Source organism: Nelumbo nucifera, chromosome 4, assembly GCF_055504915.1.
Source record: "Nelumbo nucifera cultivar China Antique chromosome 4, China Antique-T2T, whole genome shotgun sequence".
NCBI classification, from domain to species: domain Eukaryota; kingdom Viridiplantae; phylum Streptophyta; class Magnoliopsida; order Proteales; family Nelumbonaceae; genus Nelumbo; species Nelumbo nucifera.
This window is the reverse complement of record NC_142652.1, coordinates 72,986,936-73,131,114: the sequence shown is the minus strand read 5'-3', so window position 1 is coordinate 73,131,114 and position 144,179 is coordinate 72,986,936. Positions and strand designations below refer to the sequence as shown.

The window sequence follows — 144,179 nt, the reverse complement described above, 5'->3', positions numbered from 1 at the left end:
GAAGCTCTACAAAAGGTCCTTTGCTTTACCCTACCTCTGATTCCTTTGTCAAGAGGAGGGTGAGTATGTGCTCCTAGAGATCCATGAAGGTATTTGCGGCAACCACCTCGGAAGCAGAGCCGTGGCCCATAAATCACTAAGGCAAGGGTATTTTTGGTCGACCATACAGAATGATGTAGCCGAGCTATTGCAGAAGTTTGATCGATGCCAGAGACACTCCAACCTCTTTCATCAGCTAGCCACAACCCTCTCGACCCTCAGTAGTCCATGGCCTTTCGCTAAATAGGGAATGGATCTCCTCGGCCCCTTCCCTCAAGCCACTGGGAACAGAAAATACCCCATTATTGCGATTGACTACTTCACCAAGTGGGTCGAAGCCAAGCCCTTGGCTACCATCACAGCCAAAATAGTCTAGAACTTCTTTTGGAAGAACATCATTTGTCTTTTCAGCATCCCCCACATGCTCTTCACTGACAACGGCAAGCAATTCGACGATGCTAGGGTCAAAGAATGGTGTGCCAGCCTTGGCATCAAGCAGTAGTACACCTTGGTAGGCTACCCCTAAACCAACGACCAAGCCAACGTCACCAACAAAACTATCTTGGATGAGCTGAAGACAAGACTAGACAGAGCCAAAGGCCTCTGGGCAGATGAGCTATACAGTGTCCTATGGGATTATCGAATGACACCTCAAACCGCCACGGGTGAGACCCCGATCAACTTGACCTATGGGACCGAGGGTGTCATTCTAGATGAGACTAGCTAGTCGACACTTTGTACCAAGGTGTACAATGAGGTCGAGAATGATGAAGAACTCAAGAACAACTTGGATCTATTGGAAGGCGTCCAAGAGTCGTCTTAACTCAGAGTTGTGGGCTATCAACAAAGTGTAGCCCACTACTACAACTCTCAAGTGAAGGAGAGACACTTCAAAGAAGGTGACCTCATCCTAAGGAAAGTCATGGTGCCTAATCCTGGTGTTGGAAAGCCCAACCCCAACTAGAAAGGCCCGTATAGAATCAAGTAGGTCGTCGGCCTCGGCACCTTTCGGCTAGAACACTTGTGTGGAAGATAGGTTCCTCATACTTGGAATTCCGAGAACCTCTAGATTTATTTTCAATAATATATTCCTTGTACAAATAGCTTATCAATGAAACTACAAAGTTCCTCCCCCTCGACTTCAACTTTAGTGTAAACGTTCTGACTGTGCCCAACTACCAGGACCCCTCAGCTGTGTGACTAGCCGAAGCACACAACCTTCACCAAGGTTATATGCTCGGACTGGACAAGACCAAGGCACACAACTCTTGGCGAGTCATACGCCTATTTGCCTTTCTTGCTAAGGCAAAACACCTCGGCAACCTTGGCTACAGTATTGGCCAAAGAGTTTAGCCTACCACTTAATCAACACACACACTAAAATGGACAAGTTACCTCGCTAAGATAGGAAGCATTCTGTGACCTCATCCAGGCACATCCTTATAGCCTCGACTGCATGCAGGCTCACACCACAAGTCCCCAAGGAAGCTAAGTTAGGCTACCCAAGGAATATGCCTACCTTTCCTTCTCGCTAAGGAAAGGGGCCCCGAGCCCTCGACAGCGCAACACGGCCTTGGCCTAGCTACCTTTATGGGGATGGAGAACAAGCTAGGAGAGCTAAGGCATACACCTCCCTTTCCCTTATCGCTAAGGAAAAGGGCCTTGAACCCTCGGTGGCGAAACTCGGCCTCAACTTGACTCCCTTAACTTAGTTTCCTAAGCGATTGTCTAAATAACTAGCCACTACTTTTTGCTACTTGTGTTCTCTCGAAAGGGGGGCATCAACCCCTAGCACACCAAAAAAGAAAATTACAACAAAAAGACACAAAAGAAGTATACTTCATTGAGATGATCTTTTAAATTTTACAGAATTTGGCCTCGAATGGGGGAGGTCGAGCCCCTTACAAAATGTGAGAAGGAAAAAAGAAAAGGGAGAAAGGATGGACAAAAGGAAACCCAACGGATAGCGACCCTTCAAGCTTCAACATTCATGTTTTCCTCAACCGCTCCAATCTTTACAGGCTGACCATCACCTACTTGGCCCTCGAAAGGCTGGACCTCGGCTGTTAGGCAGAAGCCTCAGCTGACTAACGTAGAAGTAGGGAACTTGGTGTCTTTGATTCCCTTCAGGTATGAAGCAGCACCAAAGGCAGCCAAATCCTTCCGGTAGTCCGTCGTGGTCTTCCACTCCTCCACAGCCTCCTCCACCCTCCTCTCCAATGACAGCCTCTCCTCGGTAGACCAAAACTCCACCTCGACCGCTCGCAACTTCCACTCTAGATCCTTTTACTTCACCTCAACCTCATGAAGGGAAGCCCGAGCAATCCTCCACTGATCCCTCTCTATAGCAACCTCAACCTCTAAGTCCTTCATCAGGTTGCACTCCTCCTACATTGCTTGAACGATTGACTATCAACCGCTCTCCGCCTTGGTTACATGGAGCTCCAACTGCTCCCTCTTCTCTTCTGAGGTACTCAACTGCTACAAGAGGACCTCGACCTTATCACATAGGCCAATTGCAATAGAAGACACCTGCAAAAGGAAAAAGCAATTGTTAGATAAAGGAAAGAAAGAAAGGGATAAAAAAATCTAAGTGCTAGTGGAAGAAGAACTTACTTCAGCTAGCCGACCTAAGGGGGTGTCCCGAGCACTCTTCACGCTCATCTGAGTCTAGGCGTGCCTATCTGCAGATGGGACCATCCCAATCAAAAGGGCTCGGCCGATACTGGGAGTGCTCATGGAGTCGCCCTGTCAGACACCCTAGTAAGGATGATAAATTCACTGCATCATCATCGACATGTCGTCGTGGAGCTCGGTCGACGTACGGGGCCCTGAATTGCTAGAACACCTAGATGCACCTTCGGCCAGACGCCCCTACGGCGTGCATGGGCCTCCTTCACCACCCTCATTGGGTGATCCTTTGACACCAGCCTCTTACCCCTCAGAGGCTGGAGGGGTTCAGCGGGCCTCTTTGTGGCGGGCTCCCTTTGTCGGCAGCCTCAAGAAGATGGGTGGGGCTAAGGCCAGCCCACACTAGAGCTTCCTCCGACACCAAGGGCTCAGCTCAGGTGGTCCCAGTCAACCGAATGCAAGTCATCAACTTGGTCTCCCCATCCTTGTGCCAAGGCATAATCCTGTCAGCCACAAGGTCCGGCTCCCCCAATCTGATCTAAACAACCAACCCTCTAGACACAACATGAAAAAATACTTCCTCTTCTAGTTGTAAACGGACAATGGGTTGACTCTGCCCTGTCGGCCTTGAAAGTAATATAAACCTGCCCCAGCAGGGTGCTTCCTCAGGATGAACATGCATTGGAACACCTTCGCGGTCAAATTGACACCTTGAAGTTTAGCCATCATCATCATGGCGATAATGGTCTTGATGATATTGGGGGAAAGCTAACTCAAGGAGATGTTGTAGCAGTTCAACAACTTGGAGACAAGGGGGTAGAGGGAACCTAAGGCCGAAGTGAAGGTGGTGCTCGTGGACACACACCTCCCCCTCCTCTAGCCTCCAAGGCCGACCGCCAGCATCATTGTGCATCTAGAGTGAACACCTTCATGTTTCTTTATATAGAAAGACACATAATCTTTACTTTAAAAGTTCAGAGCAATGAACTACACACCCCACCCCAATATGGGTCCATAACCAACCACAATCCTCACTATCTTTTATCATCTATATCATTAGATAAGGATTAAAACTCTTACTGCTTTAATAATTAGCATGAGTTAGTACTGCCTCACAAACCAACCAACCTTAGTCTAGAGTCTCGACTCATCATGCTTTGCTGTTGAGTTTTCAAGGTTGTGATATAAATCAAACACTAGTGCTACTACAACTACCAAGTTGCTTATATAATATAGTTCAACAACTGGTATTGGTATTGGGTGAGTAAGCCATATCTAACCATTGTGAAGTGTAATATCCATGTGTTATCCTAGTTCCATGAATCTTTGTGCCTAGGGGTGCAAGTTGAGTTGCCCAAGTTTAAGAATTTCAACCTATGATACCTGGATAGATGTACAAGGATCTTGTATGTTGTATCATGATTCATGTCAAATACTTCAATTTTTAGTGTATTTCATATCCAATCCGGATGTGTCCTCACCATATACAGGTAAAATAGATTTCAACTACATCAAGCTAAGGCCCATTCAAAATTTGACAAATTCTTAACCAACCCATCCCAAGTTGAATCCCTATTTGGGCAAAGGTCCTAATGATCTTTCTAATTTAAGGTGCAATATCTAATACAAATTTGTATTTCTTTCTTTAACACTCTAACACCCCTTCCATTTCTAACAAATAAACCCAAAGTGTTCATACTATCCTTTGCCTATTTTTCACCATTTCTATCTCTTCTATACTTGTGCTTTTTTTTTACCAATTACTAGTGCTTAAATATTTCTTTATTAACACTAGCTCATAATTATCTAAATTTTCTCCATGTTTCTTTATTTCACATCTCTATGAAAGAATCTCCATAGAACAGTCTACTACTTTGGTCCAAGTGCGGTACTTCCCTTCTCCAATATCTAAGAATGCAAATCCTGCTTAAAAATTAGATTCCATTGAGAAAAAGTGAAATGTGCTTGGAATTTAATAAGTTATAGAACAAACAAAGATAAAATGTCCATGGCAACAAGCTAGAGATAATTAAAGAACAAGGAAGAATAGGTGCATGCATGAAGTTCAGAAACCTAGACTTCAGATATGCATCTGATGAGACCAAAAATGGTCCCACCAATAGATGAAGCACATAATCTGTTCACTCCCTCTGATCTGATGAGGTGGCTCGGATCAGGTTCAGCTTGTGGTGTGAGTAGAGCTACAGTGTCGAGCTATGATGCCGAGCTGGGGGTTCAAGCTGAGAGCTGAAAAGGAAGAGAGGTTAGAGTACCCGAGTATATTTTTACCTAGGGGGACACTTCAATGCTTAAGTTAGTGAATGATCCTTTGTGTGAGAGAATATGAGAGAGTGAGAGTTTATGTGCACATACCTTTTGGAGTGGCCCTGAGGTCATTTTATATCTACCTGAGGTTCAGATGCTATCTTGTAATATCTCTAAGCCTTGTACGGAGCTGTTTCCTAAATCCTGGGGTGTACTGGTCAGTTATTTGCTAGATCCATGCAGTGGTTACAGGTCGCTTGTTGGTCTGGGGGCGGTCGACCCGGTGGACTGTTCTTCTATGTTGCAGTTATAGTGCTTGCACAGGCATTGTTTGCGGGGATGTTTTGGGCGAGTTGGTGGCTGACGGAGGGTTGAGCTCACCCTAGCTCGGTCGCGTATCTAATGCTGACTACCACGTGTTACTCCAATGAGTTGTTCTGTTGTGTCGGATATTGTGGGCGGAGCTCGCTCTAGCTAGACTCCGTACCTGATATTGACTACTGTATGTTGACCCAACGAACTATCATGTTGAGTGGGACGTTGTGTCACTAACAGTGTCCACATGTCCATCATCAAGTGGGTTGACCAAAATGCCCCTCATCAATAGCCCCCCACTCTCGAGTTTGCTATTTAGCAGACGAAGAGAGTAGGGTTTGTTGTGTTTTTTTTGGCAGTTCAGGTTTACCTCTTTTCTGTCTACAGGTTCGAACATTCCGGTTCAGCTTTATTTGATTTGGTGCTTATAGTGAGTCTTGCTTTGGCGGGCATTTGAATTTTGGACAGTGTGTGCCTCCTTCGATTTTCGCGATTGGCACAAAAATGCGTGCCTTTTTCAGATTTTGCGCTTGGCACGCCATCGGATTCGATGTGTGTGTCAGCTGTCAGCAACCTGTTAGTTGCAGGCACCGCTGAAATGTGGGAGACGTGCTCCCGTCTCTTTCAAATCTGGGTAGTTAATTCTTCTAGGTAAGATTTTAAATAAAGGGGGCCCTCGAGGTCCCCACTGTCTTTGGACTTTTCCGAGTGAGGTAAGAGTTTGGAGTTTCCTGCTAAGGCGAGCTCTATTTCTCGTGAGCGAGCTGTGTTTTCCTTCTGTTGGTCTGGCATCAGTTGTTTTTAAGTCCTTTCTAGTGTCTCCTCCGATGAGTATTTCACTTCCAACATGTCACATAGTTTTGTAGAGGATAGGGTTCACTATAGCTGGTCAGGGGAGGAATCTAGCTCCTCCGATGAAAATTCCTTCAAGGTTTTCTATGATGGGTCGAGAACGGATCGTAAACACCAATTTAAACATTTATAGAATTTTACTGATTCTCAAACAACTACTAACGTAGTAAATGGGTGAGAAAGGATCGTATCCACAGGGAAGTAGGAGAAAAATAATTACGTACTTAGATCCGGGAGAAAAGAACGCAAGTGGGAGTTATGGAAATAAAAAAAATTATTAATTAAAAAAATGGAATTCATTAAAACCAAATTCGAACAGTACTGAGAATAACAAGTGCATAAAAATAAATAAATAACATAAACAACTAAATAAAAGAAACAAAATAAAAATGTTTGAGAATCCGATCAGAGGTAGCAGTTTCCGGATCTCTCATTCCACCCTCGAACTTCTCGAGCTAGGCCTTCCGTCTTACCTGGCCGAATTTTAGATCTGCAGAAAAGAAATAAAACACAAACTAAATCTAATAAAAATAAATTTGCAGGAAGGAAAAATTAAACGGGAAATTAAAGAATAGAAAGTAATTCAAAAACTAAAGAAAATATGGTTGGGATTCAAATCCAAAGGTGGCAGTAGTGGTGGTGACGAGCTACAAGTAGGAACCCCTCCTCTTGCTTGGGTGTCCTCCTCTTCCTCTACCCTTGAACTTCTCAAGATCAGCCTTCCTTCTTACTTGGGTGAATTGACCGACCCCTTCTATAGGGCCCCTGGGACCTTTTTATAAAGAATGGTAGACACAACTGGAGGACGCCCAATATTATGTAGGGTTGAGATTTGGGCGTCTAGAAATGAAGGATGTAGATTAAAACATGTAGGGTTGAAGGGTTAAGATTAAAAGAATAGGTGGTGCCCTAGATTGAATGGTTGGGATATAAGATGGAGGGAGTGGCTGAAATTTGAAGGCGAGGGGCTGAATGGTGAGGATTAGCAGAATAGGTGGTGCCCTAGGGTTTAAAATCTATAAAGGAGAGACCTAAAATGAGTGGTTGAGATTAAAAGAAGTGGAGGGTGGAATGAGTTAAAAGGCGCCCTAGGGTTTGCTAAAGTATGGGAAGCATGCTAATACAGTAGGAGGGGCACCAAACTGGGTTTAGCAGCTAGGAGGCGCCCTCCTGCTTTCAATTTTCACAAAACACCCCATTTCTCAGCTGGTCTTCACACCAGCTTCCCAAAAACTACACTTCAGCCTAGAAAACTTCCAAATTTTCTACATAATTTGCATAAAAATCCTCAGAGGTCACATAATTGATTTTAATTGGGAAAAGGGTACGCTTTGACTAATCTAAGAACGAAAATACCCCTGAATTGATGCCCTTCAGGCATCAAAATGCAGGGTTATCAATACCCAGTTTCTATCTTGGCTCTACCATCACGCCATATCCTTTAGATTACATGTTGGTAATTTTGAGCTCTTTTGTGCAAACCATTGGCTTATCTTTCAAAAGATCCCTTTAGGTGTTTATCTCACACTTCGTTGTTTTGTTTCTTGAGTCCATAATTTGATTAAAGATTTTTCAGCTAAAGTATCTAAATCCCAATTTCATTGATGATATTCACTTTGTCTTCCGTTGGTCATGTCAGTCTCTTAGCTTTGGCCCGCGTATGTCTTCCGTTGGTCATGTCAGTCTCCATGCTTTGATCCACATCTGAATTGAGTAAAGGTAAATTATACAAATAATAATAACAAATTTAAAAAAAGAGAAAAAAGAAAATAAAAAAAAGAATAAAATAGACAGTAGAAAAGAAAAGAAAAAAATATAAGAAGGAAAGAATGATAAGTTGTGATATCTATAGCTTAGCAATGAATTCTTCATATTGTGCTATATCATTTTCAGGATCTCTGTTAAATGTTTGAAATGTTTCACTAAACTCTTTGAAAATGGCACGAAAACTTTTGATGATTGAGCATTGCATCATGACATATGAATTTTTGCTCGTTTCCCGGCATACAGTAGATTTCCGATTGCACTACGGCATATTGCGCTTTTTTTAGTAGTTTAAAATTTGCATCATGGCATATCATAACTTTTTGCTTATTTCCCGGCATATAGCGGATTTCCGATTGCACCACAGCATATCACGCTTTTTTTACTAGTTTAAAAATTGCATCATGGCATATTACAACTTTTTGCTTGTTTCCCATCCTATAGCAGATTTCCAATTGGACCATGGCATATCGCGCTTTTTTAGCAGTTTAAAAATTGCATCATGGCATATCATGAATTTTTGCTTATTTCTCAACATACAGTAGATTTCCGATTGCATCGTGGCATATCATGAAGTTTTGCTTGTTTCTCGACATACAATGGATTTCCGATTGCATCATGGCATATCACGCTCTTTACCAATTTAAAAGCTGCATCATGGCATATCACGCTCTTTACCAATTTAAAAGCTGCATCATGGCATATCATGCAATTTTGCTTGTTTCCCAACATATAGTGGATTTCCGATTGCATCGCGGCATATCGCGCTCTTTACCAATTTAAAAAAAAAAACCGTATCATGGCATATCATGAAATTTTGCTTGTTTTTTGGCATATAGTGGATTTCCGATTGCATCGCGCATATCGCACTCTTTACCCACTTAAAAACTACATCATGGCATATCGTGAAATTTTGCTTATTTCCCACCATACAGTGGATTTTTGGTTGCGTCGCGGCATATCACATTTTTTACCATTTCAGAATTTTGCGTGATGCCATATCATGAATTTTTTGCTTATTTCTTGGCATACAGTGGATTTTTGATTGCATCACGGCATATCGCGCCCTTTACCAATTTAAAAATTGCATCATGGCATATTTTGAAGTTTTGCTTGTTTTCCAGCATACAGTGGATTTCTGATTGCATCGCGGCATATCACGCTCTTTACCAATTTAAAAATTTCAGATCTGAATTTTGTTGTTGCAGACCTACAACATTTCAGATCTGAGTTCCCCTGAACACAGATCTAAACTGATGCAAATTTGAGGTGAATTTAGTGCCATCATCACCCCAATTCACCCTAGGACACTTCTGCTATTCCCCAAAAGCAATTTGGTAGCAATAACTGAAGGTAAGGCAATTGAGAATTCAGGTCCGACTTGAGTTCAAACCTGAATTCTGTTGTTGCAGAACTACTCAGTTCAGATCTGAGTTCATCTGAACTCAGACATGAACTTATACAAGTTTGAGGTGAATTGGGTGCCATCATCACCCCAATTCACCCTAGGATACATCTACCAAACCCCAAAAATAGTTGGATAGCAAAGGCTTGAGGAAACTCAGATATGAACTGATATAAATCCGAAATGCAGTTGAGGACTGAACCAATGCTTTGAATTTTTTATGAACTATTTTCTCTGCTCTATTCACTTGTAACCGAGCTAATGTAGCTGAGGGGATGTATGTTTGGATTGAAAATTTGTGTTACCTCAGATATCTAATGAAAAACAACACTTTCTAAGTGTTTCTATTAGAATTCAGAGTTATAGTAGGGCTGCTATAGCATACCTGGTTTGAGGACAGGTTTGTGCTTTCAAACACCCGCACATTCTTGGATGTTCCTTGCAAATTTTCAAAAAAAAAAAAATTCTTCTATGATGGCTAGCTTTGATTTCTATTGTGAATGAACAGAAGGTTTGATCAAAACTTAGATTCAATTCTGCTCTGCAACTTGCTATATTTCAGCAGTAGCAATAATGCAGACCTGAATTCAAAAGTTGTGTGGAATGAATGGCTTGTTTTACATAAACTTGAAAGCTATGGGTTGATATGGATGATGTTGGTTGATGTGCATTTGTATGGACTTGTAAGAATTCTGAACCAAGATATTGACTGAGTTGAGTGTGAACTGAACTGCTGTCATTAATCCGAATAGCAGCAGCATATATAGGTTACATGCACATCAGACCTGATTTCAGGTCATAGAAGTTCTTCAAGATTATGAGCCATACACTTGCATAGCTTACAAACCTGAACCCAAACCTGGCTCAGGTCTGGTTATAGCTCAATTTATGTCCTCTGAAGGCACCTTGAGAAGTCAGCTTTGATAAGCAGCCCTCAGTCTAGCAGATGTGAATGGATGTGTGCAAAAGTGTACAATGCATTTCAATTCAGATTTCAATTATTATTGCTTGTTGAAATTCTCTGAACCAACACTCCCCAAGAATTGTAGGTCTGAAATCAGATGCTGCAATTAAGGGATATAAATAAGATTGTTGGTTCAGATCCCTCTTAATAATCAAAATTATTTATGATTAGTAAATCATTGTACATATCTCAGTTATGATAAGTTTAGATTTGTATTCTGTTGTATTGGCCTTTTTATTGCCTTGACTTTCACAGTTTATGACAAGAAGAGTTGAGCTGGAGGAGATCCTCTACGACCCAGAGATTGAAAGAACTCTTCGTGTTCGTCTAAGAGCAGCTAGACAAGTCCAACAAGAAGCTCAAGAAATGGCTGAACAGAGAACCATGATGGATTATGCCAAGCCCTCACTCACTAGAGATGCTTCCAGCATTATCAGGCCTACTATTGCTGCTAACAACTTTGAGATTAAACCTGCCATCATACAAATGATTCAAAACACTGTGCAATTCTGTGGAATGGCCCACGAAGATCCCAATGCACATATTGCTAACTTTTTAGAAATATGTGACACCTTCAAACACAATGGGGTAAGTGATGATACCATTAGGCTGAGGTTATTCCCATTCTCTTTGAAGGATAAAGCCAAAGCATGGTTGAAATCATTACCAACGGGATCAATAGCTACGTGGGATGAAATGGCCAACCGTTTCCTCTCTAAGTATTTTCCCCCTTCTAAAACTACTAAAATGAGGAATGATATCACTAAATTTTTCCAACAAGAGGGGGAATCTTTATATGAGTCATGGAAACGATACAAGGAATTGCTGAGGAGAGTTCCTCACCATGGCCTTCCCATATGGCTGCAAGTGCAGACCTTCTATAATGGTCTTACCGACTCAAATAAGACCATACTAGATGCTGCAACCGGAGGGTCCATAAACAATAAGACTCTTGAGGTTGCCCATGCCCTCATTGAAGAAATGACAGCCAACAACTATCAATGGCATTCTGAAAGAACCCAAACTAAGAAGCAGCATGGCCTGCATAATGTTGATACTTATACGACACTATCTGCACAAATAGGAGCACTCAGTAAGAAAATTGATGAAATGCAGATAGCTGCCATGCATGTGCAGCCTCTTACTTGTGAATTGTGTGGAGGAGGCCACATCAGTACTGACTGCCAAGTTGGCAATCAGTTCAGGCCATCTACTGAACAAGTCGACTATGTCAGCAACTTGTCAAGACAGCAGGGCTACCAAAGTCACCATACCTTTCACCCAGGATGAAGGGCACATCCAAACCAGTCCTGGCCAAGTCAGCATACTTCCAAGCCTTTCCACCAGACTTATCATCAGCCCGAACCAAAGTCCAATTTGGAGGAGCTGATGACAAAATCTATAGCAAGTGCGGAAACCAGGTTCCAGAATCAGGAAGCCTCAATCAAGAACCTGGAAAACCAAGTGGGGCAATTGGCACAATTAATCTCTTCCAGACTACCGGGAACTCTTCCAAGCAACATTAAAGTGAATCCACGAGAGCAAGTACAAGCTATTACCTTAAGGAGTGGAAAAGAGTTGCCCGAGGTAGAAAAGAAGAATAGGGTTGAACCCAAGGCAGAAACAAGCCTTGGGACCGGACAACAGAAGAAGGAACAACTTGAAGCACAACAAGGGATGCACCAACAACCACAAGTTCTATTCCCTAACAGGCTAAAGCAACAGAAAATGGAGAAGGAATTTGGTAAGTTTCTTGAAATATTTAAAAGTTTGCATATATTCCTTTTGCTGATGGTTTAGCCCAGATGCCACACTATGCAAGGTTTTTGAAGGAATTATTAGCAAACAAAAAGAAACTGGGAGATGTGGCTACAGTTGCTTTGAATGAGGAATGTTCTGCTATCATTCTGAACAAGCTGCCTTAGAAACTCAAAGATCCAGGGAGTTTCACTATTTCTTGTACCATAGGCAGTTTAAAAATTGAAAAAGCTTTATGTGACCTGGGAGCTAGCATCAATTTAATGCCATTTTCTATCTTCAAGAAATTGGGATTGGGGGAACCCCAACCTACTAGAGTGGCATTACAATTGGCTGATAGATCCATTAGACATCCTAGGGGGATCATAGAAGATGTGTTAGTTAAAGTTGACAAATTCATTTTTCCAGTTGATTTCAATGTGTTAGACATGCAAGAAGATGTGGAGGTCTCACTTATCTTAGGGAGACCCTTCCTGGCTACCGGGAAAGCGATGATTGATGTCCAACAAGGACAACTTAGCCTTAGGATACAAGATGATGACATAATTTTTAAAATGTCTGATGCTATGAAACATGCACCCTCTAGTGATGATTCGTGTTATATGATTGATGCCATTAATATGACAATTGATGAATGTTTCCAGGTAAGTAGGATGGCTGATCCTCTTGAACTCTCCCTCCAGCAGGGAGAACTTGAAAAAGGAGAAAATGAAGAAATAAACCTCATGATAGCATATCTGAATGATAAGCCTCAATTCAAGGGAAAGGGGTTTATCAAATTAGAGAACTTAGGCAAATTGCCTAGACCATCAGGTAAGCCATCATCCCAAGAACCCCCAACCCTTGAACTGAAGCAATTACCTTCCCATTTAGAGTATGGTAACCATCAGCTCTCCTCGTAATAATTTTCTTATCACTGAATCCATTACAAAAAAAAATTATTAAGAGTGCTGCGGGAACACAAAAATGCTATAGCCTGGAAGGTAGAGGATATCAAAGGCATTAATCCATCAATCTGCACTCATAGAATTTTGATGGAAGAAGACAGCAAGCCTTCCATTCAACACCAAAGATGCCTGAACGCCAACATGAAAGAAGTGGTAAAGGCTGAAATAATTAAGCTATTAGATGTCGTGATCATTTATCCTATTTCTGACAGTTCTTGGGTAAGCCCTGTGCAAGTTGTGCCCAAGAAAAGGGGTATGACTGTTGTTCCAAATGAGAAAAATGAACTCATCCCGACTAGAACTGTCACCGGATGGCGTGTATGTATTGACTATAGAAAGTTAAATGAAGCCACCCAGAAGGACTAGTCGGATGGCGTGATGCCATAACATTTGGACCAAATGTTAGAGAGGCTAGCCGGGCATGAGTATTATTGTTTCTTGGATGGATATTCGGGTATAACCCGATCCCAATTGCACTAGAAGACCAAGAAAAGACCACTTTTACTTGCCCATATGGTACATTTGCATACCGAAGGATGCCCTTTGGATTATGCAATGCCCTAGCAACCTTTCAGCGATGCATGATGTCTATATTTTCTGATATGGTTGAAAAATTTATTGAGATCTTTATGGATGATTTTTCAGTTTTCGGCTCTTTGTTTGATGCATGCTTGAACAATCTGGAGCAGGTGCTTACTAGATGCGAAGAAACACATCTTGTGTTGAATAGGGAGAAATGTCATTTTATGGTGCAAGAAGGCATAGTGCTTGGACACAAGATCTCTTACAGAGGTATAGAAGTCAACAAGGCCAAGGTGGAGGCAATTGAAAAATTTCCACCCCCATCATCTGTCCGTTTTGTGAGAAGTTTCTTAGGGCATGTCGGCTTCTATAGGAGGTTTATTAAGGATTTCTCAAAAATTGCCAAGCCACTATCTACCTTGCTTCAGAAAAAAGTGCCTTTTGAATTTTCAATTGAATGCCTTCATGCTTTCAACACCTTGAAAAACAAATTGATCCATGCACCTATCATGGTAGCACCAGATTGGACCCTCCCATTTGAATTAATGTGTGATGCGAGTGATTCTGCTATTAGAGATGGTTTGGGACAAAGAGTGAACAAACATTTTCAGCCAATTTACTATGCTAGCAGAACCTTGAATGGACCCCAACTTAATTACACCACCATAGAAAAGGAGTTGCTAGCAGTAATCTTTGCACTTAACAAATTTCATTCATATCTGATATTGTCCAAAGTTGTTGTATACACAGATCACTCGGCATTACGGCACTTGCTTACCAAGAAAAATTCAAAACCAAGACTGATCAGGTGGATCTTTCTACTGCAAGAATTTGATATTGAGATTAGAGACATGAAGGGTGTTGCAAACCTGGCTGTTGATCATCTCTCCCGGTTAGATAAGGTAAGCTCAGAAGAGGAGATAACCAGCAACATCCGAGAAGAATTTCTAGATGAACAGTTGTACTCAATTCAAGAATATGCATCTCCTTGGTATGCTGATTTTGCAAATTATCTAGCTGCACAAGTCATTCCTCCTAACCTATCATATCAACAAAAGAAGAAATTCCTTTATGATGTAAAATACTATATGTGGGAGGAACCCTTTTTGTATAAATTGTGTGCAGATCAGATCATAAGGAGATGTGTCCCTAAGGAGGAGATGGAGTCGGTACTCCAATTTTGCCATGATAAAGAAGCAGGAGGTCATTTTGGAGCTAGCTGCACCGCAACCAAGATTTTGCAATCAGGTTTTTATTGGCCTGCATTATTCAAGGATGCCCACAGGTATGTGTCCACATGTGACAAATGTCAAAGGTCAGGAAACATTTCCAAACAGAATGAAATGCCCCTTTCCAATATTTTAATCTACGAAATCTTTGATGTTTGAGGTATAGACTTCATGGGACCCTTCCCGAATTCTTTTGGGAATAAGTACATCCTCGTTGCTGTTGATTATGTATCTAAATGGGTGGAAGCCATGGCTTTGCCCACAAATGACTCAAGGAGGGTGGTACACTTCCTGAAGAAGCTATTCTTCCGATTTGGCACTCCACGAGCTATAATTAGTGATAGGGGAACTCACTTCTGCAATAGCCAATTTGAGCGGTCAATGCAAAAATATGGGATTACACATAAATTGGCTACCCCTTATCACCCTCAAACTAGTGGCCAAGTGGAGTTGGCTAACAGGGAACTCAAAAGAATTCTAGAAAATATTGTAGCATTTGCTATAAAAGATTGGTCCATTAAGTTAGATGATGCATTGTAGGCATACAGAATTGCATATTAGACACCCATTGGCATGTCCCCATACAGGTTGGTCTTTGGTAAAGCATGCCATTTACTAGTAGAATTAGAGCACAAGGCCTATTGGGCTCTTAAATTCTTGAATTTTGACATTGAGGCCACAGGGGCTAAAAGGAGGCTGCAATTGAATGAGATGGATGAATTCAGACTTTTCGCCTATGAAAATACCAAAGTCTATAAAGAAAGAATTAAAAGATGGCATGATAAGAACTTGTTGAGGCGAGACTTTTATGTTGGCCAGCAAGTATTGTTATATAATTCCCGTCTCCGCCTATTCCCATGCAAGCTGAGATCCATGTGGTCTGGACCCTTTACCATCACTCAGGTTTTTCCCCATGGGGCTATAGAAATCACCCACCCAGTTCAGGGCACATTTAAAGTAAATGGCCAGCGCCTAAAACCATATTTAGTGGGCGGTACTGTACCCCCTCCATCCACTGTTTATCTTGACAACCAATGATCTTCTTGTTCATGAACAGGTTAAGGCATCTTTTCTTCATTTTTTTTAGGATATTAGTTAGTAAAATAAAGATCTCTTTTTCAAAATTTCAATTCATTTTTAGCAGAAGAGGCTTCCCACCAAAGTGCTCATTTTATTATCCAGGGAGTCCTCTATTCACCCTTCTCTTTACTTGCTCTTGCTTTTGTTGATTTCATTGTCATTCCTTAATACTAGGAACATTGTGGACAATGTTCATCTTAAGTGTGGGGGAGTGAGCCCGAGGCTAGGGTGTGGGAGCTGAAACCATGCACCTCATTCACCTCAACACACATATGCAGGCAATGACATATCCAAGTAGACTGGAACCCCTCAAATTCATTGATATTTATTAGGTGATTTTTTTTTAAGAATGAATACAATGAGTTGAGGGAGACCAATGTAATTGTTAAGTTTTTATTCTTGCGAATGACCCAATTAGTATATGCATGAGAAAAAGGGGGAGCTGAATATGTCTTTCAGCATAACTAGCCTTAACTACCTTCATGCGTATGAAAGTACTTGATTTCATTGTTAATGGTCAAGAAAGCTAGTGCACATTTGAATTGCTGATACATGAGGTTCAATAATTGAGCCCAAATTGACTCCGCTATTTTGAGCTGAATAGTAAAACTAGCAGCTCAGAACATGAGTCTTGTAATCTACCTCAAGCATGTGACTAGTGTGAGATGGAGCATAAAATGCACTCACACCAATAAAAAAAAAAAGAAAGAGAAAAAGAAGAGTGAGATGGAGCATAAAATGCACTCACAATAAAAGAAGAAGAAAATGGTGAGACGGAGCATAAAATGCACTCACTCCTAGAAATAAGTAAATATGGTGACAGTTGAGGTTTATAGGGGCACATTAAAGTTGAACTCTCATTAAGATATAATTACAGATGTGAAACTTAGTGAAATTTGATTATTAACTTTGACAATTAAGAAGCTGATTTATATATTGATTGGGAGCGAAGGCTGGACTTTGAAGAAATTCTTATTCTCCTTTCCTTGGATCTTATACATGTGTTAAATGGTAATTTACAAGAATAAGAGCTGAATACTTACAAAAGTTCCCCGACTACTCAATGCATTAATATCCTAAAAATTCACCCAGTAAATTGTGAGAATAGAAGGGGGGAATGTTTAGTTTATGGCTGATGTCTTTGCTTGAGGACAAGCAAAAGCTTAAGTGTGGGGGTATTTGATGAACATATAATTTATCTTTAATTTATGAGGATTTTGCATGGATTTATATGTCGGTTTTATTTAATTTTGCCCTAATTTAGCTTAATGCTAAAAAACGATTTCAGGGGTAATTAATCCAAGAAAAAGAAGGCAAAAGGTTAGAAAAGAATGTCCAAAAAGACCAAATTCAGCCCAGCCCGGTTATGGAAGCAGGAGAGCACACTTCGGCCCAAGAAGAACAAGTTGATTCCTTGAAAAAACCCAAGAAAAGAAAGCCTAGCAAATAGTAAAATTCGGCCCAGTAGAGAAGGCCCATTTTCAGCCCAAAAGAGCAGCCTAGAGTGTAGCTATCATGTGCTAAGAGGGAGCCTAAGTGCAGCCCAAATAGTTAGGGGCAACAACTCTTAGAAGGCTTTTAAGAGAACTCTAGAAAGTTCAAGAATGGGGTGCCCATTCTAGAGGCTTCAAGAAGGGGCAAGAGCCCTCTTGAAAATCTATATAAGGAGGCCTCTAGAAGGGGGGAAGGTGTTCAATTGCTTGAGAGAAAGGCTCTCCCACTCGTAGAGGTTCAAACACCTTGAAGAGAATAGAAGAGAAGAAGGGCTAGGCGCAGGGAGGAGAAGAAGAAGGGTTGAAGGAGTTCAACTCAAGCTAGCAAGAAGAGAATGTGAGTTCAAAATTGGGGGTTTTTGATTCAGAGATATATTGTAACAATTCCGTTCTAGTTTCATTTTCCTTTGATTCGAATTCAGCTTCCTTGTTGTAATTTTTTTTTCTTTCTCCCTCTTCCATTCTTTCTCGATGTAATTAAGTTTGTAAAATTTCAGTTCAGTAATTAATTTCCTTTTGATTCATTCGAATGGGTGTGAAGTTTTCTTGAAGTTTCTTGAATAGGGTTAATTGTAGATCAATTCAGCCAATTAAACTTTCAAAACTCATATCTGAATTCTCAGATCTGAGATTGCAAGATCTGAATTGCTTGAAAGAGAATTCAGATCTGTAAATTTTCAGATTGACCAAATTGATCTAAGCTTGGAATTCTTAGAGTGCTTGAGAAAGACTCTAGGAATTCAGATCTACTATTTGAGAATTGAATTGGATGCAAGGTTAGAGATAACTTGCAAAGTTCAGTTGGTGATCAATTCAGATTTGAATTGATGCCTTAGAAGTGTTTGAAGAAATGCATGCATGGGATTAGATCCTTGATAGAGATATGGGGATCATCACTAATGCATAGGATGAACATGCACTCAAAAGAGGCTATTCATGACCTTGGGGTTTCACCAAACCAAGGCTTAATCACAATCTATTCAAATGATTCAATTTGATTGATTGCTGAATTCTGAGATTAACATTAACTGCTTACTCTTCTAACCTGAATTGAAGGCAATTGGGTCAATAATTTAGATTGATTTTAGTTTAGGATTTTTAGTTTTTGAATAAAGTTTTGATTTATTGTTGATCAGATAAGAAGTGCCCAATTTAGTATTGGTAATTGTTTCCTAAATCCTCGTGAGAACAGATACTTTATTCACTACTTTACTACTTGAACGGCTAGTGCACTTGCTAATGTCACAATGAGCCACACCACATACCAAATAAGTCTCTACATTTTGTTCTGACAACTAACCATATGTAAATCTTCATCAATGTGATCTTGTATGTAAAAAAAAAACTGCTTTACATGGGTAGTCAACACAGATGGTTCATTTGTAGACAACCATTGACTTAGGTTCACACTTATGAACCCAAAGTCATCAACCCTTAATCCTCTACCTTCGATAATATTAGCTCAATCACATTTAAACAACAACACCTTCAGTTGTTTATAAAAATCCATTTTAATGACAACTACACCACTATTTTAAGTCTTATATTCATCGTGATACTTGGTGTGAAACCTGAAGCCATTTATATTAACTCCTTTGTATCTCTTTATCGTTCAGCAAGGATCACCATCCAACCAAATTAAACTATTTGGTAGTTGCTCAGTTGTTTTCCTACATAACTCTAAAACGTGTACTATATTAGAAGAGTATTATATATGGAATAGTTTTAAACCAATATCTCTAAATGTTTGCACAATGAGAAGTTAATAAAATTTATTACTCACATGGATCTTAAACTATGAAGGAAATTCCCTATTATGGATCATTTGCAGATTATGTGATCAAGCCCTACGATGTTGTTGTTGATTCATTTCCATGTGTTTTCTACATGTGGTTGAACTTATAAGCCAAAGAGTCTAGGACAAAAAATAAGCTTTGAGTAACAAAGCCCAAACTTTATCTTTACTATTCTATACAAATAACTTTTTTATCAATAATTCTATAGAAATAACTTACTGGATATAAGAAGCAACTACATCACAGTTGGTTAAGACATATAGGTGAGCCTTCATCATTGTGTCTCTATCAAGATGAAATTTACTTGTACTACCAACAGCATGGCCTATTTTGGAAAGGATTGCAAATCCTTCTTCTACTTCATACATTTCATTGTTTTTATTCTTTATTGGTCGGTTCAATTTAGATTCAACCACTTGAAGATACCTCAAGCAGAATGTTAAATATTCTTCTTCTAGGTATCCCTTAGCTATGCTTTCTTCCAGTCGACTTTTATTTCGAACATAAGATTTTAATGTTCGAAGGTACTTGCTTAAATAAAATTATCATTATATTGTAAATATATCCAACATGAACATGACTAAAAGAATGAAAAAAATTAACCCACAAAATTGACCAAACTAAGTTTATCTTTCTATAGGATACATCCAATGATATTGAACTGGTCCAGCCATCCTACCCTCTTGAGCTAAATGGATAGGTAAATGCACCATTATGTAAAAAATGAAGGTGGAAAGATCCTCTCCATGTTACAAAGTGCTATTGCAATATGAGATTCCAATCTAAAAAAATCACTTCTTCTTGCAATGTTTAAGCACAACCTTTTAAAAAAGTTACACAATTGTATTACAATTGAGCTTACATTTTTAAGTAAGATTCTTCTTATGGCTATTGATAGCATTTGCTACATTAAGACATGACAATCATAACTCTTTAATCCAATGAGTTTATGCTTTTTTGTTTGTATCGTTTGTGAAATATTAGATGCATAATCATATGGGACTTTCACATTCTCCAAAACCTTGCAAGAATAACTTTCTCATTCTTATTCATTGTATAGCATGCTAAAGGCAAGGAGGTTTAACTAGGGCAAGAACTAGGCATTGAATGAAATGTCTTCCTTATACTCTGGAATTGTAAATCAAGATGAGATTTTAAATTATCCTTCATCTTTCCCTTAATATTCAGAAGTATTCACATTAAACTATTACACAAATTCTTCCCTATGTGCACTGCATCTAGATTGTGACACAACAACAAGGTTTACCAATATGGCAAGTCAAAGAATATAATTTTCTTCTTCCAATTTAATTTCTCCTTTGAATTATCATTCTTCTTTTCATTCCTCCCACCGACAACTTCAACATTCTGCCCAAGAGTGCTTCTCTTTTTACTCTTCCTCCCACTAACAACTTCACCATTCTATCTAGGGGTACTTTTCTTTTTCTTCCTTCTATCAACTTCATCTTTCTTCCCAACGATAAAAATAAAGCCTTGTAATTGAACTAACATTTGTTTACCAATTAAAAGAATAGGTGCAATCCTCTACTCTTCATTCCCATCAAATGATTTTTTAGTGAACATGTATGCTTTAATTTGTGGCTATGATTTAATTTTAGTGAATAGGTATCCTTATTACGTGAAGGGCATGCCAATTTTCCTTTGGTGCTCCATCTTGACAAGTTAGCATAGGCAAGAAAGTAACTAATAGTCCAAAGAACAGTTGCATATAGTGGGAACATTTTATTCCTTGATGCTTCATACGCTTATATGCCACATTTCCATAGTTGAAACAATTCATCTATCAAGAGTTTTATGAGTTTTAAGTAAACATCTAGTTCATTTCCTGGTGCATGTGGTCTCGGAATAAGCAATAACATCATCATAAAAAGTTGTTTCATGCACATCCATGAGGGCATATTGTATATCATTACAATAATAGGCCATGTGCTATGAGTAGAAGTTATTGTCCCAAATGGACTAAATCCATCAATTTCCAACCCAAGCCTAACATTATGTGTATTTACAATAAATGATGGATGAATGTTGTCAAAGATTTTCCATATTGGAGAGTCTACAAGATGTCTTAATACCTTATACTTGATCCGCCCCTCATCATGCCATCTCATGAAAGATGCAATTTTTTATGACATGAATAATCTTTGTAGCCTTGGTATTAGGGGAAATTGGAAGAAAACCTTCACTAGAGTTTTGGTTTTACATCTAGATAAATGATTCTCATTACAATCTTTCGAAGTAGAAGCAACTTTATCCCATCTAGACCTGCCACATACTTTACATGTTTTTCTACTTTCATCATCCTTCCAATATAGCATATAATCATTGGGACAAGCATGAATCTTATTGTAATTAAACCCTAAGTCCATAATGATCTTCTTAATTTCATAGTATGAAATCAGCAATACTTCACCCTCAAGGAGGGCCTCTTTTAGCAATTCAAATAGCATAGTGAATGACTTGTCAGACCATCTACAAAGGTATTTTATTTGGAATAGACTCACAATAAAAGATAGCTTTGTGAATTTTTTATAACTTGGGTAAAGTTCTTCTTGTTCAACATATCTTAACAAATTCAATTATTCGTTAGCAGTTGTACTAAGCCCTTCTTCTACATATGTACCTAACCCCTTTGCCATCAAGATTTGGTAAACCAAATGATTATCTTAGCATCTTATGAATGCCAACATCCATAGTCAGTTCATCTTTACAGGTAGTCCTATAAATAGATGTACTGTGCAACATCTTTTCCCCAGGAAAAATCCAATCGGTGTAGCTGAGGAGGAACCCCTTCCACAACAAATGCGCTTCGACCCCTTCTCTATCCAACAATTTAGATTTGTCACAATCAAGAAATTTTTTGATGCCTTCAAAGTATGATGATCATTCCTAATTCATAAAATAATACATAGGCAAGGTTCAAAGTACCGATATGTATCGAGCAATACGTATCATATGGGGAGCTTCCTGATACACCCCTATAGAGGGTGTATCAAGGTTTTGACCAGTTCAGGGGGTGGACGGACCTTAAATCAGCCCCTCTGAACCAAATTGGAAAAAAACTAAAAAAAATAAAAAAAAAAGCTATCGGTACTGCCCAATACACTTCTTATCCATAAGTGTAGACCTAATTAATCCAAGGAATTATTAGTCAAAAAATGAATGTAAGAAATTGTCAAACACTATATCCATCTAAATGTGAAATGAAGTGAAGGAAAATTAGGTTTCATTCAATGCATGGAGTTGAGTAAAAATTTGGTGAGGTTTCAATTGGAGAGGGCTAGAAGAGGTTCAAAGAGATTTAAGAGGAAATGATGGATTTAATGGGAGAGGGACATTAACATACATTGACTATTGGACATAGTAGGCAGGAGATAGATGTAAAATTGCTTTTTATTTGAGTTGCTAAAGTTTTGATTTTATTGCTACAAACTTTTAGATTTCTTGGTTTTTGTTTGAACGTTGTTAGTGTAGGGGTATTTCTATCTTTATACTTAGATTAATGTTGCTGATCTATAATGTGGTGTTGGAACCTGTGCTCCTAACTTAAGTAAGGGCACATAGGTCTTTTCAATTAATTTTAATAATATAAATACTGCTTGGCCGACTGGGAGATGTGATGTTGAGTCTTCCAGTTCGAACCAGAATTCTCCCTTCTCTCTCTCTCTTTCTTCCACCTTTCTCCTTCTACATAACTGATCTCAAATAGACAGAACTCTAAGGCAGAACCGAATTATAACATGGTATCAGAGCAACTTGAATCTGCCTAGATTTCTGCTTGCCTAGGTTTCTATTCTCTGCACACCCTATCTAGGGTTTTTCCTCTTTTTTCTGCATTTGATTGGAGATAAGGGAAAGGGCTGAAAAGGAGTGGTCGCCCTTTTCCCTTGGAGGTTTCTATGCCTCCAATCAGGTTGTATGTGGTCGGTTGCTGTGATTTCTAAGATTGCCCTCTCCTAGTAGAGGAAGAATAGAGGGCCGAACTGTGTGTGCAGTGGCTGTCTTGTGTGGACTGATTTCCTGCTCATATGGTTGTTACTTCAGTGATAAGGTAAGAGATCTCAGTGCATGATATCTGTTATGGATTAAATAGGAAGTGTGTTTCAGACCATATGCTAGGGTTTCATACAGTAATGTGCTAGGGTTTATGCTGGTTTCTTTGTGCATTTCGAAGGAAGAGATCTGATCATATAGTGGTGAGATTTCAGGTAGTTGTAGGAGTAGGGTTTGTGGTGTAAAGAACTCACTTTTTAGCAACAACAAGTGCTGAAATCAGTGTGACAGGTGTGATCTAGGGTTTGTGGTGTAAAGAGCACACATTCCAGCAACAATAAGTGTTGTAATCAGTGTGACAGGTGTGACCTAGTGGTGTGTAGTGTGCAGATCTCAGTGATAATAGAATTCAACAAGTGTGCAGAATCGGTGATAACATAATGGGAGATAATAGTGATTATAAACCTAGTGTGATGGTGCCTACAGACTACCTGAATGTTCAGATGACCTCCATTAAATTAAATGGAGAGAATTATGTGCCTTGGGCTAAATTCGTCGAAGTCTTTCTGAGGGCAAAGAAGAAGGTAAAACACATCAGAGAGGAGAAACCCTCATTTGACTCTCACGAGTATGAAGACTGGGAGCAAGATTAGTGTGATAGTATGGAATAGTATGGAACCCAGGATTAGATCATCACATGGTTGTGGAATAGTATGGAACCCAGGATTAGTGTGAACTTCATGTTTCTTGATACTACCAAAGATGTGTGGAACCATGCGAAGAAATTGTATTCGGGGCAGGACAATACAACCAGAGTTTATCAGTTGTATCAAGAGTACTTTAACTTGCAATAGGGCAATCAGAGTCTTGAGGAGTACTATGCCAACATGAGAAACATACGTAATGAGTTGAATGTCTATTATCCTCTTACTTCTGTTGTCAAGATTCAGCAACAACAGAGAGAACAACTTGATGTGACTAGATTTTTGGTGGGACTAAAGTCTGAATATGAACCAGTACGGGCTCAGATATTAGGAGGATCAACTCTTCCCTACTTAGAAGAGGTATTTGCTCAACTCCGGAAGATTTCTATCGGAACTATTGAGAACTCTAATATCTCAGATAGATCTGCCTTTGCTGTATCGAGAGGCCGTGGTGTTAGAGGTGGAGCTAGGGGAGCTCAGTCTGGCCGTGGTGGTGGTAGTGGTTCTGCGTATGGCCGAAGTGGCAATGGTGGGTCTACTCATAATCGTGGTGGTGGTTGTATTGGGGGCTGAGATTCAGGGGGAGCCCGTGGTAGAGGACGTGGCTCAGGCCTGAGGAAGTGCACTCATTGTGGTATGGATGGACATACAATCAACTATTGTTATGATCTACATGGTCCTCTCTCAACCTGGGCCAATCATGCCGCAACCGGTGACAGAAGTTTTAGCTTTAGACAAGAGAATCATTCATCTGATCAGATGCCTCCTACATCCACAGATGGTCCCGTGAAGGAGATGGTGAGTGTTCCCCGTGATGAATATGAGAGGTTTATCCAATCACAGCAGAACACGATGACTTTCGCTCACTCAGGTATGGCTTGGCTAGCATCCACATCCAATCCCTAGATCATTGACTCTGGAGCCTCTGATCACATGACTGGAACTCCGGGTGTGTTTTCCTCCTTATCTCATTGTAGTGTTCCCCGTGATGAATATGAGAGGTTTATCCAATCACAGCAGAACACGACGACTTCCGCTCACTCAGGTATGGTTTGTCTAGCATTCACACCCAATCCCTGGATCATTGACTCTGGAGCCTCCGATCACATGACTGGAACTCCAGGTGTGTTTTCCTCCTTATCTCATTGCTCAACATCCCAATCTGTCACCCTTGCTAATGGTTCAACATCCTCAATTTGTGGTGTTGGTAATGTTGACCTAGATCCTTTATCCCTCTCCTCAATTCTGTATGTTCCTAAATTGCCTTTTAATCTTATGTCTGTTAGTAAGCTGACCAAATCACTTAACTGCTTCATTACCTTTTATCCTTCTATGTGTGTTTTTCAGGATCTCAAGACGGGGATGAAGATTGGTGGAGGACATGAAGTAAGTGAACTGTATTATCTTGACGGTGGTGGCGGTAGAACTTCAACAGCTCTCCAGTCATCTCTTTCTCCTCTCCAGTGGCACTACCGATTTGGTCATCCGTCGCTAAAAGTCTTAAAGTCCTTGGTTCCGTCCTTGAGTCAGCTTTTTGTTTTGGATTGTGAGTCGTATCAGTTTGGGAAACACCATCGTGTTCCCTTTAGTTCTAGGGTTGATAACCGTGTGTTGAGTCATTTTTCTTTAGTTCATTCAGATGTTTGGGGTCCCTATAAAGTGATGTCATATAATGGATACAGATATTTTGTCATTTTTGTGGATGATTTTTCAAGGATGACGTGGCTCTATTTAATGAAAGAAAGAAGTGAATTGTTTACCATTTTTCAAAAATTTTATGCTAAGATTCGTAACCAATTTGGTACCCACATCAAAGTTTTCCGTTTTGATAATGGCCGCGAATATTTATCCTCATCATTTTAGGAATACCTGGACCAACACGGCATTATACATCAGACCTCGTGTACCTACGCCCCACAACAAAACGGGGTGGCTGAGAGAAAGAATTGCCATCTCCTTGAAACAACAAGATCCCTTATGCTTCACATGCATGTTCCCAAACCTTTTTGGAGTGATGCCGTGCTTACGTCTTGCTTTCTGATTAATCGGATGCCCACGTTCATCCTTGATGGTCATTCTCCGTTTTGGGTCTTGTTTCCCACTTTGTCTCTGTTTCCTCTTAAGCCGAGAGTTTTTTGGTGTGTCTGCTTCGTTCATAATCTGGGTCCCGGGAATGACAAGTTCGATGTCCGTTCTCTCAAGTGCATCTTCCTTGGCTGCTCTCGGACCCATAAAGGGTATAGGTGTTACCATCCTGGTTCTCGATGGTCCTTTGTGTGTGCTGATGTCAGCTTCTTTGAGTTTACTCCGTTCTTTTTGGGGTCCGGTGATTCTTCTTCCTCCTCATCACCTCCTCCTCTTCCACTTTCCGTTGTCGACCCTCCTTCCTTTGTTCCAGTCGTGACCAAACCCTTGCCTCTGGTGCCACCACCTGTTGAACGGCCACCTATCCGTCATGTGTATACACATCACCCACGCACACCAGCTACTACTCCTCCGGCTACATCTCCATCGACGGATCCGGCACCAGACTCGCACTTAGCATCTGAGCTTGATCTACCCATTGCTTTGCGGAAAGGTAAACGTATTTGCACCCTTCATCCCATTTCTAATTATGTTTCTCTTACTCACCTTTCCGCTTCCCATCGCCAGTTTGTCACCCTGTTATCATCAGTTGTTGTCCCTAAAGATGTCCAGGAAGCCCTTGCCTCTCCAGGGTGGTGCCAAGCCATGGAAGAACTCTCAGCCCTTCATCATAATCATACTTGGGACCTCACTGCTCTTCCTCCTGGGAAGCAAGTTGTTGGTTGTAAATGGGTTTATACGGTTAAGTATCTGCCCGATGGTAGTGTTGAACGCCTGAAAGCGTGGTTGGTTGCTAAACGATACTCCCAAACCTATGGTATTGACTACACAGAGACATTCTCACCAGTTACTAAGATAGGCTCAGTTTGTGTTGTGATCTCACTTGCAGCCATGTATGAGTGGCCACTATATCAGCTTGATATCAAGAATGCTTTTCTACATGGTAACTTACTCGAGGAGGTCTACATGGAGCAACCTCCAGGGTTTGTTGCTCAGGGGGAGGATGGTAAAGTGTGCAGACTAAGGAAGGCTATATATGGGCTTAAACAGTCTCCTCGAGCGTGGTTTGGTAGGTTCAGTGAGGTGACTGGGCCAGTTCTATGTCTGATAGGCGGTCTACTACAGGCTATTGCACGTTTCTGGGAGGTAACCTGGTGACATGGAAAAGTAAAAAGCAGACGGTTGTGGCAAGAAGCAGTGCAGAAGCAGAATATAGGGCTATGGCGCACACCGCTTGTGAATTAGTGTGGCTAAGGAACCTTTTACAGGAAGTAGGGTACAACATTAACACTCCAATGAAGCTCTATTGTGATAATCAGGCTGCAGTTCATATCTCCTCTAATCCAGTGTTTCATGAAAGAACCAAGCACATTGAGGTTGACTGTCACTTTGTGAGGGAGAAGGTGTTGAATGGAGAGCTAGACACTACACATGTTAATACAGAAAATCTGTGGGCTGACCTATTTACAAAAGGCTTGAGTCGGGGAAGAGTGGACTACATATGTAACAAGCTGGTGAGTAGTTGATATTTAATTTGATGAAAGCTACATTTTCAATCTAGTCCAGTCAAATGGATTGAAGTGTGGTTTATGGAACGAAAACTCAAAAAACAGTTAATCTTAACTGAATCCTATATTATCATGTTTAAGTATCCTTTGTCAAGTTTGGTCTCTTGGGAGAAATAGCTAGTTTTTACTCTTTTGGTTTAATAGGAAAAATAGAATATTGAACACATGAGTTTGTTTTTTGTTTGGTTCTTTTTGAAAATTTGAAAGGACAAAAGAGTAACAAGTTTTGTTTAAGTCCTTTTGAAAAACCGAGGGTATATTTAAGTCAATTTATTACAAGTATTTAAGTTTATTTTTAAGGAAAATTTCTGATCAGTGCCTGTATTTTGACTTGTGTGACAATTTGGTCCCCAAAATTTAAAATGCAATAATCCGAAACCTGAACTTTCAAAATGTGACAATTCAGTACCTACCGTTAACCAGTTCGTTAATTAGCCGTTAAGTGACATTTGAAAAGTTAAAAATGCCCTTCAAAGGCCATATAATTCTCTTTATCAACCATTCAAATATTGACAAATAAAATCAGTAGTCCCAAATTCTAGATCCTTCTATTAAAAAAAATTGGTGATTGTTTAGAAGAATCTAAAATTTGAGACTGTTCATTTTATTGTCAATGTTTGGATGGTTGATAAAGAGAATTAAATGGTATTCTTAAGGTATTTTTGACTTTTCAAATGTTACTTAACAGCTGATTAATGGACTGGCTAACAATACTGGGTTGTCACATTTTGAAAATTCGAATACTAAATTATCGCATTTTAAAGTTTAGAGACCGAGGGTATTGATCCGAAATTTTCATCATATTATTACTCTTTTTAATTTTCAAATTTTATCATAATTATAATATATCTAAAATTCAAATACAATATAAAAAATAATTATCACGTACAATAAACGTGCTTAATTACTATTTAACGAAAAAAGTCCTAATTTGAATCCGACTATTCGAGATTGATGAATTCGGCTGCACTTCCTACCGCTCCGTTAATTTAGTACGTCAAATGATCACGTGCCTATCGTTCAGGTGACATGTGCTTTGCAAGAAATTTACGCGTGTCATGCTCTGTCTGTATTTGCCTTGAAAGATCTCCTCGTTGTCGTTGCCTCTTTTCCCAATCCAACTCAGCTCCCCTCCTGCCCTCTCTCTCTCTCTCTCCGGAACATTCTCGACTCTCCCCCCCGCCAAAACGGGGAGAGTTCCATCGTTCTATCTATGACCTAACCATAAACAAATAGAAACTCTACAGAGTTCCTGGAACTAGAGAAACATTTCCGGACACTGACCGGTGAGAACGCGGCCAACTGGTGGAAAGTCGACGATGGCTATGGAGGCCGAGGCTGCACCTGCCGAATTGGCTCTCTCTGAAACCGACATCAATTGGGACAGGTTGGTTTTCTCTCTTTTTTCCCTTCTACCTTTCTTCTCACTGAGATTTCATTTATTTTCTTTTCTCTCTGTTTCCAATTATAAGGTTGGAGTAACCTGGCACTGGCTTATGATTGTCTTATGATTCGTATTTTAGTTACAGCTATCGATACGTAAACTAAATGTTGACATTATAAACTCTGCACTGCGCATCATATCATATGTTATTAGCAAACATTAACGACTTCATAGACTATAATTTTCGTTCCAAAACCACGTAAACCTTAATAATCACTATTCACAAACACATGAGCGAACTGAGAAAGTATTATATGGCTGTAGTCTCAAGTGTGGTGTTTTCAGCGGAATGCATTTTGCAGACTTCACATTAGCTGATACCCCTTGGCATAATAGGGCCATACGCTTTTAAGGTTCTGCTGTTTATGATGTCTTCTTCTGTTACTGTGTTGAAGTGATAACAACTTTATACTAAATATATGGTGCATTGAGAAGGTAAGTGGGTACTCGAGTGAAGGTTTTAAAGCGGTATCCTTTATGGCGCTTATACCTATTTAATCGAACTAATAAGCATTTGGAGTATTCATTTATGCTTCTGAATGAAACATAGGGTGGAGTCATAGGGTAGATAGATAGTATCACAGTAGCCCTTTGATAGCTAGTCCTCTACCTAAATCAGATCAGAGAAATCTTGGCACCTGGGTCTACGTAGGTTAGATGGTCTTGCTAAATCAGGGACGCAGAGGTCTCTTGATCGAGCTGTTTACTTTTATTGTTCAAGTAGTTTTCTTTTCTTTTGTTTGGGAAATCTGCTTCTCCATATTTTTCTGCATCATTTTTCATCCTCTGATGTGTACTCTTCTTTCTCGTGTATATCTCAATGCTTGTTTGCTCGTGGGGAAATACATGTGAATGTACAGTGTTTTCCCCTATTTCTTAATTCTTATTCTACCTGAAGACAAAAGAGAAAAATGTATGGTTTTGAGCCATAGTAATATCATTGCAATATAGAAAGTAGGAGAATAAATTTGAAATCCCATAAACTCTGCTCTCTGGTGCTCTTCTTCCTGTCTAAAGAGTGAGCACGACTTTGTAAGATATTTAAATTATGTTTTTGAATACTGTATTCAATAAATCGTTTCAGTACAAGTAATTACATTGTAAGTAGGGTAGCTCAAAGCATCAGGGTCGATTTTGTAGCCCCATGTAGGCTAACTTCGTGGATGTAACACTTGCAAGTTGCAACTCTTCATATAATGTGCTCCATCTAAGCTCTATATCATTCCATAAGTTATCTTGACTGAGATTAAGTGATGTAGGCAGCATATAGAAGGTTTTTAGCATTTGATTTGGAGGTTAGGATAATTAAGCAATGGCACAAAATGAGTGCTGTAATATGTGTTGCTAAGATGCTATTAATGTTGCCAAAATAGAAACAAATTAGAAAACACTAGAAGGTGGTACTTAAATTGGATCAGGATTCAAATTGTAATGTTCAATATAAAACTATGAAAGAATTGTTAATAGTTATGAAAAAATCATAAAAAATTAAATAATCAATTATAGAACAAGTTATGTGGACAACCGTTAAGTAAGAACAGAGTTATGAGCATTTCTGCTCTATTTGTCGATATTCCATACTGACTCAAGAAAATGAATTTAATTGCCAACTTAAGTCATTTTAATTCTTTTCATATATCAAAATGTAAATTATAGAGACAAAGATCATAGCTAATAACTCCTTTAAAAGACTAGTTATGATTTTTCTATATTGCCCAATCCAAAAACTCAGCCTAAGCTTTACAAAGAATAACTCATGAGCCAAAAAAAGAACAACTAGTGTTGAGTTCTGTAGATTTCTCAATGTCTAAAACCAACCTAAACTTCTATAAAACAACTCATGATCCAAAAAAGACTAATCATGAGTTTGTTATACTACTCAATGCCCAATGCCCATTCTTAAATATAAGTGCATACATGCAAATCAAAATGTAAAATTGTATCAAAACTCAACCAATTCTTCCTATTCACTAAAAATCATCCTCATTATTATCTTGAAGAGGTAAGTCTTCTTCTTCTTGGTCATTGTTCTTTCTTTTCCTTTTTCTTGCCCTCTTGTATATGGCATATTCTTATGGCCTATAATAAGCTTTTTGAACTTTTAGAAACTACACAATTAAAGTAGTAAAGAAAAAAGTTATTTTTTTAACAATTTATTTACATGTTATGCAACTTCACATGCCTAGTCGTTTCTTAAGATTTCTTCTCATGACTGCACCAGTCTCTTGGAAAAGCACTCATTTACACCAAGCCATTATGAATCTGTTGGAAAGGCTAAATTTTCCTTCTCTTTGAACCATCAGACTTTCATGGGCCGGGCCAGTCCCTGGGTCTCTGGCCACGCTTATCACCTAATAGAAGGGGCTTACCGTATGCCTAGGCCCGGCTGGTCTTGCACCTGAGCTTGATATAGGCTCAGGCCCAATGCTATATGGGCCTGCACTGGGCACCCAGGCTTTTGCCTACAAACTTATACATATAGAGAGAGATGAGTACATTGCGAATAGAGGAAAACAATTAGACCAAAACTTGCAGTGAAAAAAACATGGACTAGAACTTTAAAATGGTTGTTGTATTGATGTGAGGCCAAGGCCCAGAAATTTGCATGACCAGACAGGCTGGACCTTCCAGACCAGGTAGGAATGATAACTCCTACTCCATATAACTTGAACACATCAGATCAGATGTCTTATCCATTCTTTTCTCATGTCATGGTTTGATTTGTAAGTTGTATTTTGCATAGATGAGTATTTAACTTCTTTTGCTTCAACCTATTTTACTTCTTCTTTTAGTGTATGTAATGTCAAGTAGAAATATCTACCAATTATTATGTCCTCATTTAAGCAGTTGGAATTTTTCTAATAAAAATTAAACTAAACGCTTGCTTAAATGTACCCCAGCTTCGAGCTACACATCACATCCAAAAGAGCTACATGTGAGGTTCAGTATCTTTATTGCATATTTCTTCAAGTCTGGAGCAAATTCCTATAGTCATCCCGTGGAAGGTCTGTAATGCATTGTAAATGTTTATTAATAAAATAAATCAACTTAATATGATAGATTATATTAAAGAGATAAATTATGACTTAAAAATTAATAATGTACTTTTCCTATGTTATCATATTTGTATCCCTTTCAAATACGCCTTCTCAATTGAACAAGTCCATCTGCTCATCAAATTTCCCCTTCTTCCTTTATGATGACACTGCCCTCTTAAAAATACTCCAACAGCCTTTTTTTTACCTTAGATCCTCAATGTCATCCTTGAAATTGGGATCATATTTAAAGTGTGGGTTTGATAAATAACTCTCTACTTGCGTCCACTTATTATCTTTTGAACCGGCACAGATCTCTTTGCATTGCTCAGTTTCTTTTTGTAATGCTTTTTTTGCTTGATCCCCTATTCCATCTCTCATAGGGAAAATTTCCTGAGTATCCATACATGATACCTTTCATCTTCTTGGGTTTCTTACATCTTCATTTCATCCAAGGGTGCTCACAACTTCTACAAATCTTCGGGGACCAAAAAACATTGTGCCACATTCTTATTAGTTCTTTCAAGGTGATGTTTCATCTTGTTATGGTTGCGCCTTGAATTCTTTGTTGTGACCCGCTTCATGAACCCACTTCGAATTAAGTTGAGAAAAATCCCGAAGGTAAAAAGGTGGTATTGATCCGATCCATATTCAGCTTATGGGTCTGACCTAAATACAGAGAATTATGTATTTTGGGGGGTTTCTCTCTTGTATAACAAAGTCTTTGTCTTATGAGAGAAGTTGAGAGACTTCGGGTGTATTTAGGGGTTTAGGGTCATATTCAGCTTATGGATCTGACCTAAATATGGAGAATTATGTATTATGCGGGTTTCTCTCTTGTATAACTAAGTCTTTGTCTTATGAGAGAAGTTGAAAGACCTTGGGTTTATTTAGGGGTTTAGGGTTTTCTGTGAGTGAGGTTGTGAGTGCACGGTTCTGTATTTTTCTCCATTGCTGATTTCATAGTGGATTTCTGCACCTCTTTCACCCATCCGTGGATGTAGGCTATAAGCTGAACCACGTAAATTTGTGTGTTTTCTCTGTTTACTTCTTTTTATCCCTGTTTTTCTTTTTGATTTTGGGTGTCATTTGAATTTTTAGATGTTAAATAATAATATTATAAGCACCATGTAAAAATATGAAGCTAAAAAAAAATAAAAAAGAAGTTTTTGACTCACCCAATACGCACAAACATGTTTGTTAGGAGTATAAATACATTGAACCTTGGATCTACCCACATATGGAAGAAACATTAGAAGAAGATGAACAAAATGGGGAAAAAAGTAAATTTTAGACTAAAAACTTACAAAAATGGAGAACCTCAAGCTTCAAATTTCCTACATCTCGCATCTATGTAGTCCCTCTTCAAAGTAAAACTAGCAGGCACTTGAAACCATTAAGAATTGAAGGAGATATAAGGATTTTCCTAGAGGGTTTTTGGATTTCTTGTAATTGATCTCACCTTGTTGGGGAAATAGAATATTGGGGGCACTAGAGTATCCCTTAAATAGTGTTTAGAAACAGAAGAAAAAAAAAATTAAATTTGTAATTCATGGTTCCATGTCAATTCCAACTTGGCATATAAGTCACGTGACTTGGTGCAACTTAGTGGGGCTTTTTGTAAAATGCTACTCAGTTGTGTCTACCGAATCGCAAAGGTTAAGATTTGATCTGAATGGTAATTTGTTGTGGTTTAAGTGTTTAACAACATTAATGCTGTTCTGAGCTTTGAAATTATTTTCTTTTCAAAAGTTGTATTAGATGGTCTTTATATCCAAAATCTTCCATGAACTGTCTGATGTTAAGTATGCTTTCTGATGTGCTTAAAATAAATTATAACCATCTTTTACATTGATACTTTGATTCTAATGTACTTTTATTTTTGTCATGGGTCTGAACTCAAGGTTGGACAAGACAAGGTTCCATGTCATTGGAGCTATCCTCTTTACTGCACAATCAGCTTTGCTACATCCAACAGCAGTTGTAAAGACTAGAATGCAAGTAGCTAGCCCAGGACTAGCTCAAATGCATGGAATATCTGTATTCAGGCATATATTGAAGAATGATGGTGTCCCTGGTATTTTCAGAGGTTTTGGTACTTCTGCCATTGGGTCGTTGCCAGGGAGGGTCTTGGCTTTGACTTCATTGGAAGTTTCAAAAGATATGATGCTAAAGTATACTGAAGATTTGGATATGCCTGAGGCGACACGTGTTGGTATTGCAAATGGAATGGCAGGCCTAGTGTCAAATCTAGTCTCTTGTATATACTATGTTCCTTTGGATGTGGTAAGTCTACAATTTCTTCCCCATTAGCTCTTCTAAACGTTTCAGGTTCTGAAGTTTTAAGAACATGAAAGGCTTTCCAAGACCAAGAGCACCAGAGAATATCTAATAAGTGGAAATACCAAAATTGTCATCAATGCAGTCATGACTTTTTTTTTCTGCATTTAGAACCATTTTAAGATATTTATTTGCTAGGTCTCTATTCCTCACTCTAATTGTATGGCTAACAATTTCTCAGATTTGCCAAAGGCTAATGGTACAAGGCCTTCCAGGGACTGCAGTTTGTAATGGACCGATAGATGTAGTTCATAAAGTTATCAGGTCAGAGGGGATTCGTGGTATGTATAGAGGCTTTGCTCTAACTGCAGTATACCAATCCCCAGCATCTGCACTGTGGTGGGGTGCATATGGTGCTGCACAGCATGTCATCTGGAGGTACACCTCAATTGTCATTTAAACCAAAGCTTTTATCATGTGGTTCCCTACTTCTTTTGTTAACTGTTAGGGTTTCTTTCTTGTTCATGATTTTAGGAGTTTGGGGTATAGAAACGAAATGGAGAGAAAACCATCTCATTTGGAGATGGTGGTGGTTCAGGCTACAGCGGGGACTCTGGCTGGTGCTTGTTCATCAATTATTACTACTCCTATAGACACTATCAAGACACGGCTTCAGGTGAATTCCATCTGCAGTATAATTGTCTTTTAAAAATTTTTCCACCTGGATGACATTTTCTTCATAACCTTCTCATTTTGTAAATTTTGTGTTGTTTTTATTTTTCTTCATACCTGTATATTCCATTAACAATTTCTTCTGTATATGCTTTTTTGTTCTTTTTCAACTTTAGTAATGCTGCTTTGGTTTTCAAGCTTTCAATAATTCTAATATCTGTTAAAACATAGGTCCTGGATGATTATGGCATTGGAAGACCATCTGTTATCAAGACCACAAAAACGCTTCTTCAGGAAGATGGGTGGAGAGGCTTCTACAGAGGGTTTTGGCCCCGGTTCTTAAACATGTCTCTCTATGGGACTTCCATGATTGTTACATATGAACTGATAAGTATGTCCATATCCTTGCTAATTTCATTTTAAGATGGTTAGATTAGAGTCTGATGATTAGGGATAAGCGAAGGCTACCCTTAAGCTATGTTAAGATACGTGTGGTGCATGGGTGGTTGGGGCCTGCCATTTAATAATCTTGCGTAAGAGAACTGGAAAAAAAATTGCCATTTGGTCCCTTGTCCTTTTGGCTAAGGAAAAGGCACTTGATTTATTCTGTTCCTTGGGATGATCCAGAAAATTCTTTGTGAAGTTTGAAATCAACCTGGAATGAAATGGAATTCAATGTGGTTTTCTGGGGGGTAGGGTGAAACAACTTTCTGGTTATAAGAGAAAATGTTGGGGGTGTTATGTCAACATGAATGGTTTTGTTTTTGAAAACAAAAACTTCCATGTCAGAAAAAACAAGAAATTCATGTTGGCAACTTTCTGGTTATAAGAGAAAATGTGTGAAGTTTGAAATCAACCTGGAATGAAATGGAATTCAATGTGGTTTTCTGGGGGGTAGGGTGAAACAACTTTCTGGTTATAAGAGAAAATGTTGGGGGTGTTATGTCAACATGAATGGTTTTGTCTTTGAAAACAAAAACTTCCATGTCAGAAAAAACAAGATAATTCATGTTGACAACTTTCTGGTTATAAGAGAAAATGTAGGGGGTGTCATGTCAACATGAATGGTTTTGTTTTTCAAAACAAAAACAACTTCCATGTCAGAAAATGGTTTTTTTCTGGATGTTGCAGTTGTTTCCGTTTTGAAAAACAAGATAATTCATGTTGATGGGCATCCTTCAAAGTCATCCCAGAACAGAATTCAAGTTACAGGAGGCAGGGAGTTAGGGACTGTAAGGGATGATCTTAGTATAATGGTGGAAGAGATTCATGTTTTTGACCATGTGAAATTAAGTCTTTTATTGTTGTACCAAAATTCTGACTAATTAGCTTCGTTTTATCAGAGAGATTGTCTGTAAAGCAAGGTTGACATTCATAGGCTCATAGCAGATGGTTAGGTGCAATCTTATTCGAAGGTCAAGCTGCTTGGACTCTCAAGTTTATTCAGTTTTGCTCATTTTTTGTGTTGCAAGTGCAAGCTTGGGAAGAGAAAAGAGAATTTGTTTGCAGCCCGACTTTTGTTTAAGTGTTAAAATGTCATTTTGAATTATAACCAGTGATGATCATGAAACTTTTTTTTTTCTCAAGGTAGAATACACGTCGATATTAGCAACAGAACAGAAGCATCCCTGAAGGGGTTAATATGATGGCTCGGTTTGCTTCCTCTTTTATTTCACCGAGAAGGCAACAGAAGCCTCCCCATGGGGTTATATAACAAATTCAAATGTAGTTCCTCTGATATTCGGTTGAAAACGTACATTGTATCTTTTCCAACTTGAAAGCAAGAGAAGTGAACTTTCAGTTGAGCTCTTTAGACTATGGCAGTATGGCTTGCTTGCTTGGTCTTTTTGATACTGGTTGGATTTCGCCAAATGAAAAAGGTGAGTAGGGTTCCTTAAAAGGGGACAAATGACATGCCCTTGTATCAATGAAGGTAATGCTGTAGGTATAAACACAAATTCCCTGATCCTTATTTGTTATTTGTTTTAGGCTGATTAGAGGCTGAGCTTTGCTTTGGTGCAACCGTTCATTTGTTTATTCAATTGTTACTGCATGAATGGAGAAAATCCCAAGGCTCCAGCTTGGGTCTGGGGACAGCCACACAGGTTGCCATTGTCTGCAGCCACAAAACAATTATATATTTATATGTTTGGAGGATCACAACCGACCAGTTTAATTAACAAATTTTTTTTTTATTTAGTTATCAGACTAGTGTATGTACACATCAGTGTTGAACGCCACCAGAGACCTTGGGCTCGATCTCATGTCATGCACTCATGCCTAAGAAAAGAATGTCTTCGAGAGAGAGATAAACAGCTTTTTTTATATTTCTGAGCAATATCTTTCAAACAAATTTGAGAGAAGGGTGGTGTGCATTCAAAATCGTCTATGGTTCAGTGATGACAGCTTATTTTTGATGGGCAAGTGGTGACACTGTCAAGTCCGAACATGGAATTTTTTTTGGTAAACAACATGAAATTCATATAGGTTGTGTTTGTTTGTTTGGGGTGTAAATACAAAACCGTGGCTAAACCATAAATAAAAGATGCATATAGCTACAGTTTTTAAATTATCCGTAGCTATATATCCAAATCTATAACCACGGATTTTTATAAAACCATAATTATAATTCTTCTATTTATAGTTACCGTTTATTACAAAACCGTAGCTAAATGTACTAACCTACAAATGCAGTTTTTTTTTTGCAAAAACCATAGTTAAATACTCTAACCTATAGCTACGGTTTTTTGACAAACCGTAGCTAAAAGATGCAATCTATGCCCACAATTTCTTGAGAAACCATAGCTAATTGGTTCATTCTATAGAAAAATTGTGGCTATATTCCAAATAAAATAGTAAAATAATGACATTTGGCACTGCCACCTTAAAGCAATACCTATTGAAAATTATATAATAACCCTCTAACAAATGATCATATTATTGTAATAATTCAATACATGCCATGTATAATTTGAAGGCATGCATTGTTCTACAAAAAAGTACATCCAATGTTTAAAATGTATTATAAATGTCAAATTTCCCTCAATACATATTAAAGTCTACATGACTTTCAAGAAAATAGAGAAATTCTAAATATAAAAGAATTGTCCATTATCTTCAACTATGCATAAGAGTCGCTCATTGCATCTTTAACCAAGAAAGAAAAAAAAAAAAAAAAAAAAAGTAATTAGAACATTGATTACTTTGATGATGTAATTAAATAAATGTGAAGAAAGATAGGTAACAATGATTAGTTTGATCTAATTAAAACCCACTTTTGAATTTAAATTTCAAATTTGATATGGATAAGGAAAAAAACTGCAACTCATTCTGGAACCAAGCCCGAATTAAACTACCTATTAAAACTGAGAGTAATGAATTAAAATGCAAGCGCTAAAATCTAGGCAGATGAGCCTAAGTGCATGAATTCTGAAGTTGAAGTAGGGAATAGTATATTCAAAAAATAATAAAATCAATGACTATAGTGAGAGGCCTAACCATGTGAATATGAAAAGGAGACGTGTAATGCAAAGAAAAAGCAAGATCCAGACTCAAAATGAGTCGATATGTGAATCCCAAAACTGAACTGATACAAATCCAAAATAGACATCACCATGCCATTGATAATCCGTCATTGAGGTTGAATAGGGATGCATATCTAAGCAATTCTCTTCAACATAAAACCCTTTACTTTCAATTTACAATTCCAAGCCTATTTACCTTCAACCATCACTTGATTCCATCTAAAGGAAGGAACCTTGTAAAAATAATAAAACAAGCTTTATTTACTTCCATATTTCAATTCAGTAATGTGATGGAACCTGAAATTTTGAATGATGCAAAGAAGCACATCCAAGTCCTTAAGGGACAATTTCAGGATTTGAAACTTTATTTGGAAAAGAAACCTAAATATCCCACTAAGAATTCATATTTGAAAAAGAATTTTAAGAATCAAATCTAAAATCTCATTTAAGGATCGGAATTGGATTTTATATTGAGAATCTAGATTTGATAAAGGATTCTTTCATTAAATTCTTTTAAGTTGTATGTTGCATGCCAAAATCATTCAAAACTAAAATTAAGTTCTGGACAGGCGAAAGATAAAACTGCCCATAAAGGAAAATCAGATTGAAACCAAAATGAAAACACCACTTGTATATCCCAATTTAAAGAAAATGAACTTTGAGGTTATTTTCAAGTCTCATCCAAGTTCAACATTACGGACTAGTCCGGTTCTAATTTAAAAAACATTAACATATAATTCAAAGTCAACTAAAATATCCCATAATACAATGGTTAAACATGAACCATTAAATATTTCAACCTACCCATCCAGATGATAAGTCATGTAAACTAACATTCACTCACCAAGCAATAAAGACAAATTTTAATGATGGATCAGGATACCAACCAAGAAATAAAAATGCAAGCCATAAAATCCTTAGAAAATAGTTCATATTTCATAAGCACTCAATTCAGGCAACAGAAGTGAACTAAAGAAATGGAACTCCTCTTAAGACAACTTAGTTCTTAATGTAAAATACATTGATTGTGGTGCCCATCAAGTAACCTAATCATACATCATTAATCAGTAACCTATGAGGAAGGAATCAAAATTCAGCAAAAGATGTTGTAAGCCTTGTTGAGTTTCAATTTCGCTTGTGAGGCCACGTTTGTTCGAGGTGGAAAATCGAACCGGGGTAAACTTTACACTCCAGTTTGATTGTACACATGTTTGGAAAGAGTATAATTTTATACCATAAATCGGTGTAAAATTCATTTTTGAATTTTCTTTACACCAATAATCGATGTAAAATATACATCGAAATTAAGGATGTAAAACTAAAACTCATCGACTTCTATCATACTCTTCTCACCCTAACGTCTCTTTCTTCCTCTCTGTTTTAACCATCATTTTTCTCTCGCTGGCACCGATGCTTCTCCGTCAAACATCCAACATGAGATTTTGGCATTGGTGAAGCTCTAATTGGCACCGGCGATTTTGGCAATTGGGTGGGAGTCCTCTCCATCATTGACCCTTCAACCTTCCCAATAATAGAAACCCTCTTCGTCCCCAACGACAAAGCCCTCTCTCGCCTCCCTAGCTCTCTCCCTCCCGACTTCTACACACGAATGAAGTTGGCCTGAAACCAAATGCTACAACTTGTTGCAGTGGTGGACCTGAACCTAGGGTGGCAACGGCAAAACCCAATTCGATCTTCCACATCCGGATCTCTCTCTCTCTCTCTTTCTCTCTCTTCTCTTCCTCCTCCTTTTTCTTCTTCTTCTTCTTCCTCTGCTTCCCTCCTCCTTTGTTCTATTTATTAGAATCGTTGAAATCACCCGAAGATACTGTAGATCATCTTCTCTTTCGAGATGAATGCAGAATGACAATCCTTCCTCTTTCTTCACTTTGATCTTTGCCTCCCTGAAACCATCACTTCTGTTCCATCTGCTAAGCAAGTAGAATCGACTGTAGCAGTGACCACATGAAACTTCTCCTAATAGCATGATCCCTTGTCGCAGCACCAAACTCAGGCCTATATTCGAGCAAAACCGGCGACGGCGTGGCGACGCTCTCAACACTCCCTATTCTGTGTCGACGCTCTCGTTGAATGCAATGTAGCTCCCATCTCACCGAATTTATACCTTGACAACCAAACTTAGTCAGTGTAAATTTTCAAAATCTAACGGTCCCAATTTCCATTGACAACTAAACTGGTTCACATTTCCCATCAGTGTAAAACTGAATTTACACCTAAAACAAATGCAGCCCAAGGGTTTTATTAGAGGAGAGTTTTAGTTTCATTTTTGAAGGTTTTATAGAAGAGAGAGAGAGAGACGTTATTACAAGTAGGAGCACTTTTACATTGATTTTTTGATGTAAAAGTCATTCAAGATGGAGTTTTACACCGATTTTTGTTAATCTTTTACACTCCATCCAAATAGCCACAAAAATCATACCAAAGTGTAATATTACACCGGTCTAGCACTTACATCGCAAACAAACGCAGCCATAATGTTATTAAGCTTTTAAGGTTTTCCAAAAAATAAAAAAGGGTAAATTGCTGAAACCTCCCCTAAAGTTCTTGACTATTGTTGAAACCTCCCGTAAAGTTTCTTAATTGCAACCACCTTCCTTAAACTTTATGACAGTTGCAAGTAGATCTCTTCTTTTAAAATCCTCTAACAAGAGGCACAAAAATGTCCAAAATGCCCTACTCATACAGTTATTATTGAGGCTGGTTTCTACATAAAAAACAAAACAAACTTTATAAATAACAAAGAAAAGTGAATTTAAAGTTGTAGCTTTATCTTTGAGGGGCTTCGTTTTTTGGATTTTGAGAGGGGGGAAAGTTGGTCAATGGGATTTTGGTTCCCAACTTCCCATTGACCAAGAATCCCATGTTCATTTTTTAGATTAATGTGGGGACCAGGGAAATTTTATTTTCCTGGGTATCACTTACCCAGGAAAGTGATACCCATCTCCTAGGTGGGTAAATAACTTTCCCACCTAGGAGGAAAGTTGCTAGCACTTGAATGAGACAAAAATGCCCCTTTTAATAATGGATTTTTATGAATAAAATGGTCATTGCCTTATTTACTTGAGAAATAAAAGAACCTGGGTAAATGCATTTACCCAGGTAAGTGTTTCCCGAGAAAAACTTACCTAGGAAATTGTATTTACCCGAGTAAGTAACTTACCGAAAAGTGAACAAGGCTTGAGTGATTGATACGAAGGGCAGATTTGGAAAATAAATCAATTTCAGAAAAGAGATAGGAAGTGTTTGTGCTAGCAATTCATATGGAATAAAAATTTGGAAAATAAACATTTTGGTCAAAAATAGATACATAGATATTTTGGACAGTTTTATGCCTCTTAGAGTATTCTAACAAAAGGAATCTAATTGCAAATTGTAATTATATTAGATAGTTAAGGGAAGTGATCACAATTATCAAACTTGAGGGGAGGTTCAGCAACAATCACAAACTTTAGAAAAGGTTTCTGCAATTTACCCAAAGAAAAAAGATAAGCTTTAAGAATTAGAAAAGCACTAACCAATGGCATTAACAGGCATGAGGCAGCTAAAAAAAACCTGTATGAGAAGGACTTGTGTGTGGTTGAATGGGATGATAAAATGGAGTGGGGGTTCAAGTTTCAACGGCTGGTCCCACCTGGTTGTCTGCAACGACCCACGATCATTGGCGATAAAACAATCATCAATAGGGGTGCAAATGGATCAGATCATATCCGATCCAATGCGATATCTAGAGGTGTAAATTGGGTTGTGCCGCCCATGGCCTGGCACAACCCGACACGACCGTGTGGTCTGTACTGGGTCTAGGATTTTAGGTTCACGGGCTGGGCTGATAAGGCAAAACTGCCCGTGGCCCATGTGCTGGCACGGCCCAACCTGTGGCCCAGCCTGGCATGGCTCAACACGGCCCATATATATTATTTATATATATAATAATATATAAATTATAATTATATAATAATATAGTATATAATATATTAATAAAATAAATAATTATTTTCAATTTTATTATACTAATTTATTTAATTATTGTATATAAGCAATTGTGTACATCAAAATTCATATAAAATTAACATTTTAAGTTTTTCTTTTCAATTTTTTTTAATTAAATAGATTTGGCCTGGTCCAGTAAGTGGCATGGCATAGCTCGGCATGGGCCTGCACGGGCATGGGCTATGGGTTGTGCTAGGTCGACCCCCCCCCCCCCCCCAAGTTATCCTTAGGGAGGGTGGCACGACCCATTTTACACCTCTACCAATATCTGATCCTATTTGGTTGAATTTGAATAACTCATGTTTGGATCATATTCAGATCACCCCTATCCGATAAAAGATATGGTTTGATATTTACTATATATTTATAAATATACATATATATATATATATGTTATTTATTTATTTATAAATATATTTTTATAAATTTGTTATATTATTTATATTTTATAAAAAGCATGTATATATATGATGAAAATAATTAAAAAAAACTTGTATTTTTTGTTTTTATTTTATTTAAATTAGTATATTTTATTTTCTTTTAATAATTTATTAGTTTTTAAAGAAAACAAGTTAGATTATATCAGATCTGAAGATCCAACTTACCGATAAAATTCGAATTCAAATCGAATCCTATCAAAACCGATTGAATATTATTCAATCCGTTTGCTTCCTTAGTCATCAATGAACAACAAGGGTGGGGTTTGATATAAAATAGCTGCTAGATACCATGCACCATTACATGCAGGGTTCATTTGGGTGGGCCCAACCTGAGCCCAAACCAATCCAGCCCGTAATTTTACACGGGATGCATTTAAACTTTTGGTCCTTGGGATGGGCCTCAACCCAAAATTTCAGGCTTTTTAATTTTCTGGTCTAGGCTTGGGTCTAGCCATTAGGTAGCCCGTACCCTGCCTGATTATATACATGTATGTATGTATATATATAGATACGTATTAACATACATGCATGCATATAGGCATATTTTTCTAATAAATCATACATACATGCATATAGATATACATTTATATCCGTTTTTAGTATGAAATGATTGACCAGTCCAAACCCAATCTTGACCCTGGTCCAACCTGAATGCATCAAATTTTAATGCGAGCTAGGATCAGGTTGAATAGTTCGAACTTGACCTCAGGCTCAAGTCGGGCTTGGACTTTAGACCCAAAATTTAAGATTAGGCCTGGATTGAGGTAAAACCTGACCCAGTCCACTCGACTTGCATCGAGCTCATTACTGCATGAGAAGATTGTCCACATTTCCTATGGAATGGAAAGGAATGGAAAAGGTAGTCTTATGGGCCACATTTCCTATGGGCCCATGCCTCATACCTTTTAGCTGGATTGAACCTGGACCAACAATCTTGTTTGGATTGGGCTCACCTTGCTTCAAAGTCCCAAGACAAAGGGCCCACCCACTAAATCACTAATTCACTAAACCATGTGTTGTTCATACTTGTTGCAAAGACAAATCTTCATTCGTGGACCATATCATCTGATCTGAGGCTAGTCGGTGTGGTATATGGGTATATCTTACATTTTTACTGCGTTTTCGTCAGGCTGCATTTGAATGTGATGTAAATCAAGAATCGATATAAATTTTACATTGGTTCGATTCTGTATGCATTTGGAAAGAGGGTGTAATTATTATTAACGTAAAATTATACTCTGGTTCAATTTTGTATGCGTTTAGATGGAGTATAGTTTTACGTTAATAATAAATGTAAAACCTCATCATCTCTAAAGTTTTACATCGATAATCGATGTAAAAACTACATCAATTTATAGATGTAAAATTTTATACTCTTTCACTCATTCCTATTTAAAAAAAAAAAAAAAAACAACAGTCACTTTCTGATTCAGTGTAATCCAAACGCAACCTCAGGAAACACAGTGGAATAGAGTTGAACGTTGAGTCAAACACCGTGCAAATGGTATTTCAATAAATTCATAAAAGCAAGGTCCCTTTTCAGAGATGTTGCCAACTATGGAAATATTTCTTGCCCTTATAAGATTAATTCTTTGACACGTGGCACTTCATACTGTTTTGTTAAATGAAAATTTGGAATTAAATTAATTAAATTAAATGTGCGGTGGGCATTTCTCTTTTCCTTTGGCCGAAAGATGACGTAGATTTTGGTTTTGGTCTATCCACTCTTAACGATAAAATTCAAATTTGCTGGCTTTTGTGTAACCGTGAGACACTAACATACGCGCAGATCTCCTCTTATATAATATTTGTGTGGTCTATGTAACATCTTATTCTAATCTGGTGATAGGAAAGGATTGTCTCACATAAAGATGATCATATGGAATCAGATCCCTTGTGAATTTTAGCATCTTAACTAACTTAACCAGCCATTTCCTACATCCCTATAAATACTCCCTTTATTTCGGTGGAACCTCATCGTGGAGGACAGCTCCTTGAGATCTGCTCGCTCGGATCGCCCTCAACTGCATTCTTCCTCTCTCTCATGTAAGAGCTTGCTTTCGTGATTTCTTTGTTTCTTTTCGCTCTGATCTGGTGCTTTCAGGACTTCTCTCATCTGATCTCTTTTGTTGGTTTCAGTTTAACTTGTTTCATCCGAGACCAATTTGGTTCACTTCCTTCAAGGACTTAGGATTTCGTTTTCTCGATTGATTTGCGAAATTGGGGTTCAATTTGGCTTGATTTGGTTTGTTTCTTATTCTCTGCAATTTTTTTAATTGATATTGTTGCATGATCTAGCCGATTTTTATTTTGATGCACGCATTGGTGCATTGGTTGCTCGAATAATTCATACCATTTCATAATTTTCCGGTTCTTAAAATTGAATTTCATGCCGGATTTTGTCGATTTGTTTCTTTTCATCATGATAAGTGCTAGTTTATTGTTTTTTTTTTTTATCGTGGACCTGAGATTCCATACTGTTGTCTTTTTGTTCTAACTTTGATGGTTGCAATGTTTTTTTCTTCTGTTTTCTTTTCCAGACACTCTGATTCTAATAGGTAATATTTTATTATGCACTTGGTTGTGGATATATTTTGATGTGTTTTTAGATTTTGTTGCTTTGTCGAAACGAAGACTGCTAGTTTATGTCATTATGTGAATATATTTGACTTACGGGTTATTCAGATGTTGGCGTGATTTTTCCCTTTGGATTTGAGTGAGGTTGTTGTATAAATTTGATCGAATGATATGCTTTGCCATTTTAAGGACAATGATTTTTCTTTTTTTTAATGTTATTTTAAAAGATAGAATAGTATGGTAAGCAGGAATATGTTTGAATTTATCTAAACATGTGGGGATGAAAAGCTTAGCCATCTTTTTTGCTTCCTTGTGAAATTCTTCTCTCATTTTAAGTTTGTTTTATACATCAAGACCCTTACTATTTAGTTAACCGGTTACATTTTTTAGTGATTCTTCTTCCTATATAAACCTTTATACATTCTTGAGCTACACTATGCTTTCTTTTCAGGCAATTTACATGGTTTAAATTTTTTGTTGTGGCTTTCTATAAGTTTTGTTTTTAACTTCTAGGTATAATACTTGAGATCCCCCTGTTAAGTTGGGTATTTAACTGTGGGGAACTGTTTCAGGTATTCATGCATGCTTTCCGTGTACTTCTTTTCCTATTATTGTAGTGAACTCCGTGTTATAAATAATAAACTAACTAACCACTTTTCTTTCGAACAAATTACGAACTTCTTATAGTATTTGTTAATATGTCATTCCCTATGGGCTATTTGCATTTTGAATGAATTTTTGTTCTGCAATTTGTAGAGCCATCAGTCACAAAGATGGGGCTGTCTTTCACTAAGCTTTTCAGTCGACTGTTTGCCAAGAAAGAGATGCGTATTCTTATGGTGGGTCTTGATGCTGCGGGTAAGACCACCATTTTGTACAAACTCAAGCTAGGAGAGATTGTCACTACCATTCCAACCATTGGTATGATTTTAACCCTATGATATATGAATACAATTGAAGGTGGATGTGTTTAGGATGTCTTATGGGATAATCCGCTTGGATGCCTATTTAATGTACAAAAGAAGTTATACTGTTCTTGCATATCCTTATTACTTGGGCTAGTTGTTTTCTTACTTTGCCAGTTGTGCTCTTGATGGTCTGTTCAATCTATTGTCTTATTTGATTGGTTAATTTAAGTTTTGCTGTGGGGGCTTTCATTACCCTTCATTATGAGGATTAGTGGCATATAAATATATTTACATTTAAATTTAAATGTGGCAAATGGCACATTAAGATTAGGAGAGATATTGCCATTGCCTCATTTTAATAAGATTTTGTTTTATGTGAAAATAACTACCTTCTAGTTCTTTTGGCAATAAATGATAGATTTAGTTGAAGGAAAAAACCATCAGCAAAAATAGATACCAAAACTAGGCAACAACAATTGAGAAACAACCTACTAAAGACTAATGAAAAGACCAGAGTACTACCTTCTAGTTGAAGAATGCCTTCATTTCTACCCCATGTGGTCTTCTGTTTTTTTTTTTCCATGCATGGTTGATATGGGACATAAGTGTTTGCACAAATCACTGGAACTTATAATTTGTGTCTGGCTTGTATTCTGTTCACTCTTAATTGGAACTAACAAGCTATGTTTATCAGGATTTAACGTGGAGACTGTGGAATATAAGAACATTAGCTTTACTGTTTGGGATGTAGGTGGTCAGGACAAGGTATGTATTGAAATATTGTGTTGGAAGGTCTTAATCTCCTAATTGAGAGCTTATCCTGAAATATTGTATTGAAATACTTGGAGACCATAAATTGGGAAGTTTTAGATTCCTTATGGTTGCAATACACGCATAAGAACCCATGATCATTTAGGATAGAATGCATTGTTGTTATTAATGTTTTTCATCATCATCATCCAAGCCTTATAAAGAAAATGTTTTTACTTTTTTTATTTGCCATTTCGTTTAGAATTTATGGAACTGTTTGTTTCAGGCTTCTTGCAATTCGTTTGACTGTTATGCAAAATCGTAAACATACTAATCACAAAGAATTTGTAGGCCAAAAGCCTTAATCAATGATTAAATCTCAATGTGTTCAATAATATAAATTGATTGCTTTTAGACTTATTTATAATTGCATGGATGCATGTGCTGGAAAATTGTGCTCATTTAAAAGATTTTGCAAGTGGGCCACTGAATGGAAGTTAAAAGAAGTTAACAAATGGGAATGGTATGATGCCCTTGTTCTCCTCCTCCATTTGCTTCCTGAACCTCTCAAATTTTTGTAGTTTTTTTTAATTAAAAAAACAAAAAAAAAATCAGCATGGGACTATTTAGACTCATCTACAACCAATTCAGTTTCCTTTTTATCAAGAAACTGAATATGAACACTCCCCTATATATGGGTATCTTATAACACCAATGTGATGCATGAGTCTCTTTTGTTATGTTTTTAAAATGCATGCTTATGGACGGTCCAGTGCGGATTAGATATTTTAACATCTGCACTTAACATAAACATAAGCTATATCTAATTAAGCCACCTCGTCATTCAGTGTCTCTTTTGCTATAATAGGAAACACTATCCATGTGTGGCTGACATTTTAAGACAACTTGCTTAACTATTATACAAAGTCACAGGTGTTCTAATCATAAAGATTTTATTCACCAAAATTGCAAGCCAAAAGCTTTTGGGGCATTTTATAACAACTGGAGTTGTTGAGCTGAATGACTTATTGCTTTTTCTTTTAGAAGATAAAATAATTAAATAATAAAATATTCAAGGATATAGTAACTTACCCAACTTTAGCTTTAGCCATTAAGGAGCCCCCAACCTCCTTAAAATCTTATTCACTAAAGATAAAGCAATAAACTTTTCAGTTTAGTAACTTCTACTATTATCAATTGGCCCCCTAATCAATGATTACATCTTAGTATGTTCAGTAGTATAGGCTGATGTTGATTGGCTTTAGGATTGTTCATAATCGCATAGGTTCATGTTTATGACAAGTTGTTATGTTTACATTAATAGCTTCCCTAGGATTTTGTAAGTGGAGCAAAGTGTATGAAAGTTAATAGAAGTAAAAAAAAAAAAAAAAAAAAAGCATGGTATGATGCTCTAGATTTATTGACCCACCAATAGATTGGGTGGGTATGGATGGGGTTCCAAGGTGGTGGGTTGGGTGGGTTAAATGGGTTAGGATCAAGATTGCCAGCCCTAGGTCTAGATTTATTCATAATTGCTTGGGTACATGTGCATGGAAAAATTTTCTTGTATTTACATTAATGTCTTTCCTAAGATTTTTTAAGTAGGGCAGTTGGTGAAAGTTAACAGAAATAAGCAAGTAGGCATGGCATGATCTCTGGTTATTTTGTCTCAAAAAAATAGAGGATGTAGTCATAAAGAACAATATATACACGTGTACTCAGTTACTTGAGTACATGGTTATATAAATATGTTGTTGAGATGCATGGTTATGGAGGACGGTCTAGTGCTGATTAGAGATTTTAACATATGTGCTTAATATTTACTATAATCTAATTAAGCCACCTCATCTTTCAGTGTTTTTTTTTTTTAATTTTAATTCTACCCATGCTAATATTTAAAGAAAATTTTGATGGTGATGATAATGGTAGATGCACATGTACAAGCTAAATCCATTCTAGTTGCCTAGTCATAAAACCTTTTCCAAAACACACAAGGTCTCATCTAATATACTTTTTGTCTTTTCTGGGGCTATTTCAGATCCGTCCTTTGTGGAGACATTACTTCCAAAATACACAAGGTCTCATCTTTGTGGTAGACAGCAATGACCGAGACCGTGTTGTTGAGGCCAGGGATGAGTTGCACAGGATGTTGAATGAGGTAAGAGAGTTTTATGTAATGTTACGAATACCAATCTGGGTATCACCCATTTTCAGCTATTAAGTAGCAGACATTTTCTTTTTCGTTTGGTATATATGTATAGCCTTTTATACTTGAATGATATTTTGTGTTGGGGCATGGGCAGGATGAACTAAGGGATGCTGTGCTGCTTGTGTTTGCAAACAAGCAAGATCTTCCGAATGCAATGAATGCCGCTGAGATCACTGATAAACTTGGTCTTCATTCCCTTCGTCAACGCCACTGGTACATCAAATAAACAGTCTTATCTCTTGTCTCTTCTGTTGATATCTTATCTTCCTCATATTCACTTGAATGTTGGTGATTACTCTCTTCTATTAGGTACATCCAGAGCACATGTGCCACTTCTGGAGAAGGGTTGTACGAGGGACTGGACTGGCTCTCCAACAACATCGCTAATAAGGTAGATGATATTATTCCAAAGACGGTGCTGCTTGAGTTTCATATTTACTATATTCTCTTGCGTTTTTGCTCATATTATCTTGCTTATTTGCAGGCATAGATGGTGTGCTCATTTACGGTGACTTTTGAGTTGCAATCAAAGTGTCGGAGTTAGAGATGTCATAATCACTATTTTATTTCTTTTAATGTTTTCAGAAAGGAGATATTCTTACTTGTTACCCCATTATCTGTTTACTCTGTGCATGATTATACACTGAAATTTATTCTATGTAGATCCAGAATAATTCAGCGAATTTACTCCTTTTATCTTGCTTATTTGTTATTTTTGAAATCCTGGTGCAATTTACTGCTAATTCTCTGAGGAACATGAAAATCCCTGAAGCCTTGAGGACCAGAAATAATGAAGGGAAAAATGAGGGAAGAGACGGGTAAGATTAGTCGGTCCTATTGCAAGCTAATTGCCAAACAATAGGCTGATGAGTGATAAAGCGACACTGCTGCCTTTTTTATTCAAACTCCGTGGGATGATGGAAAATTTCTTGTAAATTTTCTTCTAAAATGTAATTCAACAATATTTGATTGTTTTTCTTCCCTTGTGCCTTTTTTGAGGAAAAATGGAATGAATAATTTTAATTTTTAAGTCCAACTGAAGAATATCGAGGTCAGAGTGCATTTACTATTCAAGGGCCTAATGCCTTGAGTATAACATCTACTCGATTTTTTCCGAGTGTTCGACCGTCGTATGATAGTCAAATTGCAACTTGATAAATCCTTGTATTTGGGTATCACTACTGCCTATTTAAGTTCTGGATGATAGGTTAGTGTATAAGTGGTGGAAATTATTTATGTTGATCTAACCTGTATTCATCTCAGATTGGACTTGGGTTGGTTAACTTGAGCACCCTATTTATCTGAGTTGGGTCCCAGTCGGGTGGGTTGGGCTGGGTTTATGGTCAATTCAAGCCCAACCCTAAAGTTTGGATTTAGGGTCCAAGCCCGAGGTCAAACCTGACCTTCCCAACCTGAGTTTAGCCTGCATTGTAATTTGATTCATTTGGGTTGGGTTCAGCTATGGGCTGGGTTCGGATTATTCAATGAACCCACTCTAATATTATATAAATATTTATGCATACATATGTATGAATGTGATATAATTGGACTGGGCTGTGTCCGAGGACCAAAGTTCAAAACCCATCCAGTGTAAAATTTTGGGCTTGGGCTGGGCCTCAAGTTGCACCCTTACTAGAACTGGTTTGACACTGGGTGGTCTTATTATTTAATAAGCAAATTGCAAAAGGTTATTTAAGCTGCTAGAGATCAAATAAAAATTTTCACGCAAGTGGACTAATCTGATCTGCCTTTCAGAAAAACTAATCAAGTGGACTAATTAAGTGGCTGACTGGCTTGCTAATGGTGTGTTCCTCTATCAATGGATCTGCCTTGCTTGATTTATGTAAGCTCCCGTTCGACTTAGATTTCATCTGTTTTTGTGATTTGTGGGGACTGGACGTGCTAGCCCCCTATCCTGTGTAGCCCCTCTTGATCCCATCATAAAAATAAAAAAGAAAAAAAGAAAGAAAGTGGGCATCAAGATAAAAGCTGGGCAAGCGGAAGTATTGGGTACACTACTGTGTCTTGGAGGTACCATTGCTAATGTCATTTTACAAAAGCAGGGCAAACCAATGTGGCAATTCTAGACACAGTAGTGTACCCAACACCTTGGCTTCCAAATTTTGTCTTTGCCCACTTTCTCCATTCTACGACAAGTACAAAATGAACAAGAGAAAGCCACCATTAATATGTCATGCACACAAGTGATTGTTTTTCTTCTTCTTCTTCTTTTTTCTGGAAAATTTGTCCTTTGACTTAAAATATAAGAAAATTTACAAGAAAAACAGGAGCCCTTTATATATTTTAGGATTACCCAGTAACTTCACCAAATTATTTAAATATATTTTGTTCTTTTGCAAAAAAAAATGAAAAAAAAGAAAACAGTGCAATCCAGACAATTCACAAAGCTCAGGATCATAATGCCGGTTTGGTTCTATATGATAGACCAGACCCATTGCTACTCTACTGGCATTAATCAAAATTCATGAGAAGTTCTGCCTAATTCTCTGATGCCGAAAGGGTGGGTGGGTGTGATACCGAAAGACCTTTCACCCATCGATATAGCATTAACATACGACTATGACCAAATGAGTACTGCCCTCTCGGTACCCGTATGATATTTACTCCTCCGGTCTCCGGGCTCCGGCTAAGGCTAAGTGTATCAAAAATCATGGGGTATCAAAAACATTTATAGTCTTAGGAAAAACCAAAGAAGTAGAGAAGATAAAAATGGCTGGGAAAGAGGAAGTAAGAGAATCCCAGGAGTTTGTATACAGGATCAGTACGGCTAAGGAATGGGAAGAGTTGCAGAAGAGCGGATCTACCTTTGGTGGGGATCTTGATAAAACTACTGGTTGTATACACCTCAGCAAGCTCGATCAGGTTTCATTCTATCTCACTTGCTCCCCTTTAGAATGAATGCTTCTCCCTTTTTTCTTCCTGTAGAATATGCTTTAAATTTTGCTCTCCACAACGCACATAGCCACATACAACAAGCCCTTGATTGATCATCTAGCTTCTCTCTCTACTATTTTTCCGGTTTTAGTGTTGATCGGATTTTCAAGAGTGAGTCTGGGGTCCTTCAACTTTCTTCAGAATTAACATCTCCTTTTGCGGCTTTCGTTGGAAAGGAATTATATTTTGATTTTTGAGCTTGCTCAACCGTTGGTCTTAATGCCTAATGGCGTATGGTTAACAACTTTGCAGGTGAAGCCAACGTTGAAAAATTTTTTCACAGGCATGGAGAACCTGTATTTGCTCCAAATAGACACTAAAAAGGTATAAAATTATATCTATCTTTACCCTAAAAGGGAAAAAAAGAGAAAAGAATGAGCAGATACCAGTGCCCCAGCTTTTGGTTAATTAATTAATTAATAGGTTTCTTTATTAAGACTTTATGTTTCTAATTCTTATATGGATGCCTGTTCTATGTATTCTATGTACTGGGGAGGAAGCAGACATTTTTTTTTCTTGTCCCTGTTAACCATCTATATGGATGCCTATTCTATGTATTCTTGTCCCTGTTAACCATCTATGTACTGGGGAGGAAGCAGACACTGTTAACCATCTATAAGAAATGCTTTTTCTTGTCCCTGCACTGGGGAGGAAGCAGACATTTTTTTAAGGAATTGAGCTACTCTATGTATTCTATGGGTCCTAGATATAGGAGGAACCGAACAATTAAATTCTGGGTACCAATTGATCATCTAACAACATAAAGATAAAACAGAGGTTGCAATTTAAGGAATTGAGCTACTATATGTATTCCATGGGTCCTAGATAGAGGAGGAACCAAGCAATTAAATTTTGGGTACTAATTGATCTAACAACATAAAGATAAAACAGAGATTGCAATGTTGTTTTCTACCTTTTCTTTTAACTGAATTCCTTTGGATGGCCTTTGTCCCCATGTATTTGTAACACTCAAACAATAGGTTATCCATTTACACTGGAGAAATTTCCATCATGAAACCAGTGTTATTCAACTTCATGGAAAACTCTTAATATTTTTCGTAAGTATTTACATGTATATAAACCTTTAGTTGAGCATTTTTCTCTTTATTACAGGGTCAAGTTAATGTATCTCCTGAATTTTCTCATCTCTGAGTTCACATTTGCCTATTTAGTATTTAACCCCTCATCTGCACCTTTTGCCAAATCTTTACCTTGTCATCCCAACCAAAAGATAACATATATTTATACTTTCTCTACTAGTAAATTGTTCTTCTTTAAGGAATTCAGTTACAATTAAATTGTGTCCCACTGAACTTGATGGTTGATACTATATTTTTGGTTGAATAACTACTATGGTTCTTTTTCCCCATGTGATTTAATTGTTTTAGCGCTCAATATTGTGTGCAATCTGTAAGAACATAATGGTTAACAACTAAACATGAGCTAGCACGAAAAGTTAATTCATACTGAGAGGTGGTTTCTTCTTTTTATTCACTCTATGCTTCATTGCATTTTTATCAATTTTCACCTAATGGGCGTTCATTTTGTGGTAGCTTGGAGATGGATTAGTTTATGAAGCTGCAGATGGTTCCAATTTCTTCCCTCATTTCTATGGCCCATCCAGAAGTTTTAGTCCTCTCCCTTTAAATGCTGTTACAAAAGCAGAGAAATTGACTTTGTCAGATGGTCAATTCAGTTGTGATTTGTTGAATTGAGAGGTTTGGGTTATAAGGTTGCTTATGTCTGCAGCTGTGATGATTCTGTTCTGACTACTGTTCATCTTTCAGTTAGTAGTTATGACAATTATTTCTCACATGAACTTTCTGACCTGAAGCAGTCCAAAGTGAGTGTCTATGCAGGGGATTGATTATCTTGTTCTAGTGCTGCTGAATCAGAATAGAGCATAGCATGTCATGTCTGAGTTGCATGTTTACCTGACATAAAACTCTCTTATTGTGGTTGAGACTTGAGAGGGCTAGTCTACATTGTGTACTGCAAATGCTTGCATTTTGATTGCTCGCCGGATTTGCTAAATCCTTGCTAATTCGATTTATGTTTTTCCTCCATATTTCCTTGAACATGTATGCTAAGGAAGGAGTCTGTCATCATCAATTAAAAGATCAAATTATTGAGTTATTCTCTTTCATTAGGGTTGAAGAATTCAGACTTTCTTCCTCACAAACTTAACAAACTACCCACATTCACATAAATTGATCTGGCAGAGAACCAGTTCATTTCTTGAGACTGAAATTTAAGTCTTCGATCTCATGTGACGATAATAATAGTTGTGGATCTTCCTAGCTTTTACAAGAATCAGATAAGGAATTGCAGTGTAACGGTTTTTGAAGGCCTTGGGCATCAGAACGCTCCACCTTAAGATATGCCTTTTTTGGTACTTGGATTATATGCCAAAGAACATGAAACATCCAAGAATAAAGTATAGGACAAGGTTCAAAATATAGATACTCACTTTTATTGTTTTTTTTTTTTGCAACCGGTTCAGGGAGGCCGGTTTAGGGCTCCTCCACCCCCTGAACCGGTCAGACCCCGATACACCCACTGTAGGGACGTATTGGAGGGGCTCCAGAATGATACGTATCCGTTGATATGGGCCGATATGTATTGATACTTTGAGCCTTGGTAATAGGAGGACAAATTAAGGGTGCATTTACTTTCATTCATGTAAAAAAAGGAGTAGAAAACAAAATTCTTGTCATAAAAGGATTAAATATAATTGAGAATTTTCTGGTAGCAAGCTTCCTGCTATTTCTACACTGAAACAAATGGAGTTTCATCCCTCTTAGGGTGGAAACTTTCTTCTCTTCATGCTAACCCATTCTAGGAATATTGGTTTTCAGAGGAGTCCCGTGAAAGAAAGGTCACTCGGTCCGTATATTCTATAATGATTATTTCAATGACCAAATGTCAAAACTTCGATCTGAAAAATCAATAAAAGCCGAACTTGATAGAGAAGAAAAAACAAAACGGAGTATAGCCAGAAGAATCACTTGGGTTATGTTTGGTTTGTATAGGTATCCCTATCTTTTTCTTCCTTTTCCTGCCTTTTAAAAGCCCAACACAGCCTTACGGCATGTTTGGAACTGATGCTCTTTTCCCAGAAAATAGTGCCATATCGACATCACATAGGAGATTTGGTGCTGGGGAAAATGACACCTGTTTGGTTGGGCTGATTTTCTAATGCTCAGTTTGGAAGGAGTACAAATGCAAATATGTAGAGTGCAAAATCTTATATTTTGTATGTATTTGCACTGAACATATTTGCATTTGTACTCCTTTCAAACTGAGCCTAAACAAATAATACCTGTTTGTTTGGGGAAAGGCGTGGTCTGAAAAAAAAAACATCTTTTTTTTTATGTTTTTTCATTTTTATACCATTACTAGCAACGGTTTATTGATATGACCTAGAAAAACTTCAAGTGGCAGCAACTAGACCTGGCAATCTGGTTGGGTGGGTCGGGTTCGGGTTCGGACACCTTGGGTTGATTTTCGAGTCGGATTGGATTTTGGGTTGGGTTATCAAATGCTAGACCCTAACCCTAAATGTTCGGGTTAGGGTTGACCCATTGGTCAATTCAAGTCATCCTAAAAAATAACTGAAATTAAAAAATAAATAAATAAAGAAAACTACATGAAAAATACCAAAATTAAAGGAATTAACCTTAAAATTCCAAATATAAAATAAAAACTTGAACATTTAACAATTTAAAGAGTAAACAATAAAGAGTAAAGACTAAATAGAAAAAATTAAAGAGTGGAAACTTCTAACAATGCATAAATAGTCCCAATTAGACGGCAATCGGGTCAGTGGGTTGACCCATGACCCAACCCAACCCAGTTTTTTTTTGGTTGGGTCGGGTCGGGTCATTCTCACATTCATGTATCTAAATATGAGACCCTAACCCTGTTTTTTCGGGTTGGGTTGGGTCAACTTTTTGCCAGGTCTAGGTGTCTAGCAGCAACCATTCCAAAAAAATGCTTGTTTTTCTGAGAAAATGGCATGTCAGTGCAGAGATGTCATCCATTCCAAAAGATGGATGAGATTTCTAGTAAATTTCATGGGTGAGATTTTTTTATTAGAGTAGGTATATACAAGAGATGGTCCATAGACCTGGCAATTGGGTTGGGTGGGTCAGGTTCGGATTGGGTCAAGACACTTTGGGTTGATTTAAGGCTGGGTTGAATTTTGGGTTGGGTTATCAAATGCTAGACCCTAACTCTAAATGTTCAGGTTAGGGTTGATCCATGGGTCAATTCGGGTCATCCCCCAAAAATAACTAAAATTTAAAAAAAATAAAGAAAAACTAGATGAAAAATGCCAAAATTAAAGGAATTAACCTTAAAATTCTAAATAAAAAATAAAAAAAACTTGAATAATTAACAATTTAAAGAATAAATAATAAAGAGTAGAGACTAAATAAAAAAAAAATTAAAGAGTGAAAACTTCTAACAATGCATTCCTATTAGATTTGACAATCGAATCAGCAGGTTGACCCATGGCCCAACCCAATCCAATCCATCATGGATCGAAAGGTCAACCTAGGAATCAAATTCTCTCTTCCCATCGATATATGGTTTGAGGGTGATTCCTTAAAGTAAGTTTAAGAAACCAATCTACCTTTCTTCTTCTCGACATGCTTGCATTTTTGGGGGTGAATGAAAACTATTGCTAGTCTAAATTTTCAAATAAAGATGCGAGTATTTACATACAAATCGCGGGGATAGCTCAGTTGGGAGAGCGTCAGACTGAAGATCTGAAGGTCGCGTGTTCGATCCACGCTCACCGCAATTTACCATTTTTTCGATTTATTTTCTTTATATTTACTCCAAAGCGATTCTTTCACGTTCACGACCAGAAAAACAGAAAAATACGAAATTTGGAATAGTATTCCTTGCTTAACATCCCTTTCCCTCGATTCATACTTCACTTTGGCTCTAAGCTTCAATATACCTCCTTTTAGTTTCATTTAGTCTATTTTATTTTTGGCTGGTCTCACTTCAACCTCACCAAGAAAAATTAGAAAACCAAACCACTCAGATAATGTTGGAAATGGTTAACTGTTAATTTCAAGATACTGTCAACATTTGAGAAGAAGAGAATCCTAGAAATCTAGAATAAATGTTGCAGCAGCCAACTAGTTGCAATTTGATTCAACAATCCAAAGAATCCCCACCCATCTCATAACAATCTCTTGAAAATAATTTTCTTTTTGTCCATAACAACCACCATGGGGAAAAATTGAAAGAATTTTCACTACTACCATCGAGCTTGAATGGGACTTAACCCTAGATAATGACAACCATCTCCCATAACCATTAAGGACTATTGTTCAATTTTACTGATGGCTTGGTGTAAGGGGAATCCAACTTACAATAACAGGTTGGGGTTTCAATGTTGTTGTTATCATCATCATAAAGTGTTGTCCCAAATCCCAATTATATGTGGTTAGTTATATGAAGCCCGTTTAGCCATGTCATTGTGTTTAATGCCATATATTTTTTATTTTTTTTTCGAAAGACGGTCTAATGTCATATTCATTGTTAAATTATTTTGCTTAAATCATTTATTGCCATTACCCATATTTGGTCCATCCTAAGCCCTTTTCATCCATACAACTTGCAACAAATTACTTTTTTCTTACAAGTGATGTTATAACAAATAAAAGTTAGAGGTTTTAAGCATGGTTTTGAAAACTAGATCAGACCGGGTGGCAGGGTGTCAACGGTATTCGAAAATCCGATTTCGAATTTGAGATTTAACATAATCAAAGCGAATTCGGATAATTCAAATATTTAACTGGTAGAATTTGGATTTCCTATTTATACCGAATAATTAATCAGATTCGAATTCGGATATGACCTCATTCGATTTGATAAATATCCGAATTTGACTGATTATTTAATTCTTATATGTAATATAATTTTTTTAAATGTTTTATATAATGTATATATAATAATTAAATTATATAAATAATTTATATATTTGTATACTTTATATAAATAAAATATTTATTTTATATATTTATTAATTACCTAAAATAATTAATTAGTTGAATTCGAATCAAATCCAATATTCGAATATTTAATCGGATTCGAATTTGAATATTAATTTTCAATATCCGTTGGATATCGAATTTTTTAATCGGGAACCGCTCAAACAACCGGTTCCATTTCACCCTAAAATTGCTCTTGGGCTAAAAAATTGTTGATTTGATCAGCGACCTGTTGAATTGGGCAATCAAACCATCAACCCGTCAACCCAAATAGCGGTTTTTGGCCATTTTTGTTTTAATTTTAATTTTTTTAAATCAGAATGGACCATTTGTTCGACTTGGGAACTAGTCCCCAAAACGGTTCCGTGTCCGGTCCAGTTTTTAAAACCTTGGTTTCAAGTAAATCATGAATGGGAACACATCTGATACTAAAATTTGTTTTCCTCTTCTTCCTTTTCCTTTCATTTTCCTTCTCTTCTTCTTGGGACTGTATGGTGTTTTGGAATCCACTATCTATAATCTCATGTTCCTTCAATGGTCAAATGATGTATATATTTTATTGTTTATAAAATAAAAATATATAAAAAAAAAACATACTTGATCAATCTCATAATTGTTAGACAAAAATTTTAGTACCGTCTGCTAATCTAATGTACCCAAGGTTCAAAAGATCGATACGATACGCCCCGTATCAAGTGTATCGTATCGTATTGTATCTTTTGGGTCCCGATATGCCCATGTGTTTCGGGACCCCACTATTTTCTAATGAAAAATATGGGTATTAAACTCCCTAAAAACCAAATTTTGAAAAAAAAAAATAAAAAAAGAACATATTTCCGTGTGGTTCAAAATACCAATACGTATCGATACTTTGAAAAATGAATGCACCCCCCCCCCCCTCCTCTATCTAGGCTTGGGATCAACAATGTTAATTGTTAGATGGGCATAATCAAATAAAACAAATTGACAAAATAGGATTTACACATTGGACCCCATATAGTTGAGATAATAATGCTAGAATGATGAGGATGATAATGAGACTTGGTCAATACCTTGGCTGCCTAATAGGCATCAAAATGAAAAACAAGATAAGTGAGTATGTACTTATGAATGTGTTTTGTAGTTTGGTCATTTAGCAAAGACAAAAAATTGTAAATGATAAAAACAAGACTTCAAAATGGCAAGATGGATTAGTATCAAAAGGGTTCTCTCATAGGAATGGCAACGTGGTGGATTAGGGCGGGGATCATATTCCCCGTCCCCGACCTCGATTATGAAATTAACCCCCATCCCCATCCCCAATTCTCGTCGGGGATAAAATTTGTCCTCCATCCCCGATCCCCGATGGGGATGGGTTCCCTACAGGGACCTGAATCCTCAAAATTTTTTAGATAACAATATTTTTTGAAAAATAAATAAATAATTTAAATTATAAATAATATTTTAAATATATTTTGAATTATAGAAATAATATAATACATATATATATGTTTAATATAAATAACATTTAATATACATACATACATACATACATAATATATATATATATATATATATATATATATATATATATAATCAGGATCGGGGCGGGGCAAGGATCTCAACCCCCATCCCTGACCCTAACCCCGACCTCGATCGAGAATTCCTATTAATCCCCATCCCCGTCCCCGCCCTACCAAAACAATTCCCGTCCCTGATCCCATTGAGTCAGGAAGTTGGGTCACCGTGGGGATCGGGGATGGGGAAAATTGTCATCCCTATAAGGGGGTGGATTTCAGCTTAAAAGCCATTGACCAAATGGCCCCTGAAATAAGAACTTTCTTTTTAAAATTATAACATTAAAACTTTAATTAAATGGTTCCTATTACTTGGGATAATTCCATTCCAAAGTTGGTGCATAGGATTAATGTGGGTCAGAAAATAATGTGTGGCCAATCCAAAGAATCCCTCATCCAGTGGACAGTTGAAATCAGCCACATCATTTATTCACCGGAAAGAAACCCCCGTTGATCATTGGCCAATCAACCGGATAATGGATAGATAGAATTTTTTGTTTTCTTTTTTTTCGAGTATTTTCTCTAATTCGTTTATTTCTTATTGGGAGTGCTCCTGTGGCAAGCATTTATTTTTTGTCTTAATCTAGAAAGACATTAATACTAAAGAAATATAAAAAATCATTTATGCCATTCTATTTTCTATTTCTCTTCCCATAAGCTTTTGCCAGAAGGAAAATTTATTTAACATTTATGATCTTTCAGGCACTTTTCTCTTCTTGGATTAACAATTAAATCATGTGTCTTATTTTTTTATATCCCTAATTCGTATCTTCATTCACACCTTTCGGTTCCTACTACAAACCTTAGTGAAAATAGAAAGTTTTATTTTCGTGCCTTTATTCTTTTCTATAAAAGTAAGATAATGTTTTGTTTACTTTTAGGGAACTACTTAGGCAGCATCCACCCCTAACCAGAAAATTTTCCTACATCTCTACTCACATGACACCATCGCCATGTATTGGAAAGATCTCCCTGTAAAAGAGAAAAGGAAAATATTCTCAATAGCCCCCTCTGATCAATCAATATGGTAATTAAATAATAATATTTTTTGTCATAACATTTGGTGATTTTTCAGTCTATAAATTTTTTATGGGCCCTATGATAGTAGCTGAATTGGCTGAATTGAATGACTTATTAATTTGTTTTTTTAATGAATCAAATAATTAAATAATAAGGTAGTCATGGATATAAGTATAACAGTCAACCCAATTTTAGTACATAGGTTGCGTTTGGAGTCGGTGTAAATCAAGAACGATGTAAAAGTTTATGCCAATTCGATTTTGTTAGCGTTAGGAAGGAGTGTGTAATCATGATCGACGTAAAACTCCACTCTAGTTCAGTTTTGTGTGCGTTTGGATGGAGTGGAGTTTTACGTTGTGAATTGGTGTAAAACCTCATCAAACATAAAGTTTTACATCAATTATCGATGTAAATACTACATCGATAAAATCAATGTAAAACTTTACACTGATCACATCACGCTTTTCAAAAGTGCAATGATCACTTCTTCATGATTCAATGTAAAACGTCATTGGCGTACTTTTACACCGATTTCAAACACAGCCATAGTAAAAGACAGAGCAATAAGTAATTCAGTTCAACCATTTTGGCTGTTACCAAATGGTCTTTTATACTTTTCCCTTCATAACCCTTGTAATTCTTGTGGCCCTGTTTGGCATTGTTCCCACTTGTTTGTGTTGTCTTAGAAATTTATGTTCTAGAACAAGAATTTTATTTTTTGCTCTTCGGGAGTAATAGAGATGATTGGCAAATTGTTCTTCGAGAACGATTTTCTATTCTATAGGAACAGAAATACCGTTTGGATAATGGAATTATTTTTTAACTTCAATTTTGGAAATCCATCCACATAAAAAACACGTGTCATGTCATAGCAATGTCTTCATGTTGTCACCACCTAATCCTTGATTACTTGACGATCAAAACAAAACATACAAATAATAAAATAAAAGCCCAACATGCCATGATGCAACAACAAACGCAGGCAATAATGGCTACAAATTGGTCCCTATTTCGTGCAATTAGTTGTTCTCGCACTTCAACATGTCTGCCACCATCACGAGGTATGAATTGGTCTACCCAAGTGAAATCATTTTTGTGTGCTTGCTTATAAAAACTTTAAATATCCAAAATATTTCATAACAAAAAACATATAACTGATAAGAGATGTACCACTCCTGTAGGGCATCGATAGAACCACCGTTTGTAATTTCTTTCTGTTTTTGCCATACACAGATGCATCTGGTCACGCCCACAAGCACAAATTGGGTGTTGATTTTTGACTTTCATACTTCATAAAAAGTACAAGTAAAACAAAACACAAGCACATTTACATGCAGAGGTTATCAAAATAAAAAATTTAACCTTCAGCTTCTTTAATATTTGGTACCAATACTAGACCTACTTGACAATGTCATTCCTCCAAAAGATATGAACTACTGATTTCCACTAGTTTCTCTAGGTTTTCATTCCCATAGAACTGCTAATTCCCTTATTGTTTCATCCATTCTTCTTTTTCTTTTCAATTTTAAAATGTTCATCTTGCATCAGATTGGTAAGAAAGAGTATAAACCATTAGGATTGTTTTGATTGGATGTATAAACCATTAGGATTTTTTTTTCAAATAGAACATTCTGACACCAATCCAACTCATGGACAAAGGTTCATAATAGAAGGCATAACAAAAGACAATCTTAACAATGAGTTTAGATGAAATAATGAAACCATCAATGGGGTTAGAGAAGAAAACCCACCCATTCGACATAACATACTATCCTAAATTTCACGATATTCAACAAATGTAAACAAAATAATATAAAAAATGATTTCAGATTGTAGGTATATGGAAACTCGCATTGGCTAGAGATGATTGTGATGGGAGATGCAAGTTTGGGTGAATTTGGCCGGAACAATGATGAGTTTAAAATAAAACAATGACGATACAAAACCAAGTATGATGAGAATGAATACAACCTACCTGTTGACACATTCTTGGTTGAAAATGTTGTTGATGCTTTCTACCATTCGCTCGCCATCCAGTTGTTTACGCAGTAGGAGGCAAGAGAATCCCTCCTTCCTTTGAGATGTGCAATGACAATGGGACGAGAAGTGTTGAATGAAATGTGGTTGTTAGGGCTTGTTTCTATCATTTCTCATGTAATACCCAACATACCCCTTCTCTCACATGGGAGTTGATGGCACATGTTCGTTAATAGGGGTTAACGTTGTGGGAACCGCACGTTCCCTAAGAATGCGTTCTTCGAGAGTCGATTTTTCACTCTTGGGTGTTGTTTTCACGCGAGAATACCTTATTTTTTTTAGTTTTCTTGTACTAAATGCATTCTTGCTCCGTAAAAACACCAGAAACGATAAAAACATTCTCATAGAACATTGCCAAAGAGGGCCTTTGTTTCCTCTCTCCCATATGATTTTTTTTTGATAAATATGAGGTTGTGCATTTAATTCCCCACATTTTGGTTATTACCAAAAGGTCCTTATGCTTTTCCCTTCCATACCCCAGGTGGGTTGTTGAAAATTGGCTGCTGATTTTTAATTGTTTGCCCCGATTAATAGAAAAAAAAACTAAAAGTTAGAATCCCTGGTTATTGAATTTGATGTTCCAACCATCCAATCCGATCTGAATCCCACAACATTTTTAATAATCTCTATTTGTTGAGGGATGCATTTTTTAACTGGCTTGCTTACGTATCCAACAAGTTTAACATGGGGATGTTTGGTATGGTTTCCATCTATTTAAAAAACGTTTATATTTGATTTTTCAAAATCAAGGAAAAGTTATTTGTAAATGTTTTTCTATTGTTTATTGACAATTAGGCACCACTAGGCACCATTAGGCATCACATAAGAAGAGCAATAAATAAACACTATGGTGTTGGGGAAAATGTTAAAATGAAGCTTCCCCCAAAAGTTGGCTTGCACGTAAATCGAGATAAACATTTATTGGATAAAGAGGCTTATCAAATAACATTTTGATACAAATATTGCCTAAATAACAATAAACTTGCACCATTTATCAAAGAAACGAAAACCACACCAAACACCATCCAAAGGGTATAAAAATATCACTTGGATATGCTATTTATAAATTGTTTTTACATCTTGCCACCGTATATTGGGAATATCTTTTCATGAAGGGTAAATCTCTTAAACTATCCCAACTGTTTGTGAAATTGACTAACTCCACCTTACTGTTTAGCTATTGTCTTAAAATACCCTTAATTTTCTGATAATTGCCTAAAACCTCGCTTATTGTTAACTTTTCATCACACTCCGTTCACATGTGACATCACGTGAGTGGTAATTATTTTAAAATTCCTAAAATACCTTTATGAACATCTCTAAACATGACAGACTCCAACAAAGCCTTGGCTTGGGTGGTGCAACTGTTCCACTATAGCAATCAATCGGCGTTCTTAGGCGTTGCTCCGACATTTGAACCCAACATAATAGAACCCGCGGTTTTCGTCTCCAGTAGTCTAGCTAATGTGAGCTCTTTTGTCCACATCCACTGTAGTGAGAGAGAGAGAATCGCAGTTCATCACTTCATCTTGGGCATGCAGTGATGAAACATGGGCAAGAGGGAGAGAGAACAAAGGAACGGGGAGAGAGAGAGCCGCTGCTAGAGAGGTCCGCCGCTATTGCAAGTTGCAACAACGACGATGATGAGGAGGCGACAAATGGTGGATTCAACGTAGTGAGTCGATCTTCTTCGATTTCTGAACGGATCTTGTGGTCTTGGTGGGCATTGAATGGTTGATCGCTAGAGACCACAAGAGATTTAACTGCGCCCTTGCCGACAGCAACCATGTTGTTGGTTTGAGATGACTCTTGGGCATCAGCGTTAGCTGTTGGTATGGGTAAGTACCATGGCTGGTCCTGGTGGGCACTGAATAATTGGTCGTCGGAGACCACAAGAGACTTAACTGCACCCTTGCCGGCCGATAGCAACCACGTTGTTGGTCTGAGACGGTTCTTGGGCATTAACGGCAGTTGTTGGTATGGGTGAGTACTGTGGCCAAACTCAGATCTCTTCATTAGAAGAGCTACTGCAAAGGAACTTCCCGGTGAGGACAAGGGAGAAAACCTAAGAGGAATGGCCTTTGAAGGTGGAGAGATGCATTGTTAGTGGGTAGTTGAAGATAGTTCCTGCTACTGTTGATGTTGTAGGCACTGGTGGTGGAAGGATAATTGTGAGGTGAGGGAAGGGACGGACGGTAAGCTGGGCTAAGAAGAGAGAGAGAGAGATGGAATCTGAGTGAAGGTAATGAGATTGAGATTGTGATTTGTTATATGAATTGCAGGCAAAAGAACATGATACAATTCCCATATTCTCAAGGGTTCAACGCCATAGCTGACATCCCAACCCATTACTGTTACAGAGGCTAGAGCTGAGCTAAGCTATATCTCTCATCCGTCCCTATACCGTTTCTCATGTTCTAAACAAAGAAAGGAAAAAAAACCCAGTACTGGTGGGTGGAGACAGAGGCGGCGGCAGTGTTGGGCAGAGAAATAACCACCAGTGTTGTCGCTGTCGCCTCTGCCTCTACCCACCTCTGGCAACGTTGCCAGAAGTGGAGGCAAAGGTGGGCGGAGACAGGCGGAGGCGTTGTTGGAAGCGGCGGTGGGCGGCGACAAGTGGCGGCGAGTGGCTGCGCTGGTGAGTAGACTGCAAGAGGAAGAAGATGAACAGTGATTCTGGCCTTTATTGATATTATTTTTCAAAAGTTACCCTATTAATTTTTTTAAAATATTACTTTTATTGATATTAGAACCCAAAATTTGCCCTTATATACTATTATCCAAAAAAAACCAATAGCCACTTCAGTTTCAAATTGAGTGGTGGATCCAATCTAACCTGCACGATGTGGACAACAAAGGTGGTAGTTACCCACTTCAGTTTCCATGCCTATTGCCCCGTTGGGAGGTTTCAGTTCTTTCTCATCTCAACCACCCTTTCCGAAAAAACAAAGGAAGAAAGGAGAGAGACGAGGGATTTGTTCACTCTCTTAATTTGAGTACAGAATTGGTGGTTGGGGATGGATGGATCAGTTGGAGGAATTGTTGATGCAAGATGAGGAGGGAGTCCAGTTTTGGCTGGAAAATTTCGCGTCGTCGATGATATGATTTTAGATTCATTTATTCATCATTAGGGTTTTATTTTAAAAATTTGATAAACAGTGAGTGAAGGACTAATTTATAACAACTTAAATATATTTTAAAATTTAAATAGCTAAATGTATTTTATTTAGCTAAATAGTAAGGTGGAGACGTGGAATTAGTAATTTGGCAAACAGTAGGAATAGATTAATAAATTTAGAACAGCTTAAAGCTGGATCAAATACGGCCCAACAAACAAAATGTGGTTTGATAAAAAATAAAGAGGCGTCCACATTTATTTGGATGACGTGGCAGTCTATACTCTATAGACATGGAGACAGGCGACCATCTCCATCCATGATGAATCATGACTACAACTCGAAGGGTAGAACAGTCTATTTACTCTCAACGCGGCGCATCCGCGCATGCAAAAGTTGCATCCGGATGTGGTTACGAAATCAAGAATTCAAATGGCCGTCCACAAGGGTAACACTGTAAATTTACATTGCTTAGCAGCAGCACTCCAGCCGCTGGACTCCAGCGGATAGCAAGAGTAGCCGAGAAGGGAGAGAAAACCGAAATTGTCGTTGGCGGTACAGATGTCTTTTGTGAAAGATATAGGGGTAACTTTGGTATTTCACTGAACAGCAAAGCTTCCCTAGAGAACTCGCCATTGGGTTTTGGGAACTCTCGCTCGCTCTCCACATTCCACCGTCACCGAAACAAAACAAATTGGTCGTCTCTGCCCTTATTTTAATACCCCTTTTTATTTTGGTTGTGAAGAGGCTCCCCTTCCCACTTCTGTCCCGTGTTAATAGAGTTAGGGTTTCCGAGGCGTTTCTGCTTCGACAGAAGGATGATGCAGGAACCGACCTCTTCTTTTCCGAAGAAATTCTCCGTTGTTTTCTCCTGAATAACCTTCATCCAATCCACGCATGGCTTGAATTAGGTTTTTATTCCAGGTACTTTTCCCCTAACTTGTTTGAAGTTAGTTCTTCTTCAACTCTTCCTTAGATCAGCTTTATTAAATTAGCAAGGGACTCACAAGTTTTCTGTGAATTTCGCAATCTTGCGTCTCTCCTTAGTTGTTTTGGGGCGAGGAAAGTGGGTTTTATAGAGAAATTGTCGACAGTGAGAGACGAAGTGGAAGTGGAAGTAACTGCTACTCTGCTAGTATAGGTTTTTTGCTAGTTAGGTTATCCTTTGATAAGGTGCATCATTCATGTAAGGTATTCTTTTTATTTAAGAATCGATTTCATTGCAGATTGGTGAAGTATCCCTTCTTATAAAATCTTAGTGCCGGCCTTTTCAAAGTTTTCGCTATGTCGGTCCCCCGCACCTTAAAGAGAAATATACCTTCCCCTTTCAATTCTCCTTCAGTTTTTATCCTTTTTCTCCACTGTGAGGTTTTTTGCCTAGTAGCGATTGATGTTATGGTATCGCCATTCAGAACCAATTAATTTATGTTCATTTAGTCATTGAAATTCTTTATACGTGTCTTATAACCAGAACTCTTCATGCCCTTTTTGTGTGTTGGGTTGTTTGTTTATCTTATACGCATTTCCCCAATTTCACTAGGCTGCATTTGATTTTAAGTCAGACTCCGTACTTTTATTTTTTCCCAAACAGAATTTGATATTCTAACCCCCCCCCCCCCCCAAAACGAACAGGATTTGATTTTAAGCCAGGCTCTTCTTACTTATCTAAAAAAATTCAAGTTCTTCTTGCACCTGTATGCTTTCTTTTTGGGATTTTGTTTTCAATTTGCGTTATGAGTTATGACTTGTCATCTTCTACAGGGGTGGCAGTCCCGCCATGGAAAGGTATAATGGTTCTGCACATGGAAGTACAGAAAAACATCTGGTAATTTCTTATCTATTGCGGGGTTTATCTTTTTTAATAAAACATTCCTTGAACTGGGAGTGGTTTTCAATGTAGTCTCAGTTCTTAGGATCAAATGAACTGTGGTTTTCAATGTAGTCTCGTTTGTGATAATTTTCTCTAATCGTTAGGAGTGTGAAAAAGAGGAAAACCCCTTCTGAAGAAGCACTAAAAAGAAATTGCAAACCATTATTAAGAGGTCTTGCTGACTTTGCCCTAGGTTTTCTCATTGGTTCATGAAGAAATGGTGGGTCCTGATCCTCTGCTCATGAGGCAAGATATGTCTCTGGAGGATGGATGTTTAATATCCAACTACCGATGATTAATGGACTCTCTTGAATCAATTCTTAAGTTGTTTTGTAAGTTTTAACAACATTTCCATTTACTGGTTTACAGGTTCAAGGTAATGAGTCAAATCCGCATCTAATAGCTCCACCTCTTGAACAAATTGAAATTATGGACAACAAAGGCGTCCCTGAGTTCATTGTTGACCAGGGCATATACTATCCTACTGCCACCGATTATTATGGGTATTACTGTACAGGTAAACTTCATTCTTGTCTTTTTTAATTCATGATCCTTACATGAGTGTGGCCTAATCTTATGTTATTCATATTTAGGATTTGAATCACCTGGCGAATGGGATGACCACCACAAGTTTTTTGCATCAGATGGTCAAGATCTCCATTATGCGGTAGTTTTGCATTAATTTTTTTTCTCCTCTTTAAAATAACGGTTGATGCCTTATTATTAATCTCTTTTTCCCCACCCAAATTGTTTTTTTTTTGCAGGGTTTGCAAACTGAAAGTTTGCCTTATGTATATTATACACCTAGCTATGGATATGCACAGTCTCCATACAATCCATACAATCCTTACATACCTGGTGCTATTGTAGGAATTGATAGCCCGCTCGTAGGAACTCAACCATATTATACCAGCCCTACTTATCATCCGCCTGTATCATCACCTACCTATTTCCCTATTATTGTTCAATCTGGAGCAGATGTTGCCCAAAATAGATCACCAGGCGCCACTTTGTTAAGTACAGCTGCATCAAATGCTAGTAGATCTGATGGCCCAAGTTTAAAACATAATTATACATCAGCATCTATAGTGACAACCACTGTCCCTACAAAGTCTACTTTTGGGCATGTGAAAGCTGAACCTGTTGAAACTGCTTCAAATTCCTTGACTAAGACATCCGAAGTGTTAAACGCGAATGCAACATCCAGTAAGCAGCCTGCATTGCATGGAAGTATGCTCCCTGGTACTGTCCATTCGGTTTCATCACTTGTCAACCAGGTATTTTTTATGTTATAGCTTCTAAAGTATTGTTTTTGTATCAGTTCTTGTTCCATAAAGGATAACAACATTGGTGATTTAACTAGCCCATTTCATGAGTTAAGCAATATCCCTGTACCACTACAGTTCCATCCGTTGTCATAAACTGTTAAAAAAATTTTAATATGTGACTTCAGGGCATTATGGTCATTTAAGGCTTTAATTTCTGCAAAAGGTGAATATTTGTGGCACCTTTTTTTTATATTTTTCATTATGTTTTATGAGAATATATATTCACCATCTTGGAAATTGAAGAGCATGCTGCCTGCCTGTGCTATTCACATAACACAAATATGGGGCAGCTTGGACCCACCATCTGATGGGTCCTCAATGGAGGTCTGGTAGGTTGGTAGTCAACTTCAGTTGGATAATTCTAACAATTAATTAGTTGGATTCTTTATATTGTGTGGAAAGGTGACTAACTGACTAATGGTTGCTATGGAGACCCATATGTTTGGTTGCAATTATCACCTCTTGAGTTGGGTTTTGGCATCATTTACATTGGTGCCTGCCCAATCTATTGGCCTGTATTTGTGGGAGCATGTGTGGCACAGCCAGGATGGAAACCTTTATGTTGTCTCCCAATATTGATGAAAGCATTTCCTTTCTTTAGAAATACGGAAGGTTCAATTGTTTAAATAAGTCTCAGTAACTTTTCTCTGTTTCCTTTTTATTTGAACTAAATGCAGGCAAAAGGTGTAGGTGCAATTCAAGCTGCTGATCACTTGTCACCTGGGAGGGGTTCATCTTTTCGTAATTCTTTAAAATTTTCACTGCCTGTTCATAATTTGTCAGACTTTGGATCAAATGGGCATGGATGGGCCACAGCTGATAAGATGAGGTCAAGGCTGCCTTATGGAGGAATATTAAACAGTGTTAATGGAAGTTCAGATATGTTGGGAGAACAGAACCGGGGACCTAGAACAAACAGACCAAAAGGTCAATGGATATCACCCATCTCAGTTAAGGCCTACACAACTAAGGCTGGGGTTAGTAATGCACAAGGAAATATAACTATATATCCTGATCAGTATAACAGAGAGGATTTTTCAGTAAACTATATAAATGCTAAATTCTTTGTAATCAAGTCCTACAGCGAGGATGATGTACATAAGAGCATTAAGTATAGTGTTTGGTCAAGTACACCTAATGGAAACAAAAGGCTGGACAGTGCATATGAGGATGCAAAGAAAATAGCTGCTGGTAAACCAAGGGGTTGTCCTGTCTTCCTGTTCTTCTCTGTGAGTACCTTGTTCTCCAAGCTTGATCTAAATTCATGGCTGTGATTCTGTGTTATTTATCTTGTTCAAGTTCTTGATTGTTCAAAAATACAGGAAGTCAGAACCAGTTGGCCTGAATAGGCAAAAGAGACATCCTAATTCTTAATTATTGCTGTTTCTACTCAATGCCATGCTTCTGCAGCTCCTCTTTTTGCGTGTGTTTTGTTCCATGGGCTTTTTGTGATAGGCATTTATCAAAAGGCTGCCATGTCATCGCCAAATCAGCATTTGATTTGTGCGTGTTTTGTTCCATGAGTGTTTTGTGATAGGCGTTTATCAAACACTGCCATGTCATCACCAAATCAGCATTTGATTTATGTGCGCACCGACCATTGGGGAAAGTTTCATTTTAACGCTTCCCCTAATGGTTGAGTGTTTATTCACTGTTCTGCTGATGTGGTGCCAAATGGCGCCTAGTTGTCAATAAACAGTTTATCAAGTACTTTTTTCGGTTTTGAAAATAAATCAAGTACAAACATTTATTTAATAAGCTGAAGCTATACCAAAACACATACTTTGTGCTGATTGGATTTTATCTCTTTATAGGTTAATGCAAGTGGGCTGTTCTGTGGGGTTGCGGAGATGACTGGTCCTGTTGACTTCCAGAAAGACATGGATTTCTGGCAGCAAGATAAATGGAATGGTAGCTTCCCCGTGAAGTGGCACATGATAAAAGATGTACCAAACGCTAATTTTAGGCACATCATATTAGAGAACAATGACAATAAGCCAGTGACTAATAGCAGAGACACACAGGAGGTAAAGTTCTCTCCCTTGGGGTTACAAATGTCCTTAGTTTTTGTTGACATTGAATTTGCTTTGCTTTGGTGGCCTTCCTGGCATAAAAGCTAAGGCTGGTTGGTGATCAGAGGTGTAGAAAAGTTGAAAGTATCTCTAGTATATTAAGACAGCTACTGCTATTCCTTGGTTTAATAGTAAAATCTCTGGTTTGCGAGAGTACAGTACAAGTCTGAGAGATGGCAGTCAGGGCACTTTGTGCTGAATGTCACGTTTTGTAATTTGATATTGTCATTATCATCATCCTCTCCTCCCCCTGTCTCTCTTTCTCTCTCTCTCAGACTCAGAGTATGTTTGCCAAACTCCTCTTAATTCATGGGAAAATGTCCATGAGATTCTTGTTTTAATGCTGTATGACCAAAGAGTATTCTTTGATTACCTGCAGATAAATTACAGGCAAGGCATGGAGATGCTGAATATTTTCAAAGATTACACTTTGAAGACTTCTATACTGGATGACTTTATGTACTATGAAGAGCGGCAGAAGATTATGCAAGAAGAGAAGGCCAGACTACTTACTAAAAGCTATGATGGTTCTTTTTTCATACCTACGTTTGTTCCTCCCAGCAGAACAAATGTTACGGTTGATGTGCCTCTGAAAGCAAATATTACACCCACTAAGATTTATGATGCTAACAGCTCAGGGAAGACTGTGGTCACTACTAATGAGCAGGTTCCCCTGAATTCTGATACCACAAACTCATCTGGTATCAGAAATGACAATCCTAAGCACGAGTTTGAAGATTCAAATGACGTGACAAGTGGGTTGAAAGTTGGTTCTCTGACCATTAAGCCAAAGGAAGATAATGCTGAAGTGTCGGCAGTATCTGTGAAAGCAGTGGAAGCTGAACCTGTTGATGTCGTTACAGTGGGTTCAATGCCTGTCAAGGTTAATAGGTTTGATTCTTCATCCAGGATTTTGACAGTGGGAACCATTGAAATTGATCCTAAAGCACTAAAGCTTGGTAAGGGCGATAGTTTTGCCTCAACTGGCTCAACAGTTTTATGATAAAAAGAGATATCCTGGAATTGGAGGGGTTTATCTAATTAACGGCTGTTAAAAGTGGGGGTAGCTTTTCCTTCTGAACAAATCCTGTGCTGTCGCCCACTCATCACTGGAATGTAGGTGGTGGTCATGTTGCACAAATTATCGTTATTTAAGCTTCATATTTGTTCCGTAGCAGATGATTATATCAAAGGGTTCATTGTTACTTGTGCTATTTTTTATAGTAAACTTGTCTTCGTCCATAGTAATATACTCCAAAATGCAAAATGGTTTGGAAATAGTGGGAAGGGAGAGGAGGGTCGGTCTTTTGGCCCTGAAATTTAGTTGTGCAAGTTATACATTTATTATTAACGATTTCTTTTCGTCCAGTCGTTCCATTTATTCTATAGATTCAATATACATGTAAGAGTTCCCATTGCTCATACCCCCACCCTTCTCAAGTTAATTAACTTATTAAGAATTACATTTGTTTCTTATTGCGTGCATTCACTGTTTATGGAATCAAGAGAAGTAATTGGTTACGTGTGAAAATGGGCCACAGGTTCATAACGCGTCTATTTCCTTTGCCAGGGTTAAATAATAAATACTATAAAATGTAATGCTTTATCTTTGTAATTCATTTTACTTGCTTTTGGTCTCGCGTCCAGACTCCAGACCGCCATTATTTTTTTCCCATTATATTCTCTCTTCTCATACATATGCAATTGCTGGTCCAAAATCAACTTGGGCTATGTTTGGTTTGAATGAAAAAAGTAGGGAAAGGAAAGCTAGGAAAACTTTTAATCCTTTTATGGGTTTCCCTACCTTTCCTTTCTTTTCCCCACTTTTCCTTTAAGCCAAATTTAGCCTTAGTTATCTCAACTCAGAAGCTCTGTTGACAGTTTGCAGTTTCAGATGCCCTGACCTGCTAGGGAAAGGCCTAGGTCTACCAGCAGGGAAACTAAGGCTCTTTGGGTAAAACAGTATGGTCTCTGGCATCTTAATCCACATGACACATTGTTTCATTCAGTGCCTTGTTTTTTTCTTTTTGGCTAGTATTTGGGTTCCTACAATTCCGGGAAGTCCAGATCACATATTCAATTGTCAGGGTAACTGACCTTGATCCAGAAAGAAATTGGAATGTAGAGCTCATAAATGCTCCATTCACTTCAACCTCAGCCCTGAGGCTTAACAGAGATTTTGCTTCAGATATGTCAATCTGGAAAAGGAATTCCTCAGGAATCTGTACTGAAACAATCAGCATAAAGCTTATTTTTAAATGGATACCCCTCGTCAATCGTCATCCGCCCCTATATTTATTTTCAGGGACAAAAGCTCTCACTAGAATGGTGGGTTAACAAAAGATAGACAAGATTCCCAAATGGGCGGCACCTCATACCGAGCTAGTGAATCATTTATTCTTTCACTGAGACCATATGCCAAAGCCATAGCATAGGGTAGTACCTTGCTCGGATAGGTCTGAACCCATATAACATCTTGAACGAACGATTCATGTCACCAAATTCTTAAAGCTTGGGTGGGGAGTTTAGCTGGAATTATGAGCAAGGCTGATTGCCTGTATTATTTTAAAGTTCAAAACTGTTGCTGAATATGAGCTATTATTCTTTCAGGCCATTGATGCCCTCAGCCCAGACTATGAGGCCTTCACTACTGCTATCACTACGAAAGCTGGCTCTCTCTCTCTCTCTCTCTCTTTTGATGAACTGCAAGAACTCCTTAACCAAGAAATTCGCCTCGAAAGATTGCATTCCTTCTCTGAACCAGATTACATATCTGCAAACAATGCTTCCAAGATGAAGAAGAAAAACAACAACGACAAGTTCTAGAAGAAGGATGCATGACAAACCACAGGCCTCACAACCACAATATCGTTACAAAGGTGCACCTTGTCAAATTTGCTAGAAGCCAAATCATTCAACACTCACCTATATATAGTAGCAAATTTGACCAAGAATTCCTCTACTTACAGTGTGTGGTCATGATACCCCTCCCAATGACAAAGCTTGGCAGCCGGATTCGGGTGCAATTGGTAATGGAGAGGGTTTGCATATCTTACATACTGGTTCTATCACTCTATCACTCTGCTTTAAGGGAAAACCGAAGGAGACCTTTACAAACTCCTCCAGTTGCACTTGCGCCAGTGAATGAGCATTTCTCGGTACGTGGCACCACAGGTTTGGCCATCCTGTATTTTCTTCAATTTCTCATTTTGTTCGTGACAATAAATTGCCAGTTTTTGCATGTGAATCGTCCCTTCCATCGAGCCTTCTCTAAGGGGGGCGTTCTTTTTTTGTATTTTGAAAAGAGGGAAAGTTGGTCAATGGGATTTTGATTCCTATTACCAAGAAACTCATGTTCATTTTTCAGATTTATGTGGAGACCAGTGAAAGTTTATTTTCCTGGTATCGCTTATACGGGTAAGTGATACCTACTCTTAGGTGGGTAAGTTAACTTTCCTATCTAGGGGATAGTTGCCAATACTTGAATGGGCTAAAAATGCCCCTTTTAATAATGAAATTTTTATGGATAAGATTGTCATTGTCTTATTTACATGGGAAATAAAATAGCATGGTTAAATGTATTTACCCAGGTAAGTCTTTCCTAGGAAACACTTACCCAGGTAAGTGCATTTACCTAGGTAAGTGACTTACCGAAAAACAAATGTGGCATAAGAGTAAAGGACATCAGCTCCATGTTTGTTCCAGTTCTTTTCAAGCAACAACACCTTTTGGATGGAAGCCTTTGACACGTCGGTGTATCTTTTGAACCAACTGCTTACTTTCGACTTCAAGATGTATCTCCTTGCAATAAATTATTTCATGGGAAATCGGACACCTCTTCCTAAGAACCTTTTTTAGTTGTGAATGCTTCCCACTATTTCGACCTTACAACAAACATAAGCTTCAACCACAGTATCGTTACAAAGGATGTTGCTGTCTAGAAACCAAAACTAGGACGAATATATATTTCACATGATGTGATCTTCCAATCCCCTCCCTCTCCTCTCCTCTCCTCCAAACACTTGGGTGATTAGGATAATCCTGCATCTAGAGTTTGGAAAATGACATACTCCAACCTCAACTATTGTAAGTTTCAATTTGTATTTTAAATATTTGAACACAACATATATATATAGTATACTAACTACTCATCATCACATCTTCTCATCATGCCATCTTGTCACATCAAGTTCGCCATTTCTTCAACTATTTATCACATCCTTGCAACTATCATCATATTGCAGTCATTTGTGATCAAACACAAAGATTTTTGATCCCCATATGTTTGAGGGGTTATGTTAGGGAATTTAGATGAGGTTTGATGTATGGGCAATTATGATAAGGGTGATGTTGAATCGAGTTATATTAAGAGTTCTTAGTAAGATAGAATTTGTTATCTTTGGATTAAGATAGACTACATAGAGTCCTAGATAGAGTTTAAGATTTCGAGTTTAAATAGGTTTGATCTCTGTTTTAGTCTAAAATATGATGTAATTATCACATTCATCAATGTATTCTTTCTAACTTTCCTTTATTTCTAATATGTTATCAGAGCCAAAGGTTTGAACCTAGAGGCCTTTCATCGTGCTTCCTGTGTTTCCGGTGGGTGGCCCCGGAATCCTAGCCACCAGCTGGGTCCCCACTGTCTCTTGTTTAATTTAGATTTTCATTCATATTTCTTTTTATAGCCAATTCTCGTAGACTTGTTTACTCCATCTTTTAACTTTTCTTTCCATTTACTGTTTACACAAAGAACTGAGAATCTAGTGTCAAGACTCTCAACATGCTCGAATCCAAAATAATAATGAGTAGTCCAGTCCCTTTGTCGTCTTTGCCTTTTCCCTCTGAGAACCTCGTTTCGGGTCCGACAGAGATCTTCTCAAAGACCCTAGATTCTGCCATTAATCCCTATCCCAACAGACCTGCCCCAGCAATAGTCCTTGGAAGCGGAAGTCTAAGCCTCCTTCTAACTCTGAAATTACACTCGTCTTGAATACTTCCGCCTTGGCCCGCTCCCTCTCATAGTCTCATTCTTTTTCTTCGAAATCTCATTCTAAGGGTGAATTGCTGGAATCGTCTTCAAAAGAGATTATACCTGGCAAGAGTCCAGCTTTGATGGTGGTTGAATTCTTGGGTATCAATGTTGGGCCCGTCTCTACCGATATCACTTGTGCGACGGTTTCCTCTAGTGATAAAGAGTCTTATTCTATTGTGAATTTCATGCTTTCCGTTTTAGTTGATGTATCTAACCAAAAGGTTACTTCATCACCGTCGTCCACTAAGTTGATGTATTCTACACTAGCTCTTGTTAACTCATTGAGGCCCTTCAATCATCAAAATAACCAGCATCGTTATCATTCTTCTCCAATGGAGTTCCACTATAATTAGAGGGGGAATGGATTGAATAAGAGGGGAGGGAACAGAAAGGATGATGGGTTTTGTCATAATCAGAAGATTCAGAACTATTTAAATACGTGTCACCAGCCTCAGGGCTTTGATGATTGGAATTCCAATCGAGGGTTCAATCTCTCGCCGAGGAACCCACATTACCCATTTCATGGATTTGTTAATTGTCCTGTAGGGTTTCTTCCAGCCCACCACCTTTGCCCACTATTCATTGTTATAAAGTTGCATGCTGAAAGAGAAGATCAGTGTTTCCTGCATCACCCATTAGAACCCATAATCAATTCTTTTCTGCATAACCACCGTCAGAACCCAGAATCATTTCTAATGATCATTTGAGGCAACCCATGTAACCCCTCACAAGTTATTGGCTTTAGAACATCGATTGAAGTTTGGGTAACCCTCAATTGAGCATTCATGTCTTAATCTTGTGTACGAGTGCTCCAACTCCGATTGCAACTTCGGAATTTAAAGAAAGGATCTTCATGTCTTAGAATTTAGAGATCTATTTCAAAAGAAAAAAAAAGAAGCCCACTAAGGCATTTCATTGACCAATTGAGGTCTTTTTTGGCCGTTGTTGGCCCTTTTTTAGATTTGCCTATTGTGGCCCATTTCGTATTGGTTGAAGAAGCTAGCCCATTGAGACTTAGTTGATGCAATGAGGTCTATTGGTGGCCTATTTTGGCCTAAATTCAATCTACCCTGTGTTGGCCCATTTTTATTACAATACAAGCCCACAGAGGCTCTTTTCTTCTTGAACAACAGGTTCTCACCATTTTGACATGGGATTATCATAGCTGGTCATCCATTACATGCCACACCATCATCTTCAAAGCTGGACACATCACTACAGGTTCTCATCATGCCATCTTACAACTGGTCATCATATCACCATCATCATTCCAATCGGCTTATCATCATCTCAACAATAGGACATCATCAAGATCACCATTTCATCAACTACATGTCACATCCTCGTAGCTATCATCATATTGTAGTCATTTGTGATCAAGCACATGAAGATTTATGGTCCCCATATGTTTGAGGGGGCATGTTAGGGAATTAAGATAAGGTTTGATGTATGGGTTACTATGATTAGGGTGAAGTTTAATAGAGTTACATTAGGAGTATGAAATTGCACTCGTCTTAAATACTTCGTCTTGGCCCACTCTCTCTCATTATTTGTCCCTAAAAGCTCATCCTAAGGGTGAATTGTCGGAATCTCTTTGGAAGAGATTATACATGGCAAGAGTCAGACTTCGATGGTGGCTGAATTCTTGGGTATTAATGCGGAGCCCGTCTCTACCGGTATTGCTTGTGCGACAGTTTCCTCTAGTGATAAAGAGTCTTCTTCTAGTGTGAATTTCAAGCTCTCCATTTCAGTTGATGAATCTAACCAAAAGGTTACTTCATCGCTGTCGTCCACTAAGTCGATGTATTCTACACCAGCTCTGGTTAACTTGTTGAGGCCCTTCAATCATTACAATAACCCACATCGTTATCATTCTTCTTTAGTGGGGTTTTTTCATAATCAGAGGGGGAATGTATTGAATAAGAGGGGAGGGACAAAGAAGAAGATGGGTTTCGTCGTAATCAGAAGATTCAGAACTATTCAAATACATATCACCAGCCTCGGGGCTTCGATGATTGGAATTCCAATCGGGGGTTCAATCTTTGGCCAAAGAACCCACATCAGTCGTTTCATGGATTTGTTAATGGTTCTGTAGGGTTTCTTCTAGCCCACAACCACCATCCATTATTCATTGTTATAAGGTTGCATGCTGAAAATGAAGATGGATGTTTCTTTCATCACACCATTAGAACCCATGATTAGTTGTTTTCTACATCACCACCGTTAGAACCTAGAATCAATTTTAGTGATCGTTTGTTGCAACCTATTTGACCCCGCACAAGTTATTGGGTTTACTATATTGGCCGAAGTCTGGGCAGCCCTTAGTTAAGCATTCACGTCTTAGTCTCGTGTATGAATGTTTTAACCCCGATTGCAACTCCAGAATTTAAAGAAAGGATCTTCATCAGTCTCAGAATTTAGAGGTCTATTTCAAAAAAAAAAAAACAAAAAGAAACAGAAACCCACTAAGGCATTTCATTGACCCATTGAGGTCTTTATTGGCTGTTGTTGACCCTTTTTCAAATTGGCCCATTGTGGCCCATTTCATATTGGTTGAAGAAGCCAGTAGTCCATTGAGACATCTTAGTTGACCTAATGAGGTCTATTGGTGGCCTGTTTTGGCCTAACTTGAATGTAGCCTGTGTTGGCCGATTTTTATTCTAGTACAAGCCCATAGAGGCTATTTTCTTCTTGAACAATAGGTTCTTGCCATTTTGACATGGCAATAGACCTGCCCCAACAATTGTCCTTGGAAGCAGATGTCTAAGACTCCTTTCAATTCTGAAATTGCACTCATATTGAACACTTCATCTTGGCCCGCTCTCTCTCATTCTTCATCTACGAAAGCTCATCTTAAGGGTGAATTGTCGGAATCACCTTTGGAAGATATTATACCTAGCAAGAGTCCGATTTCGATGGTGGCTGAATTCTTGGGTATCAATGCTGAGCCAATCTCTACCGATATCGCTTCTGTGACAGTTTCCTCTAGTGATAAAGAGTCTTGTAGTGTGAATTTCAAGGTTTCCGTTTCAGTTGATGTATCTAACCAAAATGTTACTTCATCGCTGTTGTCCACTAAGTCAATGTATTCTACACCAACTCTGGTTAACTTGTTGAGGCCCTTCAATCATCACAATAACCCACATCATTATCATTCTTCTCTAATGAGGTTTCATCATAATTAGAGGGGGAATGGATTGAATAAGAGGGGAGGGAACAAAAAAGAAGATGGGTTTCATCGTAATCGGAAGATTCAGAACTATTCAAGTACATATCACTAGCCTTAGAGTTTCGATGATTGGAATTCCAATCGGGGGTTCAATCTTTGGCTAAGGAACCCACATCAGCTGTTTCATTGATTTGTTAATGGTCCCACAGGGTTTCTTCCTTCCCACCACCATCGTCTATTATTCATTGTTATGAAGTTGCATGCTGAAAGTGAAGATGGATGTTTCCTTCATCACACCATTAGAACCTAGGATTAGTTGTTTACTACATCACCACCGTTAGAACCCAGAATCATTTTTAGTGATCGTTTGTTGCAACCTATGTGACCCCGCACAAGTTATTGGGTTTACTACATCAGCCGAAGTTTGGGTAGTCCTTAATTAAGCATTCACGTCTCAGTCTCGTGTATAGATGCTCCAACTCCAATTGCAACTCTAGAATTTAGAAAGGGTCTTCATCAGTCTCAGAATTTAGAGGTCTATTTCAATAAAAAGAAAAAAAGAAAACAGAAGTCCACTGAGGCATTTCATTGACCCATTGAGGTCTTTATTGGCCGTTGTTGGCCCTTTTTCAGATTGGCCTATTGTTGCCCATTTTGTATTGGTTGAAGAAGCCAGTCCTTTGAGACATCTTAGTTTACCCAATGATGTCCATTGGTGGCTAGTTTTGGCCTAACTTGAATGTAGCCTGTGTTGGCCCATTTTTATTCCAGTACAAGCCTATGGAGGCTCTTTTCTTCTTGAACAATAGGTTCTTGCCATTTTGACATAGCAATAGACCTGCCCCAGCAATTGTCCTTGGAAGCGGATGTCTAAGACTCCTTCCAACTCTGAAACTGTACTCGTCTTGAATACTTTGTCTTGGCCCACTCTCTCTCATTCCTCTTCCCCAAAAGCTCATTCTTGGGTATCAATGCTGAGCTCGTCTCTACCGATATCACTTGTGCGATAGTTTCCTCTAGTGATAAAGAGTCTTCTTCTAGTGTGAATTTCAAGCTTTCCATTTCAGTTGATGTATCTAACCAAAAGATTACTTCATTGCCGTCGTCCACTAAGTCAATGTATTCTGCACCAGCTCCGGTTAACTTGTTGAGGCCCTTCAATCATCACAATAACCCACATCATTATCATTCTTCTCTAATGGGGTTTTGTCATAATTAGAGGGGGAATGGATTGAATAAGAGGGGAGGGAACAAAGAAGATGAGTTTCATCGTAATCAGAAGATTCATAACTATTCAAATATGTGTCACCATCCTCGGGTCTTTGATGATTGGAATTCCAACCGGGGGTTCAATCTTTGGCCGAGGAATCCACATCAGTAGTTTCATGGATTTGTTAATGGTCATGTAGTGTTTCTTTCAGCCCACCACCATCATCCACTATTCATTATTATAAAGTTTAATGCTGAAAGTGAAGGTCGATGTTTCCTTCATCACACCGTTAAAACCCAGGATTAGTTGTTTTCTGCATCACCACCATCAGAACTCAAAATCATTTTTAGTGATCCCGCACAAGTTATTGTGTTTACTACATCGGTTGAAGTCTGGGCAGCCCTTAGTTGAGCATTCACGTCTCAATCTCATGTATGAGTGCTCCAACTCCGATTGCAACTCCAGAATTTAAAGAAAGTATCTTCATCAGTCACAGAATTTAGAGGTCTACTTAAGCCCACTAAGGCATTTCATTGACCCATTGCAATCTTTATTGGCCGTTTTTTGCCCTTTTTCAGATTGGCCCATTGTGGCCCATTTCGTATTGGCTGAAGATGCTAGTCCATTGAGACATCTTAGTTGACCTAATGAGGTCTATTGGTGGCCTGTTTTGGCTTAACTTCAATCTAACCTATGTTGGCCCATTTTTATCCAGTACAAGCCCATAAAGGCTCTTTTCTTCTTGAACAACAGATTCTTGCCATTTTGTCATGGGATTATCATAGCCCATCATCCATTACTTGCCACACCATCATCTTCACAACTAGACACAACATCAAGGTTCTAATCATGCCATCTTACAACTAGTCATCATGTCAGCATCATCGTTCCAATAGGCTTGTCATTATCTTAACAATAGGACACCATCAACATCGCCATTTCGTCATCTACATGTCACAACCTCGCAGCTATCATCATATTACTGTCACTTGTGATCAAACACATGAAAATTTCTGATCCCCATGTGTTTGAGGGGCATGCTAGGGAATTAAGACAAGGCTTGATGTATGGGCTGTTATGATAAGGGTGATGTTGAATAGAGTTACATTTGGAGTTCTCAGTAAAGATAGAATTTGTTATGTTTGGATTAAGATAGACTACATAGAGTCGTAAATAGAGTCTAAGAGTTTGACTCTGAATAGGTTTGATATCTGTTTTAGTCTATAAATATGATGTAATTATAACATTCATCAATGTATTCTTTCTATCTTTCCTTGATTTCTAATAGTTGTTGTTGCTCTAGTGATGGGTTGCATTATCTAAGCTTGATGGATTCATTTTACATATGACCCAACAATCAGGATAATGGGATTCATTTGGTGGTCATATTTATTCATAATCAGTTATTCTGGCTCGATAATTAGATCAATGAAACTGTAAGAGATGTGATATTTATGCAGATGTTTAGATGAGTAAAGTGTTGGGTCTTCTTAATTTCCTTCGTAAGGGAGAAGGGGAGTTGGAAAGAGAATGTGTTCCACCAAGTCCTTCGGATGAGTCATGGTACGATTTGATTGAAGAAGAAGCTTCTATGGATTCTGAGAGTGAAGCCTCAAGTGAAGTGTCAAGTGGTTGTGATGATGATGATGATGATGATCCTGAGTTAACTTTTGGAGCATTTTGGATTGGAAGAAGACTAGGCAGTTAGTGGGCTTTTATTCGAGACGAGATTGGCTGCCCACATGATGCACCCCACGGATGTCCCACAACTCATCCCTTCCATGCATTAGGAATATCTCCCCATGAAAAGCATGGGAGATGTTCCAAAATATGGATGGGATGGGTTGTGGAGAGACTGTGAGGCGCATTTGTGTGTAGAAAGGGTAATAAGGATGTAAGGAGTAGTAGAGGCAGAAATTCTGGGTGATGGGTTGTTGCTTTTATGGTTTATAAATATTAGAGGCTGTATTTTGGCCATTGTTGGACTTGTGCTGGATTTTGTTGGTTTTTTGGTGGAAGGGGTTGGGCCTGCTTAGTTTTTAGTTGGTTTTTGTGTGTTTTGGGTTGTATGTTTTTCTTTCTTTGTTCTGTTTAGCTATGTCAGTTGGGCCCTAGTTTTTTCTTGGTCTTTGGCATGGTTTTAAAAAACAATCCAGAAATGGAACTGTTCTGGCCACTAGTTTTCGGGTTGATGGTTCAATTGTTCGGTTCAAATGGACGGCCCATTTTGACAAAAAATGTAAAAAATAATTAAAAAAATGGCCAAAAAATGTTGAATGGGTCAATGGGTCATTGACTAATTCAATGGTTTTTAGCCAAAGACCTAATTTGGAGTAAAATGAAACTGGTTGCCTGGATGGTTCCTTGGCCAAACGATTTGACTGTTCGGGTCAATGGTGATTCAAAAATCATGATTTTTGTTTTTTTGTTTCTGGGCTGGTGAAGGTGTTTTATGGGTCCATTGTACATTTTCTATCTCTTCACAAAGTGTGTTGTTGTTTCTGTGGTATGGTTTTAACTTTCAACTTTCAACCATTCCATTCCACAATGGGGCTCAGTAGATTAAAACACTCCACATTTTATTGAGCAGTACTACTGAACAACCCCCTAGTTGTTCATGCCATTTTAATGCAAGACATATCATCCCAAACGGGGATAATTCCAGTTAAGAAAATGGAAATAGTTTTTAGCTTTTTTTTTTTTTTTTTTTTTCTGAAACTCATTCTCACTTATCGGGAAATTCTCTTGAATTTACCCTCACTTTTAATACCGTGTCAAAAAAATGTAATGACAAACCCAAGATCTGAAACAACTGGCAAATAAACAACTTAAGGTAGGCCCAAGTCAGCATTTTACACTGCTTTGGTCTCAGGCCTTTGGGTTGGGCCATTCAAATTTTGACAAAAGTCTAATTGAGCCAACCCAAGTTGCATCCCTAAAAAAAATAAATAGAAAGCAAAAGATAGAAAAAAACCAACTCAAGAGCATATAGGGAATTAATGTATTTCAGCTTTTTGCCTATGTCCACTGAAGAGGAAGGGGCAAAAATCTATCAAGTAAAAAGCAATTACAAATTTAAAGCAATCTCAGACAAACTTTAGTGCCTTGTACACGAATACACCCCAAAGCTCTCTTTTTCTCTCTCTCTAAGAACCCCCTAAAGCATTTAGGTATTTTCTCTCTCCACTATATACCTTGATGAAATTTCCATTCAAAAGGCCTTTATGTTACCCATTTTTTACCTATTTTTGTCTGACAAGGGCTTTAATTTAAAGGGTTTTCTATTTATATAAGTCTGAATTTCCGGCACTGGGTTTGGTGTGTGTCTGGGTGCACTTCTATTCTACTCAGATTTGAACACGTTTTAGTTCGCATGGGCACCCTGATTACCTGTGCGAGAAAATTAAACGGGAAGTTTGCCCCGTCATGTATTTATAAAACATTTTAAACTGAAAAGAAAGATAAAAAAAGGGAAGAACTATTCATCTTCTTGGGGTTCGACAACTAGAGAGTGGAGACAACTTCATCGACACCCCTATTCCTCTCTTTCTCTCGTGTGAATAACAGAAATCAGAACTCAAAAGATCACCTTCTTTGTTCTTTAAATGGTCACCTCTGTTGGGTTACAACTACTATTAACAGTATGAGCTTCGGCTATGGCACTATGCCTTCCAATTACTTCTCATACGTGATGCAATCATATTTCACAAGAATTTTCAGCTTGCATGATAGGATTTCTCAAACAAAATCTCCCAAATAACTGCCAGAATATACCAAACACCCTAATAGCTTCTAGATTAATGATCATTCAGCTCTATTTTACTACTTTCTTGAACTGAAATCTTTCCATGCAAAACACTTAGAACGTCAAATTCTCTACATTTTCATCAATTCCAACCAAAAGAATAATAGTAGTGGAGTAAATGAATAGATCAAATAATCTCAACTCAATCCCTTTTGTTAATATTTAATATCCAAATGCCTTCCACATTTTCCTTGAAATGCAATGATAGGTCCCAGTCAAAGCTCGAGTGAAGAGACTATTCTGCTCAGGGTGAGAATAAAACCACAAGATTTTATTTAACTTCCAACTCCCCTTCCATGTTGGATAGGTGGTGTTTAAATACAAAAAAATTCTCAACTTCCTTCCACTAACATATCCACTGATTAAGGGATTAGCTTCTCTAGTAGTTAGCCTATCCCTAAGCCATAGGAACATAACTACTTAACCACTAGCAACTTGACATATTCTTAAGTAATAACTACTTAACCAAATTGACTAATTCCTAAGGCCAACACCTTGGATTTATTGACCTATTCCTACGTACAGGTTACAAGGAAATAGAACAGAAATAAACTAACAAGAAAATGAAGAGAAAATGGAAGAAATCTGCTGCTCTTCTCCCTATGCCACGTCACACACCTGCATGGGCCATGCGTCTATCATTGCCTCTGTCTTTTAGAGGGACCTTGTCCTCAAGGTCCAATTTGATGTATCTGTTCCATAGCTCGTCGAAGGTTGGTGTGAGCTCCCTCTTCGTCATTTGTCTCACTTTCGTCTTAATTTCCTTCAAGCAACAACAACTGCGGCCCTTTGCATTTGTGCCCCGGTACAAATTTCTCATCGCAATTAAAACAAAGGCCTTGAACACGCCTCCTTTGCATCTCCATCTAAGTGAGTCATTTTATTGGTGAAGCAGACTTCAGTTTCGTTGGAGAATAGTCGATAGTGGTCCTATTGAATGGACATGTAGCCTTCTCTTGACGGTTTAGCAGCTCATCTCACATCCTAGCTAAACTGATGGCTTCCTTCAAGGATTTTGGCTTAAACATCTGAATCCCATCTGCTATTTCAATTTTAAGACCTCCCATAAAGGTGCCTACCAATGCCTTTTGAGTCCACCCTTGTACCCAATTTCCCAACCGTTCGAACTCTTTTTGATAATCACGTAAGGAGCCCACCTGTGTAATCTTTGACAATGCTTCGTCAAAGTCTTCACATTCGGTAGGACCAAATCTTGCCCAAAGTTCCTCTTGAAAAATTTCCCATGTCACCTCTTTGCCTTCTTCCTTATAGGATCTTCTCAACCATTGCCACCATTGATTAGCCTCGCCTTCCAAATGGAAAGAAGCCAAGGACACCTTGTGAGATTCAAGAGTGCCTTGGTATTCAAAAAATTGATCTACTCTTGTGAACCATTCGGTGGGGTCATCTCCCGCAAATCGAGGTAACTCCAATTTGGCTAGTTTGGAAGAGAACAATTGTCGTCCCACTTCGGAGTTGTCTCGAGATTCTTCTCTCATGTTGCAAGAACGCCCGGTAGGAGAGTTTGCCTTAAATTCGAGGCTGTTGGCAGTCGATGCAGCACGGTTGGAGAGTAGAGCTTCCGATAATTTGTTGATGGCATCTTCCAACCGATGGAACTTATCAGCTACTCCCGCCTCCATACGACTAAAGCTATCTTGGAGTCCTCCAACTCCAGCCTCTAAACTCTCAATTCTCTCATTGTTTGTAGCCATGGTGCCTAGCTCTGATACCAATTGATAGGTCCCACTCAAAGCTAGAATGAAGAGACTATTCTGCTTAGGGTGAGAATAAAACCATAAGATTTTATTTAACTTCCAACTGCCGTCCCATGTTGGATGGGTGGTATTTAAATACAAGAAAATTCTCAACTTCCTTCCACTAACATAGCCACTGATTAAGGGATTAGCTTCTCTAGTAGTTAGCCTATCCCTAAGCCATAGGAACATAACTACTTACTTAACCACTAACAACTTGACATATTCTTAAGTAATAACTACTTAACCAAATTGACTACTTCCTAAGGCCAACACCTTGGCTTTATTGACCTATTCCTACGCACAGGTTACAAGGAAATAGAACAGAAATAAACTAACAAGAAAATAAAGAGAAAATGGAGGAAATCTACTGCTCTTCTCCCTACGCCACATCACACACCTGCATGGGCCATGCATCTATCATGCAGTTGTGCCTACAGTTTCAACAAATCTAATTACCAGGAAAATCCCATTAAATATAGAACCATTAATATCATTGTAGAGTTTAGTTGAGCTTCGTGGCATTCTTCATTTCAAACTCGTACTACATGTGTTTTTTTATTGTTGAAAAATGAAATAGTAGGAGAGGAATAGGGGTGTTGATGAAGATTGAAGCCACTCCTTGGCTGTTAAGTTGGGGCGAGCTAGGGACGAAGATAAATAGTTATTTACCTTTTTAAATTCCAAAAAAATTATATTTTTGGAAATAACATTGCAAACTTCCCATTTTATTTTTTCGCACATGTGATTAGAGTGCCTATGCAAACTATAACATGTTTCAATTTGATTGGTAGTGCACCACGACACACACCAAATCGAGTGCATGAGATCCGAGCTCTATTTATATTAGACTTGTTCACTGCCCGAGCCAGGTTAGGGCTGGGCTTTGCCTCTACATTAATAGAATATGTTTAGGCCTGACCATCGGGCCTAGGTCTTGAGCCCAAGCTTGACCCTCATATAAAGCCCAAATTCTAGGCCTTAGCCCGAAGCCTAGCTAGAAATTTGGAAAAAAGAAAATTCCCATTTTAATTCAATTAAAAACTATTTTATTTATATTAAAAGACCTCAAAACCTAAAAACTAATGAAATATCTCATTATTACTTGAAGAAAGAGAAAAAAATAAAGAAAAAATATTATATACAAATGCCTTTTTATTATATAAAATATGTTTTTATTATATAATACATTATCAAGTTGGGGTCGGGCTCAAGATGGGCATTTTTGAGAAAGCCTGACCTGTAAAAAGGTCGGGCCTGTGGGCTTGAAATCATATCCAAGTATAAGGGCCTTGGAAACATCACAATGAGACACTTTAGCCAAGTAAAATAGTTGCCTACTAACAGGGGCCGTGCGATGCACGGGTTTTGTTAAAATAGTTTCAAGCAATAGAGCTAGGGGTGCAAGTTGGGTGTACCCAATTTAAACCCGACCTGATTTAATCAAAGCTTTTGCACAAATTGGGTTTGGGTTTTTTAACATTAAGATGGGCTAGAGCCAAAAAAAAAACTTAGGCCTAAACTAAACTTAGATTGGGCTTAGGTTGAGGCCTCGGGTCTGATTTGATGCAATTTAAGATATATGTATATATATATATATATATATATATATATATAGGCTGATAAGATATATATATATATATCTTATCAACCTATTCTATCTTGGAATTAAGCTACAAAGCTCAATATACCCAAGCCTAGCCTGAGCAAGGATGGCAATAGAGTGGGTTAGAGGTGGGTTTTGTAAATTCTAGACTTTACTCACCTAGCGGGTTAGATTTTGTGAATCCAAACCCTCCCCACACATGAAAATGCAAAACTGTCCCTGTATTCAAGGGTAGGGGTGGGTTGGGTTTAAAACCCGCATATAATTTCCTATTATTTCTTGTTATATAAAAGCAATAAATAAGTAAAATAACATAAATAAACAACAAAATTTTCAATTATTTGATTAAGATGTAAAAGAACACATAAATCATCAATTATCCTTTACATCTAATTCAAAATATTATTAAATTCAACACCTAATACATAAAGCTTATATGCTTTCTAACAATATGAGGTTTAGGGTGTTAGGTTTAGCCTAATATAGTACCCTACCCATAACGTATGGGTTGTAAAATCCCAAAACCTAATTTGCCCCAAAACCCATCATTCAAACGAAAAAACCTACCACACCAAGGTGGGAAGGAGTGGTAAACTTAGGCTTAACCTTGAATTAGACCAAGCTTGAGCTTGAGGTTTGAGACTTAGGATTGGATTGACCCTCAACCTGACCCAACCCACTCAAGTTGCACCTAGCAGGGACTCGTGCAATGCACAGGCCTTGTTAAGCGAAAGCTAAACAATAAAAGCACATAAGAATAGACAATTGTTTTATATTTTAACCTTTTAAATAATTAATAATTGCTTATATTTTACATACTACTTTTAATATTTTTTACAATACAAAAATAACAATAATTAATTTCAGGTAGGTTGTTCATTAAACCGGTGAAACCGACCAACACAATCCAACTCGACTTGAGTTGGTTAGTTTTCTAGTATTTCTGGTGGGTTTCGGTTCAACAATTTCCCAACCTATCCAGGTTGGGTAAATTTCGGTTTGGCCATTTGTAAATTGACAAAAACCAAACTGACTCGTCTACTATATATATAGGTATAATTTTTAATATGGAAAAGTGGGGAAATTCTCATATTCCTTAGTCTAAAATATTTTAAACTGTAAATTGTAAAATTTTTAATTTATTTTTTTGATAAATATCACTATAATTTTTAAATTTAATTTTTTAAGTTTAAATCCTTTGAACCAACCAATCAAACCGAAAATTGACCCAAACCAATATAACCCAAGTTGGTTGGTTGGTTTCGGGTGACCAACTCCCCAACTTGACTAGTCAATTTGGTGGGTCAAACAACCTATAACTGAATTGAACCAACCCGTGAACACTCCTAGTTTTAGCTAAACTAATAGTTTAATCTCTAATAAATAAAAATAGTATAATCACCAATAATTATTGAAAATTTTTTATTAAATAACAAAACAAAAATATATTTATACATAATTATTGAAAATATATTTCACAAAAATACAATAAATAATTATTGATGTAGGTGCATCTGGCCTTGCCCAATAGCGGGCCTGCTCGTGTCACACAACAATGCTCAGAGCGGGTCCAATCAGGGCATGCCTGGAATAGAACTTGGCATGGATTCTAGAACCAATGGCACGACCATGCTTGGCGACCTCATATGACCATGTCCCCTGTGTATGGACCGCATTCGGACCATTCGAGCCCACCTACCTCCAGGCAACCTTAAGTATAAATAGGGGGCAACCCTCTCACGGTAAAGGACTGGAACTTAGAATCAAGAAAAAGAACTTGAGAACTCTTAGTCTCCTTTGTGGCCTCGTTTGAGTGTTCACACCTCAGGCCTTGTCCACCTTGTGCCGCACTTGAACTAACTTGACCGTCGGATTCTCCGCCTCGGGTACCAACCTGGAGCCTCTAATGTCTCTCCTCTTTGATCCTCACAGGACTGGCCTACCAGCCCTCGTCCACTCTAGGCCTCAGACAACTAAGCTATGCCTTGGCTCGGAAGTGAATTGATAGTGTTGCCCTCAACCTATTTCGACTCGCAACAATTACTAAGAATACAATAAATATAAAATTTAGTATATATAAATATAGATAAAGATTTTAAAATTATTATTATTAAATATCAATTTTCTAAAAGTTATTTTCTAGAATTATTCATTGATATAGCAATTATTATTATATTTTTAATATCTATTAAAATATTTGTTTGAAAGTTCTTACCTATTTTTGTTATTTAAAAGCTTAAATACCTCTAAATTATTTAATCTTCTTTCCAATATTTCAATGATATTTAAAAATTAAATTATTTATATTTATATTCTTATTATCAAATATTATTAAGTCTATTATTTTCTTTATTTAATATATTTTATTTGTTTTTAAATAATATTAAAATATGATTTGGTTATTAAATTTTTTAATATGTAAATATGTAATATTAGTTATTTACAATATTATTTATCTATTTAAATAATATCATTATTTAGTTATTTCAATATTACTAATTTATTGAATTTCATAATCCATGAAATTATAAGTTATACTATTATTACATAATTTTGTTATTAATTTTATAAAATATAAAATTATTAGTAATTCAAATATTATGAAATCTATTATAATGATTTTGTACTTTTAATAAAACTTTTAAGTTTATTACATAATTTCGTTATTTTAACTATTTGATGTTTAGTTATGTTAAATATTTTATTATTGAAAATAGTTAATTATTTAAATATTTAAATAAAGTGTAAAATATTTAAAATTTTTCAATATTTAAATTTTATTTATTTTAATGTTATTACGTAATACAAAATATTTTGTTATATAATATTTAACTATTTTTAATAAGTTTTTTATTTATAATATTTAGTTATTGAAAATTTTAAAGAATATCGTTTTAATTTTAAATTTTATTATTTGAGTAATATTTAAATTGAATAATTCATAATAGGAATTATAGATAATTTAGGAGACAAATAGGAATTATAAATAATTTTGGAGAAAGTGGGGGATAGTGGCGTCACTTGGCTGGATTAGATTAGATTTTGGTAGAGAGAGATTTTAGGAATAATTTTAGGAAGGGATATCGAAAGGGATAAACATAGAGGAAAGAGGGATTGGCCAGGCATGTTGAGATGTCAAAATGAGAGAGGGAGAAAGGAGTGATGAGTTGGCTTCATGAGGGAGCAAGGAAGGCTTAAATGAAGAGGGGTTTAGAGTTCTCAGTTGGGGTAAGGGAGAAAGCTTAGGCCATGACGTGGCATGCTTCTACTTTAGTATATACTAGTTGGAACTTGTGCGATGCATGAGATTTTTTAATTGAATTACAAATTAGAGTTAATGGGCTTTTAAAGAGCCCTAGATTCTTATAAACACCTTATCACAAAATTTCATCACAAATATCTGAAGGGATGAGAGATCCATCGTATGGATGCCCAAAACTTGCGGAATAAGGTGGGCGAATTTCAAAAAAAAATTCTCTCCCTTCAATTGGGAATTTCATTCCCTATTTAGAAAATCATATTCTCAATGATCAATCTTGAACCATAAACTGAACCAAATCTGAACAAAAGCAGTAGGAGAGGATTATACCTGATACGGAGAAATAATATCTCTCAACGAAGGTGTTCACGCCCAATGAAGGATCCAAAGACTGCTTCCACTGAAGATGGCACAGTATAGGATGGAGCAGAATCAGCAGTGTTCTCTCCAAGAACCTAGTGGGTCTGCTACATTTTCCGCTGATGCTACCTTCTGAATTAGGACGTCCCCTCTACCAACAATCTCCCACAGTACGTGGTACTTCCTCTCGATGTGCTTTGACTTCGAGTGGGCTCATGGCTCCTTAGCCTGAGCAATGGCTCTATTGTTGTCACACAACAACGGAATGGGTGATGTGCTGGATGGAACTACTCCCAACTTGTGAGCAAACGTCTTCATCCACACGGCTTCTTTGGCAGCCTCGCTTGCGGCAATGTATTTGGCTTCAGTCATGGAGTCTACAATGGACCCCTGTTTGCTGTTTTTCCAGCAAACAACACACGATCCTATCATGAAAACATATCCAGATGTAGATTTTCTATCATCTGGATCCGACTGGAAATCGGCATCAGTATACCCCTGGATCTGTAGTGAGCTACCATCGAATACCAAACAAAACTCTTTTGTCCATCGAAGGTACTTAAGTATGTTTTTCACAGCGGTCCAGTGCTCCTGCCCTAGGTTGGCTTGGAATCTGCTTACCACACTCACTGCCTGCGCAATGTTAGGACGAGTGCACAACATGGCATACATGATGCTCCCTATGGCAGAGGCATAGGGAACATCCTTCATGCCCTCAATCTCCTCAGAGGTCTTAGGAGACATATTCTTGGAGAGAGTGACTCCATGCCTGAAATGAACATTTCCTTTCTTGGAGTTCTCCATGCTGTATCTTTTGACTATTTTGTTAATGTAAGTAGATTGGGATAATTCTATTATCCACTTCGATCTATCTCTATAGAGTCGAAGACCCATTATATAGGAGGCTTCTCCAAAATCTTTCATGGAGAATTGCTGTGAAAGTCATACTTTCACTGTATTTAACATTCCTACATCATTCCCAATGAGTAGAATGTCATCTACATACAGAACCAAGAAAGTAACCTTATCCCCACTGGACTTCCTGTAAACACAAGGCTCATTCGGATTCTTCTTGAAGTCAAACGATTTGACAGCAGAGTCAAAACGGATGTTCCAACTCCTAGAATCTTGCTTAAGTCCATAAATGGATCTATGAAGTTTACATACCATGTGTTCATGATCTGCAACAATGAAGCATTGCGGCTGTTGCATACGGATATCTTCAGTAAGATCTCCATTCAGGAATGCAGTTTTGACATCCATTTGCCAAATCTCATAGTTATGGTATGTTGCTACAGCTAGCAGGATCCTAATGGATTTAAGCATGGCCACAAGCGAAAATGTTTCCTCATAATCGATGCCCTCTTTCTGAGTGTACCCTTTTGCCACTAGACAAGCTTTGAAGGTCTCAACCCTACCATCGGGGCCCTTCTTCCTCTTGTAAATCCATTTGCAACCAATTGCTTTTACCCCGAAGGGCGGATCTACTAGAGTCCAGACTCCATTGGTCTCCATTAAGTCCATCTCAGCTCTCATGGCCTCCACCCACTTCTGGGAATATATGTCCAAGATAGCTTCTGCGTAAGTCACAGGATCCTTCTCACTATTCAAGGTTTCCACCAGGTAACTATCCTGGCCATAACCATAATGGACTGGTGGCCTGGATACCCGAGTGGATCTTCTAGGTTGGTCACTACCTGGAACTTGTGGGATATCTCCCACTGCTCCCGAGCTCTCATCATCAAGAACTACTTCTTAACGATGGGTGTCCAGGATGTAATCAGTTTTCAAGAATTGTGCATTTTGGCTGCAGAACACCTTCTGCTCACTTGGGTCATAGAATAGGTAACCCACAAAGCCTTTTGGGTAGCCTACAAATAGGCAACGGCTGGTCTTAGATTCCAACTTGTTTGCACTCGTTCTTTTAACGTGTGCTGGACAACTCCAAATCTTCAAGTGTCAAACACTTGGTTTCTTTCCGGTCCAAAGTTCATATGGAGTGTTCATAACCGATTTGGTTGGAACCTGATTCAACACGTAAATCACAGTCTTTAATGCGTAACCCCAAAAGGAAGTGGGTAACTTTAAGTGTATGAGAAGTGACTGGACCATATCTATAAGGTCCTATTCCTCATCTCTGAAACACCATTAAGTTGTGGTGTAGCAGGAGGAGCCAATTGTGATACTATCTCATTGTCCTTTAAGTAGTCCCTGAATTCGTCAGAGAGATACTCGCCACCTCGATCTGATCGAAGGGCTTTAATTTCTCTCCATAATTGTTTCTCGACCTCTTGTTTGAACTCTTTGAACTTTTCAAAGGATTCAGACTTATGTCTCATTAAGTACACGTAACCATATCGTGAGAAATCATCAGTGAAGGTGATGAAATACACGTTTTAATTTCGTGTCCTAACACTCAGGGAACCACATACATCAGTATGTATAAGGTCAATTGTGCCTATACATCTTTCAGGCTTACCGTTAAATGGTTGTTTCATCATCTTGCCTTGTAGGCAAGGCTCACGGGTGGGAAGATCTTCAACAGTTAGAAAATCCAAAGGACCATCCTTTACCAACCTTGTGATTCGGTCAACACCAATATGATCAAGTCGGTAATGCCACAGGCACGTGGGATTAACTGTATCACAAACTCTTTTCTTGGAGATCTCAACCGACGTAGTTTCGGTTATGTTAGTTTCTAGAAAAGGAAAACATAGAGACCGTTCTCTAGTTCCCCGTATGCGATGAATCTGTTGTTTCTTTTAATAGTAATCGTATTACTAAAGAAGGTAGAATAACCATCCGCACAAAGTTTTGAGACAGAAATCAAATTTCTTCTTAAATTTTGTACATAAAGACAATCTTTCAGTACAATAGTTCATTCTCTAAAAACTAACTCCACAGTTCCAATGGCCACGACTGCAACACTTGCAGAAGTCCCCAAGTAGAGCCTAACTTCTCTTTCACTCAGCCTTCTGCTTACCTTCAACCCCTGCAGTGAGTTACACGCATGAGTTAAAGCACTAGAGTCAATACACTAGGACGCAGAAGCTACCAATAAATTGATTTCTATAACACAAGATTCGAAATTACCTTTCTTGGATTCTAGGTAGGTAGGACAGTTCCTTTTCCAGTGGCCAGTCTTCTTGCAGAAGTGACAGGCATCCGATGCTTTGTCTTTCTTCTACTTCTTGCCCTTAGTGGCTTTCTTCTAAGGCTTCTTTTCCTTCCTCTTTCTCTTGCCTGTCTTGCTAGCTTCAACAAGCATAGCTACAGGCTCATCCTTTTTAATCAGTTCTTCTGCTTGTTGCAACATATTGCTGAGCTCTTGTAAGCTGACATTCACCTTGTTCATGTAATAGTTCATGATGAACAGATTAAAGGAAGGAGACAAAGAATTAAGGATAACGTTTATTTGGGTCGCAAGGTCCAGCCCGGATCCAAGAGCTTCAAGCTCATTGATGTAGCCCATCATCCGAAGACAATGGTCCTGAACTTGTTGCCCTTTGGACATTTGAGCGGTCATGAACTGTTTCAAGACCTTTTGTCGAATAGAAAGATTCTGCTCTTCATACATCATCTTGAGACTGTCCAATATATCCTTGGCAAGTTCGATCTGATTGAACTGCCTCTGTATTGGATTGTCTAAGGAGGCAATGATGTAACACCAAGCAAGGGAGTTTTTCTCCTCCCAGTCCTAATAGTCTCTCCTTCGGGCCTCAGAAGCCCTATCACCCGGATGCTCCGGGGCAGGATTTTTAGCCACTTTGTCTAACTTTTCAGATGTTAGGATCAGCATAAGTTTCCTATACCAGTTGGCATAGTTTGGGCCCTTCAACTTGTTGTCATCAAGAATCTTTGCAAATTGTTTGTTTGCCATTTTCTGATAAAAAAACAAACATCAGTCCACAACCTAATTTGATTCATGTTCATTATATAGATATGGATTTTAATTTACGTTCCATTCCCATTTATTCATCTCTGAGATTTCCCTCCTATCTTAGTGACAGAGACTACGAGTTGTCTCTGGAAATGTGGGAAATCCCATAGTGTGCATGAAGCCAACTGTTTTAGCTGCATAACCCCACCACCTTTCTGTGAAGGATTATATCCACTCATCATATGAGTTTTCCCTTTGGCCTCTGTCAAACAAGGTTCAGAGCTGTTTTCAGGTAAACCTTTATGCGTAGTGAGTGTTTACCCATCATATCCGTGAACGCCAAGGTACTATGAGAGAATTCCCATTTTCTAGTGCGTTTCCTCATTACTGAATGACCCATCCTCATGCTAATGATGAAAGGCCTTTAGAGAGTTCATCATATGAATCTCCCTATCACTTGCACTCATATTAGCTGGAGGGAACAGTAAATTACGCCCTAGTTTGTTCTAGGTTAAACCAAAGTGGCTCCCACTGACTTTCATAAAGCTAGATTTTGGTGGTCCTAAATCGGCTAGGGTTCCGCATGTAACCTCTCCATGGGGTGTGGGGCCCACCACTGAGGGAGGTCATCCAATGACCAGCAGGGACACCATGGCAATGATGTGCATTCATCCATGGTGTGCACAAGAGCCACTATCGATTCAGCATGGGCCAAGCACTTATGGCTCATGTACGTAGCACATCTTACATCCATACATCACATGCAAGGATAAATTGATCCAATCAATTAAATATCTGTAAAGCCCATTTTTAATCCATAATATTAACCATTAATATTATCTAGGTATATGGGCTAAGTTATGGTTGATCAGTTCGGCCCATATAGCTTTATCCGCGAAATGGGCTTGTAGGAGTTTTAACAACTTAAAACTAGGCCTTTACAGGTTGGGCCGAATTAAACATTTAATTAATTATCAATCCTCAGGTCCATTAGTGGGAAAAATAGGGCTGACATTCAGCCTTGATCGAACCCTAGATTCGGTCCAACCAGTTTGGACCAATTTGGTTCGAATGGGTCTAGGGTTTGATCTTTAATTAAAGATTTAATTCAAGAATTAATCTGAAATTAATTACTGATAAAAGAACAATCAAGAATCAGTCACATAGGGCTGTTCACACAATCCATCCTGCAAAACAGATGTTAGATCATAGGTTGCAGTTTCACAAACTGCAAATCGTAGATAGCGATTCTCCGATCTGCGAAATCTCCTTCTCTACGCCGCCATCTTCGATCCAAAATAAAATAAATAGAAAACCTAATTTCTATTAATAATTACATCAGATCGAATGCCTATACATTTAGTCTAAAAAAATTATTTTACAGACCAAATGTAATAAAATAATTCAAAAACTACAAAATTGCAGGTTCCTTGCACCAATCAAGGAACCTGCAATTTGATCCAATTTGCGCAGGTTTAGATTTGATCCAATTTGGTTCAAGACTTAAACCATGGCTCTGATACCACTAAAGGGGTGAGAGATCCATTGTATGGACGCCCAAAACTTGCGGAATAAGGTGGGTGAATTTCAAAAAAAATTCTCTCCCTTCAACTGGGAATCACATTCCCTATTTAGAAACTCATATTTTCAAGGATCAATCTTGAACCATAAACTGAACCAGATCTGAACAAAAACAGTATGAGAGGATTATACTTGATACGGAGAAATAATATCTCCCAACGAAAGTGTTCACGCCCAAGGAAGGATCCAAAGACTACTCCCACTGAAGATGGCGCAGTGTAGGATGGAGTAGAATCAACGGTGTTCTCTCCAAGAACCTAGTCCTTTGCAAGAAATAGCATGATGGAACATGAGCATAGCTTCCTATCAGTCCCTTCACAAGGAACTGATATCAATATCTAATCTTGATTTCTCCCACTGAAATGGAGGTCAAACTGGTAGGTGAGGCGGCGACAGGAAGGAGGCAGCAAAAGAGAATTTTCGTAGGTATGCTGAATTCTCTCTTCTATGATTTCAACTCTAAAGACTTCAAGTGATATGATGTTCTTGTGATGTCTAAAGGCTGCCGCCCCCTCCTCCTTTTATAACCTTAAAGGGATCATTCTAATCCCATTAGGAGTTGCTGATCCAAATCATATTTAGATCAAACTTTCCTTTAAGTGATAAGAGTAAACCCTTATCCTATCTGTAGATTGGATCAACCTTCTCCTAATCTCATTAGGAGGTTTCCAGATCTGAATTACATTTAGATCTAGTCTCTCTGAGTGGATAGGGTTAAGATTCAATCCTATCTGCTAATCCAATCCCATAATTCGCCCCCTTAATTTAACTGGTTAAATTAGCCCAATTTGAAATGGGCTTTAGGCCCATTATGGTTATGTGCTCACTTAACCTTCCTAACTGCTGCCCAGTTGGGCTTCCTTGTATGGCGTGGGACCCAAACATTGATCTACACATCAGCCACATGGGTTCAGCCCAGCCTTTGTTACAAGGCCTCGCCGAATACACTATTATGGACAGTGCACCCCTAAAACCCATCACATGGGCTCTATGGGCCCAACACTTACCCTAAGTGGTCTCTGGACCAAGCCACCTTGTAACACACAGGGAATGTGGGCAGATGCAAGATTAGCCCATCAAGTATTATCCTCAATGGTTTTACACTTAACCTCTCAGCCCATAATGATCAAACACTGCCCAACAAGAGAGGACCTCTCCCTCAGCTGCAAGGAACAGTGTTGCACTCTCTGCTTATATGGATCCCGGGAATTAAAACTTTTTGCAAACAATTTAGAAACCATAATATGTATATACTTTTATATCTCATATAAAATATATTTTGCAAAACAAATCTCAACGATTGAAATCAGTTGCCGGCAGTCTTGGTTTCCATCAGAGAGAGTGCATCCCCGATCATTACCTTTGTCCGACAAAGGGGCTGATCCTATCACTATGATCACCCACTCAGATGAATTCTCAGACTGTCCCAATATACCCAGGTTTTGACCCCTGCTAAGGATCTCCCTGATTGGTACATCAAAGATAGCCCAATCCAACACATAGTGCAATATCATAATCGAGTCTAGGGGTCGGGTGTAACTTTCTAGTTTTGCCCATTAATCTCCAAGGTCCAGGGCAATACTGGAAATCTGGTCCGCTTCAAAGATTCAATTAATCCTACACTGCATGTGCCTTGGGTCTCACCCTGGAGGCTGAGACAGGCCACCCCATCCGACTTGGTGGCACATCAGTGTCAGCCTTATCAGGACAGGTCTCCCCAGACCGACCCACTGGCTGTGAACATTCTAAACTAACACGAGTCTCATTATGTGTTCAGTTTAAGGGTATTACACAGAAACATACCAAAGGAACATGAATCAAATATGTATTTTATTCATTTACAATAAACTCATAATGTACATCATTCTGATAGAAGCTAAGGGCATATAAAAACTGTCTAACAATATCCCCCATTTAACCCTTCATCACATTATTTCATTGGCCAAGATATCCATTTCTTAAATGCCCTTGGTCATACCACTTATGGACTAATCAAACTCCACCAAATGATCCAAGAGACCAATACCTCTAGAAACCTCATTGTCAGCACTTGATTTTTGCTCAATTTTTCCTAAAAATCTGAATTTACCCCAAACACCAGATCAAACCATTCCAATCCTTCTGAATACCTAAAAATCCCTAAACATCATCATTAGACCTAGGACTCCATAAAATATCTACCCCCAAAATTTTAACCCAAGATTTCCCTTTATTTATTCTTTCATTAAACCAAGATTCCCTTTCGAGCCCTCTTATTAGCCTGAAGCACCCACAACCTAAATCTCCTTGATCCTTTCACCTCTGAATCTATTAGACCATACAATTGAACCTTAGACACACCAAAAGCATCATTGAACAAATATTCCATTTTAGATGCTCTCATTGACCCAAATTTCCATGATTTTGGCCCTCCAAAATCAATAAGATGTTTCCATAAGATCCTAGACACACTAAAAGCCCTACCAACAAAAACTCAACCCAAAATACCTTTATTTGCCTCTTCATTAAACCAAGATTTCATTTTAAAGCTTCACATTGATTGAATTAAGTCCTTTCTGAATTTGCCTAATTTCAACATAATTGGGAAAACTTGACCCTACTAATCAATATAATGTTCGAAAACACCACTCTACCAAATCTCAATAAAAAATTCCCTCATTTTCCCCTCCATCACACTAAGATTCTATTTCAAAGTTAATAAATTAACTAAATCACTTTTCCTCTAGATTTGCCTAATTTGAGCCTATTTAGGCCAATCTGACCCTACCAATTGATTCATAATGCCTAAAAACCTAACCCTATCAAATCCATCTCCACCCTTCACTTTTTTACCCCAAAATACCCCCCATTAGATTAGAATTTTGTTTTGGCCTCCTTAAACCTAAATTGACTAAAATACCCCCAAACTTACCAAAATAACAAAAGTAACTAAAATAAATAAATATCTTAATTAATTATGGTATTTTTATGATATTTCTGTCATTAATTATGGTATTTATTTAATTATTTAATTAGTAAACAATGTTCATAAAAATACTATTAATTAATTAAAGGTATTTTGATATAATTAATTAGTTATTCATTAATTAATAATATTTTTATTAATTATGGTGTTTATTTAATTATTTAACAATATTAGTTGTATTTTTTGTAACAATAATTTTTATTAATTATGGTATTTAACTAAATAAATATTGTTAATTAATTAAATATCGTAAGATAATGTTAGTTAATATTGATAATTAATTAAATAAATTAAATAATTCATTATGAGAGAGAGAGAAGGGAGTCTCCTATACATACATACATACATACATACATACATACATACATACATATATATATACATATATATATATATATATATATTCATTTATTGTAGATGAATAAAAGTACATAATTGATACATGGTATATTTGGTGTTTTTCTCGGTAATTACCCTTAAACTGGACACTTATGAGACTCATGTTAGTTTAGAATGTTCTCAGCCATTGGATAGACTTGGGAAAGTTTATCTTGCCAAAGCTGACACTAATGTATTGCCAAATAGGTTGGGGTAGTTTGTCTTAGCTGTCAGGGTTAGACCCGAAGCACATGTAGTGTGTGTTTGTTTAAAACACTGAATCCAAACCATTTTCTAGTTATGCCCTGGACCTTGGAGACTTGTGGGCAAAACTAGAAAATTATATCTAATCCCTAGACTCAATTATGGTGCTGCATTGGGTGTCGGATTGGGTTATATTTGATATGCCAATCAGTGGGATCCTTTGAGAGTCAAAACCTGGGTATGTTGGGAAAATCTGAGAATTCACTCGAGTGGGTGATCATAGTGACAAGATAAATTCCTTTGTTAGACAAAGTGAATGATCGGGATTGCACTCTCTCTGATGGAAACCAAAACTACCGGTAGTTGATCTCAAACTTGCTTGAGATTTGTTTTACAAAATATATATATATATATATATATATGTTATGTTTTGAGAAAAAAGTTTGCAAAAGGTTTTAATTCCTAGGATCCATCCGAGTAGAGAGTGCAACACTGCACCTTGCAACCGAGGGAGAGGTCCTCCCTTGTAGGACAATGTTTGATCTTTAAGGGCTGAGAGGTTAATTGTAAGACCATTTAGGGCTATTATACCTAATGGGCTAATCTCACTTAAGACCATTGTCCTTGGGCCTTCATAGGATGGTTGGACTCAAGGACCATTTACTATAAATGTTGTGCCCATTAAGAGCCCATACTGATGGACTCAATGGTTCATTGTGCTTAGTAGTGAAATCAGCCAAGCTTTGTCATAGAAACTAGGTTGAACCTATATGGGTTTATGTGAGGTCATTGTTGGGGTCCCAAGCCATACAAAGAGAGCCAAATTGGCTAGCAACTAAAATGGTACATAAGCCACTTGCTTAATGGGCCTAAAGCCCATAATTGACTTGGGCGAATATGGGTATGGATATGGGCTTACATCAGCAATGGGACAAGAGGATAACTCTTATCCACTTAAAGAGTCCAAATCCAAGTAAAGATTTGGATTAGGAAGCTCCTAATTGGATTAGGAGAAGCTGATATTTAAGGCTTATAAATAGAAGAGGGCGAACTACTCCAGAGATCAACTTTCTATTCTTAGTTTACCCCCTCTGTTCTTTTCGCCTAGACCCAATTCGTTCTCTAGTTCTTGGGCCGATAGAGATTAGTTCCCACTTCTGTTTTTGCAAGAAAAATCAGATCAACTTTGTGCTCATTTCCCTTGCTCGATCCAAGCTGTTGGATTGCAGTTCTTGCTAAAGGACTGCGTTGCTGAATCGTCTTCACCCTAAGTTGCGCCATTTTCAGTGGAAGCTGGTTTTGGTACCCACTTTGGGCATGGATAGCCACTTTAGGAGCTACTCGTGTGGAATCCATATTAGGTATTCTTCTCCATTTCTTTTGGTTTTAGATCTAGTTCGGTTCGGTGCAAGAATGATCCTTGAAAAATGAAGTTTTTTCTAAAGCTGGGAATACAATTCCTGAAAGGGTAAGAGAATTTTTTTGAAATTTCGCCCTACCATCCAACATGGTTTGGTCATCTATATGATGGATTTCCCCTTCCTTCAATACATACATACATACATACATACATACATACATACATACATTAATAATTGCAATTATTATTCTATTTTTTAATACCTCTAAATTATTTAATTTATTTTTCATTATTTCAATAATATTTAAAAAAATTTAAATTATTTATATTTTATATTCTTATTATCAATTATTATTAAACTTATTATAATTAATTTTGTGTTTTTGATAACATTTTTAAGGTTATTACATAATTTCTTTATTTAATCTATTTTACTTTTTTACATAATATTGAAAATATGATTTAGTTATTATTTTTTAATATTTAAAATATTTAAAAATAGTTATTCAAAATATTCTTAATCTATTTAAATAATATTACTATTTAGTTATTTCAATGTTACTTATTTATTGAATTTAATAATCCATAAAATTATAACTTATACTATCATTACATAATTTTTTATTGATTTTGTTAAATATAAAATTATTACTAATTCAACTATTAATGAAATCTATTATAATGATTTTTTACTTTTATTAAAATTTTAAAGTTTATTACATAATTTTGTTATTTTAACTATTTAAAATTTTGTTATTTAGTTATTTTAACTATTTAAAGTTTAGTTATTTTAAATATTTAAATTTTTTATTCAAAATGTATTACATAATTTCGTTATTTGAAAATTTTCATTATTGAGATTTTATTTATTTTAAATCTATTACATAATATTAAATGTTTTTGTATATTATATTTTTAATATTTTGTTATTTATAATATTTAGTTATTGAAAATTTTAAATAATATTTTTTAATATTTAATTATTATTATTTGAATAATATTTAAATAGAATAAATCTTAAAATTATAATTTGTATTGTTCGTGCACAATTTCGTTATGAATTTCATAAAGGTATAAATTTATTAATAATATGAATATTATTAAATCTATGATATTTTTTGTGTTTTTTATAAATATTTTAAAGTTATTACCTAATTTTATTATAATATTTAAATAATTATTAAATGTTTTAATTAACTTTCTTTTGATACATATAGATGAAAAGTAGGGAAGAGGATAAGTAGGAATTATGGATAATTTATGAGAGAAACTCTACTAAATTAGAGATGATTTAGGAGATAAATAGGAATTATAGATAATTTAGAAGAAATTGTGGGATAATGATGCCACCTATCTAGATTATATTAGATTTTGGTAGAGAGAGATTTTAGGAATAGTTTTTGGATGGGATATCCAAAGGGATAAACATAGAGGAAAGAGGGGTGCGCTAGGCATGATGAGGTGTCATTATGAGAGAGGGAGAAGGGAGTGATGATGTGGCTTCATGAGGGAGCAAGGAAGGCTAAAACGAGAGGGGCTGAGAGTTCTCCATTGGGGTAATGGAGAAAGCTCATGCCATGATGTGGCATCATTCTACTTTAGTGTGTATACACACACACACACACACACACACATACACACACACACACACACTCACACACTAGTGGGGCCCCATCCGGTGCACAGGCTTTGTTAGACAAATCTCAAATTAAAGGATCCTTATGACATTTTCAATTGGGCAAAGCGAAATTGATTCCAACTTTAACATTAATTTAGGTTTATGTTTTGCCATATCAACTTGTATTAATTTTTCTTTTAATGTTTATTAATTTTTATTATGGTTAAATAAATTATTATTTTTTGTTCTTCTAAATCGTGCTTAAATGAATTTTATTTATTGTTAGATAAATTTGTTTTGATTTTTAAACTTTTATTACATTTTATTGATTTTCATTGATTTTAAATGGAATTTAAATATAGGTTCACCATACAAATAATCTTTTCAAATTAAATGACTAATTTTAAAGATCTAATGAAATAGTACAAATATATGCTTATTAATACTTGTTAATTTGGGCATGCAAGATTAGGGGCTATAAACAAGTCAAATTTGTATCAGATTCAACAAAATCTAAGTCTAATTCGATTATTAAAAACTTGTATCTAAATGTGATAGGATTTATAATTATGTGAATTTTATATACTAAGATCAAGAAATATTCTAATATAATCAGATTTTGATTTTTAGTAGATAGAATGAAGTCAAATCTAAATCTAATCCAATTATGTAAATACATGATCCAAATTTTTTTGCAACACAAAAATAACAATAATTAGTTTCAGTTAGGATAGTTCATCAAACTAATGAAACCGATGAAACCAACCAACTTGGCCTAACTTGACTTGAGTTGGTCGGTTTTCTATTACTTTCTAGTCAGGTTTAGTTGAGCAATTTCCCAACCTGACCAGGTCATGTCAATTTTGGTTTGGCCATTTGTAAACCAACCAAATTTGAATCGACCTAACCATATATATATACATATATTAAATATAATTTTTAATACGAAAAGTAGAAAAACTTCAATATTTCTTAGTCTATATTTTATATTATAAATTTAAATTATTTATTTATTTTTTAATAATACTATTGTAATATTTTAAATTAAAAATTAATTTTTAAGTTTAACTTTTGAGTCTATTGACCAAATTGATACAACTCGAGTTGTCCAATTTTTACTAATGGTTAGTCGGTTTCGGGTAGACCTGTACATGCGTAGACCTAGGCCAGGCTTTTCCTCTTTATAAACAAAAAATGTCCAGGCCTAAGCCCAAGCTTGAAGCCCAATCTAGACAAATATTTTATATTATATTAATTATACATTATTAATAATAAATTATATATTTTATAATATTCCATATATTATAAAGCCCGATGTTTAAAGCCCGAGCATGAGCATGTGGGCTTAAAATGTTGTCCAAGCCCAATTTAGAATCGGTTGAGCAAGGCCAACCCATTGGGCCACCTGACCAATGAACATTTAGTTTCTGGTGACCAACTCCCTAACCCAACCAAGTTGGTTTAGTTGGCCAAACAACTTTCAATCGATCCGAAAGGACCCCTGAACACTCCTAATTTTAGCTAAATTAATAGTCTAGTCTCTAATAAATTGCAATAGTTTAATCTCCAATAGTTATTGAGAATTTATAGCAAAAATAAATAACTATTGAAAATAAATTTATAATGAAAATACAACAAATGACTAATAAATATACAATGAATACAATAATTATGAAAATACAATAAATAATAAAAACATATTAAATTAGTTAATATATAGTGTAGTATCCAATAATATATAGTTTAATCTCTAATAAATATTAATCAATAAAATGTAACAAAAAAATAATAAATCCAATAAGTATAATAAATTAAATTTAAAATTTAATTAATAATAATATTTTAATCTCCAATATTATTAAAAATTTTCTGTTAAAAAATAGAAACAAAAATATATTTATACATAATTATTAAAAATATATTTATCACAAAATATTAAATAATTGCTAAAAATACATTAAATAATTATTGAAGATATATCCCATTGTGAGTTGACATACGTGAAACCTAATTCCTTTATAATATATATAAATAGATCCTATGAACCAGCTGTAAAGAGTGATTTATTCACTTCTCATATTCATGAGAAGGCATGGTTTTCAAAACCGGACCGGACCGGAAAAAACAGGAACCGGTCAGGTGATCGGTTCCGTTTTCCCCCAAAACCGGATTTCCTCCCAAAACCATTGATTTTGGTCAGCGAACCGCTGGACCGGACGGCTAACTGTTTGAACCGTTTGAACGGTTTTGGCCGTTTTTATTTTTTTGAAAATTTTTTATTTTTTTGTCAAAACAAGCCAAACATTCAGTTCGAACGATCGAACCATTCAACCTGATAACCAGACCCCTGACCGGTTCAGTCACCGGGTTGGTTTTAAAAACCATGTGAGAAGGAATGAATGTACGACGCAGTGTTAGTATTATAACTATGTAATATCATTAGCAGTTAAGAATTCAATTAAAGTTTTTTTTGTCAAAATTTCAAAATAAATTATTTTATTTCTTCTTGATGGGATCAGATCACTTTTTGAACTTCATCACTTCTATTACAATAAGTTAACATTTGTTTAGTAATATTAAATTTTTATCGATAATATATAGCATCAAGCCATCAACTTAATTGTGAAGATTTGTTTTTTAATATTTCAATTTATATTAATTTGGTACAAGTATCTAATCTTAAACACTTTTTTTTTCAAAATAAGAAAAAAAAAACACTTTGTTTTTCCAAATTTCAACATAGGAGAGGTCGATAAAGTTTTCTGAGAACTTAGGGGAGCCGGTGAAATTGTGACAGAAACTTCCTATCATGCCACGTGGTAAATTTGAATCCACAGGTTAAGCAATGCGGTATCCCATCAAATGTTCTAAGTCATCATAAAAGGGGCCAACCACTTTAGTCAATGGTTGAGAGTGTGACATTGATAGAGCAACCTTTATTGACATAATATGGGTGGGTTTTGTCTTGACCCTCAAATCCATCAATCATTCACTACCTTCTTAGAGTGAAGATAAAGTAGGGCATTGCTTTACAGACAAAATCATTCGAGTGCAACCATTCAAAGAAGCTCCATCATGACTTCATGACAGTGGCCTTCACAATAAACAAAAGAGAAAATTAGGGTTTTTGCATGCCCTGTTGTCTGTAGAGATTAACCTCCCCTAGCCTCGCCTGAATTGCACGTTGTCTTGACCAATGGAGGACATTAGCATTGGTTGGAGGTGGGTTGGGTTTAAACTTCTTTAATGAATTGAAGGAGAGAGAGAGAGGAATCTAGAATGCCAGGACACAAGCTTGAAAGTGTCGAGTCCTTCCAAATTCAAAAGGTTTTCACAAGTTGGAAAAGTTGCAACAAGGGAAAATAGATTATAGACGCTCTTTACATTGTGGAGACCCTAATCATAGAAGATGAGCAAATATTCTGCAAACATTGCTCTTAAAAGAACTTGTTTAATGCCAGAAGGTTCAGATGGTTTCTCTTTGTTATGTTTTTTCTTGTGTATAATAATAACTTTGATATTCTCTTTTTCTTTTTCTGTGGTGGTGGCATCCAGGCTGATGGTGGTGGTAGTTGTCCTACGTGATGAATAAAACATTTTTGTTTTCGTTCCATCTTCACACAAATTATGAGCTACTAACGTAACGCCCAATAGTGCTTTAATTGGATAAGAGAGAATAAGAGTGCAACATATTTTGGAAATAAGACGCATCTCCTATATATTTGACTAATTAATTACATTAATATTATATAATAGAAGAACCAGTTGCCTAAGAGTGACATTTTGTGAATGTATGTGAATTAGGAAGATTCACATACTATCTTCAAAATTCATATTTCTAGGGTTAAGGAAAAAAAATAAAATAATTGAAATGGGTAGGTTTTCCTCTCCTTAAAGCCTTAATGATAGCCTTAATGCCCACTTCCTAAGGACTCCTTAACATAGATTATGCATATATAGTATCATGGACATATATATATATATTAGAGAGAGAGAGAGAGTTGGGATATGTGAATACGTGAATCTAAGGTGGGAAAGAAATAAGAGATGCAAAAGAGTAATGCAGGAGCTAGGATTGATTGACCACTTGATAACTTAAGTTTTAGGATTAAAAGTTGTTAGAGAATAAAACCTATTTAAAGACATCACTTAATAGCTTAAACTTTTAGGTTGAATGATTCATTGAGATGGTATCAGAGCCATTTTGACTAAGTGGTCTAGTGTTTATTTTTCATCAACCCCATTATAATTAATTAAGTTTCAGTACAAGGCCTTTACTTTGAGAAAAGTGATGTTCAACTCCTACGTGTAAGCCTTCTACAAAGAATGCATACGCGATAAATAGGCTGAAGCTGTTTATCCAAAAAGAATCCATATTCTTTGTTTTCTGTGTAACCTAGAAAAGAATCCATCTTTGTCTATATATAAATGAAACTTATGAAACATCACGTCCTCTTTTCTTAAAGTGAACAAGTGTGGCTACTGCTGAAACTGATAACTCATTACTTGATATATATTCTGAACTCATTCTCCCTTATCATATTAACCTTCAACCTCTATGGGACGCATAATTTTCTGACTTTATTGATTGGGGAATGGGGAGGTCTATCTCAACCACCAGCAACCACATATGTCAACTCTCTCATATCACCTCAGAATGTATGTCATCATATTATATATCCACACGGCTCAAACATATATAGAGTCGGTGTCATGCATCCTCATCGGACAGACCACTGTGTGCATAGCCTGTATGTGCATTTCAATGTTGTCGCTGATCCCTACTCCAAATTTATTTCTCGATCCTCTTCGCTTAGGTTGGGATGGAAGCTAGTCAAACGCCCATTAATGGAAGAAGGAGCAAATGAATCCTACAGCCACAGTTGTATTGTATTAATTAATGTATTGCAAAGATCAAGATCACTCTCTAAAATACAATGAAGTTCTTGCATGGGGCAATTCAGATTCTACACAAAGTGAAGAATTATTGTAACGATGAATGTCACTTTTCCTATAATAATGTTATTTAAACAAACAATATAAACTTCCAAAATACAGGAATTATTTAGTGGTATTTTCTTCTCTGTAAAGAAAGGTATGTGCTAGCTCATTTCTTTCCATGGTCAAATCAGACTACAACTACATACATGTTCGATTCAACACTGGTCTAAGATGAAAAGATACAAGTTGGGTTCTTGGTAGATTCTTGGAATCAAATTGTGTTTGAGTGGAGAATTGACAGCCCAAATCTAGGTTGTCTAGACGTACTCAAGTGATTGGAGGTTAACTTAAGACTAAAAGACAAGAGGGGGGGGGGGGTGTTTGCTGGGTCAGGTTCAACAATTGTCGCCACCTCAATTTCTACTCTTCTTTATTTTCTCAGATTCAATTCATACGCGTTCCCACGCTACCAAAGTCACTGAACTTCTCATTCTCAATGAACTTAGACAGGTTGACTTGGATATTTCACCGAACATGTAGTCGACAACCAATCCGATGATAATTGGTTTTTGATATAGAATGCCAACGCATCACTGCCCAATTTAATTTTCCACTCTCGATCGTTTGAACTTTGAAACTTTGACTTAATTGATACCTTAGAGAGAGAGAGAGAGAGAGAGGTCAACTGGTTCTTTAAATGCCATGTTCTGGTTCACAATGTGACAGACGTAGCAGTTTGTTGAGATGATCAGCTTATCCTGATTGTTAATTTAAGCTATCTTAAAGTAAGTCTCTCCACAACACATGGCTCACGTCATACAGGACATCGAGATTCATTCCTCCATTGACAATAATAAGTTGGCATCCACAGACAATTAGACATGGCTGTTGATCCGGTTCATGGGATCGATGATTAAAACACGCCAAGTGCACTCTGGTTGAGACTTGAGGTGCAATAAGTCAAACCATTAATTGAACCCCATTTTTACAAAGCACTCTAATTTGTTTTGTCAATGATAATGCAATTAATTTGTTCCTCCTTATACCCTTTTCCTGATCATTCAATTTTAGGCGATTAAGGAAACTTTTGAATTTAATTAGCACTGAAACTCTTCCTAAACGAAGCCATTGCTGTTCGACTTGGGTATTCAGCAAGTAACAACTAATAAGTGATTCCTCTCCACTTTGTTTCATTGTTTTGCTTGTTATTATTCGGAGTTCTTCTTCTGCGTTGTGTGTTACAGGGATTTCTCTGCAAATTAAGTTTATCCAGTCATAATTGAGGGAGGTTGAGGATGGAGATCATCATGCCCAAAATGCATGAAGCAACATTTTTACTTTGTGCCACCTGATGTGATATTATGTACATGGATAGATGGGAATGGGATGTGTGGCTGGCTTGCAGTTGCAGAGAGGCCTAAGAGCTGCGTAAGTCAACCTACCCTCTCGCTTTTGTTTTATAGCCCAGAACCGGACGACTGTGATGTGAGTGTGAGTGTGAGCCGTGAGGTAGCATTTCATTGGGATTTGCTTTAATTTGCCAAGGTATATATATAGTGTGTGTGCACTCTGCAAGTTCAACGTGGCAACATGCATGAAATGATAAAAGAGCAATTATCACAGATTTGAAGTTCTCTCTGCTTCTGTTCTGCTTGGTGGTCAATGAAGATATGAATGACCCTAACTACTAAACTAGCTACTAGCTTAATTATATAGTCTTGTTCATCAAATCATCATCTCCTGTAAGCTCAACCTGAGCCTGAAACGTAACTGATCATCAGCTTGTTAGTTTGGTTAAACGAGCTATATATAGCTTGATTGGCCCAGCTTTGCTTAGATACCACCTATCATATTTCTGCATTCATCTGGCCAGCAGAAGCTCTTCACCAAGTAATGGGTCCTCTGGAGTCTTGACTGACCATCTACTAAATCATGCATCCTCATCAGCTCTACTCTGTACACCTTTTATTAGTATTTTCTACAAATAATTTTGGTTGTTGAAATCCATCAATGTTATATTTCGCTAAATGGAATCTTCCTGTAGCTACAAGAAGTTTCCATTTCAATTGTATGAGGCAAACGTGCCACCGATTCTCTCCCTCCCTCTTTTTTGTGAAAAAAGAAAATGAAAAACTTCATTTATTTCAAACTTCACAATATAGTCACAAACGACAATTTAAATTTTATGGGGCCTCTTGGTTAATTCATGAACAATAGGTATACTAAACCCGATTGATTGTTTGGTAAATAGAGCTGGCTAAAAAATAGGAATTTTCACTAAGTTGTTTGAAGCAAAATATTTGTGTTTACTTTCTTAGTTTAATTATATTTATTTTCCTATGCATTTCTTCCCTTAGAAAATGGATTCTTTATTTTCTTGCCTTTGATTAACATCATTTAATGTTCAATGTTTGTAATTGATTGGAACCCAAGAGTACATAAAAACAATATTTCAATGGTACTTGGTACAATGGATTAGTAATATTTTTGCTTTGTTGTTTCCTTTTTTAGCAACTTTAATATCACAATTTCATGGATTCATTTATAACTCAATTACTTTTCCAAGGTGGATGGACTTCATTGGTTTCAAGCTTATTGGTCTCTAATTTGATAGTGGTAATATTAGATATCAAATTTAATTATTTTTCTTTTTTGTATATATTTATATCAAATTTTCTTGTGGATGTTGTCCTTTTTAATATTCTGAAGTAACCTAGGTATGGGTTTTTTATTCATTGAATTTAGGAAAAATCCCCTCCATTACTTGGCCAGCCAAGAATTTAAGATTCAACTCTATTGTTAATATGAATTCTATAGGGGCTCTATTTTTTTTTTTTTTTTATGGAACTTTTGACTTTATGTTCAGCTCAATCTTAGTTGTAATGATGATGGCATCCTTGGTATTTTGTTACAATTTTAATGCATTTAGGTGGCGTTTGATAACATTTTTCAGACCTCTGAAGTTTGAAAACGTTACTTTTCAAACCTTAGAACTGTTTGGAAGTGCATCTGAATTTAGATCTGAAATGAATTTTCATATCTGAACTAATAAGACACAGACCAAGCTTTGAACGCGGTCAGATGCATTTCAAACCTGGCCAAAAGTCCAAAATACCCTTAAAACAAAACATATGTGTTTCTCGAGCACCATTCAACTTCTCCACTTGATGTAGTGGCAACCCAGCGGCGGCGAGCTTCCTCCTCTGGTGGACACTCTTCTTCTTCTTCTTCTTCTTCCTCCTCCTCCTCCTCTCTGGTCCTGTGGTAGTCTATTTTCGATCGTCGCTACAACTCTTAGTAGTGGTAATCTATTTTCTCCTCTTCAGCGGCAAGCTTCCTCCTCCTTTGACGGCGAGCTTCCTCCTCTGGCGGCAAGCTTCCTCCACCTCTTCTTCTTCCTTCGATAGTGAGCAACTCTCAGCAATGACGGTCATGTCTTTAGACACAATGATGCAACTCTTAGGCGTTTGATGTCTTGACCAACTTTCGACCCTCTCTCTCTCTCTCTTCTCCACTCCTGACCACTATCGTCGTCTCTGACCCATTCTCTGTATCTGCAACTAATGTAAAATAGAACATGTTACAACTGATGTAAAATTCATTATTAATTATTAAATATTTTAATAGTTTTTAAGATATTAATTTTGCTAATTATTAAATATTTTATTCTTACTTTAATAAATAACTTATTAATAATTTTCTATTATTAAATATCTTAATAATTTATTTTTAATTTATAAATTTATACTTATTTTTCAATTTTATTCTTATTTTAATAAATTATTTTTTATGAAATAATGCAAAATTATTTTTTTTATAATTAATTCATATTTTTTAATATTTTGAATTTAATAAATTATTTTTTATGCAATAATGCAAATTGAACTCAAAATTTCCAAATAGTCTGTTTTAGGGGTAAAATAGTAAAACCGAGGAATTTCAGATCTGAAGGGTTGATCCAACACAAACAAGCTTATCTATTCAGATCCTCCAAAAAGTAGAAAATCATTTATGCCTCTTTTCAAATTTCAAACACTTCTAATATCTTTTTAACTTTTCAGATTTCAGATTTCAGATTTATCAAACACCACCTTAGTTGAGAAGCAACCCCTCTTCTAGGTTTCATCTTTAATAATATTCTCCTAACTTGTTATAAAAAAAATAATTAACTCTCTAGAATCACTTTTTATTGGAAAAAAAATTTGTTGCATTGGATGTGATTTTATTTATGAAATTATAATAATCTTGATATCTCATAACCTCATTATGAAGTTCATTAGTAAGTCGACAGTTGTTTGGGACAACACCCAAATGTATTGTGATTGCCTAGGCTTTTTGGAGGTTTATTGTCTACAAGACCAAATATGAAGGTAGAATAAATATAAACATCTAAATGACAACACTTAAGTGATTATTTCCAATACCACTTTTTCCCACCCACTTTGGGTTAATTAATTTGCTTTTACATAGAAGTGATAGGCCTCTTAACCCTTGTGTATGTGTTTACATTTAACTAGGGAGATTATTCAAAATCTTGTCATATTTCTGAAAGTTAGGTATAAGTGGTTATTAAATCATTTACTGGTTTTACTTTGTAGATTAGTTTATAATTAACATGCAATTATGTTTTATACATCAACACCATCTAAACCTTATCCCAACTATATACACATAGAGCCGGATACAACCCTAACTTGTGTAACATGGAATATCCTAATGGAATCAAGTTGTGAATATTCATTTCTACAAGATGTTGTTTCTTAAAATATACAACCTTTGAAGAAGCTGACAGGGCCATTAGAACTTTGCACAATCAATATATTTTGCCCGGGGTGAGTGAGTTATATTGCTACCATGTGCCTTAGTAGTTTCCAAACTGTAATTCTGTTGTTTGATCTATTCATGATTTACATTTCCAGGATTGGGTCCTATCCAAGTCAGATATGTTGATGCCCCTGATGGTGAATGGAAACTACTTTGTTAGATTACTTGCATCATGCATAATGATTGCAGTTCCTATAGTATCATGTTAGAAGAGTTGTGCCTGAACATTATATTTGTAATAGAAGAAATTAGTTAATTTTTTAAGGGCTTCTAGAAAATAAGGGCAACTTTTTACCCCTAATATCAATAAAAAATAATATTTTTCATATAATAACTAAAACGGGATACTTTTTTGAAAAATATCAAACAAGGGCAGTGGACACTGTTGCTCATTTTCCTCCTTCGCTTTTGTATTCATGCAAATGGGAACTTTTAAAAAACGATGAGAGAAAACAAGAATCTTGGTGATAAATCATATCGTTGGGTTTTTCTCACACGCACATCCGAAAAAAATATTGTTTCTTCTCGGCGAAATTAACTATAGAGTAAAGTGTGTTAGTTCGACCAACATCCAGCAATGTCATCATCTCCTCCTGAAGCAACATCTAGTATTTTTCTAGCTTCCCTTTATTCCACCAACTTCAAATTTTCTAATCCATTTACCAATTTTGTCTTGGGATTACCTATTTTGAGAAGTTATATATTGTTTCATATTTTAAAACGTGTTGATTAAAAACTTAAAAAGGGATTTAATTGCCATACATAAAAAGAGATTTCAGCCTAAGCCCAACTAGAACCACTATAACCCATAGCAAGATTCCAGCAACCTTTGCAATACAAACAACAGTGAGCTGTCAGAAATGCGATGTGAGTTTAGAGTATCTTTCACGGAAAGAGATGGTTCTAACAACACCAAAGAAGGCTAAGATAAAGGTGTTAAAGATTGACAATTGGCCCTTAAAGAACACTATGGGAATAGGGTTTCCATCTATGATCTCAAACCACAATTGGGTGAATGTCACTACTACTGCAAAAGTAGTTCCAAATATGAGCTCCTCAGATGGAATTCGAGAAGCAAACATTTTATATGTTTGATATCTCTCCATTCACTGGGTTTCATCGGAAAACATTTGCTTCAACGGCGAACGATATATACAAATGCTAAGCGATTAACAACCGATCGAGCATTTGTATATAGGCATAAGGCAAACATTTCTTTTGTGTTAAAAAATAGTAACAATGAAATGATGGAAACAAGGTCCTAGAATGCAGAGGCCATATGGAAGCGAAAATCGGAGAAACAAGGGTAATATGGGGATTAAAAAATATTATAACGGCCTTTTCGGGCAAAAGGCTAATGGAAGGGGGTCTTTGTCTCACGGTCATAGTACAAGGGGGCCTTTGTCACAAAACAAAGTACAGGGGGGTCTTTGTCACAGACCCCATAGTACGGGGGGTCTTTATAATATACCTCAACAGACTGAACATGTCTTTTACTACACACATGTATATTAATGGATTGAGACCAGGCTAAATAACTAGTCGCATCTAACTTCATAGTAGTCACAACCCCAAAAAGATTCTCTATTGACCCCCATGTTCAAACCCAGAATTTGTGGAATATTTGGTCTCTCCTCCAGTTTGATCCATTGAGTAAATGGACGCAAACGAAAAATCATATTAGGGTTTTACTAGGCTAGATTTACTATTCTAAGCAAATAACAGCCCTTTAACCCCCCAAAATTAAGGCTTTATAGGACCCGACAGGATAGGAAGAAAGAGAGAAACTTCAACCGCCCCTTCTAGAGGTTCCAAAACTCAATCCAACCAAAACTGCCCTTAATAAAAATCAAAAGGCTTACCTCTGATCCCCAAACACCTGGTGTAAACTGTCTTTACAACCTGTAGCAAGATTTCTCCGGTTATCGAGGGTTTTTGGGAAAAAATCTCCAAGAACCTGCCTTGGGCTTCAACTAAGGATGAAAACCTCAAAAAACTCTCTAAAAACCCTCCTAACTGGGCTGTATAAGTAGATGATTGATCAACCAATCACTTTTCCATACACACAGTGTATGGGCAAAGAAAAGAGAAAAAAAATCGAAAAGGAGAACCCACTCTGATACCAAGTTGAAAATTACACCTACAATAATTTAGATAATGAAAGAAAAGAAGAAAGAGAGAAAGAGAATGAAGAAAAAAGAATTTTCAGCAATAGGTTGTGGAAGAAGAAGAGAAATGAAGATAGAAAAGAAGAGTTTGAACATCTCTCTTTAGCCCCCCTTCATCACTTTTATTAACTAACTTAATTCTAAGATTAAGTACAATTACTTGGATGTCCTTAATGGGACTGCCAACACTAAAGAAATAATTAAAGAAAACAAAAGAAGGCTTGTAACTAACAAGCATAACTTTAAACACTACTTAAAAGAAATAAAGAACACTAAGGCCCATTTGGCCCATTCTCACTATAGCTCTATTTGTTTGTGGTGAAAATCTAAACTGGATACAAATTCTACATCTGTTTGTTTGTAGCTTTTCTTATCTAATACAAATTTTGTACTGTATCTTGTTTGCACAAATAACCTCCTCCTATCTATATTCTCTTTTATATAAAGTGGCTCAACACCACTTATTTTACTTCTCACAAACATGTCTAGACCAAAATTTACACTCAGGATATTTGCACTCTCATATATTTACACAAGTGCAAATGAAATTCACATGTCAAATAAATTATGCCTTCAAGGACTTTCCATCAACTTTACTTTGTATTTTCCTTCTATTTTCTATTGCCACAAAGAAAAAACATAATCTTTTATATGAATTTTCTTTTCTTTTTTTTTTGAGAACATGAATAGTTTGGAGCCCAAATAACCCTACATGTTCCTCTTCCTATCCTGTATTTGATTAGATAAATTTGAACCTTGAAACCAGTCCACATGGCCAAAGTAAGGCTCCCTTTTTGAGCAAGTTTAATACTAACGAGGGGTGCCCATGCTGAACACGGGTGAGTAATACAAAATAATTGGGAGAGCAAAAATTGAAAAAATGAATAATAATATATGTAATTAAAAAAATGGGTTTCTAGCCGATAAGGGCAACTTTTTTCCCCTAATATTAATAAAAATAGCATTTTTTATATAATAACCATAATAAGATAGTTTTTTTGAAAAAGTATCAAATAAGAGCATTGGCTGTCGTTGCTCGTCTGCCTCTTTCTTTGTATTCATGCAAATGGAACTTTCACCATAAATCCAAAGAGCTGGAATGAAGCCGAAGGTTAATACTGTGAAAAAAGATGTTATCTGTGAATACTACAAGAATCCTAAACACACTAAAGACACATGTTAGAAGTTCATCCAGAGCTCATTCATGTTAGACTCAAGAAAGAAAATGGTGGAAATTGGTTTGAAATTAGAAAGGGTGAAAATGCAAATGTAGCCATAGCTTCACAAGGTGAACAAGGACATGGTGAAGAAAAGTCTGTGGGAGAACAACTTGCAACCGCTAGGGCTGAATATGAGAAGTATGGCAGAATTATCAGCCATTTGGAGTCTACTACTACAACTTCTTCAAATACTGTTCCTTCCTTTGCATATGCTCACTTAGGCATTCGTGTAACTACACATCATGCTTCTGTCTCAAGTACTCATAAAACCCCTTGGATAATTGATTTTGGTGCTTCTGACTATATGACCAGTGTTTCACAGTTAATCACCTCTTACCAACTCCTTTCTAGTCGGGATAAGATATCCCTTGCTGATGGCTCTCTTGTAACTACACATCATGCTTTTGTCTTAGATACTCATAAAACCCATTGAATAATTGATTCTGGTGTTTCTGATCATATTACCAATGTTTTACCGTTAATCACCTCTTACCAACTCCTTTATGGTCGGAATAAGATATCCCTTACTAATGTCTCTCTTGCCCCTATCACGAGAAAGTGAGACATTAAGACCTCTAATGCCCTGACTTTATCATCTGTTCTTCATGTACCTAAACTTAATACTAATTTACTTTCAGTTAGTAATTTAACTAAACCTTTGTAGTGTGACATTTTTTCCTTCATATTGTTTTTTTTTAAGACATAGAATCTCAAAAGGTGATTGGGAGTGGCCATGAGCTGAATGGGATCTATCTACTAGACATGCCTAAGTAGAGCCAAGTACAACCTAAGAGAACTTCATTTGTTTCAGAATCCACTAGTTGTATTATGTTATGTTATAGTCGTTTGGGTCATTTGCCTTTTTCTTCATTGAGTCAGTTGTTTCCAGAGTTATTTAAAGGAATTATTCTATTGAGTCTTCATTGTGAGTCTTATGAGTTCTCAAAGCATTGTAAGAACACTTATCCTTCAAGTAATAAAAGATCAACTATTCCTTTTAATATTATTCGCTCTGATGTGTGGGGGCCATACCATTTATAATGTATGTATGGTTATAGATATTCCATCCTGTTTATTGATGATTTTTCATGATATACTTGGATTTACCTTATGCGCTCTCATGCTGAAGTCTTTAAACTTGTGTAACAGTTCCATGAACACTAAATACTCACTCAGTTTAATACCTGTATCAAAATATTCCGATCAGACTATGCTAAGGAATATTTTGAGAAGGACTTTACCTCATATCTTGAGAAGTTTGGGATTATTCATCAGAGCTCTTGTGGCCCGTACTCCACAACAAAACGGAGTAGCGGAGAGGAAAAACAAACACATTATGGAAGTTGCAAAGAGCATTCTTTTTGCTACCCATGTTCTTGTGAAGTTTTGGGGTGATGTAGTTTTAACAACTACCTATCTTATTAATTGCATGCCTTGTCGAGTCTTGGGGTTAAAATATCCTTTTGGAGTCCTCTTTCCTGATGTTGAGATTTTCTCTATTCCTCTACGGGCCTTTGGTTTCACTCGTTATGTCTACATTCCCAATTCCAAAAGACACAAGTTTGACCCCAAGGCTAAGAAGTGTATCTTCCTTGGTTATGCCTTCACACAGAAAGGGTATTGTTGTTTTGATACACTTCTGAGCCTTAGGGATCAAGAAAGATTCAAATTCATTTTATGAGGTCCATGAGAAAAAGAAAGATAATATCCAAATCTTGACATAAAATAAACTGAATGGAGACTGGGGTTTGGTTAAAAGAGAATGCACACAATTAGTTTTGAATGCAAGCCAAACTTAGCAAAGCTTGAATCATTTAGGGTCTATTTGGTTTGCAGTTGGAATTGAAATTGGAATCAGAGTTAGAATCAGAATGGTCTATTTCCATAGTTTGTTTGGTTCAGATAAGAATGGGAATGAGAATTGGAATCAACCGGAATGGGATTTCATTCCCAAGGGAGGGGTAGGCCCGGAATGGCCATTCTGTCAAATGTGGAAATGTTGTTCCAGAAGGAATGGAAATGGAATTCTGATTCCACTCAACAAAATAGTTGGATATTCCGATTCCGATTCCGATTCCGATTCCAAACCCCTATTCCTACGAACCAGATAGGGCCTTACACACACATGCATAGACCTTGCATAGTTGCATTTCCACCTGTACACCCTGCTCATGTTCAGAAAGGAAAAGATAATTAAAAACCTTGGAAAAAAATAAATGAGAAAAGAAAAGAGAAGACCTATCTCACTACACACAACCAAAGGGAGATGGAAAAATTGATCAAATTGACCTAGCTTGATTAATCATCCAAGAAATTCAAATCTGACCAGTATATGTAAATTCTAAAATGATATCTTCTCAAGAGCCATAGGACCTGTTGAACACTTTGGGATCTTAAAATTGTTGCATTTTCACTAATGGCCAAAGTTTAATAAAATTTAAAATTGATTTATTTGTTTTATATTTAAATTTGTATATCTCTCTCTCAATTTTTAATCATATAGTGTGCTTCATTGCTTATTTGATGTACCCTTCTTCGACACATACTGCTTTTCCCAAGATTAAGCCTTCTATCTATTACTAGTGGCAAGCAAACCCTTGCAATTAATGCCTGGCGTTGAGTAGAAATTTGATTAGGTTGAGTTGACAATTTGGCTTTTGACTTTTGGCATCAAATTTGAATTTAGGGCAAGGTCTATGTTTGGTTGGTCTTGAAAACTCAATCCAATACATCTAATTTATATCTTTGCTTTATTAGAGACTAAGAGATTTTAGAGGAAATGAAGGATTTAACGAGAAAAAGAGAGAGAATTTTAAGAATGATTTTATCAAAAAAAGTAATGGCAACTTTTACGAGGAAAAAGTATTAATAATTTAATATTCAAATAAGTAGCCACATGTCTAAGAAATAAAATGAAGAGGAGATCAATAAACATTGAGGTGAGAGGATTCTTGGCCTTCCTCTTTCCTCTATATCATAATAGATAAAGATATTAAGCCAATACCTACTCCGTGATGAGAAGCTTCTATGCTAACAAAACTGGGATCTCCTGCCAACAAAAAACCGTTATTCGTTGGAATTTTAATGACAGGTGACCCGAACTCCACAAAACTACATAAAACAGACGTAATCCTCTCTGTCTATTATTGTTGCCATGTGCGACACATGTGATTTTTTGTTTAAGGGGGTACTTATTTCCACATCTTTTGGAAAACCAATGAAAGGGGTATTTGACTTTTAGAGAGAGTATTAGGTATTAAACATGAGAAATATACATTTATTATAACATTGTGGGTGTTATTACTTATTAGGATCAAGAAAAAAAAATCAATGGAAAATGAAAAATTTTAGGCTATGTTTGGTTTGAAAGAAAAGGTACGGAAAGGAAGGGAGAGACAGGAAAACGTATACAATGTTTGTAAAAGTTTTCCTTCCTTTCCCTGCATTTTCCTTCAAACCAAACATAGCCTTAGGCGTTGGTTTGAAGGAAAAAGTAGGGAAAATCCCTACTGTTCCCTTCCTTTCCCTACTTTCTCCTTTAAACCAAACACAGCCTTAATTCCCTATGCCAGCTAACAAGAGTACAAGAAATCTCTTCGCACTAATTTTGCTTGCTTCTAAGTCTTATGCCCACTAAGTTTAAAATCTAGTAAAATTGCTATTTTGTGTTGTTTCAATATTGTTTATTAGTTATGAAAAAAAAAACTCTCTGTATTCTTTTTCACTATTATTACGACTGAGATTTGGCCTACTAGAACCATCTTCTCCAAAACTATTTTAATGGATAAATGATTAATGAAAATAAATAAAGTTGAAAAATGAAAATATCAAAGGAAATATGTTTTGATTTGTGAAAACATACAAAATAAAATAAAAATAAAAGTGGATAACAATAGATAGAAAAAGACTATAGGATGTGTTAATATCTATTTTGAAAATAAGGACTTGGGCTGGTGGGCACAAACTTCTATTTGGGGAAAATTCTTTATAAAACTTCTGTTTTATAAATAAAAAAAATTAGAAATGCCCATATCGATATTTTTTTTCAAAATTCAATAATCAGATGAATTATTCGGATTTTGTTTGGTGAATCAGCGCCATAGCACCTCCACCTCCACTTTATTTCATTTTTCTTTCTCGCGTATTATGCGCATGTTTTTAATGCATCTTTATCTGTGGTCGTGATGAAGTGATGAGTGATTATCTAATATCTAAATAGATTTTGAAGCGAAAAAAAAAAAAAATCTAAATAGATTCGATCCCCGGTTGGTGAGAAGTACATTCACCCACTTTTGCAGCGATTGCCAGTTTTGCAATTATAGTTCAATTTGAAAAAAGTACAAATACGAATATGTAGAATGCAAAAACTATGTATTTTGTGTGTATTTGTGTTTGTATTCTTTCCAAAAAAAAAAGTGATGTACAATGCCAAGTAAAAAATGAAATATGGCTCCTATAGAGGCAAAAGGGTGATGATTCAATGCCAACAAATTGATCCTCTATGCCCGATCCTCAATGTAAACGGGTTCTGCTTCAGAGCCTCAAGTGATTTTTAGAGAATAGGTTTACTTAAAATAACAAAATTTTTTAAAAAAGAAAAATATTTTAAATATATATATATATATACAATATCATAAATAATGTAAATAATATTATATATGCATATATTTAATTTAATATATAATTGGGGTCGAGGCGGGACAGGGAATTCACTCCCTATCCCCGTCCTATCCTCATCCTCAATAAGGTATCACTATCAATCTTCATCCCTGTCAAGGCAATATCCATCCCTGACTCAATGGGGTTGGGGAGGCTGAAGACCTGAGAAAGTTGCCATACCTACTATGATTGTACCAAGTCATTATGGGTTTAAAATAAGGGATTTTTACTGTTTAATTCATCCTCACAAATCTTAGCTCTACCATATAGCTGGGATAGGTGCTAGCTCGGAATTGACGCCAATACACAGACGGGTATTGGTGTTTCAAATTTTGAATTGTTGTAGATCTGCAGTGGAACTTAGAATTCCGAGGTGGAGTGCAGTCTACTTATCCCTTAAAATAATAGGCCTTTAAGAACATTGGGCTTATTTTCTTCGTGGAATAGGAGTTTGGAATCAGAATTAGAATCACCCATTTCGGTTCCAATGATTTGATTGGGTGGAATCAATCCAATTCCCATTCATGATGGAATGTCATTCCCCTATTGAAGGAATGATCATTTCCTCCTCGCCCTTGAGAATCAAAATCCTATTCCAACCAATTCTGATTTCCATTTGAATCAAATCTCTGAGAAAATAGACCATTCCAATTCTAATTATGATTCCAGTTGTAAACCAAACTAACCTTAGTATCCACAAAATTAAATGGAGTTCTCAATTCTCAAGGAATCGCCAATTGTCATTGATTCCCAGGGATTTGTGGGGCCACTCATTTTTAAATTGGGATATTCTCCTCATAGAGCACTCCTCACATTGACCTCACAGCCACATCCCATTGTGTATTGGAAATATCACCCATAAATAATAACATACAAGTATGGGAGATGTTCCTAATGTGTGGTTGGTACATGCTGTGAGGTTGGTGTGAGGAGAACTTTGTGATGATGGACTCCACTTTTTCTTGGAGCGTGCATCGTGTTTTATACATGATTTTCAAACCATCATTGAATCCGGATGGTTGGATCGTTCAGTCAAAAAACCATCCAAAAAACCAATTCTATTTCACCCTTAACCTCTTCCTTGGCCAAATACCCTTGACTTGGTCAATGACCCATTGACGATGTGGTTAAAATATTGACACGAACAATGATTTTTTTGGCTATTTTTTATTTTTTAAATTAAAACAAACTAGCCATTGGAATTGAATGACCAGACTGCTGACCCAAAAACTACGGTTCCGAGTTGGTTTTCAGAACATTGATTTTATATTTACAATTCTTCCTTGATTAATTACTTTGGGTCTAGTGCCACTTTGGTCCCCGAACTTTAAAACACGACAACTTAGTACTCAAACTTTCAAAACGTATCAATCTAGCACCTGCCCCCATTAACTAGTTGTTAAGTGCCATTTGAAAAGACACCAATACCCTTCAAGTGTCATCTAATTCTCTTTATTAACCATCCAAACGTTGATAAAAAATGAACAATCCTAAATTCTTGCCTCTTCTGCTCAAGAAAGTTGGGGTAACCAGAATGCCCATTGAGATATAATCCTAACTTTCTTGAATAGAAGAGGCAAGAATTTGAGACCGTTCATTTTTTATCAATGTGGATGATTGATAAAGAAAATTAGATGATATTCAAAGGGCACTTGTATCTTTTCAAATCACTTAACGGCTAGTTAAAGGATTAGTTAATGACAGATCGGACGGTCCTTAATACAGCGCGGGAATTTTTTTTTTTTTTTTATTTCGTGAAAGGTTGAAGTTGAACAGATCATCAACAAAAATATAAATAACAGATCGGACGGTCCTTAATGGACAATGTTGACAGAAAGTATTATTGGGGCATCCAAGAATCAGACGATCCTGATTGGAGGCATGTCATGTTCTTGCTAAACCGGTCAAATCCCAAGTCCCAACATTCTCCTCTTCCACTGGATGTTTACTATTTATTTATTAATTTAAACTACCTGTGGGCTGTAGGGGCAATTCTGTCATTTGGGGCGCATAAGAATTTTATTAGGTATTTCGCGAGATAACTTTTTAACGTAACTTGGAAAGAAAAAAAAAAACATTTTAATGTAATGCAATTCCAATTCTCATGACTGTGGATCCCGTAATCGAAGGTAGTGGGAGATGAGAGACCCACTAACGCTGACGTCAAACACGGCTTTAATTACCCCGTCTCGATATATCTACGGTGTAAGTAAGAAATTTATTTTAATACATCAACCTGGCGAGGTACCAAATCAGCATTGTCTCTTTTTTCATTTTCTTTTGAGTAAAGAAAATACTGAGAATCAGATATCAGACTTATATCATACTTATGTAACAAATCAATAACTAAATACATATACAGTAGAGAGAGAGAAAGAGAGTAAAGAGGAGAGAAGCTGCTTGGATACTTCCTCCAAGCCTCAAGCCAGCTTGTTATGGACTGGCACCTCCCTTCCTCTCTTTTTTTCTTCTCCAAGTATTTGAGCTGCTGTATACTCTACGATATCACCACTACTTTGAATATTCAGTTATAAACTCTGCTCCTTTTTCTGTTGGTTCTTTGTCCTTTTTTTTAATTCTTTTCGGGGTTTTATCAGCTTGTCGGCTGATTTATTTTTAAATTTTTTAATTTGGTTTTGCTGTTGAACAGCACTGGCAGTGAGGTTCCTCTCATGAGTTATGACCCACATTCGCCTAATCGCCTCTGCATCTAATCTACAGTTCCCATTTTCAACCCTTTTCAAGCTTATATATATAGAACTTTCCTCTCAGACCTCCCATGTGCTCACAGCTTACGTACATTGTCTTGAGGAAGAACTTCAATGCAAGCAAAAGGGTCGGTCTTTTTGTGGTTTAATTGATTCAATGTCCTTGTTAGTCTAAAATTTCTCGCTTTTCTAGTTGTGGGTCTTGAGGCTTGGTTTGTCTGCTTGAAAATTAGCCAGTCTATTTGTGGGATCGAGTCATGTAACTCTCTTCTGAGCTTCCATTGATTTAGAGGTTCTGCAATTTCAGATATATTAGATTGTCGATTCTTGTAATGTCACCCCGCTTCGTGGTCGTAATGGCTCAAAATCCATAAGAGTTTGCAGCTGATTTGTGCCTGTTATAGTCATCATTTGGCATCCAGCCATTAAAGGAAGATAACCCAGTTGACTTGCCACACACCATGGAGGAGACCTTCGTGCCTTTTCGCGGAATCAAGAATGACCTTCAAGGAAGATTGATGTGTTACAAACAAGATTGGACCAGCGGTATTAAAGCAGGCTTCAGGTATATGTCAGTTTCTGTTACTAGGAAGCCTTTTATGCGTTTACTTGCAAATGAAATTTAGGGAGGTGAAAAGATCAACTTCTTATCTGAATATTCTTATGTAAAATAAAGTCTAGATGGCAGGTTTCTGGTTTCTTATTTCAGGGTTCTTTCATGGATTAATTTTGATATAGCCATATAAGATTGTGACATTAGCCCGATTATCTTATTTTTTTCAGGATTTTGGCTCCAACAACTTACATATTCTTTGCTTCTGCTATCCCAGTTATTTCATTTGGTGAACAGTTGGACAGAAATACAGGTAACACTGATAATTTATACTGTGGTTCGAATTCTGTTTTCTAGTTAGGTTGGTAATCTCATGAAGTCCAGCTAGAGTTTCGAATGGTATTGATAGGATTTCCTTTGCATTGCAAGCTATTAATAGAAGCATTTCGTTTACATGAAGTAAAGGGAAAATTGGAATTGATATTTAGTTCACAAAGGAAAATCATCCAAATTTTATAGCTTGTGTTGTACCTGGTATTGGCAGATGGGATTCTAACAGCAGTTCAGACATTGGCATCTACTGCTTTGTGTGGGATTATACACTCTATTATTGGAGGTCATCCTTTGCTGATTCTTGGAGTGGCAGAACCTACTGTGCTTATGTACACGTTCATGTTTAACTTTGCCAAAGACAGACCTGATTTGGGACCAAAACTCTTCCTAGCATGGACTGGATGGTAAGATATTTCTGCCTCTGCCTCTGTTTTGCACATTAATATACGTATTGAAATATTACTTTTTGATTTCTTTGTAGTAGAACTTACATGATCTTTTGGCAGGGTATGTGTATGGACTGCAATCTTGCTGTTCTTGCTGGCTATTTTAGGAGCTTGCTCTATTATCAATAGGTTTACCCGATTGGCAGGGGAACTGTTTGGTCTGCTTATTGCAATGCTCTTCATGCAGCAAGCTATTAAAGTAAGATTATAGTGCTTAGTTTTTTTTAATCAATTACTTTTCTTGGGTTAATGTAAAATTAAAAAAGATAAAGGAATACATAGACTGTGCATTTGTCATAAATGATCAATTGGATGCAAGTTGGTAGATTGATTCCAATTTCAACTCATGTGTTGGATTTTTAGGGTGTTGTGGATGAGTTTCGCATACCCCAAAGAGAAAATCCAAACTTAACGCAGTTTTTACCTTCATGGAGGTTTGCAAATGGGATGTTTGCTTTAGTTTTGTCGTTTGGACTTCTTCTTACTGCACTGAGAAGTCGGAAAGCACGATCATGGCGATATGGATCTGGTAAGCATGTTTTGGATTTCGTTTATGCATGAACTGACTTGTTCTAGAACAACTTTAGCAGTACTTGTTCTTATTTAACAGAAATAAAGAGAGGCATCTTGTCCATCCATTCCAGCAATCAGTCAAGGTTCTTAACACAATTGTGAATGAGAACTGGTGGTCCTTCTCTTGTAGACATGATTTTATCCACTTTACAGAAAATCTGAAACTAAATCTTTTGCAGGCTGGCTACGAGGCTTTGTAGCAGACTACGGTGTGCCGTTGATGGTTCTAGTGTGGACTGCTGTTTCCTACATACCATCTGGTAGTGTTCCAAGAGGGATCCCTCGACGCCTCTTCAGCCCAAATCCATGGTCACCAGGCGCCTATGAGAATTGGACAGTAATCAAGGCATGTCCAAATCACCCTTGCATTTCCTGATGTTTTTTTTTATGTTGATAAAGGAACAATTTGTTCTTGTTTTTATTGCTATTCCTTTTTTTTTCTTGATTTTCTATTTGTGCAGACCAGACCATACAGATCTTAGTCCATTAGGAAGAACTAGTACTGATAATTTGTTCTTAAAATTGACAGGAGATGCTAGATGTGCCCATCCTCTATATAGTTGGAGCTTTTATTCCAGCAACAATGATTGCAGTTCTGTACTATTTTGACCACAGTGTAGCATCTCAGCTTGCTCAGCAGAAAGAGTTCAATTTGAGAAAACCACCGTCTTTCCATTATGATTTACTTCTCTTGGGTTTCCTGGTAGACAAACCTTCTTTCATCCTTTTCTTTATCCAATTACTGGAATCTTTTACTTAATTATTTTTACTTTGATCCATAGTACATATTAACCTTTGTAGTAGACCTCTAAATTCTTCTGTTCAAATTTCAGGTCATATTGTGTGGTCTTCTTGGTATACCACCATCAAATGGTGTCATCCCACAATCTCCAATGCATACAAAGAGTTTGGCTACTCTTAAGCACCAAGTAAGGCATCCCAAACCTTTGTTTTTTTTTTTTTAATTTATTAGTCAGTAGTCACTCTAAACCATTCTATGAGACTCAACCATCATGGTGCAAGAGCATACCTACTCCTGGTAGCTGAGCCATCATCTTAACTAAGGTATTGTATGTTGAGCTATAAGGTTCTTGGTTCATTTCAAGCACACTTACCTTCTATACCCCATCTTGTCAAGGAAAATTTGGAACATGTGTAGTTTGAGATGTATTTTAACAAATTGTTGTTCTAAGTGGACCTGGTTAAAGTTCTATTTTTGTTAGACTCAATGCATTTATTTTTTCACTACCAGCAACTACATTTTTCAATTCTAACAAGGACTGCTTACCCTGCAGCTTCTACGTAACCGGCTTGTAGCCACAGCTCGCAAAAGTATGAGTAAGAACTCAAGCTTGGGGCAATTATATGGAAGTATGCAAGAGGCCTACCAACAGATGCAGACTCCATTGATCTATCAGGAGGCTTCAGTTCGAGTATGATATCTAATGTCTAGAATTTGAATTACAAAACATAAAAAAAAAAAAAATCTACTTTCTTCTCTCTCTAGAGTGACTCAGCTAGAGTGGGGAAAACTAGCACCCTTGACCTAGCTAGGTCAAATCACTTGATTAGGTTCACCAGAAACTCCATTCATGGGCCATGTTCTCCTTAGTTATTTGCATGAGGTGGTGTCCTGGCAGAGTTGACAAAGCTTTACCATGATCAAGGCATTTTCATATGTTGAAGGGATAATGGCTCCTAAGCTAGTTCATATATATAATTACTTTAGAGTCTATGATAGTGAAAAGGCATGATACCTAGAAAGCTGAGAACCAATCAACTGGTAATTCGTCAATGTTCACTGGAGGTTCTGATTGGTCAAAGTTCTTCCATTATCATATCCTTCTGACATCATAGAAGTTTCCTTACTTCCAAATATATTAATCATTTTGGTTATTATGCAATTGTGGCTCTGTCTATCTAGGATCTTGGGAGGGGTAGACTGCATTTGGACCTAACCTCCAGCATTTTAGCGTTAAGTAACCCTCTCCTAGACACAAATGCATGCTTTCATGCTTGTCATCCCGGGATTTTGTTAAACATCTTACACCCAATGTATAGCCCATTGAGATTTCAGAGTCAACCTTCCTAGTTTTAGTTTGTATAGCATATATTAGTCAGTCAATTCTGAATCAAAAATATATACAACCTTGCCTTAAAGCATTGAGTTGCTTGCACAGGGACTAAAGGAACTGAAAGAGTCAACAATTCAATTGGCATCAAGCCTTGGAAATATTGATGCTCCTGTTGATGAGACAGTATTTGATGTTGAGAAGGAGATTGATGATCTCTTGCCTGTTGAGGTCAAAGAGCAGCGGGTTAGCAACTTACTTCAAGCTTTAATGGTGGGAGGTTGTGTTGCAGCCATGCCTTTCCTTAAAATGATTCCGACCTCGGTGCTCTGGGGCTACTTTGCCTTCATGTCCATTGAAAGCTTACCTGGCAATCAATTTTGGGAAAGGATCCTATTGCTTTTCACTGCTCCAAGCAGAAGATACAAGTAATATTATCTTTACATTAGCTCTTTCTTCCCATCCTCTGCCCTGGTTTTTAAAGAAATAACACATTTTCCTTGTTCCAGAGTGCTTGAGGAGTATCATGCAACATTTGTGGAAAGTGTGCCCTTCAAGGCAATTGCAACTTTTACGATTTTCCAGACAACTTACTTGCTCGTATGTTTTGGAATTACATGGATACCAATTGCTGGGGTTCTGTTTTCTTTGATGATCATGCTTTTGGTTCCTGTGAGGCAATACCTTCTGCCCAAGTTTTTCAAAGGGTTACACCTTCAAGATTTAGATGCAGCAGAATATGAAGAGTACCCAGCAATTGTAAGTTTTCTCGTTTTACAATTTCAGCCTGCTTCCCTTCCATTTCTTTCTTTTTTTACTTAAAGATTCTTGCATTTGCATAATTTAAGTGAAATATTTGAAAAACATTTCAACTCATTTATGACATTACCATCAAAGAATTCTTCATAAGTAAACAAAAACCTGTTTAATTTATAATCCTTGAGTGGTTGATGTGGTATTGGCAGGAGGGAGTTATGAGAGATTTTGCAGAAAGAGAGCTTCTAGATGAGATGATCACTCGAGGCCGGGGTGAGTTTAGGCGTACCTGCAGTTCCAAAATAACAAGCTCCAATGCAACTCCACTAAACAATCTTAAAACCCTTCAAAGCCCCCGGTTTGCAGAGAAAGCATATAGTCCTCGAATAACTGAATTGAGAGGGGATCATCAAAGTCCTCAGCTTGGTGGACACAGTCCAAGGACAGGTGAAGCACAACCATCCAATTTGGGACAGAGCCCTCAAACTTAACTTGAAATCGCCAAGGTGATTGGTTTGTTTATTATATGGATCAGTATACTATGGGGTGCTTGTGGTGGGTTTTCTTCATATATACTTGGTGTAGGTCCAACAATTATGTAAAATCTCTTGCTTTCTGGCTCTTCTGTACCCAGAGGAGATTTGTAATCATAGAGTTGTATCAATGATACAAACTAATATTTTATGCTTTGTGCATTTTTCTTATTTTTCCACATATAACAAAAATGTTTGCGCTAGTAATGCAGTCTATTCAACATCATTATCCATTTCTTCACATTTCCTTCATTGTTTAATTCTAAAAAGAAACCATACTTCTTGTTAATTAAAGGGAAAAACTGAAGGAAGAGCTCCATCAGTTAATTACTGTCATATTCTTCATTATAATGGAATTAATGCCTATATCATGGCTTCAAACTAATTTTGATCCCATTCAACATTTTTTACCAAACCAGGTGCAATTTACCCAAGGATCTAATCCAGTTCAATAAGATGAGCTATTGGAAAGCTGGTGCCATGGTGAACTTAATAATAGGTGCTGTCTTGTTTCTTTCTGATAGAGGGAGCATATAAAGAGGATGTTTGGTTTCTATTTTGGTTTATTTCACATGTTTGAAGAGAGTACATCTACCTGAATTCTCCTAATTGTTTTACCGACGAGTAAGAAGTGCCATTGCTTCTGCTCTGCAGGTACCGAGGTTGGATTTTGATGTGAAAAGGAAACATAAGGTTCAGTGGTTTGATAGCGTTTTGATGTTGTTGGCATACCATTGTTAAGTATGAATATGTTTGGCATATAGTACTGATATTATTATGGGGTGATTTCGTAAACAAATACAAAGATGCTATTAATCCTGTTATGCGGCATTAGAAGGGCTATTTTGTGCTTAATTCGTAGTCACCCCAAACCAATGTCAGTATTCTTATCATATACTGAAAGAAAGATGTGAATTGTCATAACACGAACTGATGATGCTCCTTCTTTCTCAACCCTCCACCTCTTCTTCATCCCTCTTGGCTCAGTTTAGAAAGGTTACAAATACAAATATGTACAGTGCAAATACATAAAATATAATACAAAATACAAGGTTTTGCACTCTACATATTTGTATTTGTACTCCTTCCAAACTAAGCCTTAACATCATGCAGTATAATCAAGATAACATTTGTCTCATGATATTTTTTCCATCCTCTTCTCTTCCTTAGCTGCTCCACTTGCACGATCAAATAGGCTTTCTCTACCTGATAATAGTGGTAATTTCAGATTAGTTGTTTTTGTTTTTATGGTCAACAACAAATCCTTGACTTATGAATTTGTGCTAATGCTTGATTTACTACAACGATATACATTTGAAAGGAGGCCTGTGTTGAGGCTGACTAGAATATGGGTAGAGTTGGACTCGGAAATGCTTGTTAACCATGCTTACAGAGAGTGCAGATAGAATGGAGGATGTCTTAGCTAACTACGCTTTTGATACAAGATAAAATCGCATGTTTTGGCCTAGTGATGACCTGCCAGATTCAGTAAAGAAGACTTTAAGTGAAGACAAAGTTTGAATCCCTTGGATTTCTATCAAATTAATCTAGTTTTTCAAAATGTAATTTCAACTTTCTTTTGGGTTGCTTGGAGTGGGTTAGGGAGAACTCTATGTTCCACAGGTTTCGGGCAAGGCGGGTTATGTCCTCCCATGTAAGTTTAATCTGATTTTTAACAATGGTTAATAGAATTACAAGATGGATGTCTTTCCATCTATAGTAAGTTTGGGGATAAAAGGAAAGGAGGCTTAATAGAATAAAACACTATATTCACTATCACTCATCATCATCTAAGCCTTGTCCCAACTATATGGAGTCACCTACTTGAATCCTGTTTCATCATTCTATTTCAATGCCACATCCATCACCAAATTATATACTTGAATCATTTCTCACTACTTTCACCCAATTTCATTTTTATCTGCTTCTAGTTCTTCTAGAGCATTCAACTCCTAACAGAACATATCTTCTTACGAACTAGAGTTATAAATTGTCTTCTATGCATATAACTAAATCATTTTAGTTTACTTTCTCTCATTTTATTATCAATTGGAATTATTCTTAATTTTTTTCTACGACTTTATTTCAGACATATCCTTTGTAATTTTACCACTTATTTATCTAAACATATAAATTTCCACCACATTCATGATGTTTCTTAATTACCCAACACTATGCTCCAATTGATCTATCTGTTTTAATTATATGAATCCACATTCAGATGTCATATAGCATATATTCCTTGGATTCACCAATAGGACCCCACCATTACAGACTACAGAGAATTGCTTTATATGTGATATGTCATTGCCTTCCGGCTGAGATTCACCCATGTGGCAATCCACCATTAGAAGACGACAGAAGGGTGAACACTCGTCCATGGTCAATTAATGGCGACATCTGCAAAATAAGGATTGCATATGGAGCAACATAGTAAGCTGAAAGGTATTGTTGGAATGAAAGTAGAGGCTCTAGTTCACTCACATTATCCATGCATGAAAAGGAACCAGGGATGGAATCTGACATTCTTGGTTGGAGTGGATGTGGGTGATGGAGAACTGTAATTCTCACGCCATTGACCCGCACATCTTAGTGGAAACATTCTATACGTCTCTTCACGAGGGTTCTAGGTCCCTCTTGTAATGATTTCAGGATCTTTGTCTTTGCTTTTTATTACACCCTGTAGTTCACTACCAACCTTAAATAGTAGTTATACCATCAATCACTGTGAAGACCAAATTTCAATGATTTGAAGTTTTGAACCATTGTGGAATGTTGATTTCTCGTGACCGAGTGAACCCGTTTGCAAGAAAAAAAATTAGGGAAAATTTCACTTTAGTACCTGAATTTTAGGGGTAGTGCAAGCTTCAAAGTATTGACACGTATCGTTTTGGGACTCCTCTAATATGCCCCTATAGTGGGTGTATCGGGGGTCTGACTGGTTCAGGGGATGGAGGATTCCTAAACTGTCCCCCCTGAATCGGTTTCAGAAAAAAAATACTAAGAAAAATAGTATCGATTTGCCCGATACGCCCATACTGACGTATTGATATTTTGAACCTTAAATACAGGTAGGATCTGGATTGTGGCCCATCATAGAGACCATGATCCAAATTGTTTGGTCCTAATCCAACCACCCAAATAGAGCTCATTATGTGGGTGGTAGGACTTAAACATCTTTCTCTCTCCCTCTTTCTCTCTCTCTATTATATATATATATATATATATATATATATATATATATATATTAAAATTGGTCTGTCCACATCATCATACCGCTCCCTGCTTCAAACCCCTTCCTAATTTTCTGTATTTTCAAATTTTTTATTTTTTTAATTCCACATAATTACCCATTAAACCAATAAGGAAATCACATATCCTTAACTATTTCTAACAACCATAAAGAAAAATGGATTTGTTTTTCTAATGTTTAGCCAAGTGGCACCACTTTCCCCCACTTCCTCATAAATTGTCTCTAATTCCTATTTATCTCCTAAATTATCTCTAATTCCTATTTATCTCTTAAATTATCTCTAATATAGTAGAGAGATTCTCTCCTAAACGTTATAACAAAATTATATACTAAATTTAAAATATTTATTCAAAAGACAAAAAATTAATAGATTTAATAATATTCATATTATTAATAATTCAATATTTTTACAAAATTCATCATGAAATTATGTAGTAACAATATAAATTATAATTTTATGAATTATTCAATTTAAATGTCATTCAAATAATAAAAAATTAATATTAAAAAATAAAACATTATTTAAATATTTCAATAACTAAAAATCTTAAATAAAAACATTAAAAATAGATAAATAATATAACAAAATATTTAATATTATGTAATAACATTAAAACAAATAAAATTCAAATAATGAAAAATTTTAAATATTTTACATATTATTTAAATATTTAAATAACAAAATATTTAACATGACAAAATTTTAAATAGTTAAAATAACGAAATTATGTAATAAATTTAAACAAATTCTTAAAAGTAGAAAATTATTTATGATAGAATTCATAATATTCATATTAATAATAATTTAATATTTTAAAAAATTAATAACAAATTATGTAATAATAGTACAATTATAATTTTATGAATTATTAAATTCAATAAATAATTAATATTTTAAGAATTTAAATAACAACATTATTTCAATAAGTAAATAATATTGTAAATAACTAATTTCACTTATATAAATTAATAATTATAGAAAATAACTATCAACAAAATTATATTTATTAGTAATAATTTTACACTAATAGTGTATATTCATTATATATTTATATATACTATAATTCATATTTATTTTATTTTCAGTAATCATTTACTATTTTTTTATAAATATGCTTTCAATAATTATTTATAAATCTATTCTTATTTTGTTATTGAATAGAAAATTATCAATAATTATCAGAGATTGAACAACTTTTATTTAAATTTTGAAATTTAATTTAATCATATTTATTGTATTTTTTTATAAATTTATTTTTAGTAATTATATATTTTTTATAATTTATAGATTAATACTTATTAGATTTTAAACTATTATTTGAAATTACACTATTTATTGAATAATTTAGTATATTTTTGTAATTATTGTATTTTTATTATATATCTATTATATTTTCATTATAAACTTATTTTCAATGATTGTCTACAGTTGCTATAAATTTTCAATAATTATTGGAGATTAAACCATTGTTATTTATTAGAGATTTGACTATAAATTTAGTTGAAATTAGGAGTGTTCAATGATTGGTTCAGTCCAGTTGCATGCTGTTTTGCCAACCAAATCGATTTGGTCAATTCCACAATTTGTCACTTGAAATCGATTGACTATTAGTGAAAACCCACCAACTTGGATTGTATCGATTTGGGTCTATTTTCAGTTTATTTTGTTTGTTCAAAAGATTTAAACTTAAAAAATAAAACTATGATATAAAATATTTTAGAATAAGAAATATGAGAATTTTCCTACTAACCTGTATTAAAAAAATTAAATTTAAAATATAGAATATTAATATATATTCGGATCCACATCACCATGCCTCTCCTTGCTCCATTATCCCCACCCTGCATTCTCTTTGACTTTCTCTCCTCTCCCCTTCCCACCACTCCCATTAAGCCATGCCACCCAACTACCTAAAAATATTCCTATAATCTATCTCCTAAGTTATCTCATTTAAACCAATAGGAAAGTATCATGTTGCCCCACTCCCTAATCAATTCCTAAAATGCATCCCCCCCAATACCCATCTCCCTTATTTAAAATATTCATATTAATTAATAAATAGTTAAATACGGTTAATATTTAATCCCACTCATATTCAATGAGTATTAATTAAATAGTGTTATTACCAAAAGTAAATAAATACGGTTAGTAAATTACCAAAAAATAAATATTCTTATTAGTACAGTTAGTAAATTACCAAAAGTTAGTAAATATTGTTATTAATTAACTCATTAACAACATTTTATAGAAATTGAAAACTCTTTAACTAATTTCTATAAAACTGAGAATTATATTTAACAATTATTAAAAAGTATAAAATTTTACTTATTGTTATTATTATAATTAATAACCAAATACAAATGGGGGAACAAAATATTATAATGTTAGGAAATGAAATTATTAATTAATTTATATTGAAAAATAAAAGATAAATTAGGAACTACCAAACAAAAGTATATATTTAATAACGATTTAAAAAAATTTCAATAAATCCCCATAGTTACACAAATGTAATAAATTTGTCAAAAATTTTCATAAAATAACATTTTTGAAATTAAAAGGTATAAATTATTTGAAAGTTTATTTAAAATGCATTAAATAATTATTTAAAATTATTAGAATATTTTGGAAATTTTAGAAAAATTTATTACATTTGATTGAGTTTCGAAGAACATTGAAAAATTATGTAATTTCCATTGTAAATTATTGAAAATTATTAAAGATAAATGACTATGGAAAATGGAAAACTATAATTTGAACAAATAATTACACAAATGATTAAGATAAATTAGTATAATATTGGAAAAAGGAAATTATTGGTTAGTTTATATTAGAAATTATAAGATAAATTAGTATTATTTTGTAAGTAAACTGATGGTGCGCGATCTAGATACTCCTAGCTGGAAGACGATCCAAACTCCAGTTGCACGGCGAGCTGGACCAATCTAGAAAATAGTAGATCAGAGAACCTGGGGTAGGTAACCCGGCGAGGTCGCTTCGATGCTTAAGTCAGTATTATACTGTGGATGTGAGCTGAATACTTGAGTGCTTGAATTCTAATGAGTAAAATAATCACGCGTACCTTTGCCTTGGGGTTTTATGTCCTTATATATAATGGAGTAGTCGTGGGCCTTATGAAAGAGCTCCGGGATCTTCGGGCTGTGCGGATATCTGTTCCATTTTTTAAGGACAACAATGTGTTGATAAGGTTTATCGTCTACCTCCGATTCAGGTGGAGCTAGGATGAGTCTCGTCGTGATCCAAGAAATTCGGGGTCTATTGGGGAGGCCTTTCAAGGTGTCTCTACGCCGAGGTGGTTTTTAGGCCGAGGTGGCTGAACATCCGAGCTCCGAATGTTGTGGGCTGGGTTCGTTTGGTTGAGTTGTCACCCCTCGAGCAGATCGCGTCTACGTATCCCCTTCTTACTAGGTCGTGCCAAATAACCCTTCATCAATTGCCCCCCACTCCCCATGCCAGGAGTCCTGACCCGATGCGAGGAGTTCATGACGAGTCCAAGTGGGTTTGGCACGAATTTTAAGCGACTTGAAGGGCGAACCGCTGGTCGGACCTGTTCAATCATCTGGCTCAACCACAAAATGACCCAGATCCTGTCTCGGTCATGCGCGGACGTCACACTGTTTATAAATTCCGTGGACGCCAAAGGGCGCACTCAACCGATTTCATCCTCGGGTAGCGTGCAACCAAGTTTCATGGGAGTTGTCGGATCGTACAGAACTCAACCGTTGATTTCCGAATGTGGTGGACTATAAATAGGGGGCTGAAGGGCCCATTACCTTTGCCATAATTCGTGTAACTGAGCTCTCCTAAGATCACATCGGAGTCCTTCAATTCGCCATTCTTTCCCTTGTGTTCGAGGTCGTTATCATCTTCTTTGGTGAGTTCGTCTTCTTTCACTAGTTGTTCCCTTTTCCTTTTCTTGTCGAATATGTCTAGTGCTAGCATAGATAGGTTACTTAGTGACTCTAGCGAGCCCAAGGGTGCCGAGGTGGGGTCCTCAGCTCCCGTCGGTGAGGCCAACTCTTCGCTAGAGAGCTCATCTTTAAACCTTTTAAGAGAAATGACTTTACCTGACGTCGGGCCATCTCGGCTTGAGGAACCCGAACCTCAGGTAGAGCGGCTGACCTCCGGAGAGGGGGTCTCGTCTTCTACTTGAGGTCGAGATCCAGACAACTTCGGCCCTTCCATGATGACCTCGCACAGGTTGTTGTTCTTGATAGCTCGTTACCGTCTCCCCGACACTCTTGTTTTTAGCCTTCCTTTGGGTCAGTACCCTTGGGTTCACGATCATTACGAACTCGCGGTTTTTGAGGAGCAGCTCGTAGTTGGGCTACGCTTCCCGCTCCACCCCTTCATCGTAGAAATCATTAAATTCTTTAACGTCACCATTGACCAGCTACATCCGAACTCCATTCGTACCATTGTTGGTACAATCTCACTTTTCCACAATTATAACCGACCTCTTACTTTAGACATCTTTAGCTTGATTTGTTCCATTAAAAAGAAATCTTCTTGCTTGCATGGGGACACTCGGCAAAGCTACTATATCTCACCTCGCCCCGGGTTCAAGGTCCTATTCGGTAACCCAAACAAGGTATTGGCTTGGAAGAGGAGGTACTTCTTTGTTTGGAACCCTAAAGGATGGCCTTTCCCGACTCACTAGCGAGTGGCCATTAAGGACCCCAGGGGGAGGCTGGATGCAAAGATTAGGGTGGTCATCCACTCTTGGAGGGACCTCGGCCTTGAGATGGAAGATTTCCTAGCCGAGGAGAAGCTTGTACGAGCTGGGCTGAGTGCTCCTGGTTGGCCTCCACCTCGGCACACACATTACCTCTCCTTTTTCCTTTCCAAACGTACTTCAGTTCGCAGCTAACTCTTTTTCTTCTCTCTTGCAAAAGCTATGACAGGTATTGATGTCGCTAACCCTTTGAGGATTGTTCAAAGGGAGAAGAAGAGAAAGGCTTTGAAGAAGTCCCGTCAAGAGGAGGCCACCTCTTCGGTTCCTACCGATCCCTAGGTCGCAACACCAGAGCCACCCTCTATCGAGCTCCCAGGGGAGGAGGTCCGTCTCTAGCCCCCGGTTGTTGACTTAGATGAGGATCAGGATGAGGGGACCCCACCTCACGAGCCCGAAGGTATTTCGGTGCCCGAGCCTTAGCCCCCTTCAGCAAAGGAGAGCATAATGACTCCGAGGCTCGGACTCCTTGAGAGCAGGGATGTCATGTTTCCTACGGAGGTCGCGGAGTGGGCTGACATGCCAACAAGTCAGCTCGGAGGGAGGGCAGCCTCCTACTGTATGGTGGTAAGTAATCTGCCCCTTCATTTACTTTCTTATTCTTCTGTTAATGACACTTACACTTGCTTTCTATTTTTTAGGTGAACTCCGCTATCTACTCACTCGTCTACCAATCTGAGATCCACTTGAAGCGAGATCGGGAGGACGAAGAGAACGCTCGAAAGCTTTACTGCGAATTGGAGCCAAGAATGGATCTCGGAGCCAGGAGAAGCTGATCCTAGTGCTGACGGAGGAGAAGAAGAAGCTCAAGGGGGAGAAGGAAGCTCTCCTCCAGGAGAATGAAAACCTTAAGGCGATGATCAAGGAGCGCACCGAGATCTTCGACACCGCCATTTAGGAGGCGATGATTCAAGAAAGAGATCACGTCATCAAGGAGTTCAAGGAGTACCCTGAGTTTCACGACCTCCAGGTCAAGTTTGGCTCTGGCTCGTACCAGTTGGGCTTCAAGCTCTGCAAGTGGTTGATGCGGAAGAAGTTTCCCGAGCTTGACTTCGGATCTATCTCCATGTCCATCGTTACTCCTGAGATGGCGAAGGAGGTTGACGAAGAACCTAACTCCTCTGAGGGAGAAAGCGATGACGAACTTCTCAAGGCGAGACCGTCAGGGGAGGCAGGCCGAGATGACGTGGAGGAGGACCACATGGAGACCGACCTACTTGCTGGAGGGGATTCTGGCAGATTTGATGTTTAAACATGCCTCTTTTCTTGGACCCTGCCATATAGTGTATGTTCCGGGCCTCCGAGCTTGGTTATAGAAAGTATGTACTCGAAACTTTTATGTTAATGAAATATAATGATTCAGAAAATCTTGTGCAAAATCTTTCTAAAAAAAATTTTCTAAGTGTTGGTTATCTTGACGTGCCAGACTAATGAGCTGGACTCCAGGTGGGATTAACCTTACGTTGTTGTACGCCGAGGTGGATAGACACTGTAGAGTTTGCACCCGACCTGTCTATCCACGGGCTACTTAAAGGCAATAGGTTATCCCAAAATACCAGTCTAGCGAGCTAGACTCTAGGTAGGAACAATCCTTGTGATTGTTGTACGCCGAGGTGGATAGACACTGTAGGGTATATACCCGACCTATCTATGCACAGGTTACATACTTTTCCAAGATGAGGAGGCGATTGGGGATCGTTGCGCCTATGCAGAGGACGCGACTAGGACTTGTCTGCCTATGCCAAACAGGCGACTAGGGATTGTCCGCCTATGCCGAAGAGGCGACTAGGACTTATTGTAGTGCCGAAATCTTTTGTTAGCTCGGCGCCAGAGCCCTTAGGCTTCTAGGAGTGACTCATAGTCCTCTCTCCAGTCGGTTGTCTTTTTTAATCAGTTCGGTGGTCACATAGACTTAGAGAAATTTTGCCTTGGAGTCACGAGCTCATAAGTAGTACCTTCTTAGGTTATCGATATTCCATGCTCGAGGTACCTACTTCCCTTCCAAAGTCTCGAGCTCATATGTACCCTCCCCGAATACCCGCTTTACACGGTATGGACCTTCCCAATTTGGTCCGAGCTTACCTACGCCGGGATCAGGTACCATAATTTTCTGAAGAACCAGGTCGCCGACACAGAATTGTCGCTTTCTAACCCGGGCGTTATAGTACCAAGCTACTCTCTATTGGTAGGCTGCGGTACAAATGTAGGCTGGGTCTCGCACCTCCTCTACCAGGTCCAGGTTGGTACAGAGCTCGTCATCGTTTGCTTCCTCATCATAAGCTTCCAATTGTAATGTAGGTACCTCGATCTCTATCGGGATCACCACCTCTGTGTCATACGTGAGGTTGAAGGGGGTCTCACTCGTCGCAGCCTTGATAGTAGTTTGGTAGGCCCAAAGGACACTGGGCAGTTCGTCTACCCATGATCCCTTAGCTCGAGTTAAGCGAGCTTTCAGTCTGCGAAGTATCACCCTGTTAGTTACTTCTGCTTGTCTATTCGCTTAGGGGTGTGCCATCGAGGTAAAGTTTTGCTGAATTCCCATCTCGGCACACCAGTTTTGAAACTTAACATCTTCGAACTGCTTCCCATTGTCAGATATTAGCACCCGGAGTAGTCCGAAGCGACATATATGCTTTTCTAGAAGAAATTCTGTTTGTTACAGGCTGTGATCGTTACCAAGGGTTCAACTTCCACCCACTTTGTAAAATAATCTACTGCTACATTCAAGAACCTCCTCTGCCCTGTTGCTGGCAAGAAAGGACCAACAATGTCAATTCCCCATTGCACAAAGGGCCATAGGGTGGTGAGGTATTTCAAATTAGCAGCAGGTTGGTGTTGGATGTTGCCATGCCTTTGACACTTGTCACACTTTTTGATGAGCTCGAATGCATCTGCCTTCATTGTGGGCCAATAATAACCTTGCCTTAACACTTTTTGTGCGAGGGCTCTGTCCCCCAAGTGTCCACTGCACAAGCCTTCATGGGTGTCGCAAAGTACATGCTCAGCTTCTAAGGGTCACAAGTAGCACAAGTAAGGGAGCGTGAAGGATCTTCTATACAACTGTCTGTCTATGAGGACGTACTTGGCTAACTTGTGATCTACCCTCCGAGCCACATTGCGTTTTATAGGTAGGGTCCCGTGGAGCAGATAACTCATGAGTGGGTCGATCCATCTCAGTTCCGTTTGTGACACGGGAGCGACCTCTTTTGCTCCCTCGAGAATGCTGGGCTGAGGTAAGTCCTCTATGTACACTATTTGCATAGTGTTGCTGCTCATGCTAGCTAGACGTGACAAGGCGTCGGCCTTAGCATTCTCGGACCTCAGAATTTGTCTGATAAAGCAGGAGACGAAGCTGCGTAGGATCTCTTTGACTTTGGCCAAGTAAGCTGCCATAGTGGGGTCACGGGCTTTATACTCACCAGTGACTTGGTTGACCACTAGTTGTGAGTCACTACATACGATGAGGTGCTTTGCTTTCATTTCCCTTGCTAAGGTTAGCCCAACGATCAGCGCTTCATATTCTGCCTCGTTGTTCGATGCCTCAAATTCGAACCAGAGAGCATAATCCAGCTTCACCTCGCTTGGGCTGTACAGTATCAGTCTTGTACTGCTTCCCTGTTGGTTAGACGAGCCATCAACGTGGAGGATCCAGGGCTCCTCGTTCCAGGTCAGTTCCATTCTGACTGGGGTTGGCACCGCACTGGTTGATGCTTCTGTCGTGTGAGCGAGCTCGTTCAACTAGGGGGTCGTTGCGCCGAACGTGCACTCTGCTACAAAATCTGCCAAGACCTAAGCTTTGATTGCTGGTCAAGGCTCATACCGAATGTCGTATTCGCTCAGCTAGATGGACCACTTCGTCAATCTTCTAGACACCTCGGGCTTGAGTAGAATTTGCCTTAGGGGTTTATTGGTGAGAACAACAATAGTATGGGCCTCGAAGTACGGGTGAAGTTTTTGGGCTGCTATGATCAGTGCGTATGTAGTTTCTCAATCTCTAGATATCTAGTTTCTGCATCCTGCAAAATTTTGCTAACATAGTAGATGGGTCGTTTAATCCGATCTACTTCTTTTATTAGTACCGAACTAACCACTTCATCGCTCGCAGAGAGGTATAGTTTTAACACGTCCCCTTCTTCGGGTCGAGTTAAAACTGGGGTAGTACCTAAGTACCTTTTTAGCTCGTCAAAAGTGAGCTAGCATTCTTCCATCCACTCGAAGTCCTTGCTCTTTTTTATAGCTTTAAAAAAGGGTAGGCACCGGACTACCGATTTAGACATGAAGCGGCTCAGGGTAGCTATCCGGCCAATCAGCCTCTGGACCTCTTTTTTTTTTTTCCGGGGTGGTCTCATATCTAGAATCACTTTTATTTTGTCCGGGTTGGATTTGATGCCACATCGGTTGACTATATAGCCTAAAAATTTACCCGAAGTGACTCCAAAGATGCATTTATTCGGATTTAAGTTCATGTTATATCTTTGTAAAATTTGAAAAACATATTTTAAATCATTCAACAAAGAATTTGAAAACTGGGTCTTCACGACCATGTCATCAACATAACATTCTACTTTATTATTGATTAACGGCTCAAAAATTTTATTTACATGGCACTGGAATGTTGCCCCAACATTTTTCAATCCGAAGGGAATGACGTTGTAACAATATAACCCGAGCTCATTTATGAAAGCGGTATTGTCTTCATCAGCGGGATCCATCATAATCTGGTTGTAACCGGAATAGGCTTCCAGGAAGCACAGCAACTCATGCCCTGAGGTCGCGTCTACTAGGCAGTCGATCTTGGGCAGCGGGAAGCAGTCTTTCGGGCAAGCTCTGTTCAGGTCGGTGTAGTCAACGCACATGCGCCATTTTCCATTGGATTTTTTCACCAGAACCGGGTTAGCCACCCAGCTCGGGTAATGGACTTCACTGATTAAGTCTGCCGCGAGGATCTTCCCAACCTCTCCATCGACTACCCTCCAATGTTCTGGGGTGAGGTTGCGTTTCTTTTGCCTTACTGGCCTGACTAAAGGGTCAATATTAAGTTTGTGAGTTATAATTTTTGGATCAATCCCGGACATCTCTGCCGCAGACCAAGCAAAAATATCTAAATTTTCAAGTAAGAAACTTACTAACTGGGTTCGAAGTGGTTCGTGATCGAGGCATCGATCTGAAGAGTTTTGGCTGGTTCAATGGCAGAGACTGGTATGTGGACTGTCTCTTCTTTCGGGGCAACTCGTTCGTCAGTATACTCCACTGGTCGCTCGAGCTTGACATCCTCTACCAGCTTTGATTTTCCTTTTAAGGCAGCCACATAGCACTTGCGGGATTCGAGTTGGTCACCTCGCACGACTCTCACTCCGTAATCAGTTGGGAATTTCATCGCTTAGTAGTAAGTGGATACTATCGCACGTAAAACATGTGTGATAGGCCGACCTACTATTGCGTTATAGGGGGAGGGAGTCATGACTACCAGGAACGTGTGCTTAAATCGCACAATGTTTGGCCACGTGCCGACTTCCACAAGTACTGTGATTCGACCAAGATGTCTGACCTCCTTGCCGCTAAACCCTATCAAAGGCGTATCTACCAGTTTCATGTCGCTTTGCTATAACTGTAATTTGTCAAAGGTCTCCTTGAAGAGTATGTCTAATGAGCTGCCTGAGTCCACCAAGATGCGTTTTACCTCGAAGTTGTTAAGCCTTCGCTTCACCACTAAAGCATCACCGTGAGGGTACTGGATCCCACGTGCATCATCCTTAGTGAAGTAGATCAGTTCTTCGAGTCGAGGTCGCTTTGGTGGGTTTTCACATTCGTTCTCCAATTCGCGGACCGAGGTCCTCCCAGCTGCTGATGTACATCCGACGATGATGGACCTACTAGTGATCATGTTAATCACCCCGTGGACTAGTCTTTCCTCTAGCAACTATCACGGTGGTTGCTCATTCTGCCTGCTGACCTCGGGGCCATTCCTCCTCTGGTCCCCCTGTCGATTTGCCTGTCGGTCTGCTTGCCCCCTCTCTTCTCGCAATATGTAAATCTTCAGGTACCCGCAGCGAATAAATTCCTTGATCTCGTCTTGGAGATTCCTGCAATTCTCTGTGTTGTGTCCATGATCTCGGTGGAAATGGAAATAAACATTCGGGTTTCTTGTCACTGGGTCTCCCCTTAACCTGGGAGGCCATTTGACGAAGAAGGAATCCTTAATAGCCCTTAAGATGTCTCCTCGCTTAGCATTCAAAGGCGTATAGGTCGTTCTCTCCACAGGTGGGGTCCTGGAGCGCCGACCTAGCTTGTGGGTGCACGAGGGGGACTGGCTTCTTGACTTGCTTTTTCCCCTGCTCAAGGACTTGTTTTTCTTTCTTTTCTGCCCACCATTGCTCATTCCTTCATTCTCTCTCTTCTTCTTTTCCAATGGTGGATTGTCAATCTTTTGGTTGATCTCCTCCTCGGTATTGATGAACTGATCTGTCAACTTGAGGAATTCAGTGATATCTTTCAGTTTGTTAGCTACCATGTGCCACTTGAACTCTTTATGGGTGATTCCTTTCTTTACCGCATTGAGTCGCACCGCTGGATCCAGGTCCGGTATCTACAAGCAAGTATCGCTGAAGCGCTTTATATAACTTCTGATTGATTCTCCTTCCCTTTGAACCACGTTCATAAGGTTTTCTTGCGACTTCAGACACTTTTTGTTGGTAATGAAGTGCACAGTAAATAGGTCGGAAAATTGGGACCGACTTTTGATGTAGCCCGACGTGAGGTTCCGATACCAAGTTCAGACTACCCCCCTAAACGTAGTGGAGAAGGCCACACACATGCAGGACTCTTCAGCCCCAGCTAGGTGCGTCTGAGACTAGAAGGAATCCACATGATCATTGGGTCAAACGACCCATCATACTTGTCTAACGGGGGCACCTTAAAATCTTTCGGTGTCGGAGTTACCAAGAGCTCAGGAGACAGAG

General features: G+C 37.4%; 5 protein-coding genes, 2 non-coding genes and 1 pseudogene across 11 annotated transcripts; 7 read left to right on the top strand and 1 right to left on the bottom strand.

Annotated features, from left to right (window-relative positions):
* Positions 1-10,979: 10,979 nt before the first annotated feature.
* LOC148800725 (small nucleolar RNA R71) lies at positions 10,980-11,086 on the bottom strand. The gene has a single exon (XR_016071038.1). It is a non-coding gene; the product is annotated as a small nucleolar RNA R71 (small nucleolar RNA).
* Positions 11,087-28,503: 17,417 nt separating this feature from the next.
* Positions 28,504-36,672, top strand: LOC104611226 (uncharacterized). Of its 2 annotated transcripts, none has more exons than XM_010278199.2 (6): positions 28,504-28,815; positions 33,812-34,193; positions 34,429-34,625; positions 34,722-34,863; positions 35,091-35,250; positions 36,203-36,672. In XM_010278199.2, the coding sequence occupies exons 1-6, from the start codon at positions 28,748-28,750 to the stop codon at positions 36,226-36,228; spliced, it is 975 nt and encodes a 324-aa protein (XP_010276501.1). In that variant the 5' UTR covers positions 28,504-28,747; the 3' UTR covers positions 36,229-36,672. The 2 variants fall into 2 exon arrangements, with proteins under 2 accessions (XP_010276501.1, XP_088760677.1); XM_088904551.1 differs by having other exon boundaries at positions 28,545-28,815; positions 36,447-36,672.
* An 8,064-nt stretch (positions 36,673-44,736) lies between these two features.
* LOC104611227 (ADP-ribosylation factor) lies at positions 44,737-49,958 on the top strand. 2 transcript variants are annotated; one of them, XM_010278200.3, is made up of 8 exons: positions 44,740-44,877; positions 44,971-45,076; positions 46,165-46,329; positions 47,011-47,081; positions 49,105-49,224; positions 49,370-49,488; positions 49,585-49,666; positions 49,760-49,958. In XM_010278200.3, exons 3-8 carry the CDS (start codon positions 46,182-46,184, stop codon positions 49,763-49,765), a joined length of 546 nt encoding a protein of 181 aa, XP_010276502.1. In that variant the 5' UTR covers positions 44,740-44,877; positions 44,971-45,076; positions 46,165-46,181; the 3' UTR covers positions 49,766-49,958. The 2 variants fall into 2 exon arrangements, with proteins under 2 accessions (XP_010276503.1, XP_010276502.1); XM_010278201.2 differs by lacking the exon at positions 44,971-45,076 and having other exon boundaries at positions 44,737-44,877.
* Positions 49,959-51,742: 1,784 nt separating this feature from the next.
* On the top strand, positions 51,743-54,376 carry LOC104611229 (dihydroorotate dehydrogenase). Its single transcript, XM_010278202.3, has 3 exons — positions 51,743-52,158; positions 52,483-52,554; positions 53,784-54,376. Exons 1-3 carry the CDS (start codon positions 52,006-52,008, stop codon positions 53,943-53,945), a joined length of 387 nt encoding a protein of 128 aa, XP_010276504.1. The 5' UTR covers positions 51,743-52,005; the 3' UTR covers positions 53,946-54,376.
* A 2,587-nt stretch (positions 54,377-56,963) lies between these two features.
* TRNAF-GAA (transfer RNA phenylalanine (anticodon GAA)) lies at positions 56,964-57,036 on the top strand. The gene has a single exon. It is a non-coding gene; the product is annotated as a tRNA-Phe (tRNA).
* A 9,523-nt stretch (positions 57,037-66,559) lies between these two features.
* Positions 66,560-72,468, top strand: ECT7 (evolutionarily conserved C-terminal region 7; the record flags this gene model as incomplete). Its single annotated transcript, XM_010278203.3, has 8 exons — positions 66,560-66,894; positions 67,732-67,795; positions 68,210-68,357; positions 68,434-68,507; positions 68,605-69,117; positions 69,846-70,397; positions 70,983-71,195; positions 71,620-72,468. Coding segments are annotated over 8 exons (2,523 nt in total), but the record flags the coding sequence as incomplete, so codon positions are not given.
* Positions 72,469-76,044: 3,576 nt separating this feature from the next.
* Positions 76,045-76,982, top strand: LOC148800724 (uncharacterized; annotated as a pseudogene).
* Positions 76,983-123,866: 46,884 nt separating this feature from the next.
* LOC104611231 (boron transporter 1-like) lies at positions 123,867-130,044 on the top strand. Of its 3 annotated transcripts, XR_016085543.1 has the most exons (14): positions 123,867-124,512; positions 124,731-124,813; positions 125,045-125,237; positions 125,340-125,478; positions 125,643-125,808; positions 126,032-126,198; positions 126,382-126,555; positions 126,686-126,781; positions 127,148-127,285; positions 128,033-128,352; positions 128,434-128,683; positions 128,890-129,186; positions 129,633-129,712; positions 129,868-130,044. XR_016085543.1 is itself a non-coding variant. In XM_088903282.1 (13 exons), exons 1-12 carry the CDS (start codon positions 124,409-124,411, stop codon positions 129,169-129,171), a joined length of 2,112 nt encoding a protein of 703 aa, XP_088759408.1. In that variant the 5' UTR covers positions 123,867-124,408; the 3' UTR covers positions 129,172-129,186; positions 129,633-129,746. The 3 variants fall into 3 exon arrangements, 2 of the variants coding, with proteins under 2 accessions (XP_088759408.1, XP_010276509.1); XM_088903282.1 differs by lacking the exon at positions 129,868-130,044 and having other exon boundaries at positions 129,633-129,746; XM_010278207.3 differs by lacking the exons at positions 129,633-129,712; positions 129,868-130,044 and having other exon boundaries at positions 123,935-124,075; positions 124,255-124,512; positions 128,890-129,420.
* The last annotated feature ends 14,135 nt before the right edge of the window (positions 130,045-144,179 follow it).

Excerpts from the sequence above, each read along its gene's own strand:
- LOC104611227 (XM_010278201.2), top strand. The coding sequence starts at position 46,182 with ATGGGGCTGTCTTTCACTAAGCTTTTCAGTCGACTGTTTGCCAAGAAA. Across the intron at positions 46,330-47,010 it reads CACTACCATTCCAACCATTG|GATTTAACGTGGAGACTGTG; the intron begins GTATGATTTTAA and ends TATGTTTATCAG. Across the intron at positions 49,489-49,584 it reads TCCCTTCGTCAACGCCACTG|GTACATCCAGAGCACATGTG; the intron begins GTACATCAAATA and ends CTCTTCTATTAG.
- LOC104611226 (XM_088904551.1), top strand. The coding sequence starts at position 28,748 with ATGGCTATGGAGGCCGAGGCTGCACCTGCCGAATTGGCTCTCTCTGAA. Across the intron at positions 34,194-34,428 it reads ACTATGTTCCTTTGGATGTG|ATTTGCCAAAGGCTAATGGT; the intron begins GTAAGTCTACAA and ends ACAATTTCTCAG. Across the intron at positions 35,251-36,446 it reads TGTTACATATGAACTGATAA|GTAGAATACACGTCGATATT; the intron begins GTATGTCCATAT and ends TTTTTTCTCAAG.
- LOC104611229 (XM_010278202.3), top strand. The coding sequence starts at position 52,006 with ATGGCTGGGAAAGAGGAAGTAAGAGAATCCCAGGAGTTTGTATACAGG. Across the intron at positions 52,159-52,482 it reads ACCTCAGCAAGCTCGATCAG|GTGAAGCCAACGTTGAAAAA; the intron begins GTTTCATTCTAT and ends ACAACTTTGCAG. Across the intron at positions 52,555-53,783 it reads TCCAAATAGACACTAAAAAG|CTTGGAGATGGATTAGTTTA; the intron begins GTATAAAATTAT and ends ATTTTGTGGTAG.
- LOC104611231 (XM_088903282.1), top strand. The coding sequence starts at position 124,409 with ATGGAGGAGACCTTCGTGCCTTTTCGCGGAATCAAGAATGACCTTCAA. Across the intron at positions 125,809-126,031 it reads ATCATGGCGATATGGATCTG|GCTGGCTACGAGGCTTTGTA; the intron begins GTAAGCATGTTT and ends AATCTTTTGCAG. Across the intron at positions 128,353-128,433 it reads GCTCCAAGCAGAAGATACAA|AGTGCTTGAGGAGTATCATG; the intron begins GTAATATTATCT and ends TCCTTGTTCCAG.